Here is a 144,179-nt window from a genome sequence, read left to right on the forward strand (position 1 = left end):
AAAAGAAGTGCAGATAAGATCAATGGTCACATAAAATTAGTCGCTGATCAGAAATGAGGTGATTAGGACTATGGGCTTTGGAATCAAACCAAACTAGGTTACAGGCCTAGCTCCACCACTTCCTACCTGTATGACTTGGGCAGTATATTTCTCTCCGAGGCTCAGTCTGATTATCTTTTAAATGGAATGGAAATGCCCATGCCATAAAGTGAGATAATTTTTGTAAAGCACATCAAGTGTTCAACATAGTGTGAAGCCACAGTGCATGGCATATAGGTGCTCAGTAAATGCTAGCTCTCATTATTATTTAAATATTTAGGTGTTAAAAATGCCTTTCTTGGAAAAGTTATGCCTTTAAAATGCTTGAAAGCATGCCTTAGATGTTCAGCTGAGGCACTAGCCAAAATTCCACTTTAGGAGATTAATTTGAACTGTCCAACACCTGAATCCTTGCTCCTGAACCCCATTTAACACATCTCAATCCAACCTGTTCCTGCAGCCTTTGCCTGCATCTAGTGTTTGATGTCTGGCACCTCTTGCCTCTGCCATGGCAGCCAAAGTCTGGCCTCTCCCCATGGTTCTCTATTACCAGGAGGTCAGGCTTTTTTCCTAACTGAATACACACACACACACACACACACACACACACACACACACACACACACATTTTAAATTTATTTTTCTCTTTATTGTTGAAAGTATTACAGATGTCCCTCTTTTTTCCCCCCATTGACATCCTCCTCCCCGCTTCCTGCCCCACCCCATTTTTACTGCACTGTTGTTTGTGTCCATTGGTTATGTATACATGCATGCATATAAGCTCTTTGGTTTACCTCTTCCTGCCCCCTCACCCCCCACCCCCACTTTCCTCTGAGGGTTGTCAGTCTGTTCCCTACTTCCATGTCTTTGAAGCTTATTTTGTTCATTATAGTCCACAAAAAGTGAGATCATATGATACTTGTCTTTCTCTGACTGGCTTATTTCACTTATCATAAGACTCTTTTAGTCCCTCCATGTCGTATCAAAGGGTAAGAGATCTTTTGTTCTTACAGCTGCATAGTACTCCATTGTGTATATGTACCACAGCTTTTTTATCCATTCATCTACTGATGGACTTGGGCTATTTCCAGATCTTAGCGATTGTAAATAGTGCTGCTACAAACATGGGGGTACATATATTCTTTCTGATTGGTGTTTCAGGCTTCTTAGGCTATATTCCTAGAAGTAGGATCACTAGGTCAAATGGAAGTTCAATTTTTAATTTTTTGAGGTAACACCATATTGTTTTCCATAGTGGCTGCACCAGTCTGCATTCCCACCAGCAGTGTACTAGAGTCCCCTTTTCTCCACACCCTTGTCAACACTTCTTTGATGATTTGTTGATGGCAGCCATTCTGACAGGTGTGAGGTGATACCTCATTGTTGTTTTAATTTGCATCTCTCTGATGATTAGTGATGTTGAGCATTTCTTCATATGTCTCTTGGTCATTTGTATGTCCTGTTTGGAGAGGTGTCTATTTAGTTCCTCTGCCCATTTTTTAATTGGGTTCTTTGTCTTCCTTTTGTTGAGTTGTATGAGTACTCTATATATTTTGGAAATTAACCCCTTATCTGATGTATCATTGGCAATGATGCTCTCCCATGCAGTGGGTTGCCTTTCCATTTTGATGGTTGTTTCATTTGCTGTGCTGAAGCTTTTTTTTCTTTTTCTTTTTTTTTTTTGTGGTACATGCCCCTATCAGGAACTGAACCCAGGACTCTCTGTTCATTTTTTCCTTTGTTTCTGTTGCCTTAGGTAATGTATCAGTGAAAATTCTGCTGCGTGTGATGTCCAAAATTTTGATGCCTACGTTTTCTTCTAGGATTTTTATGGATTCACAGGTCACATTTAAGTCTTTTATTCATTTTGAGTTTATTCTTGTGTATGGCGTAAGTTGATGGTCTAGTTTCATTTTTTGGATGTAACTGTCTAATTTTCCCAACACCATTTAATAAAGAAGCTGTCTTTACTCCATTGTACGCTCTTAGTTCTGCCTTTGTTGCTGGCGCCCTACCCCACGCAGGTGAGAATAAGAAAAAAAAAAGTGCAATGAAAAGAAAGAAAGAAAAAAGAAGGAAAAAGAAAGGAAGGAAGGAAGGAAGGAAGGAAGGAAGGAAGGAAGGAAGGAAAATAAAGAAAGAAATGCTCTGCTTGGTTCTTTACTCTTTCAGTAAGGATAGTTTGTGCTGGGTGGGGCTACTGCCTAGGCTCCCACCTGGCCAGATGTTCAAATCTCCAATGTGTTAGTCCCTGCTGTTGGGGTGCAGAGTTCCTTTCCTATGCTTTACACTGTCCACTATTTGTTATTCTGCAGGGTGGGGTTTCTACCCAGGCTCCCTCCAAGCTAGAGGTCTGACTCCCCAGCTTCAGACACTGCCAGTGGGGTGCAGATGTCCTGCCCTATGCTGTTCACTGTTTCACTGGGCAGGGGTTTCCTCCCAGTCAGATTTCTAATTCCGCAGTGTGTCAGGCTCTGTTGTGGGGTTTTGATCTGATCTTCAGCTCAGAGCTGTTACCCAGGTGTGGGAGGTACGTCTCCTCTTAGCTGGAGGTAAGGAGGAAAGGGGCTCTTAGCCCAGGCACCATGTGTGCACCCCTTCCCTTCTCCGCTGCTCTCCTTTGGGATCTCTGTGTGGTGCTGAGTTCCCCTTTTCCCAGGGGGCTGCAGCTGTGCCACTGCACCTTTCCTGAGTCTTCCAAGCTGCACCAGGCAGCTGCACAAGTTATTCATTTACCTACTTCGCCATCTCCTCCTCTCTCCTCTCCACAGTCTCTTTGTTCACAGTATTTCCAGTCAGCTATTTTTAGGTGGTTTTTCAAGTTAAATTTTCTACAGTTTAGCCTCAGGTCTGGTCCCAAGTTAAGCCAATGCAGTGTGGAGCTGGCAGAGCTCAATGGGCCTCTTGCTGGATCCTACCACCAGGTCTGGGTCTGCAGGGTGGTTCTGGGTGAGCTTCTTTGGAATCCTGTTCGACTATGCCAAGTGATGTCAATGTAAGAAACAGTCAAACCTGTGAAGAATTTTGTGAGTTTATTTGAGCCAAACTGTCGACCTTCGATGTGTTCTTTATTTCTATGTCATTCTTGATTTCTAATTGGTCATTTTTCATTGTTTCTAAATCTTTTCTCATGCTGTTAAGCATCCTGACAATTGTTACTTTGAACTCCATATCTGATAGCTTGCTTATCTCCATATAATTTAGTCCTTCTTCCAGAAAATTCTCTTGTTCTTTCAATTGGGGCTTGTTTCTTGGTTTCACCATTTTGGCTGCCTGTTTGGGTCTGTTTCTATATATTAGGTAGATCTCCTATGACTCCCAGTCTGGGTAGGGTGATCTTATATAGTAGGTGATCTGTGGGACCCAGTGGCACAGTCTCCCTGATTAACACACCTGGATGCTCTAATAATGTCCCTTGCATGCTTTGTGTGGGTCCTCCTGTTGTGATGGAGTCTTGATTGCTATTGACCCATTCATGCATGGGCTGAACTCTCTGGCTGGCCGACACTCAGCCCCCAACACTGTGAGCAGCTTCTTATCACATGAAGCACAATTCACCTCATCAGGCTTTGGAGCCTGCCAAAATCTCCCTGTGGATATCAACGATCTGCAGTTTGTGGCTCCCTCTGCTGAGGCTGGATGCGTATGGACCAGACCAAGCTGAACACAAAGGTTTGGTTTTACTCTCCTGGGGCAGAGTCCAGTTGTAGGCCAGGCAAAGATTCAAAGAACCCAGAGATCAGTCTCTGCCTGCAGGCTGGCTGTTAATCTCAAGGCACTAAATGCACCTCAGGTTGTTGTTCTCCCCTAGATGTAAACTTCACCCAGTGGGTGGGGTGAGAAAAATTTTAATGGGTGGGTCAGTTGCTTTCCTCCCAGGCTAAAGCTACTTTGATTGGAACACTCTGCTAGGGAATGATGGCTTCAGCAATTGGGGGAATGACTCAGCACAGGGCTCCTGGTGTCTGCCTTCCTAGCTCGCTCCCCAGAGCCCCAAATCCCAGACTCTCCTCACACAGCTCTAGTCCATTCAGTTCTTCCTCTGTTGGAGCCCAAGGTGAGTGGCTATAGTGCACTGGCCCTTCAAGAGGGTGTCTGTGTTTCTAGCCATGTCTTTTTGTCGGACAGAACCTCTGGTGCTTTTCACAGCCAGGTGTTATGTGGTCACCTTTCCCGGTTATGCCACTCTGGGTTGGGACACCCAGCTTGGAGTTTAGACTCCAGATTTCTTGGGGGAAACCCCCTGAAGCTCAGATATCCCTTGGGAATTTCAGCTGCTGCCTGTGGGAACCCAGCCAGCCTTATCGTGCCTTGGCAATTCCTACCAGACTTGATGTGGGCTCCTCTTTACATCCTTAATTATGAGAGTTCTTTCCAGCTGGTCTTTAGTTGGTTATTCTGGCTGATTTTTACATATTTTAGTTGTAATTCCAGTTTGGTCCTGGGAGAAGGTCAGTATATAGCTTCCATTCAATCTGCTGCCACTTTTCAGAGGTTTGGCTTTGTTATGCCATCTCATCTACCCAGGTTGACCCGCTGGACCCAGTTCTGTGTTTTATCTTTGCCCTACCAGGTAAGCAATGATGGATCCATCCCCGTGGGCTGCATATAGGACACCAAGATGTTAAAGTCCTTAGTTAATGGGACATGAATGCTGTATCAAGACACTATTGAACAAACATTCACATGGAAGATTCTGGTGACTCACTCCAAGATTTTGGACTGAGCCTCCAATTTTAGTTTAATGCCCATTTTGCTTAGGAAGCTTTAATATGGCCTGGCTATGACTGCCTATTATATTTCCAAGTCTCCTATGGATTCCTTGAGTTTGCTTTGAATTTTTTATTTTATTTTTATTTATTTTATTTTATTTTTTTATTTTTTAATTTATTTTTTATTGATTAATTTTTGTTACAGATGATTCTCCTTTTTTCCCCCACTGATTCCCCCCTCCCCATCCCCTCCCTGCCCCTTCGCCAGATTGTTGTCCAAGTCCACTGTTCATGCATACATGCGTATAAGTTCTGTGGTTCATCCCTCCCCCACCTTCCCACTCCTTAGGGGATTGTCAGTCTGTACCCTGCTTCCGCGTCTCTGGGACTACCCCATTCCTCAAACTGTTATGTTCATTATATTCCACAAATCAGTGAGATCATATACATTTGTCTTTCTCTGTTTGGCTTGTTTCACTTAGGATGATACTTTCCAGGTCCCTCCATGTCGTCTCAAAGGATAAGAGATCTTTCTTTCTTACCGCTGCATAGTACTCCATTGTGTATATGTACCACAGCTTTTTGATCCATTCGTCTACTGATGGACACTTGGGCTGTTTCCAGATCTTAGCGATTGTAAATAGTGCTGCTACAAAGATGGGGGTACATATATTCTTTCTTATTGGTGTTTTATGCTTCTTAGGGTATCTTTTAATCTTATCCCAGAAATAACTACAGTTAACATTTGGAGTACTTTTTTTTTGTTTCTGTGAATATACTTATGCAATTAAGATAGCGCCTCCTGCATTTTCTGCTTAATACTAGCATAAACAGTTTATATTCCATAAAAATTCTCTTTATAAACATTTTAATCACTGCACAATATTCTAATATATAAATATATCATAGCTAAATTATTGTACATTTAAATGATTTTTAATTGTTTGGTTATTAGAAATAACACTAAAGTAATCATAGTTGTACATAAACAAACCTGGCTCTAATACTCCTTTTATTTGGGGTAAAATAATAGTTTTATTGGTGTTGTTGTTGTTTTTCCTTTCTGCCATCCTTGGACAATGAGTAAACAACTAGGCTGAGATCATTGTAGACACTTAAGTATCTACTGAATGAATAAATATTTAATTTTTTTTTTGTATCCTCATCTGAGGACATTTTTTTGCATTTATCTTCAGATAGAACAGGAGGGAGAAAGGGAGGAAGAGAGAGAGAAACATCGATGTGAGAGAGACACATCAAGTGGCTACCACCCACACAATCCCAACCAGGGCTGGGGACAAAGTGTAACCGAGGTACGTGCCCTTAGCAGGAACCGAACCTGGGACTATCTAGTCCATTGGCCGATGCTCTAACTGCTGCGCCACACCAGCCAGGGCATAAATAAGTATTTAAAAAATGATGTACCCTCATTAAAAGTGAATACATGGAAGTGTGAAACTAAGTAAGGATTCTTCTTACCCTTGAATATAAGAAGTACATTAAAGAGAAGGGATATAGAGAAAAATAAGTGAAACAAAATAAATCTAGGAACTAGAAAACTGTTCTGCTACAGTAGAATACTTCCATTCCCAGAAGAGAGAATATACTCATTTTCTAGCTTCTCCAGAGACAGAGACTGCTGACTGGTAACCAAACCTGTTTGCTCTTCTTCCTGGACACACAGCTAGACTCTGTTTCTGAACCTTCCTCACAAATATGGCCAAAGGAAGACAAACAGAGCGATGTAAGTCACTCCAGGCCTGTCCCATAAAAAGTTCTCACATTACATCTGCTGTTGATCCACCTCTTGATGTAGATGAGCACAGTGACCTTGGAAGCCATCCATTGAAGTTGGTAGAGACCCTAAATGTCAGAAGCTTGGATTCCTGAATCTGTGCTTAGAAACAGTTGCCTGCCTATCAGGTTATGAGAGACAGAAACCTAGGGTCACTTCTGACATGTCCTTTTCCCTCACTCTCTACATCCAATCCATCCTTAAGTCCTTTGTTTTATCTTCCCTATATATTGAATCTGTTCCCTTCTCTTCATGCTCTCTACCAACACTTTTGTCCAAGTTAACACATTATCTTTCCCTGGGCTGCTAGCATAGCCTTGGCATATACATTCATTCTGTACCCTTCTCCCACCCCTGCCTTTCTAGTCTATAAAACTTAGGTTTCCTCTACTATCTACTCTGGTGCTCGATGCTGTAGGACATATTATACTGTGATAGGACTCCTGGCCTTGAAACTTTGTGTATGCTGTCAGGTCAGGTCAACACTAAGGGTGGTAGGAATATTTGTAGAAGCTATTTCTATACTAGACGGAACTAAATTTAACCATACATAGAAGTGACTGTGAATCACATAGTTATACCCTACTAAACCCAAACAAAATGTACCTCCTTAACTTCCCCATGTTGGATTTCTGAAAGTACTGTGACCACTCCAGTGCCACCAGCATGAGAAGTGTGATGTGACAGGGGGAGGGGCAAAGGGGGACCTAAAAGGAAAGAGTGATTCTAACCAATTCAACTAAAATTTATTACTTTTGCAAATTTAGAAAAATAATATGATCATGTGACATATTGCTAAGGTCCCTTCAGGGCCTTGGAAGCAACTGGTTCAAGGGAAGGGCCTTGAAGCTTGCTTGATTAGCTTCTCTGAAGATTTACCTTTGAAGGGCAACACATTTTATATTTATTTTTGAATTTATTTTTTATCCTCATCTGAGGATATTTTTCCAGAAACATCGATGTGAGAGAGACACATCGACTGGTTGCCTCCTGTACAACCCCAACCAGGGCTGGAGATGAACTGCAACTGAGGTATGTGCCCTTGGCTGAAATCAAACCCATGACTTTTGGTCCACGGGCTGATACTCTAACCACTGAGCAAAACTGGCCAGGGCAAAGGACAACATATTTTATACAATACTCTGCAGTTGGACTTGTGATGTGTTCTGGAATGATAGGCTCATGGTATTAACTATGAGATGCCACTTTAAATGATATCTAATGTGTCTTTGCATCTAGTTCAGATGTCTTTAACATAGTTGGAACCTGATTTGCTATATGGGTAATACTCAGAGGAAAAAGTAGACTAGAAGAAGGGAAAGACAGAGGAAGAGAGAAGTAAGATGGAGACCAGTAGGAAAAAGGTCAAGGAAAAGGTTCATGTGATGTGAAGCTATCAGGCCAGTTACTTCTGCTTCAGGTGTCAGGCTCATCAAACAGTTCACTGACCTCAGTCAGCAGATGTTGATGCCCTCAGCCACTTGAGTTTATTGGAAGCTGCAGTAGAAATTTCCAACTCACTGACAGCATCCTACATCAAGCCTCTTTCTCTCTTGCATTCTGCCAAAGGGCTTTCTTCACTGCCACAGAGCTTGCCCCCTGCAGGCAGATATGGGGGGGAGGTGTAGTGTTAGTGCCCCTGGGGTAACCATCACCACAAGAATGGAAATTGGTAGATAAATGGACCAACTGAGGCAGCTTCTGCTGTGATGATTTTGAGGTAAGTTCTACACAATTACCCAGAGGATTCCCAGAGAAACTGAGTGCCGGTTGCCCATAGAAGTGATCAGTTTATTATGTCACTTGTTTACTGGCATCTCTCCCTTTCCTGACTCATTTTCCCCACTTCTTTTCCTGTCCTTCCTGAATTAACCTCTCAGACTACCCACACTCAATTCTTTTTCAGGGTCTGCTTTTGGGGCAACACAAACCAAGACATCTGGTTTAAGTAAGTTATTCGTCATTTAAAGGAACATAATCTAAATATCAAAATACAACATGGAATACAGTTTTTAAAGAAAATAAATAATTTGGAAATACATCAAAAACTCAGCAAAATATTTGTTTGTGTTATATGCATCTGTTTAAAAATAATGCTGAGATTCTGAAAAAAAAAAAAAGGAATTTAGTTTCTATGGGAAGATTAAAAAAAAAAAGAATCAAACTGTTGCATTCAGGTCTTTAAAATTCTCTTGCATTTATATTCCAACTCTGCCTTATTAAAGGGCTCTGTGCTCCATTAACATATACATGTGCTTACAATATAAACAGCTTAACTAGACATCTGTGTTGACTGCATATAAGAGGCAGTTAACTTTTTGCCTTGTTTCTGTTCAATGATCCTGATATTTTAGCCTGCTGGCCAGATGAAACAAGATTGGTTTTTTGGTACCAGATGTGTCACAGTTTGGGTTTGTATTTTGCAGGTGCTCCCCCCAGCTGGGAAGATGGAAACTTGCCACCTTTTTGAGATGATGATTCAGGATAGAAATATAAGTGTGTTAAAAAGTAATTCAACATATTAATGAAGGGCTTTGTCCCTTGTGGGCTTCTTATGCATAACATATGAGCAGACTAGCAGCTGTTCTATATTTTAAAAGAGGACTTAGAAAGTTAGAAGCTTTCATGGCTATTCAAAACTGCTTGGAGTCATGGAAACAAGATTCAACAATAAACTTGTATTTGTGAAGCTTCCCCCCAAATAATAATCCCACTGGGCTATGTTCAGGTGGTCTTAAGGTACTGAACAATCTTTCTATTTCCATCATTTGGATTCACTAAAACATCTTTTTGTAGAAGCAGAGTAGTAGAGATGACTACATTTATTAGATACAGGGATTGGTTTCTAACTGGTTTCTACCTTCTGATATTTGTATTTTTAACTTACATTAAAAAAATCAAATTCCTACTTATTTTTGCTTAAACATATTATGAAAGAAGGCCCATTGAGAACTGAGGTGTTAATAAAATGTATCATATCTTATTCAAGGCCTCTAAAGCAAGAATCTTTTAGGTGATGATGTTCATTGTTTGCCCCTTCAAAAATCACCTGATGTATATTAACCAATGTCAAGGAATGTCAGTCATCCTTACATCAACCCCTTATCTTACACTAATCCTATGGAAGGAAGCACTCCATAAGCCCTTAGGTCCAGCTTCTGAACCAAGAGAGTATTAGCCCCACTCCATCTTCACCACTGTGACTATCTCATTTCCCCCATGCTACCAGCTCCATTTGGATCTTTAGTGATAGGCTTTTTACTCTTAGAAATTGCTGTCCTCTTGAATATAGTAAGGTCTACATGATTGGTTCTTGAGTTTTAGTTTCTAGACTTCAGGAGTATTTTGTGTAACACAATTACTTCTGCATTGTGGAGTTTTTAATGAGGACAAATCAGCTAAAGTTTAAGAGAGTAAATCAGAATCAGATTGGTATCTGTGTTATTTCAACCTTGCTACATTGTACGTAATAGCAGTGGTGACAACTGGTCATGGAAACCAGCAAGGCTAGTCCATGATTTGGGGTGGACACTGTGCAGGAAGAAGCTTAGAAGGAATGGCTTGCTGGTGGTGAAATTTGGAGTAGGGACAATGAAGAGCCCTAATCTGAGTAATAAGACTTGCATTGTGGGCACAGTGTTCTTGCTCAACAAACGGTACCCTTGAGCAAATATTAACAATAAGATGGCTTGATGAGGTAGCATTTAAGTTTAGTATTCTAATTATTATAAAAAAGAAGTGTATCTAATAAGAGATTTTATGTTTGGAGGGGATAGAGGTTGCAAGTGGTCAAATACACTAGTTAAGAGGGAAATTTGGCAAGGCAAAGGAGGTTATTCTCCTTTTGAGAAGCCTTGACAACCAAGAGGGCTTTCCTAACCATTGTCAGAAAATAATTCTGTGCAGTCAGGGAGCACAAAAGACTTATAGCCCTGGTACGGCATTACAATGGAGAAGTGATGGAAATGATTAGTTCAGTTCTTATTACTGAGTAAGAATATATGTATTTCCCCAGAAACATGTTTAAAGTGTGAGAACCCATGGCTGGACTTTTTTCACTGGTGAAACAGGGTACAATGACTTTCAGTTTAACACAAGTAATCATATTTCAGTTAGTATCAGTAGAAAGGAGCAAAAACCTGTATAATTTAACACAGTGAATACTAAAAATTTTACATTTTAATATAAAAATTTTATAGTTAAATTGGGTTATTTCTCATGTCCTTGGCCCCAGTAATGAAATCATGTTGTGAAGAGCTGTTTTGGGAAGGGAGCTATTAAGTTTCTTTTCCATCAATGTCCAATGCTTTCCAATAGCCTCTGCATGCAGAGAATACTCAGATGCTCAGAAAAAAATTGGTAAATAGAGCCATCTTTCCCCTGAATGCAGCACTGAGATGGGGATTAGTTATACTTTATAAAGCTGGAAAAAAACACCTTGTTTAATAGCCCAGTTTTAGGGGTAAAGAAACCAAGACCACAAAGCTAATTCTCACAAGTGATGATAAGATTAGAACCTTGGTTCTCCTATACTACATCATCCTGTTAGATGTTGGAAGAAATTACCATAGAAGTTGCTTAATAAATGTTTGCTGCTGAATAATAATGACTCTGATGATGAATTATTCTCATAATTCCCATTTCTGGGAGCTGATTTAAATCAGTGATTCTCATGGAAGAAGTGAAGAGGGAGTCATGTGCATTTTGAAAACAAAGCAAGACTTTGTCTTACTGTTTTGGTTTGATTTTAGTAATGATATTTACTATATTTTGAATTTCAAATTACATTAAAAGAAAGCATGAGAGCCCGGCTGGTGTGGCTCAGTGGTTGACTAAGAGGTCACCAGTTCAATTTCCGGTCAGGGACATGCCCAGGTTGTGGGCCGGATCCCCAGTGAGGGGCATGCAGGAGGTGGCCAATCGATGTTTTCTCTCATCAGTGTTTCTCTCTCTCTCTCTCACCCTTCCTCTCTCTAAAATCAATAAAGAAAAAAAAAGCATGAAATTGTGTTTACTGAGAATGGTTGTACATGTATGGGAACTCATGTGTTAGCTTTTCAACGTTTTTTTTTTTTTTTCCAGGATTTTGCTTCTATGAGTGAAAAAAAAAACAAAGCTTGCTATTTTTTTTAAAACTCTGTAACTTTTTTTTATTGATTTGAGAGAGGGAGGGAGAGAGAAACATTGATGTGAGACAAAAACTTTGATTGGTTGCCTCTACACATGCCCCAACTGGGGATGGAACCTGCATCCTGGGTATGTGCCATAACTGGGAATCAAACACACCACCTCTTGGTGTATCAGATGATGCTCCAACTAATTGAGCCACACTGGCCAGGACTAAACTTGCTTTTCTTTTTTCAGTCGAAAATGAAACTAAAAATGGGTGATTTAGGTTGTGAAATTTGTCTAGGAACCAGTTTCTTTTTGACAGTCAAGATAAAAAGGATTTGCAGGTAGAAATAACCAATCAACTGAGGATAAACAAATGTAGTATATCTACACAATGGAATGTTATTCAGTCATAAAAAGGAATGAAGTAGTAATGCATGCTGTAACATGAATGAATCTTGAAAACATTATGGTAAGTGAAAGAAGCCACCTGTTGCATGATTCTATTTATATAAAATGTCCAGAATAGGCAAACTCATAGAGATAGAAAGATTAGTAGTAAAGCCTCCCAGGACTTGTGGAAGAGAATGGGAGTGATTGCTAATGCGTATGGGGTTTAAGTGATGAAAATGTTAGGGAACAAGATAGTGGTGATATTTATACAACACTGGAGTGTACTAAATGCCACTGAGCTGTACATTTTAAAATGAACTTTATAAGGATTTTACAATAAGAAAAGGAAATGCATCAGTGACACTTCAGTACATCAACCCTTTCTGTGTGTCTATGATTTGTGAATAGGACTAGGCCTTGGAATTAAGGGGCACTGCAGTTAATAGCTTCTGTAGATCCAGAATACACACACACACACACACACACACACACACACACACACACACACACAGAGCAGTCAGGGCTTATGTATAGTAATTTCAGAGAGATTCCTATTTCTTCTACAATCCTCTGTGGAGTTATAGATAAGATCCTGCCTTCTTGTTTAAGAGTGAGAACCTTAAGAAGGTCTTAGGCTTAAAAAAAAAAAAAGCTTTTACCATTTCTAACTCTGATTTGAGAACTGTGTCTATATGTAGAAAAAGCACTATATTGATTAAAAATGGAAGTGTTTAGATTAAGCCTTAATTTATCTGAACTGTAAGTAATCATGTGAACAGGGTGACAGGAACACCCTCAATAGTCCTGTTGTGTTGCAGCTGGTTGTTGACTCTGCTTCCTTGTCTGGGCCTTGTTTAGACCTGTTCTCATCATCGTTTCTATGCCCTTTCAACCTTTAAAAGCCCATCCCCAGCTCTACTCATGCAAGAAGTTTGTGTTTTGTTCTTTGGGCTCTTGGTAAACTTTCTTTTCGACAATTACTGCACATTTAGTCAACTCTTGAGGAATGTTTGTACCAATGTCCAGGTTACCTGGTGTCAGAGTTTATTCATACGTATTTTGAAACTGGATGTAAGAGAAAATTGGCTGCACACCTTATTGTGGCATGATTTTAATAGTCTTTTTTGTTTTCTCATCTCTTACATTATTAATTTAAAAAATCAAATGGTTGTTTTTTGCTCTGGCAGCTATAACTAATTTTTTCTCAGATATAAAAATTATATTGGATATTATTGGTTACTTAACAAAAAAACCTCCAAAGATTGGGTGATCCTTTAAAAGAATATTTGTTTTTATTTCAAACTATGATACATCAAAGTGAAACAGTTACATTTTAAACAAACAAGACATAAAACGTTTTCACAGAATTGGGAGGAAGGGTAATTTGCTTTAGTTTACTGTCATTCTGGATGCCAAGAATAAAAACCATCACCATTTTCTTCCTCTGTAGGCATCAAAGATAAAGATGAAAAATTTTAGTTGTGAGTTAGTAAAGTTTTAGGGTTTTAATTTTATTCAGAAATTAAAACTTCTTGGGTAAATACCTTTTCTTCATTTTATTCCATATCTTGCAGAACTCCTGAATTCAGGAATGTTGTTATATTTACTAGATGTCATGGAATGAATGTTCATGTCCTCTGAAAATTCATATGTTGAAATCCTAACTACCAATGTGATGGTATTAGGAGGTGGGGTGTTTGGGAGGTTATTAGGCCATGAAGGTAAAAGCCTCATTAATGGGATTAGCCTTCTTGTTAAACGAACCCAGAGAGTTCTCCCTTTCTTTCTACCATGATAAGCTATGAGTCTGCAATCAAGAAGAGGGATTCCACAAGAACCTAACCATGCTGCACCCTGATCTTGAATTGCCAGCCTCCAAACTGTGAGAAATAAATTTCTGTTGTTTATAAGCCACCCAGTCTATAATTTGTTTTAGCAGCTCAAACTAAGATACTGTGTTTGCTTCTTCATGTCACCTTTAATGTGGTTTAGAAAGAATTTGTTTTCTTATCTCCTCCTTGTAAAATTCTCAAGATGATAATTTCCTAGAGGACACCTTATTTATTTTGGAAATTTTTCTTACTATTTTTTTACATTCATAATCAAAAGTATCTGACAAAATTTAAATATCCTACAATAATGATTTGTTACTATGTAATAAACAACCACGTTAAGACTGGTCATGAAAATAAACACAAATGTAGTAGATCCTCATTTTCTAAAGAAATATATCTTTATTGACTTTTTCCATGTTCTTACAAAGCAGTTTAAAAAACTCATTCTTGAACTTGCTATTCAGTGTTACGATGGCTGCCTCCTTATGAGACTGTCAGTGGAGCTATAGTAAGTTTCCCTAAGCACCACAGAAGATAATCATTGCTTGGTTCCACTTTTATAGAAAAGAATCCAAGTTTTACCAGATAGAGTATGCTTAGCTCTCTTGCAGAAGACCAGTTTAGTGGATTAATGTCTAATTTACATACAGTAATAAAGACAAACTGAATCTTTACAAATTAAATGCCCATTTTATATCATGGTGTAATTGTTTGACTTATTGGTGAGTGTACAGCATATAGATGTAGATGTACTAGATATGTCTATAAATAAAATAGTGCTTTAAAGTAACAATATTCTTTGGCTGATTTAAATGCCTCTAGTGGACTCTTTTAAAAGACTAAAATGAAAATGGCCCCACTATTATTGTCAACCTTAACACTGAGCTTGTGCGGAAGGTTCCTATACTGTTGACTGTCACCATCTCCAGGTCCACGATATATTCTCTTGGTCCTGATAGCGACTTCACCAGCACAAGCATTGCACTTACAGGACTTGTTTGCTAAAATAAAAGAAAAAAGAGGAAGGGAGAAAATAATTTTCCTTGGATTGAAGTTTCTGGTTTGTGTATGTGTGTGTGTGTGTGTGTGTGTGTGTGTGTGTGTACCTCCTAAAAAATTTAGGGGAAGAATTTTGAGGGTGGGATAAAAGTCATTCCATAGTCTCTTTTTGGTTCTAACCCTTCTTGGGCCTTATTCTTTGTCCACACATAGTAAGTAGTTCCGAGTTACAGGAGCCTGCTTTTTTCTGTTTTCTATTTTTCTCTCTCTGTTAATGTTTTCTTCACATTTATTGAGTATTTCCAGCCTTTATAGAGAATAGAGTTCAGGTGAGAATCTGATAATTTTAAACTGGTGAATAAAGTTGTCATCTTTGATTTCTCCAAATTTACATGCCAGTAGATGAAGAGATATGTAAATAGTTAATTTCAATAGAATGTGGAAAATGCCAATTTATATGGGGAAATGCAAGGTATATCTGAAGATACATAAAAGGGTATATACACAGGAAAAGGAAGAGGGACCTGTAAGAGCTGAGGGAAGGCTTTTGAATGAATGAGGAAAGTCACCCAGGATAAATGGAAATTTTGTAAAGAAGTATGTTCAGAAGAACTGGATGCAATTTCATTTTGATTAAGAATGTAATGGGTACTAAAGAGTGGAGAAAAATTAGGTTGGAGGGGTAGGTGAATAGATCTGTGAATCTGAACACCAAGAGGAGAGCAGGGATAGAGACAGTGGATTAAGATTTAGCAGTCACTTCAGTGGGTGCATTAAACCAAGGGAGAGAATATATATGGGATAAGACTGGGTCTGACAGAGGCCAACACTTAAGTACTAGGCAGCGGAGAAGCACTGAAGGAAGCTGTGAAGAAACAGATGATTAAATGGAAAACAAATTAGTGGCCGGCAGTGTCTAATGCAGCAGGATAGGCTGAGGGTGACAGGAACTGAAAAAATGCCCCACTGGAGTTAGCAGTATGGATGTTGGTGTTGGCTCTTTTCCAGAGCAATTTTAGTAGGGTAGGGGGAACAGACTTTGGAGATGTGAGGATAAGAAGTAATAAAGCAGAGATTGTGATTACTGACTGTGCTTTAAGAATCTTGGCCAGGAAGGAAAAAGAGAGAGGGGCAACATCTAGAGGAGGAAACAAGTTAAATATGTAGGGAGTTTGACAGGACAAGGTTTTAAAGGAGATGGAAAGAAGAATACAGGTGGTAGGTTGTTCTTGATTGACAGAAGTGAAACTCTGTCCATGGAAAACTTGAGGGATATGTAGGAAGGGGGACACATGGACTTAAATTTGCAAGGAATGGGATGCAAAGTTCAGGTAATTCATGTTTGTTGGCCTCAGTGGTCTCAGAAGATTAGGAGGTGAGGTCACTTACTGAAAGTGATGAGTGTAAGGATTTAAAGAGCATGGGGCCATTTGAAATCAGGAGCTGAAGAGAAGAAATAAAAGAAAGTAATAGGATGGTAGAACATACCGAGACCCATCTGAAGTTGAAGACTTATCGTATTACCAATCTGTGCTGACAAGTTGGGTATGAAAATAGATATGGATTATGGGATTGATACAGGTTGCTGGTCAGGGAGTTGAGATGTTGGTGACAGAGTAGTTCAAGGGTCCATCAAACAGTTGATAGATTGGAAGAAAGTGGAAGATGCGGGGTCAGGGGACTAGCATCACTTTGAGTGTGAAGAGAAGATAGAGTGGGAGTGAGGACATGAAAGAGAAGAATCAGTCATTGAGTATGTCACTGGAGACTAAGACTCTGATTTGAAACTGTTCTAAATGATAACAAAGTCCGGGGTGTGGCCATGGGGTTTGTGGCAGAGTGGCATGAAGCTGAATATCATGAGGGATGAGATGGCCAAGATACTGGATGATTATGATAGTGCCCAAATCAGGCTCTAGAAAGGAAACTCTTCATAATCTAGCCTCTCTTAATCCCAGGTCCTCTTCTCTTCTGAGTGATCTCACCCACTCCCTACACATTCTCCATGAGTTATTATATCCATAGCCATGGCTTCAATTTTCATGGATTTGTCAGTGACTTGTAAATCTGTGCTTTGAATTTTAAGCCCACATTTCCAACACTCTACTCATCTTTACTTGGGGACCATGATTCAATATGATTCCTCACCTTCCTCTCTACACTGGCTCCTTCTTCCCTATCTTAGTAAATGGCCTCACCATTTAGTATTGCTCATGACAGAAACTTGGAGGTCACCCTTTTTTTTTTTATCCTCACCCGAGGACATTTTTTGATATTTTGTTCAGATAGAGTGGGAGGGAGAGAGAGAGAGAGAAACATCAACGTGAAAGGGACACATTGAGTGGTTGCCACCCGCACGACCCAACCAGGGCCGGGGACAATCTGCAACTGAGGTACGTGCCCTTAGTGGGAACCGAACCCGGGTCTCTCTGGACCGCAGGCCAACGCTCTAATTGCTGAGCCAAACTGGCCAGGGCAGAGGTCACCCTTTTTGCTTCCTTCTCCTCCAGTTCTTCCTACATCTTCATAAGTCTGTTCACTTCTTTTGAACTCACTGCTACAAATCTAGTCTCCCATCTCTTGAACTACTTTCTGGTTTCTCATTTCCACTCTTGCTCCACTCCAATCCAAGTTCTACAGTGAAGCCACACAACTTTTTAACATGAAAATCTGTATAGTAAAGTCTGTACTTGAAATCCTTAACAAGGTCTGTAAGGCCTATGATCTAGGCCTTGTTCATCTCTCCAGGCTCCTCTCAAGCCACTTTACCTATAATACCAACTGGTTTTCTTTTTATTCCTTTCATTTTGCTGACCTCTAATTTCTAGTCTTCAGCTTAAATCAGCTTCTTCTAAGAGACTCACAGATCACTCCTATTGACTTGTTATGCACTCATGAACATCTTGCAATGCTCAGTTGTAACATTCAGCAAACTTGTGATCACTTGTTCGATGTCTTGACTGTAAGCTCCACTAGGGCAGTTTTATTTACTGTTGTGTCTCCAGGACCTAACATGGTGCTTGCTCCTTGTAGGTCAGTATCTTGAAAGTATTGATTGAATTAAATGTATTTAAACATATTTTTTGAGCACCTGCATTGTACCAGTTACCATTCTATGTGTTGTGCTTAGAAGAGCGAACAGACAGCTAAAGTCTCTGCTCTTGTTACACTCACACTCTAGTGGGTGACACAGATACATGAATACTACGCAAGTGTTGATAAGGGCTATGAAGAAAAATAAGGCTCAGTAAAGGAGAATAGAGATTGGGTAAGATGGGGAGGAGGATGGTATTCTACCTTCAATTTCATACAGTATTTCTTTATAATATGTCCCCTTTTCTAGGGAAGAAGGTCTTCTCAGTATTTTCCCTAAAGGAGTATAAATAAACTCCTGTATACCACAGATCCTTTCAAGGTTCAGGTACAGTCTCATGACCATCAAGAAACATTCCAGCCCATATTAAATCTTTGATATCTTAGACCATGGATTTAATAAACTCAAACTTTTCCCCTTCTTTTTTTCGCAGATGTTAACTTTTACCACATAGTAATGTATAAAGCTCTTTTAAAGAAGGAACTATGTATTACATGCATCTAGCACTGAGCGGAGCACACAATAGATGCTTAATTAAGGTCTGCTAATTGATTCTTATGCATTAAATGCACTCTTCACAAATGGAATTTCAGTGGAGAAATTTTGTAGGATTTGATCCAGCTACTTTTTGAATTATGTGATAAGAAACAGTCTTGAAATATATTTTTATTTTTAGTAGTTGTTTTTGTTTGTTTTAAATAATTTAATATCATTGCCCTGGCCAGTTTGGCTCAGCGGTTGGAGCATCGGCCTGCGGACCAGAGAGTCCTGGGTTTGGTTCCCGCTAGGGGCACGTACCAAAATAAATAAATAAATAAAAAATAAAGGAATAAATAATTTAATATTATTTAACTCTAGGATTATAAAAATTGGCAATGTTTTAGATCATTCATGAGAAGAAAGGATTTTAGTTGAGAAAAACACTAAGTATATTTGAAAACATCAAGTCGATAAATGCACTGATATGAATCATAAAACTTTTAAAGTGCCATGTTTATTGCAAGGGAAACAATGCTGGAACTTTACTTCACTGTTTTTTGATTCTGCTATGAAATTTTATTTTCTTAAATTATAGCTAAGAGTTCAAAATGGAAAATTATTTTTAAAGAAGATATTTAGATGAACCTATTTTATTGCCATGGGTTACAAACAAAGTTATTTGTTTGGGCTAGAATTATTAAATTGGTATTATCTAAACTATGTGAAATTCATTTAGAGTAAACTTACATTATCTACTCTATATCAAATTTGAAGTATCAAATGTTACAGAAGTTTATTCTCAGCTATTAGAAAAAGAATAGTAATAGATTGTATTTTGGGTTTGTTTTTTCTCTTCAGAAGTTAGTCATGAGAAATTAATCATTTCTAATTTACTGGCAAAGAAACAGAATCACATAATTCTGGAACTGGAAGGAAACTTAATATAGCAAAGAACAGCATAAACGTGTAAACATTAAAAATCTATAAACTTTACCACAAGGATGAATTTCCCAATTTACTTTTCATATTCTCAAACTGAAATATTGACTTTAAAATATGATTAAAAGTGAAGAGTGCCCAGAGGAGTTGTGAGAAAATTGTAACTGGATGAATAACATCCTTAGTATGAAACAGTTACCGTAACCCTGTAAACTGCTTGGCGGGGTGCCATCATTTTCACATGAAATGGTGAGCCGTATTTAAAATATGTCAGAATTTTAACCTAACATGAACTTGCTGAGATTTTTGCAGGGGGTGGGACTGGAAGGCTGAGGCACTGGAGTCAGGGAGATCTACTTAGAATCTGTTGGAGGGATTGGGGAGGTGCTGAGAGCAAGTTTAAAGGAAGAGAGGCAGGGGCATAGGGAAGCAAAACTAATACAGGAGACACCGTGAAGAAAGAGTGGCAGAACTCAGAAAGATTTCATATAGGAATGACAGAAAGGGAAAACACAATGGTGACCTCAAATTGTCGGCTTGGAGGTTTGCAAGAGTGGTACACATATGTTGCAGGGGTTAGGGTCACTTCTTAGAGACTTTCAGGTTTCAGTTTTGTAAAAATTTAAATAATCCTGTGAATGTAACAGTAAGGAATTCATTGCTTTTGAAAAGTTCTCCAGGAATTTTTTTTTCTAGGTACAATTAAATAACTGTCACTAATCTGTGGTATCTATTTTGTGTGGTGTGCGTGCGTGCCTGTGTGTATGTAGGCTTGTGTTTTGGTGATCACACACAACTCCATTAGAGTCCACAACTTGTTATCTGAATGACTTTAGAGAAGTTACTTAATCTCTTTGAATCTTACTTTTCTCTTCTGTAAAATATGGAGATATATATTTAACATCTATCTTACAGTGCTATTAAGAGGATTGAATGAGACAATGCATACAGAAAAGCCTTCACAATGCCTGCACATAAAAACTCATTAAATGTTAGCTTTCCTCCTATGTGAATACTACCAAACAACAACAACACAACAATCCTGAATCTTTCTTAATAGCTAAGGCTACCCTCAGGATACTTACTCTTAGGTAGAACTCTCCATTTTCATTTCCAGATTTAATCTGAAAAGTATTGATAGTGTTGGTATAAATAGTTGTGGCCTGTATCTGGAAGATGTCTGATGGCACAGACCTATCAGATCGGATGCTCATATATTTGTAGACTATGGACTGGGGAAGTTCTCGGCATACTGCATTTGAGACTGGGCAAACACATCGGCTGCAAAGGCAAACAAAAATATTCAACAGTTTGACTTGGTAAGACCAGATAATTCTCACTTTCAAAAGTTTTAATTTTTCTTACTTCTCTGGTGTTAGAATGTAGGGATCTTGACAAGGATTTCGTGGGTAACAACGGAAGCCGCCATGATAATTCCAACACATTTCGTCTTCCCGACATTCATTTGTGGTCTCACACTCATTTATATCTGTAGAGACATAGGGTCAAAGCTGATCTAAGTAAATTGTATAAGTGGCAGATTCAGGTTTGCAAGGAAAGAGGTGTCTGGGAATCTGGACTCTGTTTAATTTTTTAGACACAAGACTGGATGGGACCTGAGTTCATTGCATTTAATTCAGAATAGATGCAGCTGAGCCACTGCAGACAAATTGATATGTATCATTTCATGATATTTTATCAAGCACCTATTTATTGTTCATATGTTGAATTCAAAGCCATGTAAAAGTCAAAGAGATCACTTCTTTCCCTCAGGGAGGTTATAATTTAGTTAGGAATATAGATATGGCAAAAGTTAATTATAAAATAAAATAGAATTAAATAAGAGATTGATAAGTGCACTGGGAAATTAGAAGCAGAATTGGTTAATTCTGCCTAGAGAAATAGGGAAAGCTGAAAGAAGGAGGAGGCATCTCAGCTTGGCCTTGAAGGGTGGTGGTTGGATGGGATTTTCATGGTTGGGGTGGGGAGGGCCTTCCAGGCTGAGAAAGCAGCAAGCAAAAACTGTGGAGAGGGCAGTTTACAGTCTCAGAAGCTTTGCAGAAAGGTAGAGGCTAGAGATGTGGTTTCAGTAAGCAATAGCATGTTGGTGGATAGTTGATGCTCTGGGATGGATTATACTCTCCATATAAAGCAAAACACAAGAATGGAGTTGTGAAGTGTTCCACCTTATAGAGCATAGCTATTTAAAGACAGTGTGGAAAAAGAACTAAGGAAGGGGCTGTCTGTAGTGAGAGACAACCCTGGAAAAGGCATTACAGAGAATCAGAGAGGGCTAGGGTCCTGGGAAGGAGAGTTAGGTAAAGGCCAGGCTGCACAAAGACTGATTTTAGATTTAGAAATTAGGGGCTCCCAGATAACATCTGAGAGAACAGTTTCACTAGAGAGCCATTATATTAATGACAACAACAACAATTATATTAATAGCCCCATTTCTAGTTCCCTTTGCATTTGAATAGTGATTTAGATTTTAATCCCATATAAGCCTTTTCTGAATCATTTTTCCTCACAATTGGATATTTTAATTTGTTAATTTACTCATTGCACAAGTAATTTACTGAATCCTTGCTGCAAGCCAGACATGGGCTAATTGCTGAGATATGATCTCTTTCTCCGCTCTGAATTCTCATACCTTGTATTCTTCTTTTTGGACCTTTATTGCTTTCTGCTTTGCATTATCGAAATCTGCATGTTTGTCTTCACCCTTCTATTAGCTTGTAAACCCCCTGAGGGCAAGGGCTATTAAACCACTTTTATGTTTCTTTAACACCTAGAATTAATGCATGGGGGGAGGGGCACCTGAATTTTAAAGAAAATTTAAAATTTTAGACATCTTAAATTGAACTAAATTGCTCCTCACACAAATCACATTGAGATAGGTGAGAAAGATATTATCTCTATGTGATATGGAGGAAGAACAAATAAGAGTTAAGTAGCTGTCTTTTGGAGAGAGAGAGAAAAAACATACACAACGACAACTTTCTTTTAGTTTCCAAACTGGCTAAAGCTATCTAGAACCCATTAGAAGACTGAAAAGTTTTTTTGCTTTTTTTCTTTGTAGAGAAATATAGGTTTTTTATTTTCTTTTTTTAAAATTTAATTAATTAATTTATTTTTGTTACAGATGTTTCTCCTTTCTCCCCCACTGATCCCCCTGCCCCCCCATCCTCTCCCCAGCTTTGTTGTCCATGTCCATTGTTCATGCATACATGCATATAAGTTCTGTGGTTTATTTCTCCCCCACACCCCCTCTGCTGGAGATAGTCAGTCTGTACCCTACTTCCACCTCTCTGGGACTACCCCATTCCTCAGACTGTTATGTTCATTATATTCCACAAATAAGTGATATCATATGATACTTGTCTTTCTCTGTTTGGCTTGTTTCACTTAGGATGACACTTTCTAGGTCCCTCTATGTTGTTTCAAAGTATTAGAGGTCTTTCTTTCTTACAGCTGCAGAGTACTCCATTGTGTATATGTACCACAGCTTTTTAATCCATTTGTCTACTGATGGACATTTGGGCTGTTTCCAGATCTTAGCTATTGTAAATAGTGCTGCTACGAACATGGGGGTACATATATTCTTTCTGATTGATGTTTCTGGCTTCTTAGGGTGTATTCCTAGAAGTGGGATCACTGGGTCAAATTGGCAGTTCAATTTTTAATTTTTTGAGGTAACACCATATTGTTTTCCATAGTGGCTGCACCAGTCTGCAAAAGTTTTAAGGTTTCCAAGAGTCAGTTACAAGGAGTGTCTTCTTTTGGACTGGCTGTGGCCAAAGAAAGAACTTAAGTTTTTTATAAGAAATCACAATTGAGCTGTCTTTTCAATATTTTTCACTTTTATTGAAAAATAAAGATGCTGTTTAGGTACAGGGAAAACTAAGTCTGGTTTGTTATATGGAGTCCAACAGCAGCAAAAAGAAATTTTATGTAATACTTTCATGTATTTTAATTCATGTAATTTAATTTAGAGCCTAGCATAATTGACACCTTAATCATTCTGGAAAGTTTTCCAGAAATTATTAATAGTATTAAAATATTTGATGAGTATGTTTATGTGTATTATCTCTGTTTCTATTTTTCTGTGTTCCTCTTTCTCTCTCACGCTGCCACTCCCCACCCCCGCCTTTAATTTTGCAAGACCATGGGAATGAAAAAAGTTATTTTACTTTCAAAATAAGTCTTTTGGAGGAATGTAAGAATTTAAACTCTTTCACTTTTACCTTAGTCTGTGGACGAGATTGGACAGGCATTCTTTCAGTGGGGAAAACCAATTGTTTTGTACTTTAAAAGAATGTCTCTTAGACACACACACACACACACAGTATTTTGGCTTAACTAAGTGTTCGGAAGATGTATATCTTCAAGATAAAACCTGCATGTAGCCCTGGCTGGGTAGCTCAATGGGTGAGAGCGTCGTCCTGATACACCAAGGTTGCAGATTTGATCCCTGGTGAGGGCACATATAAATAAGAAGCAACCAATGAATGCATAAATAAGTGGAACAACACATTGATGTTTCTCTTTCTCTCCTTTTCCCCCCTCTCTCAAATCAATTAATAAAAAAAATTTTTTTGGAAGATATAACATTCATGAATCCACTATTTGAAAATTCAGTGCATTTTCACCTTTAATTTTAACAGATATTAATGTTTCCAGATATACAGACTAGGCAGATAAGGTTCATTATATTAATTTGCTTTTGTCTTTTGCTGAGTATCAAATCCATTTATGATGAGAAACACATACACATTTGTTTGAAGGACTCCAGGGAAGTTGGTTAAAATGTCCCACTAGGACTTCCAGTCAAGATGGCGGTAGGTAAACATGGTATCACGTACTCCCACAACCACATCAAAGTTACAACTAAACTACAGAACAACCATCATTCAAAACGGCCTGAAATCAAGCTGAATGGAAGTCCTACAACTACGGAATTAAAGCAGCAGCCACATCCAGACTGGTAGGAGGGGCGGAGGGGAGGAGGGGCGGAGGCCTGTGGCAAGACGGGCTGGTCCCACACCCACGTGTGGCGGATAAAAATCAGGAGGATACCTCGGCTTGGAAGGTCCTTCCTGAGGACTGAGGGATCCCTGTCCCACACCAGGTGCCCCGCTCAGGGTTCCAGTGCCAGGAAGAGAAGTCCCCAAAACTTCTGGCTGGAAAAACCAGCAGGAACTGAGGCTCAGTGGGAAGTTTGGCCCGCGCACGAACTTATCGGACTCTCTCCCTCTAAGCTTGGAGGGGAGGCAGCTCGCGGGGCACCAGAGACATACATGGAAGAACTGAGCTGTTTGGCACTGGAGCGAGGGCTGGACAGGGGGCTTTCTCCGGGTCAGACGTGCAGTCAGAGGCCTTTGTTCCTTTGGTGAGCCCTTCCCTGGGGTGGCAGATAGCCACCATATCTGGAACTCCAGCAACCTAGTTCACACTGGTAGCCCTGCCCTGGTGACTCCCTGAGGCCCCACCTTGCCCCACCCAACTTTCAGGCCCACCCAAGCTGTTGCCACTTGCTTAACCATAGGATTGGCCTGTCTTGGATCCTGCTTCAGGTTTTCCTAAATTCTTTCAAACAAGCAGCATCTGGTCTCAGATAGCCCCATACCACTCGTGAAGTAATACACAGAAAAAAACACAGGGAGGCAGCCAAAATGAGGAGACAAAGAAACAGGTCCCAAATGAAAGAACAGAACAAAACCCCAAGAAAAGACCTAAGCGAAATGGAGATAAGCAACCTAACAGATGCTGAGTTCAAAATACTGCTTATAAGGATGCTCAATGAACTTAGTGAGGGCCTCAAGAGCATAAAAAAGGACCAGTCAGAAATGATGGATGCACAGTCAGAACTGAAGGAGGCATTAACTGAAATAAAGAATAATTTACACAGCTTCAATAGTAGAGTACGTAAATCCAAGAAGCAAACCACCAATTTGGAATATAAGGAAGCAAAAAACGCCCCAATCAGAACAGCAAAAAGAAAAAAGAATAAAAAAAAAAAAATGAGGATAGTGTAAGGAGCCTCTGGGACAACTTCAAGCGTGCCAACATTCACATCTTGGGGGTGACAGGAGAAGAGCGAGAACAAGAAATCGAAAACCTGTTTGAAACAATAATGGCAGAAAATTTTCCTAACTTGGTGAAGAAAAGAGACATATAAGTCCAGGAAGCACAGAGAGTCCCAAAGAAGATGAACCCCAAGAGGCCCATCATTATCAAAATGCAAAAGGTTCAAGTCAAAGAGAGAATCTTAAAAGCAGCAAGAGAAAAGCAGCTAGTTACCTACAAGGGAGTTCCCATAAGGCTGTCAGCTGATTTCTCAAAAGAAACTTTGCAGGCCAGAAAGGAGTGGCAAGAAATATTCAGAGTGATGAAAAGCAAGAACCTACAACCAAGATTACTCTATCCTGCAAAGCTGTCATTTAGAATCGATGGCCATATAAAGACTTTTCCATTCAAGAAAAAGTTAAAGGAGTTCATCACCACCAAACCATTATTATATGAAACGATGAAGGGTGTTTTTGAAGAAAAAGATAAAATATATGAACAAACAAAATGGCAATGAATACATATCTATCAACAATGGAATCTACAAACAAAATGAACAGGTAGAACAGAAACATTCTCATAGATACAGAGAACGTTTTGTTGGTTGCCAGATGGGAGGAGGGTTGGGGGAATGGGTAAAAAGGTGAAGAGATTAAGAAGTAGAAATTCATTGCTAGACTGACAAACCTCAAAGGGAAAGGGGTTGGGGGTGTGGGAAGAAATAAACCAAAGAACTTATATGCATAACCAATGGACACAGACAATAGTGTAGGAAAAGGCGGGAGGGGGGCGGGAGTGGGCAGGAGGGGGTCAATGGAGGAAAAATGTGGAACATCTGTTATACATTTTACATTCAACAATAAAGATTAAAAAAAAAAGATGTCCCACTAGTTAACATTTTCCAGCATATAATATTCATGTTAAAAGTCTCAATTAGGGTTCAGAAAGTAAAACCATTGAAGTGCAATATTTTTCCACAATTAACATTACAGAATCTTTAGTAACCTGGAGAGGGGTACAAAGATATTGTTCATTGTGCAGTGAATGACATTCTAATTGTGCTCATATTTGGTGGTTGGAATCTAGTTGAATAATCATATGCATACTAATACATTTTATATCAATGGATGCTCCTCTGAGTTAATGTTTTTCTGTAAAATCATGTTATAGACAGAGAATCCCCAATGTCTCCTTTCCTTAATCTTTTCCTTTCTTAACAAGATTTTACTGCCCCATGTGACCTCTCTCAATTCTGATTAAAAAGGACTCTCTAGAGGAGATTTTCTACTTGTCATTTACATTGCTAGGTAAATTTCATAAAAACATCTTGAATTATATAGGATATATATTTTACAAACAGTTTTTATGTTTATTATTCCATTTTCCTCCGTCGACTCTCTTTCCAAATGAGAAAGCTGATACTCAGAGAAGTTTGATAATTTGTTCAAGATTGTACCAGAAGAATATAGTACAGTTAGGACTTAAACAGATTTTCTGTTTTCAAGTTCAGTCATTTTTTTTCATTCTCTCATTGCTTTATATAAATGTACTTGTTCTAGCTTTTCCACGATTATCTACATTTTTTGTTTTATCTGAGCAGACTTTCCACTGTTAAAGAAATTTCAAGTTACATGTAGCATTGATGGTAGGGATTAGAAGGTGTATATTTTCAGATCTTCTGGAGAGACTGACTGAAATTATAACATGTGGAGAGCTGCTTCTTCCAACTGTGTGTATGTGTGAAGATTGCCTAAATGTTTATTTTATTTTATTTTTATAAAGGACATTCCTCCATTTTTGTTCAGATAGAGAGGGAGGGAGAGAGAGAGAAACATCGACGTGAAAGGGACACATTGAGTGGCTGCCACCTGCACGACCAACCAGGGCCGGGGACAAACTGCAAGTGAGGTACGTACCCTTAGCGGGAACCAAACCCGGGTTTCTCTGGACCATGGGCTGATGCTCCAACCACTTAGCCAAACCGGCCAGGGCTAAATGTTTATTTTAAAACTGGGCCCAAGGACATTAGCTTTTTTTGAATCAATAGTTTTTTGCCAAAGAATCAAGCACATTTTAATGTATACATGAGGCTGATTTTCTCAGCAATTAAACTACTACCCAATTTATAATCTTGGCATTTTAGAGAATCAAGGCTGGTTTAAGGTATTCCTAATCCACATACTTAGTTTATGCTCTGACTCAAACACATGATGAAATAGTTTAGTAATTTAATCTTTTCTAGTAGATGCTTAGAAGATGTATATCACAAAGATTATGTAGGCTATCTAAAAGGGATATCAATATTTTATTTAAATTATTTATATTAAAAAATTACTTTAGCCCTGGCTGGTTTGGCTCAGCAGTTAGAGCATCAAAGAGTCACAGGTCTGATTCTGGTCAAGGGCATGTACCTTGGTTGTGGTTTGTCCCCGGCCCTGGCTGGGGTCGTGTGGGAGGCAATCAATGTGTCTCTCTCATGTCAGTGTTTCTCTCTCCCTCTTTCTCTTACTCCCCCTCCCACTCTATCTGAGAATAGAAGGAAAAATATCTTCAGATGAGGATTAAAAAATTTTTCAAGGAAAGTAGGTATTAACAGTAAATACCCTCATTTTTTTTTTTTTTTAGTGAATACTCTCTTTATGAGATGTACATATCTTATAATGAACAGGAGGAAAAAGAGCTCAAATTGTATATTCAGGGTGGAAAAAATGAAAAGTATATGGTAGAGAATCCCATAATTCCTCCCTGCTCTTCCTGGTTAAACTGAACATAATAGAAAAGAAACAGTAAACTTACCCTGACATGTTCTACTTCTCACCACTTGGTATCCCTGGGGGCACATACAGGAGAATTTCCCGGGTTCATTGACACATTGATATTGACACAGGTAGCTTGAGGTTCTGCATTCATCAATATCTGTTGAATCAGAATAGAGCAAGGACACAGAATTGAAAAACTACTTTGGTAATATTTTATTTAGATGAGGTAAGAGAGTAAAAACACTGCAAACTCCGAAACACAAATACAATACTTTGTAAGAAGCTCAAGGGCAAATTCTAACAGTATCAGTTAATTTCCTCTAGAACAGAGATTGTCAACTTTTTTCATCTCATGGCACACAAAAACTAATCACTAAAATTCTGCAGCACACCAAAACATATATTTTTTGCCCATGTGACAAAAAAATAGGTATAGGTTTGATTCATTCACACTGGACAGCTATTGTTGTGTTGGCTTTCATCTTTCTTTTCTTTTCTTTTTTTTTAAATTTGATAATCTAAGGGAAAAGAGGTCAGTGCCCCTGACTAAATAGGCAAGTATTGTATGTTTAAAAATTTTTTGTGGCACACTGGTCGAAAATCGCTGCTCTAGAACTTCACAGCATGGAGTTTATCTTACCAGCAGTTTTACTCGATCATTGCTGACAGTTTGTCAAATCCTGGACCTAACCATATGAACTGAGCAGAATGAATGAACTGACTTATGGTTGATGCTTTTCACTTTGGACTCTGCAGACGGACCCAATGATACAGATTCATTTTTGCTTTATCAGAATGTGTGTGGCTTTGCTGTCAAGTTCATCTGAGCTTTGAACTTCAAGTCCCATCACTGTGCTAGTTTCTGGGAAAGAATGCTTTGCATTTCTCAATGGTGATGACCTTATAATTTGCTTAGAAGGGTAGAGGTAGGTGTCCAAATTCAACCCATTTTGGTTTTGAGCATAGTAGCATAATGTGAGGTTTCTCCAGGTGAGATATGACCTTTGTGTCCTCAAGTAGAGCAGTAAGGGTCCACAAAGAAGTCAGGGACATCAAGTGTCGATGGCACTCTCTCAGGATGTCTTATGCCTTTTAAGTTACACGGTGGAACATGCACATGCAATGGACTCTGAAGGTCATTTTTTCAGTTAAATGGTCCTCTTTACTAGTGGAAAGTGAAACCCAGGCAATTTAAGATATGTGCCCAAGTTTCACACTGGCAGGAATAAGACTAGGGGCCAGGTCTTGGTTTCTATTCTAATGCTTCTGACATGCAATTAGCATTTTTCAAACTTAAATGTGCACACCAGTCACCCAGAGTTAGATGCAGAATCTGACTCACTAGGTCTGAGTTGGGGCCTGAGATTCTGCATTTCTTTTCTTTTTTTTTTTATCCTCACCCGAGGACATTTTTCCATTCTTTGTTCAGGTAGAGTGGGAGGGAGAGAGAGGAACAGAGAGAGAGAGAGAGAAACATTGATGTGAAAGGGACACATCGAGTGGCTGCCACCCGCACAACCGACCAGGGCTGGGGACAAACTGCAACCGAGGTACGTGCCCTTAGCGGGAACCGAACCCGGGTCACTCAGGACCGCAGGCCGACGCTCTAACCGCTGAGCCAAACCAGCCAGGGCTGATTCTGCATTTCTTACAAGCTCCCAGGATGCTGCAGGGCATTGGATCACACTTTGAGAAGGAAGATACGAGCACATTCTTCTAATTATTAGACCCACCTTACATTTAATATTTCATTCATATTTTCCTTCTTTTTAAAAATAACATAGTAAAAAGTCACTGTTGTAATTGAATTAACCAAATTTTAGAATAGAATTTTCATAGATAAACATTTGTTTTCATAAACGAGTACATAATCAAATAAAAAGAACAACAATCAAGAGTCTTACTAAAATTTATTTGGAAAATATTTTACCTTCACAGTTGAGCCTGTCACTACTTAGCTCATATCCTTGATTACACTGACAGATGAATGAACCAAGAATGTTGTAGCATTGCTGAGCACATTGATTGCTGGCATCACATTCATTTATGTCTGAAAGGAAAAGTTATATACAGTTATATATCTATGTCTTTAAACATATCCTTGTTCATTTGTACCTATGTCATTTGATGATAAGTGAGTAATTCCTTAGCTGGATTCTTTGCCCTGCAGAAGCTCATTGGAGAACATTCATTCAGGTTTTATGTTTGTTGGAACAACCTCAAACATCTGTTGTATACTTCTTTTAGAAATACCAGAAAAAAAATTTTGGGGGGGGATGAATCTTTTCAAAAGAATTTAATAATTCTAATAAATATACATTCCAGTATCTATTTTCTTTTACTGTTGTTCAGATGCAAAATGCCAAGTCTATAAATAATTGATATAAGACACTCATACTGATATGGTCTCTCAGCATGCTGTAGTGAAGATTTATCTGTGCTATTTATTACTTTTTAAATGGGTTCTGTTAAATTCCATTACAATTAAAACATAAGCCTTTGAGACCCATACAGAGTTTTGCAATGCTCTAAGGCACTAAAAATATTGTGAAAGGGCATTTTTTCCTGTACTAGATTCTTTCCATGTCATGCCAATCTTAAAATTGTGTGCTGTGACATTGCATTCTGAAAAAGGAGAAGCATGTAAACATCAGATGCTCTTTCAGTGGAAAGTTTATGTATTTGAACTTGCAGTAACCCCTTTGACACCTTCAGTTTTTATATCACACACTGTTGACTAATTGGTGTGTGTATATCATTGGATCTATCTATCTATCTATATATTTTGATACACCCACAGAAGAGAACTAAAACCAAGGTTAAAAAAATTTTCCATTCACATGTTGATGTACTTTAAGAAACAGTGTTGTTACTGTCTTTTTAGCTTTATTTGGGGAAGTCGATGGAAATCAGTTCACTCAAGAACATAGAAAACTAGAAATACTGCAATGTGGCATGGGGTTTGCCTTTTTTTGAAGACAGAAATCTTGGTTGTTGGTTCCCAAAAGGCTTACCTACGCAGGTATAGTTGTTGGCTGCCAGCTGAAACCCAGGATTGCACTGGCAATAAAATGATCCTGGTGTGTTCACGCATCTTTGGTGGCAATATGGAGGAATGGCGCATTCATCTATATCTAGGTTACCAGGCATACACACACAAAGAGAACTACATTATTGATTATCCACACCCGTTTGCTCTCAAGTTCTCAGAACATTATCTAGGGAAGACTTCATTTAAAAATTAGTTATTATTTTTTTCAAACTAGGGTATATGTGTTTTAAATATACCTTGGTCTGCATTCTACAGTTAAGTGAGATGTTAAGAAAAAGGCTTCTGCCCTGGCCGGTTTGGCTCAGCGGTTGGAGCGTTGGCCTACGGACCAGAGAGTCACTGGTTCGGTTCCCGCTAGGGGCACGTACCAAATAAAAAAAAAAAAAAAAAGAAAAGAAAAAGGCTTCATAAATCTGGCTGGGTGGGTTGAAATTTGAAAGAGAGAAAAGTAATTAAGACTATTTCACATATATATGAGAATGTCAGTTTGAGGATTTAAAAGCTTATTTATAATGATAGAAGTTAAAAAAAACTATCAAAGAATTGAGTTATGTGCATAAAACTAATAGAAAGAAGGGGGAGGCTGCTGTTTAGTTGGTGACTTTGGCCACGTCATTGAAACGTTCATTATCTTGTTGTTGTTTTTTTTCTTTTGTAAAATGTGGATAGTAATGCTTGCTATGTGTATCTAATGATGTTTCTGTGAGAATCAAATGAAAGAACACTGTGGAAGAAATAAGATGCTAAACAAAAGTGCCCTTCTGACATAGTGATGTGTTCCAGGCTGTGTCCCTCTCAAATAAATTTTTCCAACTATAAAGTGCTCAATTGTGAACTTGCAGAGTAGAATTAACATCTTAGAAGCATAATAAAATTTCATTGAGTCATGACTAAATACTTTGTGACAACTCCAACATGGCATGCGTAATTTAAAATAACAAGTATGCATGTACAATGTAAGACTATGTAGTGACACTACCTTATAGTTAAAAAAAAAGCAAAAGCAAAAATTTATGCTGAGCTCTCTGGTCCTTTAATAACTAAAAGTATGGGAAGCATTGTGCTGGAGTGGCCTCAGTGCAATCTGAGTTTGAATTTTCTGGCAATTACTAGCTTGGCGTTAACCTCTTAGAGCTTCCATTTACTCCTCTGTAAGTAACAGTATGACAGTGTGGTAGAACTGTTGGAAGGATTACAGGACATAATGTAGGCAAACTTCCTTACATAAAACAGGTAAAAACAAATGGGAGCTCTTATCAATAAATTGCAAAATTTATTTAATTTAGCTTAAATATTGAATCAAATGATAATGATACGCACATAGTTTACCCCCTCATTTATTTAGATGTCTGCTCAAATGTCACCTCAGGAAGACCATTTTTGACCATTCATATAAAATAACTTCCTCTGCATTATCTATTGCCTTATCCTGCTTTGTTTTCCTTTGTAGCCACTGACACTCCTTGACACTGTGTTATGTGCTTATTTGCTTCTCGTCTGTCTCCCTCAATGCATGGCAGATAAGACCTGTCTCTACCTCGTGAGGTGGAGGTAGAGTATTTTTTTTGTCTGTTTACTTCTGTATGCTTAATACCTGGAACAGGGCCTGGCATAGTAGGTACTCAATAAACATTAGTTGAATAAATGGAAACATCATACCAACTAAGAGCAATTTTAGCACAGTTCTTCCTAGTACCCAGTATTACACCCAGGTGCCAATCTTGATAGCTAATTTGTGTAAATGGTACTTTCTAATAGCTCCACAAGGAATGTTTGTTCACCATGATGTTCCAGCACCTCAGACAGTGCCTGGCACACAGTCAGCCCTCAATAAATATTTGCTGAATAAATGATATGTGTCTTTACAGCCAGTAAACGTTCATCGAACCATTGTTATTTGCTGCATTGTGTTTAGCACTACAGATTTATAATGATAATAAATATACATACATCCTATGCCTGTCTAGTATGGAAGATGTGCATGAAAACAGATGACTGCCATGAATGATAAGATCAACGATAGAAAAGTGTATAAGGGATAGAAGGAGCACTAAAGTGTGGCCTGCTGACTGTTGCTGTTCCATGGACTTTATGGACCAGTCTGCAACAAATAAGTACAGAAATTGAGAGTAGTTATTTAGAAATAGCAATTTGCTGTTAACATTTTTATTGTAGTTTAGAGAATTAATCTGCAACAGATAGGAAATTTACAAAAAGGATCCATCAGAATTTGAGAAGTACTGGCATAGAGGAGGGAGTGACTAATTATATTGGGGTCATGGACAACTTCTCAGAGGAAATGACTCTGAGCCTGGATTTGAGAGTTAAATAGGAATTTGCCAGGATTCCATGTTTCTGGTGCTGAAAGATCTTATGTAGAAGCACTAAAGTGTGACACTATGTGATGTATTATATGTGGGGAATTATAAGTAGTGGGATAAAGCTGCTGGAGTGTTTTTTGTTTTGGTGGGAAAGGGTTGTTCAGGGCTGGACAAGGATCTGATTAAGGAAGACCTTATATGCTCTGTTGACGAATGTAGAATTGGTTATATGGGTGAAAGAAATACCACATGGTTAGACTGAATTTAAGAATGTCTCCTCCTATGGATATAAAGAGCTACAACTATATGTTCCATTCTCTTTGGTTTTTCCCACAGTAGTTTGAGTTAGTTCTTTTTCTGTGCGTTATATACTCTCAATTGTTTATTTTCCTGATTAATACAGTGGACAAAACTTTGGTGGTAGAGTTTTCCACACATTCTTCTCCTAAATCACAGCTTCAGTCATTGCAAACCCTGGGCCTTCCTCAGGGGCTGGGCAGTAACCCCAATCCTCTAGGAACAGCCCATGGCAAGCAGAACTCCACTGGGGCCCATGAGGAGCTCAGTGTTGACATCCTGACATCAACAGCTCACATTCTCAGGCGAAAATGAATGCTGGTTGCCTGTCCCCACATCCTGATCCTCTGTTTCTAAGAGAAAATAAAAACTCTTCTCTTCTATGGTGAGAGGTGGTATGTAAATCATTGGACAGAGGGAGTCAATTAAAGACTTTTATGCATAATGGTAAGCCTCACAAATGAGCCCAGAACACTTTAGTTTACCTCTTATTTGGCAGTTGGCCTCCCCATACCATGTTCTTCCTCTCATTCAAAAAAGATGCCTAGAGCATCTACTTGGTGGGCACTCTTCAGGGACTAAAGAGACAGCAGTGACACATGCCAGACCCGGCCCCTGCCTTGAGGGAGCTCAAGTAGAACTCTCAAATAGAGGCACATGTTGCATTTGGCTTTGCATTCCTAGCACTGCACCTGCTTGCAGCATAAAGAATGTTTAGTATGTTAACTCTTTATATACCGATAGCACACAGCTATTCAGCCCAGGACCAGGCACCGTTCTAAGCATTCCCACACACGAGCTTCTGAAGAAGAGTCTAGTATTATATCCATAGAACATAGGGAAAAAGTAGGTTGAGAATTTCAGTAACTCACCTAAGGGCTCAATGTGAGTGTAGGGTGGTAATGGGATTTGAACCTCACCATTGGCCTTATAAACTATGAACTATGCTTTTAGGTCTCATTCATACTACATATTACTTCTTTTGCTTAGTCTAACATGTAATCAACACTTTGATTTCCAGAATATGCTGAAGCTTTAAGGCTTGTTCTTTTTCGTGAATGTGGAAAATGGATTGGCATTCAATGAAAGAATAAGCAGTAGTTGGCTATCATTCTCCAAATAAATATGAGTGCTTTGTTTTGAATGCCTGAGGTTTAACAATTAAGATGCTCAAGAGAGGACTTTGCTTACTGCACTGCTGTACTTACCCACACACTGCTCTCCTCGCTTCTGATACCCTGGAGGGCACTGACAGGCAAAGGAGCCACGTAAATTGATGCACACTTGGTCGCCTCTACAGTTGTGCGTCCCTGCAGCGCACTCATCTATGTCTGTTAAAGACACACAACATAGAAAGGTTTTGAGTTGGTTGAGAAGACGTTGATATTTCCTCCATATTGTCATAATAGTTTTCCTAAAGAAATTGAGTTCTTAAAACGTATACTTTGTTTTTAAAACACTATTCTGCAATATTGTTATATTGGAAAAGTTTAAAATGATAAATTATTATATTTTTATTATTTTTTTATCCTCACCTGAGGACATTTTTGAGGTCATTTTTGCATTTATCTTCAGATAGAGCAGGAGGGAGGAGGGGTGAAGGAAAGAGAGAGAAACATTGATGTGAGAGAGACACATTGACTGGCTGCCACCCACACGACCCCAACTGGGTCTGGACACAAGCTGCAACTGTGGTACATGCCACTAGTGGTAACTGAACCCGGGACTCTCTGGTCCACGGGCTGACACTCTAACCGTTGAGCCAAACTGACCGGGGCTAAAATGATAAATTATTTTTAGTGTATAGAAAATAATTTCACAGATGCCAGTGTGTACCACTCAGATTTAACAAATGATAACATTTTGCTCTGCTTGCCTCAGCTCACTTTATTTTGTTAAGAAATGAAACATATCAGATATAGCTAAAGCCTTACTCCATCCTCATCCCTTTATCCACCCACCCACCACTGTCCTGGTAGGCACGAATACTTCCCTGAGGTGTTTTTATACTTTTAGTATACAGAGATATACTCATTAGAATATATAGTATTGTTTTGTGTGCTTTAAAATGTAAATAAATTGTATGATACTGTTTTTTTCACCCAACATATTATATTTGAAATAATTTCTATTGATGAATCTCTAAAAAAACTGCCAAATAACAGGATATAAATCAAACTTTAATATTATGCATTCCCTGTTGCTTGTTTGTCTTCAAACTTTAGAAAGTATTTAATTTGGTTATTTCTCTAAGAAAGATAGGCTGATGTAGTGTAAAATACATATTTTCCCAAAGTATTTCAATTTTGGGAACAATATAGTAAAGGTGACTTAAGGAATAGGTAGGTATAGTTTTAGAAAAGTAAAAAATGCTCAGTCATAATATAATGAACTTGTTACAATAAATTTCTTTGGGATCAAAATGAGATATGAATCTGTGTGTACATTTATAATAATGTATAAGTAATATTTAATTTAGCCTTATCCACCTTACCTTTGCATTAATTCAGATGTTTCTCTCTCACAATATGAAGTAAAATAACACAAATGAAGGGATTATGTGATTTTGGACTTCTTCAACAACTTAAGACTCTAAGTATCATAAAAATATAGCCTTATAATTCCTTGATGATGAATTTAGCATAAAAACTGCAACAAGCTTAGGGTGTCTAAGAACATCACTGCGGTAGACCCAGCGTGGTGCTTTGGGTCAAGAATCAATAATAAAAATAAAATGAGCCATCAGTTAGAATTTATTCTTCAATTCCTGCCCTTCCCTTTAAGAAGCTCAGAATGTTGCCATTCATCTAATGTTTCCAAAGATAATAACTGCACTTACAGTACCCAGTGTAATAATGTTGGAAGTTCTGATTATAAGAGGGTTGTCCTCAGGACTTCAATTAGCTGAGTGTGGAATTGATATGAGAGATTCCAAAAGAATAAGGGAGGGGAGATGAAAAATCCTCCAGGAATATCTGGCTGTTATTGGATAATAACCTATTAAAGCATCTACTTACATAATTCTTTGAACCTGATTTTGAAGTGTTGGTGAATTTATTTTTGTTATTATTTTTTATCTATCTATTTATTTATTTTTAAATAAATAGAAGGGAGAGGGAGAGAGAGAGAGAAACATTGATGAGAGAGAACACTGATTGGCTGTCTCCTGCATGCCCCCCACTGGGGATTTGGCCCACAACCTGACCAGGAATCGAACTGGTAACCTCTTGGTGCATGGGTCGACACTCAACTACTGAGCCACAATGGCTGGGCTGTTTTTTATTTTCATTTTGAAATTTATTATTATTTTTAAATCACTGATCACAACTCTATCTTTTTTGGGTACTATGCAAAGGTGAAGCAATCTTGCTTTGAAATTATCTGGGTTTTTTGTGTGTCTTTTATTATTTTCTCATATGCATGTGATGAAAACATTTCTACTGAGGTTTCTTCAGAGCTTTATGACTTGCTAATGCAAAAATGACAACAGAATTCCTATTGTTTTATGTCAAGAACATTTGCCAGCATTTGCAGTGATAACAACCCTGAGAGATACTGCAATGTGAGATTCAGATGTGGCAAGTTTCCTCAGTACATGCTGGCAGAAGATCAAGGACTGGCTGGCTGCTGCATTTTCTAAAGGAGGCCTCACCAGTGACTTGAGGCTGCTTTCTGAGACTTGTCTCTGCAAACTGCCTCCACCCCATTGATTTCCTGATGTCGTACAATTTCCTTTCTACTTCTTGTCATTCAATTCTAAGTCTCTTTGATAAATAGGGTAACATTTTTTGTGGAATTTATATATCATTAAATAGATTTTATACATAAAAACCATACTCCCTGGACTTACTCCTCCTTAAGAACAGGTCCATTTACCTTGTGAGAAGGATTATTTAATAAAAATATTGGGTGAGTTAAAGTAATTTAATTAAAAAAAACAAAAAACAAGTAAAATACCAACTGCCTCCATTACCACTACACTCTTTTCCTTTCTCTATCAAAAAACACAAACAAAACTACAATAGGACCAACCTCACCTAGGATTGACAGCTAATATTTTTAATGCATATTTACATGGATTTACTTTTATTTTTAATTCTTCTGGAGGGGGAACCCTCCTGCAATTCAATAAAGTATAGTTGTGTGAAATCCCCTTTGAGAAATTATTCCAAAGGTGCTGAGTGCACACTTCATCATGCACCTTGAGCTGCATCTGCCAGTACATGGACTGACTACATGTTCATTTATGACTTCTACTTGAGTTTAGAATTTATCCTCCCCTTTGCTCTTAGCAGATTATCTAATGCTGAAGTGTAATATACAGATTGGAGTTCTTTGAACTATCTTCAATTGCACTGTCAGTTTACTAGTTTATTTAAACAAAACAATTTTATTATTTTGAAATTTGTACTTTGAGATCCTGTTATGGTATTCACAAACATATGTCATATTAGAAAATTATATAAGATATACAAAGTCATATAAGAATTGTTATACATTGTTAAACTCTTTTATGCTTCCCTTTTCTACTTGTATGCATTGCTATTTGTTTTAAATGTCAGAGAGCTCAATGTGATAAGAAAGCCACTGAAATATACATTTATGTCAGAAACTCAAAGCAGAACATCCATCCTTGTGCAGATGAAGCAGAAGATCTGGCTATCCCAGATGTGATTATAAAAGCCTCTGTGGTGAGAACATCTGTACTGGCAAATGCAATATTTTATTTATAAGGGAAAGTATTCAGGTAAGCCATGATTTCTTGATAATCTAAGAAAAAGTACTCTGGGGAGAGATGTCTTTGCTGTTTTTGAACTATCTATAATTTATCCTTGACAGTCAAGCTCACTAAGTTCTTAGGCCATCTGTTAACACATTCCCTGGACTCTGGACCTTCGCTCTTTGAGGATGGGGGTCAATGTGTTTCCTTTTCTTTGTATTCCTAGTACCTAGCAGAATGCATGAACCATGGTGGATTTTCAAAAAAAATATCTGTTAATAAGTGGATGCATGAATCATGATTGCTGAAACCTGAGGTCTAGAGTTTAAGAAAAGTAGAACCAGTGTTTTATCTCATGGAAGTAAATATTTGCAAGATAGGTTAATAGGCAAGATGTGGGAAAAACGGCAAAATCAGCAAGATGTCAGCAAATGGAAAAGGATGTAAAGCAAGAGCACTGAGAAGCTCAGAAGCTATGAGGAATAAGGCAGCATCGGAGGAGGGTGGCTATAGAAGGTTTGCTGCAAGAGATGAGTTTTAAGCGGCATTTTGAAGAAGGTGAGGTATGTGAATTGACAGAAACAGGAGGCTACTCCTAGGCAGAAGGCAGAGTGCGTTAAAAAACACTGACAAGACAAAAGTGGTTTGTATGAGAATGGCTGAGAGTGTTGGAGTCAGCATTGCTGGAGGGGCTGCCTGTGAGGAGTCTGGTTTAGTGCCTGGTTGAAGGTGCTCATAAAATGGTAGTTTAAGTCATGAGCAAAATTTAGTGCCTTAAAGGTGAGATTAGAGTTTAGACTGAACACCACAGGGAACAGCTCTGAACCATGTAGACACAGCCTAATGTAAACACTATCAAAGAATAAAATAATAGAGTGTGCTTCCTAAAATATCACAACACGTAAATCAACTCATATTTCATCATTCTAATGCATTGAGAATAGCTAATGGCAATATTTGGTAATTCCCTCATTTTTCAAAAATGTGCCCATGTTCTCCCTCCTAGTGATTTATACTATTACAGGTCCCTCTCTTGCTGACTTTGGCACCATTATTGCTTTAAATAATACAGTCTGATCTTTGCTCAGCTCACACTCCTAGCCTCTTTACCATACTGACTCCCAGTCTATGTAACTGCATATTTAATTTTCTCTCAAAGTTAATGGAGGTAACTATGTCCATGTCTTTGTGGTGTCCATTAAGTCCCTGCTTAGGCCCTCATTCTCTATGTTTTTGGCTCCTTCCCTTTAGTCTGACTCATATTTCCCAAACCCCTGACTCATGCTGCTTTCTCTCTCTTATGCAACATTTTAATCTTTGCAATGTTCTTTCCACAATTTGATAATTTACCACGACATGAAGTCACTTAGTGTGTTTCATGGACAAAAATTTTCTGTATATTAAATGCTGCAGATTACCAATTAGACTTTTCTAAACTGTGCTGCTTTAGGTTTAAGGAATAATTCAGAATTACATTGGAATAAGCTACCATTGCCAAGTGATGAGAATATACTGAAACAGGAAGAAGGGGATTGAAATTATTTTGGTTCTGTCACTGCCTATGTGATCCAGGGTCATGGTATCAATTCTTTTTCTCTCTGCTTCTCCATCTGTAAAAGAGACTGTCTATCCCTAATAACAGTACACATGTTTTTTTTTTAAAGTTCAGAATATTATCTCTATCTCTATCTCTATCTCTATCTCTATCTCTATCTCTATCTCTATCTCTATCTCTATCTCTATCTCTATCTCTATCTCTATCTCATCTATATCTATATCTATATCTATCCAGATTGTAAACCTTAGAGTAAAATAACTATATCTTTGTTAGTTCTGTGTGGGGCACTGTGCATGCTTTGGAAATATTTGATGGTGCTATGCCTTGTACTCCTATGATTAAAGAAAAAGTAGTAGTTTAAGTTGCTGCTAATTCTTGATCTGTGTTGCTTTAAAACTTTGTTATATTTTCCCCAATCATGTAGATCTAATCTCATTAAGGAGTAAAGTAGCAGGGAAAAGAGGTCAAGCATTCATGTTTGCTGTAAGGAGGAGTTAGTTTACTCCTGGCCTCTTTCTTTTTTTAAAAAATTAATTAATTTATTTTTGTTACAGATGTTTCTCCTCCCCCCCCACTGATTCCTCCTTCCCCCTTCCTCCCCACCCTGTCCCCACCTTTGTTGTCCATGTCCATTGTTCATACATACATGCATATAAGTTCTGTGGTTTATCTCCCCCCTACACCCCCCCCTGCTGGGGATTGTCGGTCTGTACCCCACTTCCACGTCTCTGGGACTACCCTGTTCCTAAGACTGTTATGTTCATTATATTCCACAAATAAGTGAGATCATGTGATATTTGTCTTTCTCTGCTTGGCTTACTCCTGGCCTCTTTCTTTCCTTTTCTTTCTATATTCTTCTTTTTATCTTCACATTTTTAATGATTTAGATAGATACCTATCTGCTCAGAGTGATTGGTCCCAATCCTTTCTAGTGACAAAACAGTAACTTAGTTCCTAGGAAAGACTCTTTCTACTTATTCAATAAAACTTTTAAAATAAAAGGGACTCATTGGGTGAAGATCTTATAGTTATTTGGAGTATTCATCCTATTTTTCAGTATCATCCTGGAAGGTAGGAACTATGTCAACAAGAGTTGAAGGCATTGCTGTTTGACTGCTGCCTCATGCATTAATGGCTAATGATAACAAAAACCTGAATATATTATGTTGATTGAAATCTGATCAAAAAGGTGTGTAATATTTTATATAACTTCCTATACAGATTTGTTAAAATTCTAAAATTAAATGATATAAAAATAGATAAATGCTTAGCAATATCTAAACACCTATTATTTGATTAGGAAATCAGATCTACAGACCTCTGACTTAATCCTAATAAGAGCCCTGTGGAATAAGTGGTTACATCATCCACAATTTATGGGTGAGGCAGGAGGATGTCACTGAAATGCAGATTGGTGAGATAACCTGCCCAAGGTCACACAGAGCAGAAATTCAAACCCAAAATATCTATTTAGCCTCTGCTTTTTAGGTCTCCAGAAAGACTTATTTCCTAAGAGTTCTGGAGAGTAGAAGTTTTATTGTAGTTATATATATTTAATTTTTCTTAGAATTAAAGAGAGGGTTGTTAATCTGTAGTGCCTTGATTCCTCCCTTGCATTTTTTTTTCTTGTTAGAATAACATTCATAGCTCTCCAAGTCTTCTGTTTTCTTCCCCACTCTTTAGCCAATTATCAACAATTTTTGTCAAAGACTTTCTATTTCCCTTGCTGCTTCTTTCATAGTACTGGAATCAGATTTATCTGGGCCAAATGCCCAGTTCTAGTTAGCTTTTCACCCTTCTGAAATTATCAACCAGAATTCACCCAAGCTAAGCAGTTCTAGTGGAGAAAATAAATACTGATATTAAGTAACAAAAGAAGACTGTCTTCATCCATGGCCAGCAGTAGATTTATAGTTCTAGATTCTTATCTGTTCTGGCAAAAAAGATTGTTAATAATTTGGTGTGCTTTAAATGATAAACAAAAATATCACCAAAGTCAACAAATATCAGCCTCCCTGATAGTTCAAGTTTTTGTTTTAGAAAGTGAAGTTGGCAAGTCAGGGGTCCTGAAGTCCTCGGCACTGCACTGTGTTCTATCAGAAACTTAAAATACAATGCTGTTCCCATATGGAAATGGGAAATGCTACATGTACTTGGAGTTGCTTTTTCCAGCAATGATCTTGGATTTGCACTGCAAATTGACTCTCTCCTACCTAGTCTCCTCTGTAGCTAGTGGTGTTCATTTGCAAGATGATTGGATGTGGTTAGACATAGGATTCATGAATGTGGGGGAGAACACCAACTGATGCACATGAGTATTCAACTCGTGATTTATCTGTATTATGCACAAACCAAATGAACCAAACAGTCATAGGCTAAAATGGAAGAATGAGCAAGGAAACAAACTTAATTTGCATTCTGTGGGCTTTCTGCACACTAACAAAGTGAATAAAGCTCATTGCTTTCAGAATCTTAAAGAAAAAACATTTTCTATGAATAAATAATTGTTAATTGTCAGGGATGTTCTCTGGCATCTCTGTGAATGTCATTCCCAGCTAACCACCCTTTTTATTCTTAAAGTTAATTATCCACTAAGCAAATGTCTGAGAAAAGATGGTCTTAGTATTTGGAGGTAAAACTCTTTTGAAACAAGCAGCACCATCAGTCTTTGTTCCAGGGTGGTTCAGTACTGGGAATTAAAAACCCTCTGTGTGAAAGTTCAAGCCCATTTCATACAAGCTGTGGACCTGGCCTTTGGAGGAATTAGGATCCCACCTTATTATGGGATGCCTGTGTACTGACATTTCAGTTGTGTTACCCTCATACTCCACCATTTCACCACTTGACCCTCCCATCCCCAGCTCCAGATCAAATCCCTGAAAAGTGATGAGCTGAATGGAGACTGACTATATTCAGCTAAATCCACCATGCCCTGCCTGAATGCTGTGATTTGATTCCTGGCCCCTTTTCCTGAGCCCTTACAGCCAGATTAGTTAATCTCTCTAGCCCAAAGTACACACATTCCTGGCTTACTCCTTCAGGCAAATCATCACTTGAGGTCACATAAGCCCCTGGCTATGGCAATGCCAATTACAACAAGCATGGCTTGGTGACCTCCTAATTGTATGAGACCAATTACATTATACTTGTTGTTTGTTCAACAATAAACAGCTTTTGTGCTCACTAAATTGAGGCATACCATTAAATTTGTTGAGTGTAACTTGGCAATACTTCTCTAAATCATTAACTGCCTAAGCCTTTGAAATAAAGTATATCTTTGTGCCTCTTGCCCCTAGAGCACATTACCTTCTTGTGTGTATTTTCCTACCCTTTTCATTACATCTTACCTATAATGTTTCTGTACAATGTTTCCTCATACACCTCAGAACTCTTATGTTTTTCTGAATTCTAAATGGAGCAGAGAGGTAGAATGAAAGGGGAGGGGAGGTGACTCACCAAATTTGCACTTAAATACCTTTTTATGTTCTCTCTCTCTTTTTTTGGTTAATCTTCACACAAGGATATTTTTCCATTGATTTTTTAAAGAGAGAGGTGGAAGGGAGGGAAGGAGAGAGAGGGAGAGAGAAACATTGATGTGAGAGAGACACATTGATTAATTGCCTCCCATATGACCCTGACTGGGGTTGGGGATTGAACCTGCAGCCCAGGTATATGCCCTTGAACAGGAATTGAACCCGTGACTCTTTGGTCTGTGGGCCGATGCTGTAACTGCTCAGCAAAACTGGCCAGGGCTATTTTCTCTTTTTGATTTAAAATTTCAGTGCAGTGGAAAGCAATGAGAGCATAAATATTTAGGTAAAACTAAATGAATACTGAATACATAAAACAACAATAGTAAAGTCTCTGGGGACTTATAAAAATCTAACAGCGGTTCTCAACCTGTGGGTCACGACCCCTTTGGGGGATCGTACGACCCTTTCACAGGGTTCGCCTAAGACATAACAGTAGCAAAATTAGTTATGAAGTAGCAACAAAAATAATTTTATGGTTGGGGGTCACCACAATATGAGGAACTATATTAAAGGGTCGTGGCATTAGGATGGTTGAGAACCACTGCTATAGAATGAAAATACATGAGAATAATAGCATATAGATTGGCAGAAGGGTAAATGGGGTTTAAGTAGCTTAAAATCTGTGCATGTCTGGGAAGAGGTAAAACTACTAATTTATTTCCTATTTTGATAAGTCAAGGATGCATGTTAATGTAATCCCCAGGGAAAACACTAAAGATATAGTTAAATGTATGAAACTACAAAGCTAATACAAGGGAAAATAGAATAAAACAAAATATTCCATCATTTCAGAGAGAAGGCAAGAAAGAAATAAAAATAAATTAAAATGTGCTGAACTCATAGAAGGCAAATACTAAAATGGTAGTTTAGACCTAAACATATCAATAGTTACATTATATGTAAATGGATTAAATGCTCTTATTAAAAATCCCAAAATTCTCAGGTTGATTAAAAACACAGAATGTACATAAGCTGTTTCAAAAGACACAATTTAAATATAATAACATACATAGATTTAAAAAGATAAAAAATATACCATACAAACACTAACAAAAAGAAAGTTGACTTTGCAATATTAACATAAGACAAAGTTGACTTTAAGGGAAAAAAGATTAGTAGAGAATAAAAATGTAATGATAAAAGTTTTATATTCACCAGGAAAATATAGAAATTATAAATTTAACTATAATTAATCACCTGGCTTCAATATAGATAAAGCAAAAGTATATAAAACTAAAGGGAATAATGGATACACACAATTGCAGTAAGAGATGTAACATACTTCTCTCAGTAATTAAAAAAAAATAAGCATACATTTTCAGAAATGAATAGAAAATATAAATAACATGATTTAAACATTTTAAATAATTGACACATATAGAACACTATACAGCATACATAACCTTTTCAAGTATTGAGAAAACATAAAAAGAAAATGACTGTATGTAAGCCTTAAGGCAAGTTTAAATAAATTTCAGAAATTGCAACTACAGTTTTTATTCTCTAACTACAATGTAAATAAGATAGAAACAACAACACGGAGGGCTGGTGCACCCAGAGAGGTCATGAAAATTCTGTACCCCTGCCCATATACCTTGCCCTATGCAGCCCTTCTAGCTGGATGTTCATTTGTATCCTTTATCATGTTATTTTATGATAAACTGGTAAATGCTAAGTTAAAAAAAAGATAGAAACAGCAACAATAAAATTAGAAAAATCTTCTTATTTTAGTAAAGAAGACATATCTTCAAAACAATTTATGACTTAAAAAAGATATCAAAATATAAATCTGAGACTTCTTAGACATGTGGTGCATATACATATATCGTCGTATAGTTGTAGAGATTACTTTTGTAGTTTATCCTCTAACATTTGAAAAATTTACTTGATAAAGTGTAGCAAGGAAAGATCTCATTGTAAGTGGTTTTCTGTTGTTGTTAATCCTCATCTGAGGATACTTTTCTATTGATTTTTAGATATAGTGGAGGGAGGGAGGGAGAGAGAGAGAGAAACATCACTGTGAGAGAGACACATCGACTGGTTACCTCCTGCATGACCCTGACGGGCCAGGGATCAAACCTGCAACCCAGGTATGTGCCCTTAACTGGATATTGAACCTGTAATCCTTTGGTTCACTGGCCGATGCTCTAACTATTGAGCAAAACCACTCAGGGCTCATCATAAGTGATTTTTTATTCCTGCCCTCTTCCTTGAACAAAGAAGCAATTAATAAAGACTAGCCTGGCTGGGTGGCTCAGTTGGTTGGAGCTACGTCCCATACACCAAAAGATTGAGGGTTCAATTCCTGATGAGGGCACATACCTAGGCTGTGCAATACATCCCCAGTCAGGGTGCATATGGGAGGTAACTGGTTGATGTTTCTCTCTCACATGTGTGTTTCTCTCTCTATTTCTCTCCTTTTCCCTCTCTCTCTCTCTCAAAAAAGAAAAATTAATAAAACATAATCTCAGGTGAAGATTAAAAAGAAAAAAGAGCCCTGGCCGGTTTGGCTCAGTGGTTAGAAGGTCGGCCCATAGACCAAGGACTCGCAGGTTTGATTTCAGTCAAGGGCATGTACCTCAGTTGTGATTTGGTCCTCGGCCATGGTTGGGGTCATGTGGGAGGCAACCAATCGATGTGTCTCTCTCGCATCAATGTCTCTCTCTCTCTCTCTCTCTCTCTCTCTCTCTCAACTCTGTCTGAAATGGATGGAAAAATATCCTTGGGTGAGAATTAAAAAAAGAGAAATTCTAGACTTGGTGGATCCAAGATGGTGGCAGAGTAGGTGGATGTTATACTCACGTCCTCCCAGGACCAAACAGGAATTACAATTACAATATAGAACAATCACCTGAATAACCAATTAAAGATTAGCTGAAGAAAAGTCTTATAATCAAGGATTAAGAAGAAGCCACACTGAGACTGGCAGGAAGGTTAGAAATGTGAAAAGGGCTGGCCCCACTCCCAAGGGTGGTGGCTGAGGTTCTAGAGGGATATCTCAGCTGCAAAGGTTTCCCTTTAGAAGTGTGGGGTTTCAACCCCAAACCAGGCTCCTCAACCAGGGCACCAGAGTTGGGGAGTGGAACTCACATAGTATCTAGCTGTGAAAATCAGTGGGGATTCTGTCCTCCAGGGAGAAAAGGGTCTGCTAGAGACATAGGTGCTGTCTTAAAGGGCCATTACACAAAATTTTGTTCACAGTCACTCACCCTGGGCTCCAGTGGAGGGAGGGTAGAGCAGACTAGAGACATGTGAGGAGAGACTGGGGTTTGTGGCTCTGGGAAGAGAACTGAAGGGACAGTGCCAGGATTTCTGTGCTGAGTCATTCTCTTGTGCCACAGATACCACCTTTCTTGAGTGGAACACTTTCCTCCATAAGGCTTTGCTTGGGGAGTGCAATAGCCCTACACTCTGGACTCCCTGTTGTCCACCCTGTGGAGCTTGAGCCCTGCTGAGGAGTCAGCTGCCTAGGCCAGGGTATAGAGGTCTGGGTAGACTCAGAGGGTGTCCATGATTGAGTTGTGTGGCTCTAGAGTGGGGGCCACTTCCCATCTTCTCCCAAGCCTGACCAGCACCTCCCTTCAAGAGAGACCCACTAGCCCCACCATCCTGACTCATGATGGCCTTGCCCTGTTGAGATCAGTCTATGGGCGGAATCTGGGACCAACTGAGTTGTGTGGCTCTACAATGGGGGATATTTTTCCCCTTACATGCCTGCCTTGTGCAGAGCTGTCCATTTACACAGCCAAATCCAGGTCTGTTTGGGCCTCACCCTGACAACTCCCTGAGACCCACCCCACCAAAAAAGTGTGCTAGCACCCAGCAGGTGGCAGCTAGACTTGGTATACTCTGGGACATTTGCTGAGTAGCCTCAGACCCAGCACGGCACTGAGTTGAAACCTGTATTGGTCTAGTGAACATCACTCACCCCTATCTAGTACTCACTGAGAACCTACCTCATGCAACTTGAGTACCACCAGAGGCTTTTTCAGTAGCTGAGTCTACCAGGCAGTTGGCAGGCAGTGATCAATCTCAGGGTGCCTTCAGACTTTTGCTAACCTGCCCCTGGGCCCAATGCTGGTAATAAATACGTACCTATCAATAATCTCTTTAAATGTAAATAGCTTAAATGCTCCAATCAAAAGACATAGGGTTTCTGAATGGATAAGAAAGCAAGAGATATATATATATATATATATATATATATATATATATATATAGTCTACCAGAGACCCACCTAAGAAGGAAAGACACACACACTCTAAAAGTAAAAGGATGGGGGGGGGGTGCCAATGGGGTAAAAAGGTAAAATATCTGTAACAAAAAAAATAAATAAAAATTCATATAAAAAAAAAAATAAAAGTAAAAGGATGGACAAAAATATTTTATACGAATGGAAAAGAAAAGAAAAGCTGGTATAGCAATACTTATATCTGCCAAAACAGACTTTATTTTTTTTTATCCACACCAGAGGACACTTTTCCATTTTTTGTTCAGGTAGAGCAGGAGGGAGAGAAAGGAAGAGAGAGAGAGAGAAACATCGAAGTGAAAGGGACACATTGAGTGGCTGCCACCCGCACGACCAACCAGGGCTGGGGACAAACTGCAACCGAGATACATGCCCTTAGTGAGAACCGAACCCAGGTATCTCTGGACCACAGGCCGATGCTCTAACTGCTGAGCCAAACTGGCCAGGGCAAGACTTTAAAACAAAGCTATAGTAAGAGACAAAGAAGGACACCCCACAATTATAAAAGGAGCAATCCAGCAAGAAGATATAACCCTTGTAAACATTTATGCACCCAACATAGGAGCACCTAAATGTGTAAAGCAAATCTTGATGGGCAAAAAGGGAGAGATCAACAGTAATACAGTCATAGTAGAGGATTTTAATACCCCATTGATATCAATGGGTAGATAGAAAATCAACAAGAAATAGTGGTCTTAAATGACACACTAAATCAGGTGAATTTACTTGATATTTTCAGAGCAATTCATCCCAAAGCAGCAGAATATACATTCTTTTCAAATACACATGGAACATTTTCTAGGATAGACTATATTAGGACATAAAACAAGTCTCAATAAATTTAAGAAGATTAAAATCATATCAAGCATCTTTTCTGACCACAATGATATAAAACTAGAAACCAATTACAAACTCTGAAAAATACTTAAAGACATGGAAACTAAATAACGTTACTAAATAATGAATGAGTTAAGAAAGAAATCAAAAGATACCTTTAAAAAAATGAAAATGAGAACACAACCACCTCAAGTCTATGGGATACAGCGAATGCAGTCCTAAGAGGTAAGTTTATAGCATTACAGGCCTATCTCAAGAAACAAGAAAAATCTCAAATAAACAATAACTTTACACCTAAAGGAACTTGAAAAACAATAACAATAAATAAAGTCCAAAGTGAGTAAAAAGAAGGAAATGAATAAAGATCAGAGCAGAAATAAATGAAATAGAGTCTAGAAAACCCCACAAAACCATCAATGAAACCAAGAGCTGGTTCTTTGAAAAGATCAACAAGATTATCAAACTTTAACTAGACGCATCAAGGAAAAAGAGTATGCTCTCAGACATGCATCCTAAACTCTATAGTTCTCATGAGACTTGCAACCAGGAGAGCAATGGACAGCAGCAGCTTGTCCTGGGATAACCTCTGAACCTGTCTCCAAGGCCCCCTTTTATCTGACTTTCCAGTAAGTCAAAGCAGCCATACCCAGGCTCTTTCCTGTTGCTTCTTCTATCCTAAGCTCTTCCTTGTTTAACTGTCTGCAGCATCAATAAGTGTACTCTCGAAACAAAACAAACAGAAAGAAAGCACCCAAATAAATAAAATCAGAAATGAAAGAGGAGATGTAACCACTGACACCAAAGAAACACAAAGGATTGTAAGAAAATATTATGAACAACAATATGCCAACAAATTTGACAATCTAGATGAAATGGGTAAATTCCTAGAAACACACAATCTTCCAAAATTGAATCAGGAAGAATCAGAGTATCTGAATAGACAGATTGCAACCAGTGCAATTGAAGCAGTAATAAACAAAACAAAACAAAACAAAACAAAACAAAACAAAACAAAACAAAACACCTCCTAACAAACAAAAGTCCTGGACCATATGGCTTCACAGGTGAATTTACCAAACGTTCAGAGAATAATTAACACCTCTCCTTCTCAAACTGTTGCAAAAAATTCAAGAGAAGCAAAAACTCTCAAGCTCATTTTATGAGGCCAGCATTATTTTAATTCCAAAACCAGATAAAGCCAATACATAGAAAGAAAGTTACAGGCCAATATCCCTGATGAACATAAATGCTAAAATCCTCAACAAAATATTAGCAAACAAGATCCAGCAATACATTAAAAGGGTCATATACCATGATCAAGTGGGATTTTTTTCCAGGGATCAAGGTTGATAAAATATTCTCAAATCAATACATGTGATACACCACATAAACAAAATGGATAAAAACCACATGATCATATCAATAGATGCAGAAAAAGCATTTGATAAAATCCACCACCCAGTTATGATAAAAACTCTCAGCAAAGTGGGAATGGAGGGAACATATCTCAATGTAATAAAGGCTACAGATGACAAATTCACAGCCAACATCATACTCATTGGGCAAAAAATACAAGTGTTTCCCTTAAGATCAGGAACAAGACAGGGATGTCCTTCCTATCGCTCTTATTCAACATAGTACTGGAAGTCCTGGCCACAGCAATCAGACAAGAAAAAGAAATAAAAGGCATCCAAATTGGAAAGGAGGACGTAAAAGTGTCATTATTTGCAGATGATGTGATACTTTATTTAGAGAACCCTAATAATTCTACCCAAAACTACTAGAACTCAGCAAAGTAGCAGAATACAAAATAGATATCCATAAATCAATTGCATTTCTATACATCAGTAATGAACTATCTAAAGGGAAACTACGAAAACAATCCCATCTACAATTACATAAAAAATAATAAAATACCTAGGAAAAATTTAACCAAGGAGGTAAAAGACCTGTATTCAGAAAACTAGAAGACAATGAAGAAAGAAATTGAAGATAAAAATAAGTGGAAGCGTGTACTGTGTTCATGAATAGGAATAATTAACATAATTAAAATGTCCATATTACCCAAAGCAATCTATAGATTCAACACAATTCCTATCAAAATACCAATGGTGTATTTCACAGAACTAGAAGAAATATTTCAAAATTTTATATGGAACCACAAAGACCCCAAATAGCCACAGCAACCTTGAGAAAGAAGAACAAAGTCAGAGAAATCACATTATCTGATATCAAACTATACTACAAAGGCATAGTAATCAAAACAGCATGGTACTTGCATAAAAACAGAGATATAGATCAATGGAACAGAATAGAGAGCCCAGAAATAAATTCATGCCATTATGTTCAATTAATATTTGACAAGTAGGCAAGAGCATACAATTGGGCAAAGATAGTCTATTTGATAAATGGTGTTGAGAAAATTGAACAGATGTGAAAAATAATGACACCAGGCCACCTTTTTACACTATATACAAGAATAAACTCAAAATGGATTAAAGACATTTGAATGTTAGACTCAAAACCTAAAAATTCTAGAAGAAAACATAAGCAGTAAAATCTTGGGTATTTCTCATAACAATATTTTTCTGATATATCTCCTCATGCAAGGGAAACAAAAGAAAAAAAATAAACAAATGGGACTACATCAAACGTTTTTGCACAGCAAAGGAAACCATCAACAAAATGAAAAGACCAACCTACTGAATGGGAGAACGTATTCACCAATAATACATCTGATATGGGTTAATATCCAAAATTTATAAAGACCTTGTAAAACTCACCACCAAAATAATCCAATTGAAAAAATGGTCAAAGGACTTGATTAGACACTTCTCCACAGAGAACATATAGATAGCCAATCGATGTATGAAGAAATGCTCATTGTCACTAGTCATCAGAGAAATGCAAATTAAAACCACAATGAGCTATCACCTCACACCTGTCAATGGCTACCATCAATAAATCAACAAACAAGTACTGGTGAGGATACAGAGAAAAGGGAACACTTGTGCACTGTTGGTGGGAATGCAGATTGGTGTAGCCAATGTGGAAAACAGTATGCAGTTGCCTCATAAAAATAAAAATAGAATCGCCTTATGACCCAGTGATTCCACTTCTGGGAATATATCCAAAGAAAATAAAAATACTAATTCAAAAGAATATATGGACCCCTATGTTCACTGCAGTGTTATTCACAATAGCCAAGATCTGAAAGCATCCCAGGTGCCCATCAGTAGATGAGAGGATTGAAAAAGCTGTGGTACATTTATGCAATGGAGTACTACTCAACTGTAAAAAAGAAGGAAATCTTACCCTTTGCAACAGCATGGGTGGACCTGGACAGTATTATGCTAAGTAAAATAAGTCAGTCAGAGGAAGACAAATATGATAAGATTTCACTTATATGTAGAATCTAATGAACTAAATTAACGAACAAAATAGAAACAGACTTACAGAGACAGAGAACAGACTGATAGCTGTCAGAGGGAAGGAGGGTTGGGCTGGATGAAAAAGGTGAAAGGATTAAGCAAAAACAAAACAAAACAAAACAAAAACTCATAGACACTTGCCCTGGCTGGCATGGTTCAGTTGGTTGGGCATCATCCCATGCACCAAAAGGTTGCTGGTTTGATTCCTGGTCAGGGCACATGCCTGAGTTGCTAGCTTAATCTCCAGTAGGGAGCATGCAGGAGGCAACTGATTGATGTTTTGCTCTCACATGGATGTTTCTCTCTCTCTCTCTCTCTCTCTCTCTCTCTCTCCCGCTCCCTTCCTTTATCTCTAAAAATAAAAATTCTAAAAAAAAAACAAAACCCAACTCACAGACACAGAAAACACTATTGTGATTACCTGAGGGAAAGAGGGCTAGGGGTAGGTAGAAGAGGGTAAGGGGGGCATAAATGGAAATGGAAGGAGACTTGACTTGGGGTGGTAAACACACAACACAATATACAGATGATGGATTATAGAATTGTACACTTGAAACCTCTATAATTTTATTAACTAATGGTCACCCCAATAAATTCAACTTAAAAAATAGAGTCAATTGATTATCAACTTTAAAAAGAAAAAAGAAAAAAAAATCTAGACTTATTATTCCTTGCCCTGTTTTAAGAATTTTTTCAGGAAGAAAGACTCTGCAGTCTTCATCATATTAAGGCATAAGATTATTCAGTGATCAAAATGTTAAATGATCTTGTGCCCAACTCTTTAATATACCACTAAACCAAATAAGGTTTTTGACTTTTTGGTTTTTTTCCAAATTGATACTATAGTTACCATTTTCCCTAAGTTATTCATGAATTTCATGCATACTTGGATTTCATTTGCTGATAAATTGTGTTTGACACACATAAGCTGTGGGATTCCCCCTTTTTCTGTGTTAAACCACTTTGTGTTGTAAAGCCAGAGCATTCAAATAACACTTGAGTATTAGTTCAAGAAGTACCTAAAGGCAACAGGGGACAAAAGAAAATACTGTTTAGTAAAACTATGGGCCCTTTGAGGGTTCAATTCTAAAGATTTCTCAAGCTAGATATGAAATTGTCTTCAGACTTTTAAACGAGTTTGTGGGCATTTTACCTTACATTTTCACTGGGGGGAAAACAAATTTGAACTATATATAATCCAAAGCTTTCTTTTAGCTTTAAGAATCTGAATTAAAACTTACTCTGCTAAATTCCTGATTGCTGTTGTACAAAATATTCATTCTTCAGTTCTTCTCTCTTCTGCCCTCTCTATCTTAAAATATTGAATCCTGAGAAATCTGAATAAGATGCTTTTGCTTTTGGGGGGGGGGATCATGATCATAAGTCTCTATCTCTTTTTCTTTTCCATTGTTCGGCAGTGACTTGTCACTCCTTCTAATCTGTAGAATCAAAGGGGGATCTAAAATGGATTCATCTTTCTAGACAGGATTAAATGGCTCTGTTAGTAGAGTGAGATGAACAGAAAGTTGTCCTCAATGTTTAAATGCACTACCGTGTACCTATAACATTTGCACACTTGTCAGGAATTTAGAGTAGCTTAATGCCTGTTTGGCAGCGCAAACTCTGAAAAAAAGTCCCACGGGGAAACATGTCCTGTACACAGTTTCTATGTCTGTAGACTACAAAGGGAGATGGACCCACCAGTTATGCAGCTGATGTACTAAAGGTAGAGGCCAAACTATAGCAGTCTTTCAGAGAATTTCTTGGCATGAATAAACACAGATAAAAAAGTATGTTTTTAGATCTGTTTCATATACTTAAACTGGTTACTACATGAAGCACATCCGAGGGATCTATCATATTCCAAGTTTTCATTTTAGAAGAAAATGGAAAAATTGAGCAATTCATATTTTTAATTTTAAAATTAGCCTAGAATTACTTTTCGTTAGAAATGCAGTAATTTTTTTGTGAAAAAAAATTGGCTTTAGGCACGTATGTGGTTGGTGTGGATGACTGTGAGGCTTCCAGATAGGTGTAAGAAGGTCCTCTGTCAGTGACTTTCAACTATGGATCTCTTTCTACGACATTCAGAATTAGAGTACTCATTCTATTTTATCACTATATAGTCCTTTGAAGGTCTAAATTATTTTATTTGAGATTGTATCTTTCTTTAGTTTCTTATGCTAGGTTTTTTTTCTAGCCTTATTATACCAAGAATTTATCATGCAAGGAATTAGAGTTTATGGGAGGGAGGACTTGTTGATTTTTTGAGAAAGTCTGAGAACCACAGAATGTAATTTTTTCTTATGCAACTCACTAACAGGACAATATAAAGTATGACTGAGACAGAAGAGTGGATATGATCATAGGTTTTAGAGTAAAATAGTTCTCAGTTCAAATCCAAGCAATACCACATTTTAATTATGTGTCCGGAAAGGTTAATTATTTGACCTTTCCAAGTCTCACCACCACATATATCAAGTAGGGATAATACCCATCTCATAATGTTATCATGAGCACTACCTGAAATAATACTCCAAATGGTACCTAGTTGATAAGTACTCAATAAATTGTATTTAATATTGTGAAATGACTATAAGTTGGTGTATGTCTGGTTGGTACTTCTGTTGTATACAGATGGAAAAAAGCAAGAAAACTGTAGAAAGGCAGGGCTTTCAATGTAATTTTCTATTTACTTGAATATGATAACACATCCTATCTCCATTTCCTTGCTCAGTGTCAGATTTTGAATGTGGTCCATCATGACTGAAATTCGATCAGGAGGAACAGCATGGCAATGAATAATCTCCCTTGCTTTGGCATATTTCAGATGAACGAATTCAAGAACAGCTAATCAGCCTTTCTTTGAAAAAGTTATTTATCATTAAAGAAACTGTAAATATTCAAATAACAGGGATCTGGCAAAATAAAAGAAAATCTGACATCTTTTGCTTCTCATAATATGTTATGATATGAAAGGAAAGTTAATGGCTATATCACCCCTTCATGACAGTGGGGTGTTAATGTTTATAAAGACTAGTAGCAAACATAGCTTTAACTGGAGCTCTAATTAGAACCTATATGTAACTCTGAGATAGAACTTTTGTGTGAACAAATTCTAGCTATGAAAAAACTATGAAAATGTAAATTTCAGCAAGATCTTTTATTATATTGACTCTGTCAAAGATAGTATGGCCATTATCTTTCAAGCAGTGATGAAATTATAAATCAGAACTAGGGGGGATATTTTCTAATGTAGTGGAGATGTAACTGCATGTAAAGTCAGGACAAATATTTCTGGTTGTTTGTTGATTAGCGCAAGGCTTCAAGTTAGACTCTAAGATGAAAAGACTGGATGCCTGACTTCTCAAATAACCAAGTCTAAGGAGTTTCCACAGAATGTAATGGTAATCTACATCATTTGTAGTTAATGTCACACTTATTCAATGTTACCACACAGGAGCGTTTGATTTGGAGTCAATTTTTGTTTTTTGTTTTTTTAAATGCTATGCTAGTAGTAGACTAAAACCATGGCATATTAGGGAAATGTTTTTTTTTGTTGTTTTTTTTTATCCTCACCCGAGGACATTTTTTCATTTTTTGTTCAGGTAGAGTGGGAGGGAGAGAGAGGAACAGAGAGAGAGAAAAACATCGATGTGAAAGGAACACATCGAGTGGCTGCCACCCACACAACCGACCAGGGCCGGGGACAAAGTGCAACTGAGGTACGTGCCCTTAGCGGGAACCGAACCCGAGTCTCTCAGGACCGCAGGCCGACGCTCTAACCGCTGAGCCAAACCATCCAGGGCTAGGGAAATATTTTTTGGAAAATTAATCTTGGTTTCTTTGAACACTAAATGACTTCCTCCAAATGCTTTCCTTATACCCATAGGTAAATTACATATGTGTATATGATAGTCTTTTGTTCCTATATTAAGAGAATAACAGAGAGAATTAACAAGAAAATGAAACAATTTAGAGGAGAAACACTGTGTTTATGGTGACAGTATGACAAATCAGCAGGTAAGGTTAATGACATTACCAGTCTTACCTGTCTCCATCCTGCATTTCTGACTTTTTCCTATTTAAATATTTGATTTTGCATTTGACCTTTCTCAATTTCACCCTAATAGAACAGATGAATCGTTTTTGTGTGTGTGGTATGTGCCCCTAGTGGGAACAGATGATTCTTTTGTGTGTGTGTGTGTGTGTGTGTGTGGTATGTGCCCCTAGTGGGAACCGAACCTGGGACTCTCTGGTCCTCAGGCCGATGCCCAACCACTGAGCCAAACTGGCTAGGGCCAGATGATTCTTTTTAACTTGAGAGCTCTGCTCTGGCTGCTGTCACATTCAAGGTAGTGTGAGAACCATCTCCTACTGGTCTGTAGGCCTTGAGCACTTCAGCCATGGTGAGCACTGTTTCTCTGGCTCAGCACTGTGGTCCTTCAGTGCACCCCTCACCAGTGGGAGCTCAGCAAGGCTGCCCCTGACATCTTCATCTCCTCAGTGAGGCTAGGCTGATGTCCAGGCCCTCAGGACTCCAACAGTTGCCAGCTAATCTCGTGACTATGCTTATATCTATCAATAAAATGCGGGAAGTCCTGTGTGATTGGTTTGATCCTCATTGCAACATAAGAAATAGTTTCATGCAAAATCTAGTCTCTTCCTTAGAGCCCAATTTATCAGTGTCATATAATATGATCCCACACACGAGCCAGGCTACATACTGATTTATGCAACATACATGTTGCCACTAACCTAACTTTGCCTGTGAGCTTCTCTCTAATCTACCTTAACAGAATAGATTCCCCTTTAAGGTCCAGCCCATGCCTACCTTCTTTATGATTCTTTTTTCAGGTTCCTTTGGCCAGTGTAAGATCATTACAGAAAATAGCTTGCCTAGTTGATCTTTGGGACAGCTGTAGCCACAAATTATCTTTGTTAAGAAAGAGATGTAGCAGCAACTTGCTGGCTCTGGAAAGTCAACTAACTGCCTTGGAGAGGTCTTGGATGGCTGGTGCCCACCTCACCTTAACTAGAGCCACCTTAAAGATGGAGGGGTGCTCCTGTCACTTTATCTGGCTCAAGGTCCTAAACAAGTTTTGCCTTGATTACCAAATTCTGGCTTTCTCCATTAGGAAACTAGCAGCTGGATAACCCTAGGCACACATCAGTGGCCTACATACTTTTATAGCCTCAGGCTATAAAATTGAGCACTCTATTAGGTTTGATGTATAAATTCTATCCCTGTTGTAAAGTGGCAAAAGACTTAAGATAAATAACACTCAATGCTTCCATAGTATTTATACAATTATATTGTCACTACAAGTTTTTTATATGAGTATGGGATGCTGTGCCAAACAAAGTGAATATGTACAACCTCTTGCAGCTTTTGCAAAGGCTGAGTTATAATTTTACTTTCACACTAGTCTCCCAGTAAGTTTTAGTACAAACTTTAAGGTGGTACAAACTCCAAGCAGCAAAAATAGAACAAGTTTAAGAGTTACAGTTATATACTGTATGGGTAAAATCACAATGGTCTGGAACGATGCACTAAATGCTGAGTAGATTTTTAAGGCTGGATTTGACTCTTTTTAAAAACCTTTTCCTAAGCTAAGATTTTTTCTCCATGACATTGTGTTTGATAAAAACTTAAGGTTACAAAGAGAGCTGTACTCTTTGTAGAATAAAATCCATACTGGTGCCTTTGAAGCACTGTTATAAGTGAAGAATAAAATCAGTCTTAATTACAATAAAATTACCTAACTGGGTTAACAAATTTTAAATTCAGAAATAAGTTTTTAAAGCAAATGATGTGTTTACTTCTTTTGTGAATAAAGAGAATGGACTTCATTTGCATTTGCATAAAGTATAGGGCATCTTTCATTCGGTTGCAGAGGAAATCTGATTATGTCACTTTCCAGTATCTTCAAGATGAAATCCAAACTTTTTAACATGACTTGCAGGGGCCCTTCACAATTTGAGTCTTGCCTACTCTCATGTACTGCACACTGAATCATATAGAACACATGTTCCCTTCTTCTCTGTCTTCTACTTACAACCTTAGCAAATGTTGTTCCCTCTATGTGGAACAAGTCGTCCCCCCCCCCCTTCCCTTCCACCAGTTTGTTAAAGGTTAATTCTCACAACTTCCTAAGACTGAAGCCTGGTGTTCACTTCCTCTGGGAAGTCTCTAAAATGGAATCCAAAATGCCACATTGTAATTACTGTCCATGTCCTCTTAAACTATGAGCTCTCTGAGGGCAGGCACTATATACTTTTATTTTGTATTCTCAGCATCTGCTGTGCTTAGTGCATAGTAGTTACTCAAGTCAGGTTTGTTAAATAATCTTACACTTTGAAATTATGTTTAGGGATCCAGCTCTAGCATATCTAGTCTATGGTATCTCCCAAACTGTAAATAACAAAGCAAATGTTGAAATTTTCTTCCCATATCTCATTATTTCCAAACCCAATATAAAATAAGAAAGTAAATCCATCCCTGGTCAGTTTGGCTCAGCGGTTGGAGCGTCAGCCTGCGGACCAGAGAGTCTCGGGTTTTGTTCCCACTAGGGGCACGTACCAAAAAAAAAGAAAAGAAAAAGAAAAAAAATCCAGACAACTGACACGTCATCTCTTCAGACTCCACTCTTGAGAAAGAAAAGTACAGGCATGGTTTGTTTATAAAGTGTTCCAGAATGGAAACTTAAATAGATAAATAAATAGACAAACCAGGTGTTTTAGCTTTGCAAAATTCTGCTGTGGGTAGGTCTTCAAAAACAAACAAACAAACAAACAAATAAATAAACAACAAAACAAAAACTAATATCATAATTTAGTGAGTTGAGATATAAATCCAGTTAAAATTCCTTTGGATTATTCTATAAGCTAAAATATATTCTTATGTTCTTAAATTCTTGCTGTATTAGCTTAGCTGTCCAACCTCTCCCCCTACTCCCAAACTGCTGTTCCTCTTTTTGTACTCCATTTAAATTTTTATTGTTAAACAAAGATAATTTTTAACTGAAAAATTAATTTCCCCTAAACAGATAAGGAGCGCCTGTTGCTTTCCTTTACTTATAACCAGATTATTACTTCGTTCACACTTATATGCAAATTAGATGGTAGGGAACACATAGGGGAGAATGGGCCTGTGGATAATTGCCTCTTATTATTGTTTCCTATAATTGCAAAAACCGTGTTATAATCAGGGCATGACTCGTCTTAGGTTGTGTTGATTATATTTTGCATTGTCAGAGCCTTAAGCATATTAAAATAAGAATAACTGCTATTAAAGGTCTATGTTTATGGTTAGAGACTTGCTCTATATTCCTTCAGTCAGATATTATGCCTAATGAACATTCTAAAGTTTAATGGATATGGGTGCAAGTCAGAAAGTTTGATTGTTCAGAAGATCATTTAAGTACTAATTTTACTCCTAATTGGTTATTTCATGGGCGCAGGACCTGAAATTACACAAAAATCTTATTAATTTAGAATTTGATGTTTACCTTTGTAATACTAATAAATAAATATATTGCTAAACAATATTACAAACATTTTACCCTCCTTGGAGTGGTGGCACTTGTATGGAATCATCATGTGACTCAGGAGAAGCACTTGCATGCAAAAATAGTAATTGTGTGTTAGCAGTAGTTTTAAACAAATTATTATAATCCTGAACATAGTCCTTATGGATCAAACTCAATTTTTTATGCCTGTTATTAGCAATGTTACTATATGTACAGTACTTGAAAGTTAATGCAATTCTTTCTCGAGAAACTCAGTCACCTTTCAATAAATCAGACTAACATATGCTCTATCCATCCCTGTTCCACACTCCAATCTGTTAGGATGATTTAACATATTTAACTATATGTGCATACTTATTTTTCTTATCTAGAAGTAGCATTTTCATTATGCCACTTCTTGCTCAAAATCTTTCACTAGTTATGATAGTACTAAATCTAAATGACTTAACCAAGAATTCAGGGTTTTATATAACTGTCCTCCAATATCTTTTCCTATCTTGTTTCCTGCTGCCCACAGTAGTCTCCCTTTCTCCTCCCTCAAACAAGGACACAATACTCTCATCATTATTTGTATATAGGGTGTCTGCCCAGCAAAGCCTTCCTCTTCTCAGGATTATCCACAACCAATTCATCCTTCATGACCCAGGGGATCACTTCCACTCTCTCCACTAAGTCCTAACTGGCCCCTGTTGCAGCAACCAATCCCTCCTCTGGACTCCTCCAGTGCTTTTTGGTAATCACCATTTACCATCGGTTACACAGGACTGAGGCTCTCCACTAGGGTTTTGTTGACTTGAACTGTTGAGCTGAATTATTTGTATCATTTAATTTTTAAAAATTTGACTTTAACCTACCTCTTCAGATAGACTGAAAAGTCCTCGCAAGACAGGTGGCGTGTAGGCATCTAGTACAATTTGAATACATATTAACTGGAAGCATTAATGCATGAATTGATGAATAAGTGACTAAAAATTAAACAAATGAATGCATGAATGGTGCAGATTTCAAAGTACACATGGAAAAATATATCCTAAATTTACACTAACAATTTGGGGTCTAGCAAGGGAAAGAAAGGCAAAATTCTTCAAATCCAGGGTTCTTGATATTTAAATTATCCTTTAATACCTACAGGGCAAAAAGTAGTGGGTTCAGCCAGAATGGTTGGGAACAGGCTCTTTTGGTTCCATAATCCCTCTGTTGAGCAATGTGTGTTTGGGAATTTAAGATTAGCACAAAGTTATGGTGAGAACCTGGCCACACAATGTCTCCCTGTCATTCCATCCAAGGACGGTTGTGACCTCATTCTTTGGGACTATCCTCCAAAGCAAATGCAAAATGGGGGCAAGACAGACCCAGCCTTACTCAGTGAGCATGCACCAGTTCTGGGGGAAAAGTCCCTTCTGAGATGTGTGTGTGTGTGTGTACACTTTTTTCTTCTGAACCTTTTAAAAGATCAACTCTGGTTTCAGTTTAAAAAATTTTCCCCCCAAATAAACCTACATGGCCACTTGTTCAAATTTGTTCCAGATGGATTTAGTCATAGAATGATTGATTATCCACTCAGTTGTGAACTATGTGGTTAAGCTCAGAAACCTACAACAAACTGGTTTGGAGCGGTGTTTCATGGTAAGTGGCAGAAAGGATAATCCTTAAACTGTCATTTTAGAGTTAGTGATGAGGAAAGAGGAATTTAGTGGGGCTACTTATGTCAAGAGAATGTATTAGTAAATGGATGGCTGGATATAAGGAAATCTTATGAGCATAATGCTTTTATTCCCTTCTGGACTTCCCAGTAAAGGGAACCATACATGACTGGGAGCTTCCCTGAGGGCTGCCCAGCTCTTACCTCCAAAGCAAATGGACTGCTTCCCAGGATGCCTAGGCCAGAGGCCAGAGGCTGGCTTCTACCTGGATGCCGAGGCACCCATTTATCCTACTACCCACTCAACAGGCCTACAGAGGATTTTATTATTGGCATCAGAGACACCTGTGCAAATCTGGGAACTAATTCCTGGGGAGTGTGAACCAAGGAGAAAATGTACTGCACTCCATATAGAGCTGCATTATGTACTTTAAAAAGAAATGTAAGAACATTTGGTCCATTTCCATGTTCTTTAAGGAAAAAAAAACCTTCCTTTGGGTTTTACTTACTCTTTTTAATAGCTACACCAGCTTTTATTCTTTCCTCTGGTTAATTCACAATCTGACTTTTAGAATATTATTCTAGGGAAAATTGGATGTGGTGGGTGGCCTTCCTTACATGCCACCACTCTATAGGTCCCGCAATACATGATTCACTTTCGTGGTTTTCACCTTCACTGATTTGCCTGTTTTTGCTAATTTATCTTTTCCTTTCCCTTAGAGTGCTATTCTACCTCTGTATTGCCTTCTTGTTGAAAAAACAAGCCACTGTTCTGCCTTCTATCAAGATACCTACTCCTCAGAGTCCCAAGAAAGTTCATGTTGGATTTTAAGGCTTCTGAATGTTTAACTATTACACAACCTGTTTATTATAAACTAGGTTATGTTCAGCACATGTCTCCTAGTAGATTTCTAAGGCAAAAGAAAAGAGGTCAACATAGTTAAACATAAAAATGATGATTCTAGGAGCAGGCTTTTGAATAGGCTGTAGGAGGGAAAATGTGACCAAAACAGAACAAAGATTTCTATGGGAGAGATGGAGAATATTTTCCATGATTTCCTAACAAACAAAAGTATCACAGATGTCTAGGACAAAAGTTAACATGAAGCAAGAACAGTTTAAATTTCTTTTATGTGACAGGGTGGGTACATGCTAATCTGCAAAATGAAGGGAGTTTTGTGTTTGCTCATAAAGTTTTTGTTTCATGGATATTGCTTATTTGTAGAGTGGAATAAAGGAGGATTTTAATAAGTAGAAATTTTAAAATCAAAGGATATAGTTATAATTATTTAGGAGTGGTTTTGGAAAGGATTGATAGCATTTTAGAAATCCCAAGTCCATGAAGAAGACAAGGATACATTCATACAAAAGAAGTTGTTAGAAGCAGCGAGGTTCTTCTTTTGGACAGTACTTTTTCTGTTTCAACCACACCCATCAGGCTGCATATCTGAATGAGTCATCTAGTCTCCTGAACTCCTGGGGAGGTTAGTGAATTTTGCTTTTTAAGTCAAATCTTGCCTTTTTGAAACTATTTAAAATCCTAGTTTAACTCAAAAGATTTGGTTGGAATCAATTCAGGGGAATTTTAATTACAGATTGTGGTAGGCAGCTTCTGACATGGATTCCAATGATCCCATTCTCCTGGCATTCATTCCCTTGAATGTGGGCTGGCTCTTGTGACTGGTTTCTAATGAACAGAATATGGCAAGAGTGATGAGTTGTCACTTTAGTGATTAAATTACAAAAGCCCGTGACTTCAGTCTTAGTACTTTCTCTCTTGCTGATATCTTCTTTTGCCCTTCACTTGCTTCCTCTAATGATGAAGGCTGCCATGTTGTAAGATGCTCTTTGGAAAGGTGTATGTAGCAAGGTACTGAAGGAAGAAGAACTCATGGGGAAAGGAGGCAGGAAGTGAATCCTGCCAACAACCATTAGTGAGAGCTCGGAAGTGGATCCTTCACGGTCAAGCCTGGAGACAACTGCAGCCTTGAGAAAGACCCAAAGTCTGAGGACCCAGCTCAGCCACACCTTGATTCTTGACTAGAGGAACTTTGAAGTAATAAGTGTTTATTGTTTTAAGCCCCTAAATTTTAGGGTAATTTGTTAGACGGCAACAGATAACTGGCTCATAGACCTCCTTATGTGATGGATAATAATGCATAAACTCAGAAAAGACTGATTGCTTTGGCTGTAAGCATGGTTTAAGTCTGAGGCTGAAAAAAAAACAACAACCCAAAATGTGAAATGAATAAATTTGTAGACTTCAAACAGATTGTTCTCTGCTGAAAGGTACTCATGTTCCCCAATGAAGGTAGGAAATCCATTCAAAATCAAGGAAATAATAAAGAGCCTATAACATTTAGAGCATATAACCTTTACATTTTAAAGGGGATTATAGTAATACATGCAAAAAGTATATTTACACACCAAAATAAAAATAACTCTTTTCTAAACTAGGATTGAAGTGGAGTTCAGGGCTGTGGCATGAAACATAATAATTACTCATGTCACTGCCTGGGGAAAAGACTCCAGTGACTGAGCTTTTAAAGCTTCTATGATTTGGGCCCTGGCCAGTTTGGCTCAGCGATTAGAGCGTCGGCCTGCGGGCCGGAGAGACCTGGGTTTGGTTCCCGCTAAGGGCACGTACCTTGGTTGCAGTTTGTCCCCGGCCCTGGTTGGTCGTGCGGGTGGCAGCCACTCAATGTGTCCCCTTCACGATGTTTCTCTCTCTCTTTCTCTCTCCCTCTCACTCTATCTGAACAAAAACAAAAAAAAAAAAAAAGGAAAAATGTCCTCAGGTGAGGATTAAAAAAAAAAGCTTCTATGATTTGGTCCAGACTTTTAGCAAACAACCAACACACGGTGTGAACTGTTTTGTCAATAAAGGTTCAAGTCATTAGAACTGTCTGCTTTTTGTTTCTGAGTCATTAATGCTATTATAATCAGAGAATGCACCTACATTCTTCCCAGGGCAGATTTTAACTTGCTCTGGTATGCTTTCCTGATAAAAATGCATTTGAAAGGCAAAGAACTCCTATCAATAGAAACAGTTTAAATTCCAGGCAGGTATCAATCAAGAACCATATAGTTACCACACTTGCAAGGCTTGTAACCTAGACAGTGTTCTCTCTCTCTCCCTCTCTCTCTCTCTCTCAAAATCATGTTGAATTAAAGCTGGAAAGGACAACTCTTATTTTGAACAGCTGAGAAAACGGAGGCCCAGAGAGGTTACCTAGTTTAATATAGTCAGAATCACTTAGGGGATGACTCAGATGGGAACCTTTGTCTTGCTGAGTTTCATGGGGTTTCTGCCCCTCTTTGCTGCCAAAGACTACTTTCTGGAATCCTATTGAGCACTCAAGCATTAAAAATACTTCACAACATTAGAAAATTATATTAATTAAGAAGGAAGGGAAATATCTATGTTTTATAGCTGTAGGTGGTACAATGGAATTAGAGAAACTGAATATGTAACCAGAGGAGAAAAATATATTTTGGGGAAAAAAACACTACATGCAAATCAGATTCTATCCAAATTATACTACATTTTGCTAACTGCAGAAAATAGAGAATGAAGAATCACTAGACCTGTCAACTTCTTGGTGAGGAAAACAAACTGTCAGCTACTGGAAGGTAGGCTATGTATATATCAACAAAATCTGGGAGATTTTTAGAAATGTGAAATCTTGGGCTTCATGCCAGACCTACTGATTCAGAATTTTCATTTTAATGGAATCTCCAGATAACCTGTATGTTCATTAAAGTTTGAGAAGCACTGTTCTATCACACATAGTATATAGGAGATTCCCCCAAACATATTAGACAATTGAATCCCAATCTAAAGATTCCCACAGCCAATTTTATAAAAATAGCAAAACTGATTTATTTAGGTATCACCTTTTCCTTGATTAGTGCATTTATGCACATATACATAGGTGGAACGTTGGTACTTATAATACTGTTTTATGAGATACTACAGTAGAACCTATTTTTGATTAGTACAGTCTTATGCTTGCTCAATGTCCCCCACTCTCCTATCTTGCTCTCTTTTTATCTCTCATCCAGTTTCATTCTACATCTTTTTTTTCCCTCCTTTCTTTCTTCTGCCTCTCATTCCTCTCATAGCTAGCTGCTCCTATCTCTCAGGGTAAGAGTTAATTCCTAGAAGAAAAAGATATGGCTCAGCTGTTTGCTCTACTTTGCTCTTTTCTCCACAAATGCGTGACTATAGTCTTGGCCTCTACCTTAACAGGCGTTGAATGCATTTTTGGTTTTTCCTTAGATGACTGATTTTCATACTGAGTGGTGTGTGGTGATGGTAGGTGGTATGGGGAGTGTGTCCCTATTACTTGAGTCACTCAGCAGAGGAGCTAGGGAAGTCTCATGTGGTATATATATTTAAAGTCAATCAATGGGGAAGCAACATTTAAATAATGAATTTTTAGTGTCTGCAGTGACCCAGTTGCGATCTTTGTGCTTAAAAGGTTCACCTAACTGTAACAGAGAAGAGGGAAAGTGGTATTGTCTTTCTGCTGAGTTAGTTGACATAATAGTGATGTGTCATCTAGTAGAATGATTTTTAAATTCAGTTCTCCAAATCAACTGCAAAGGCTTGGTCTGAGTCTATACTGATTCTTCTTTTTCTAATTTGCAGACCTGTTGCTTGCAGTTAGTTTTGTCCACTTCTCAGGACCTTTTTGATTTTTTTTTAAGCTCTTGAGAAAATTCAAAACACCATTCATATTTAATCAAATAATTCATGTAATCTTCCTTATTGAGGTCGTCCTCATTTTCTCATCACTATAAACTGTTTCCTTAAGATGAGACCAGGGAACTGTGTATTTTACCAAGAAAAATATAGTTAAAGTCACTTTGTAATAGATTCATAATACTTTTGGTAATGTGTAATTTTTGCCTACTCCTGACTTTGATATTATAGTCATATTTTCCAATAATTCTTTAAGACTATCAGAACCTTAATACTGCTTGTGGCCAGGTTTTTAGAATGACAACTAAATAGTCCAAGATCTTTTTCTAATAAAATGATATTCTGGTAGTCTATTTGGGGTATTAACCACCTGTGATAGCTTGTTTTATTGGAAACGATTGTTCCGGCATGTTTACACAATCCATTTTTCTGCTCAAAATTGAAAAATCAATGAGAAGATTGTTTTAATTTACTTAGAGTTCAACTCTAATTTACAATGGTTTTGTATTTAACTTTTTTTTTTTAATGAGCTATCTCACCAAATAATCTTTTCTGGTTTTTCAGAACAATCATTACCTACTTAAATTGTATTACAATTAAATTTCCTTCTTTCACTTAGCTTCTTTTTATCATTAGCTTATTTATTTATTTATTTTTCATTCACTAAAGAAGGGAGGTCATGCAATTGAAGTTCAGAACAAAGCCCTGAATCTCTGCCAGATTGTGTGGGAAGACTTTTTTCTCTGGCTACCTCTCTGGATTAGGGTTCTTCTGATATGTCAGACCATGAACTCTTTTTACAAAAAGTGCCCACAACTCTTACTGGGAAAGTTTAATCATGAATGACTGGAATTTTCTGCTTTGCTTTTTCAGTGGTGTTTTATTCTGAACTATCTCCTGACTATATAATTTACTGAAGTCTGAAGAATGAAAGAGCTTGGAGATTCAATACCAGTCCTAGTAGGTTATTTTCTAATGCAATCTGTAATGGTCTCTCTAAAAAGTTTTGTTAAAAATTCAGTTGCTCGTTATAGATTACAACGGTGGGTCAGGTTGGAATCCAGGTAAATCTCTGAGAAAGATTAGTAAAGAAATGTCCAGGAGCTGCAGAAGTATAAGAAAGATAGTCTTAGAGGTTATATCTTAAAACTTTTACTTGTACTATGTTGACCCTTTTTATATTCCATCTAACAAAAATTTTTTATTAATTTATTTTTGTTACAGATGTTTCTCCATTTTTCCCCCACTGACACCCTTCTCCCCATACCCCCCATCCTGTACCTGACTTTGTTGTCCATGTCCATTGGTTATGCGTACATGCATATAAGTTCGGTGGTTTATCTCTTCCATCTAACAAATTTCTTTCTTGATTTCATTGTATAGTAGCTGTCCAAGGTGCCCTATTCTCTTGTGATAGGTAGAATTTAGAAAGCCGGTTCTAGTGTGGATTTTATGAGAATAATGAGAGGGCAACTGTGTTTGGAATCATTTTAGAAGCATTATCTGCTTTGATCAATTTAATTTTGGTACATGTTACTTTCCTACCAAAAATAATGGTGCATTGTATGATTGTGCACCTGTGTGTATATGGGCATGAACTTGAGTGGGTATATGTATGCATACACATGTATGAGTGTAAATAGCTGGAATAAACTAAATCTAGGCAAGAATGTTACCTTGCATGGACAGGTTTCTAAGGTGTCTTTTAACACCTTCTTTTGGAATGTCCTATCTATTTTAGATGTGGTATATTTGATATCACAAACTACTCAGGTAGGAATATGGATAAGGAGAGAAAAAACCATCTTACACAACAGTGTCTCTCTAGGCCTTACAGAATATTGTGATTAGAAAAAAATTCACTGTTGGGTTTTGCAAAATTGAATGATGCTGGGTATCTAATTTGCTCACATATTTTAGAAAAATGAATAAAGTTGATATAATTCTCTAAGAAGCCTCTGGAAATCCACAACAATTTGAAAGATTCTAAAAAACAGAGATATACTGCTCTTTGTAATTTTGCTGTATTAAAAGATATTGAGATATTTGCCCTGGCCGGTTTGGCTCAGCGGTTAGAGCGTCGGCCTGCGGTCCTGAGAGACCCGGGTTCGGTTCCCGCTGAGGGCGCGTACCTCGGTTGCAGTTTGTCCCCGGCCCTGGTCGGTTGTGCGGGTGGCAGCCACTCGATGTGTTCCTTTCACATCGATGTTTCTCTCTCTCTCTCTCTCTTCCTCTCTCTCCCTCCCACTCTACCTGAACAAAAAATGAAAAAATGTCCTCGGTGAGGATTAAAAAAAAAAAAAAAAAAGAAAAAAAGATATTGAGATATTTAAGTTTTTCGGTGAATAGTAAAAACGTCAACAACAATTTAATGGCATGCTTATTTTGTGAATGTATGTATGAGAAGAGGGCTTGGCTGCAAAATATTTCACAAGTGAAATCTAACTAATCACCATTGAACAAAAATTCTTCTCTAATCCAGATCATGATAGACCTGGTCTCCAGGGTGGACACTGAAGAGGACCCCTTGAGTTGTTTCCCATTTTGGATTGTGTTCTACACCTGCATCCAAGAAGGTAGGATTAGATTCTTTGCAGCACATACAGATGTTTAGAGGGCCAAACTTATTTCACTCCAGTCCTGGGAGCTTTTTGAGATTTAGCTATGTGCACAAGGTAGTACCAATTCCTGTCACGATTCTCACTTTAGCTGGGCACACATAAAGCTATACACATAGCTCTTAGTGGTTGTCTCTAGTTCCATTCCCTACTTCACACTCTTATTTCACCTACAGTTCAAGTGTGAGCTAGTTATCAGCTCTCAAGAGGGATCCAGGGATTTCATTCTCACTTCTCTAGCAATTCAGCTATTCCTACTTTGGGACAGATCAGAACTGAGCTTCTTTAAGTCACCTACACCCAACTAAGTGACTCTCTTGGATTCTAACCTTTAGCAATTTGAACAAAGTAGGTTTTAGAAGGATAATTTCTGGCCTGCAGTTGAGGGAAATGACCAAGATAGATTGTTTTGATCCCTTCCTCCTTTCTTATTCTTACTGTATAGAGCATCAAAAGTCTTGAGTTTCTTCACAATATCAGACAGTTCACATAAATATTTACCAGCATTATGATTTTTCACTTCAAATAAATTTCTTCAAATCAACTGTTATCATCATTATTCACCATTAGATTTCTAGTAAGGATATGTTTGACACAGAGCTGAATTAATTGGTTAAATGGCTTGCCAGAAAGTATTTCCAATGACTAGTCTTGCTCTAGGAGTAACAGCAACCTGTTTATTCACCAATGTTTATTAAAAACCTAACAATCTAAAATGTAAAGAATAGACTTTATAGCTTCTTCTTTCAGCTCTAAATGGGAACAAAATATCTAAGCCCTCCAAAATTAATGAGAAATTTGATAACATGTACCTTATATCCATATGGTACTCAATAGCTGATTTTCAAGTATAGTTTTAGAATTCAGAGTAAACTTTAAGCCTAAGTTCTCTGATGATTAAAAACCATTCACTTATTCATACCCTGCCTGGGTGGCTCAGTTGGTTGGAGCATCATCCTATACACCAAAAGATTGCAGGTTTGATTCCCCGTCAGGGCACACACCCAGGCTTCTGGGTTCTGTCCCTGGTCAGGGTGTGTATAGGAGGTAACCAATCAATGTTTCTCTCTCACATTGATGTTTCTTTTTCTCTCTCTTTCTCTGTCTAAAATCAATAAACATATCCTCAGCTGAGGACGGAAATATAAAATAAATAAAAACCATTCATTTATTCAAACACACACACACACACACACACACACACACACACACCAAAGATTTGCTTAGTGCCTATTCATTAATAAGTAAAATGGGACACAGTTAGAGAAGATATTTAGACAGAGCTGATGGAACACATTAGTATTTTGTTGGGGAGAGCTATTGAAGATGGACCTGGTAATAAATGTTTGCTGTGGCTCCACATCATATGTACTTTCCGATTCAGACTCCCTCCACCTACCCCATCCTTGCTTTGTTAGCATTCCTATCCGCAGCACACTGCTTCTGAGAGACTTTCCTGGGAAACCACTGTAAGATATAAGGAACTTGGATACAGTGCTACTTTGTGCTGTTCTGCTTGGCTACAGGATGATTACTTCCTCTGTTGTTTGGACCTCAATTTCCTCATCAGACCGCCCAATTTCTCCTTATCATTCTCTCCTAAATGGGCCATTCCAGGGAGGAACCAGACTTTTGCTCTTGACCACATTTCTGGAGATATGTTTTTGTTTTTGTTTGTCCAAATAGGATTTTAGTAAATTGTAAAGCTACCTGTGTCACACACTACTTTTACTTCTATTTTTTGGCAATTCGTTGTGTATTGCTTGTGATGTACCATGTGTTCACTTTATTGAACTGTTTATTTCTCTTATTGTTATTTGATAATTCACTGGTCAATGACACAAAGTTCCCTAAAGATTATGACTACTCCTTCTTTCTACATTGATTCAATCCAAGTGCCTTAAAACAGAAAGTGGTTCTCAAACTTGATTGAATTTATCAAACACTAACCCAATGGTTTTGTGTTCTATTTGATAAACTTCACTTGCAATATTGCCTGGTTATCATTGACTACTTTACCCTTGACTAGTATAGATGTACAATTATTTGAAAGGTAGTTCAAGTTTTAGAATTTGAGTTAGCCCAAATCTCAAAGTTTTAGTCTATTTAGTATACGTTTACATAACACTGATTCACTGTCTCCCTCCTTTTAATCGTGGGCATATGAAATTGATGACAATAAGCTGTCCTTGCTGCTGCCAATATCCTAGTACTCAGCCTTCCTTTCATGCAATTTCTTTACTTCTTTGTTAAATGTTTACAAATCATTTAGGTTCAAGTTACAAGCCTACAACTGGGGCTAAATTCTTGCAATGATAGCTGTTTTCTTCTGCTAGTATTTGAATGCCATTTTCTTGATCAGTTTTATTTTGGAGCGTGCAATTTGCAGTTACCTCCTGGAAAATGCATCAGGCTAATGAATTTCAGATGTGGCATGAATTACTTATTTGTACATTCATGCAAAATCAAACACATTTGGGGCAAATTTTGTTTGCTCTGGTTTCAAAGAATAAAATTGTGCCAGTAATTCAACAAGTGCAATCCTTACAAATGGGGCAACTTGATGATTTTAGAGAACAGAGTTTGAAACTTTCTGCTGGAGAAAAAAGAATGAGCCAGTACCAGTGCACATTCTTGAAGTTACCCAGGCTTGCAATTCTACTCTAATCTGCTTCTTGTTATTTCTATGAGGAGAAGAAACTCATTTCACAGATTGTGTTAACTAGTTTTAACAAGAATCTTCTAGTCTTTGGTGGGAAGTAAATCTTTGATCAAGTTTGAATGGAAAAGAAGATACTTATGTGACAATTCTTCTAATATCTGATGATATTCATGGAGTTTAAATAGAATGAAATGTCAGCTGTGCATCTGGTATTTTGATAACCAAAAGATTCTTTAAGGCCAAAGTCAGAGTCAACCTCCTCTTTTGTGACTCATGAACTGAACCTCCAAACAACATTGCCTCATCTCACAAGTTTATGCCATGCATATAAAGGGCTGCCTATGGAACATATGGTATCTCTTAGCATCAATCATATCACCATACCCATAGCATAACTTAGAGTTTCACCTACTGACAATTTAAGAGCAGTTATAGTATTGCACAACTGCAGGTTTTATAGAGAGGTGTAAGATCTCGTTTTCATTCTTTTCCTTTTCCTCTAGATTGCACATATCATGTCCTTGGTTCATGGATATAGATCTTACTAGGACTCATGACCAATCATGATAGGGATAAGAGTACTGGTGATGACAATAAAAAAGGTAAGAAAAGTAAACTAGAAATGTTATTCTATCCTAGAAGCAGAATGTGTATATACATTAAAAATTAGGCTGAGTTAGTGAACATAACACCTGTTTTCCCAGGTTCAGATTTGAAAAATAAATGTTTTTATTGATTTTAAAGAGAGAGAGGATAAGGAAGGGAGAGGGAGACAGAGATAAACGTAGATGAGAGAGTACCATCTATTGGCTGCCTCCTGCATGCCCCCTACTAGGAGTCAAGTCTGAAACACTGGGCATATGCCCTGATCAGGAATTGAACCAGTGATCTCTTGGTGCATGGGACGACACCCAATCAACTGAGCTACACTGGCCAGGGCCAGAATATATATTTTTGATGTTTTCTCTTCATTACTTCCCATATTCCATGTAAATTATTCTGACCCCACCCTCCAATTTTTGTAGCTAAATGCAGCTTCCTGAAATTCAGATTAAGTTAGAATATTGCTCCTCAAACTTGAGTAGGGATCCAAATCATGAGGTTGTTAAAACACAGATAACTGAGCTCCATCCCCAGAGTTTCTGATTCAGTAGGTCTGATGGGGCCCAGGATTTTGCATTTATGTTACTGGATGATGCTAATGCTTCTAGTCTGGGACCACACTTTGGGAATTATTGAATTAGGCAGTTACATAGCATAGTCTTTTATGTAAGAGTGATCATACTGGTCTCTTCCATCCTTCCATCTCAAATAGCTGTCATTCAATTTTTATGAAGGAATTTTAAGGACACTTCCTGACTATGTGTGAATCAGATACCTTTATACACTATTTACAAATGTATATTAAAAGTGAGTCTTAAAATAACTAGAAATCCAATGACTACAGTATTTGGAAAAGTAAATTATGAAACACTGCTAGATTTTTCAGGAGGAGATCAATTAATTCTATTATACTATATCAGCTTATTTAAAAAGTAATTAAGCTTTCCCTATAAACTTAACTCCTTGTCTATTGATGTGGCTTTAGAGAATCTTCAGATACTCAAAGGCAATTAACAACTAAAAATAACAAGGAACTGTAAGCAGGCTAAATACCCATTTTACTTTCTGATTGAAGTATTTCTTTTCTGTTAATGTCATAATTGACTTGATTACAGTCTTTCTTTTGCAAAATATTTTCTGAGATCAAAGCTCTTTGGGGGGGGGTGCTATATAATTATATGTAATAAAAATTAAGCATTTCCTCACAAATTAACAAAAGCAACCAGAAACCCTAAAGACATTAGTGAGGATCAACAAAAGGACAGTGTTTGGAAGTTGTTTTATAATGATAATGCCAGGAATGCTAAGCCACTTGATTGCACTATAATTTATAAATCCTCTTCTGGATATGAGATCCTTTAAGTTTTAAATGAAAGAAGTCAAAGAGAGATGTTTCTAGCATCAGAGAATCTGTACATGTTAGTTCAACTTTATCTTTTTTAAAGTAGATGTATAGATATTAACCCTTTTTTAAAATAGTTATCCTTGTGTTTATAAAGCAATGTGTGGAAGACAATAGATGGTCCTCAAGAGTGTAGTTGAAAAAAATGTTTTCATTCATTTTTTTTTAGAGAGAGAGGAAGGGAGAGAGATAGAAAGATCGATGTGAGAAACATTGATCGGCTGCCTCCTGCATATCCTCCACTGGGGATAGAGCCCACAGCCCAGGCATGTGCCCTGACTGGGAATTGAACCAGAACCTTCATTCATGGGACAAAGTTCAATCCACTGAGCCACACCAGCTAGGCAAGAGTGTAATTTTCTAACCCTGAGTATAATTTTTTGTTCTTTTAGGCATTATAAAAGGCATTTTTTTTTTCTTTTTAGCTTTTTAGTTGCTTCTGTGTTGTAGGTAATAAAGATAAAAATTAAATAAAATCATTGAAAATATAGCTAAAAAAAATTGTGGCAAACAAAACTTTATAGTTGAAGCATGACATTTACTTTGGCTGAGTGGTAAAATCTTTTCCCACAGTAATGTGGTAAGATGAGCTCACTGCTGTGTATCTAAGTGTGCAGGTGCTGATGTCTAGGTGTCCTGCACATGCACTCTAGAATAAAGTGGAAACCAGCTCATTGAGAGACTGGCAAGTGGAATTCTGACAACTGAAAAGAAAGGCTCTGTCCAGGGACATACACATCAATGAAGTTTAGTTTTTGAAAGTTTAAAACAAACTTGAAAACACAGTCCTATTGGACAAACAATGCCTTAACCTGAAAAAGAAATGGCTGTAATATTGGGACTGTCTCAATCTTGGCTGTGAGGTACAGGAAATTTGGTTATTGGGGGTGTGCTGGAGTGGTCAACCATTCCATTTGCCCAGGACTGAGGCATTTCCAGGGTTTGGGGGCTTTCAGTTTTCAAACCAGAACACTCTTGGGTACACAGGGGCAGTTGGAAACTCTAGGGTATGTTTTCACATTTCTCACCTTATATAATACAAACCAGGTACTCCATTCTGAATTTGGCTCCATAATGAGCTTCATTAAGTTTTGTATTGAGTTCTTTTTTTTTTTATCCTCACCCAAGGACATTTTTTCCATTTTTTGTTCAGATAGAGTGGGAGGGAGAAAGAGAGAGAGAGAGACATCGATGTGAAAGGGACACATCAAGTGGTTGCCACCCACAGGACCCAACTAGGGCCAGGGACAAACTGCAACCAAGGTATGTGCCCTTAGAGGGAACTGAACCGGGTGTCTCAGGACCACAGGCCGACACTCTAACCACTGAGCCAAACCAGCCAGTGTGAGTTTTTTTTTTTTTTTTATGGCACAGTTTCTTTAGCAAGTTATTAATGATACTTATAAATCCTGAATGAGTTTAGTAATGGCTTAATTACTAGTTGTACAAAATACCCGATGTTTAATTTTTCAAAAGTTCAATTACATAAACAAATTACTTCAAACTGGGCAATTGATGCTTTCTCTTGTCAGTTCCCAAATATTTTATATTTTCCTACAAAAATGGGCTCTTAGAAAGTTATATATGCTCTTAAAAAAGCCTTTCTCATCTTGAACTAGTGATTTTAACTCCATCCCTTTTGATGAAGATTACATAGAGACTATGCACTAAAGATGTAGAGAAATAAAGTGAGTCATCAATGGGTTCCTGTATATTCCCCATTCATCCAACTTTCTTTTGGAGAAGATGAATATCTGTTGTCTTTGAGGCAGGTGATAGCTCATGGAGAAACCATTAATTTATAAAACTTTATTTATACATCACTCCAGGTATGTGACACTGAAATGATTTTCATGTAATTTTATAGCTGCCACCTGTCATTTGAAATTCTCAGTGAGAGTGGCTCCCCCAGCATTACCCTCAGTTGACAAAAATTACCTGAAAAGAAACCTATTCACTATGAATTGATATTTGGGTGTTATGTTGCATTTTAAACCCCTTGTTTTTGCATAAAATTGAAAAACTCTGGAAAAATTTAAGAAAAGGAATAAAAGGATCATGTTTTTATTAAATGTTAAAATGCAGACAGGTGGTTAAATATATATATTTATGAAATAGAATATATTTAAAATATTTACTGGTATTTAAATTATTAGGTACCATCTATGATTGGTAATAGTGCATTCAAAGGCACAATTGACTGTAACACTGAAACACAGTACAGATTTCATCCATTACATAAAGATGTCCTCAGCTTTAGGTTATGTAATGATAAACTGTACCTGTTGAAAAATATATATGGAAAAAAGAAATAATTTTTATACAAATTATGACTCATCTGCAAGGCATTCATTTATTCCAATCCAGCAACCATGGTATATGTGTTTGGATTACTAGGCATAAGTATGCAATATTTAAAAGGGAGTGGAGATCTTTATTAAAACAGAAGGCTCCTCAAACTTCACAATGATGTCAGTAATAGAGGTCCTTAGAGCACATTATTGTTTTAAGCAGAGGTCCCCACTATTTCACATTGGTTATAAAACATTATTTTGTGCTGCTGGCCTGGAATGAGAATGTCCTACATCTGTAGGCAATTAGAAGAAGCTGGACTGCATCTTTGATTAGCTCAATAATAAATGAGCATAAGTGTGACTTGACTTGTTAGTCAGATTCCCTAGACAGATTATCCTGCTGTTATCATATGAAATAAGCCCCTTTTATCAACAATTAAGTAAATCCACATTTGTGGGCACTTTGTAAAATTTGTGAGGTGGGAAGAAATCCAATTTAAGTCATAAGTCATCCAAAAAACTTTTAACCCTGCTTCAAATGATACAGACCTCCCCCTCCCAAGTTTTAGAAATTGGTTGAATTATGCAGAATAGTTTGGGTTGGAAACACCCTATGTGCAATCAATAAGTATGTATTTAGCATCTACCATAAGCAAGACATGTAATAGTTTTAGCTTATAACTATACAAATTTTCCAAGCAAGTAAGAAGTATAAATGTTTTAATATGTGAAAAGTAACTTACTTTGTAAGATAGTCCAAATCAGTTTAAGAAAAATTAAATAGGATTTAATTTATTATATAGTTTCTACTGTAACCAATGTGAATATTGTAAATTCTGAATATATTTTATTCTAGAACTTAATCATTTGGTTATAGGCATCATTCTTAAATTCAACCACAGTTGTCAATGATGGACTATAAACTACTTTGGGATGTAACTTATTCATTTATTTGTGTGTGTGTTTTTCTCCTAAATACCAGTGAAATATACATCTGAAGTATAAAAAAACAATTCAGCACATAAAAGTCATACTTAAAAAATTTCAGCAAAAACATTTCAGGGAAAAATACCACCAAACCTTCCAATATAATTATATATTTCAAAAACAATTAAAAGTTGGTGTCTTAAATAAACTTGGGTATTTTTAATCAATATTTACTCAAATGCATACATATAAAATAATCTCATGAGGTTATCTCCTTGACATAATCCTTAAATTAAATATCAGATGTTGAGGCATTCATCATCAATACTGGAATTCTGACTCATGACAGTAACACAAAACAGATGCTAATGTGCTGGGCTCTGTGAAAAGTGACACCATCACAGCATGGGTTAGCTCTTGTTGTGGGGTACTTAAAATTTGAACACAAGATATAAAATAATAAAAGTCAGAGTATGATAAGTTTCCTTACTTTATTTATAAGCCATTTAAAATCTACTCTCTCTTAGACAGAAGATAAATCTCAACATTGGTGAATAAGGGGCAGCGTCCCAGGGGACCAGGAGATGCTTTTCTCACTTAATGCATCAGCTCGGCGATCCCAATTGAACCCCTTGGTGTCGAGGGGGCAAGGTGCTTTCTTCTTCACTCATGAGCAGGTAGAAGGTAAGAACTCCTGGGCTCTTTCCATTGACCAATGTGTTCCAGGGCATTTATGGTATTAATACGGGGTCTACTCAGTCAGCCCTGCAGTGAAAAAGGAGTCTGGGACTCCTGTGACCTAGCTCAGTAACACAATTTCTACATCAAGCAGATCTGAAAGGGTTTGTTAACTAGGAAGAGGGAAACAGAATCCCTTAGCATAGTCTAGTTATCTAATATCCTACGTGTCTTCAAAGCCCAAGATTCTTATTGCTTTGCAAGCATGAGTCTGCAGCTGTTTCTAGAATACAGTGACAATAAACAGAAAAACCCAGGCAGATGGTGCCATAGTGCAAATGATATAAGTGAAATGTGTTCAAATGAGAACTTTAAAAGGCATATGAATATGAATGGGAGAGACTCCCTTTCCTCAGTGGTACTGAGAAGCAGGAGTCCCATTTCTTTATTCCACAATAAGGGGAAAAATGTCAGTGGGAAGTTCAATGAAAAGAAAGCTTAAGAACCCAAAGGGGGATATTTATGTAGTAACTTGACAGAACAATTTCAAATTTCCACAAATAACCTGATTGCTCCTTCTGACAGCTGTGACTCTAGCCCTGCCTGCCTGGGTTTGAAGGCCAGCTCTGCACTCACCACCTGTGTCACCCCAGGTTCTCAAACTTGGCTGCACACTGGAACCACGTGGGGCACTTTAAAAAATACTGAAGCCTGGAACCCACCCCTGAGATTGTTATTTCATTGAGCCAGGGTGTGGCTTGGACATAGAGGAGTAGTTTTTTTTTCTTGGTTAATCCTCACCCGAGGATACTTCTCCATTCATTTTTTTTTTTTTTTTAAGATAGAGTGGAAGGGGAGGGTGGGAGAGAGAGAGAAAAACATCGATGTGAGAGAGACACATCGATTGGTTGCCTCCCTCACAACTCTTACTGGGAATCAAAGCCACAACCCTATGGTCCATGGGCAACACTCTAAACACTGGGCCAAACTGGCCTGGGCTATAGAGGAGTTTTAAAGGCTCCCAAGTGACCCTAAATATATGCAGCTAAGGTTGAGAACCACTGATGACCTTTCTGAGCTACTGTTTCCTCATTTGTAAAATAATGACTATATGGGCAGCAACTATCTTTTAGGATAATTGTGATGATAAAATACAATAATGCAGGCAAAGCATTTAGCACAATGTCTGGCACATGTGGGAAAATGTCAAAAATTTATGAGTTGTTATTTTCATCATGAGGTGCACTTGGGCAAGAACCTTCTGGTTAGTATAAGAAGTCATGCTTACCTTGGCAGATGTTATGCTCACTCTGCTCATAGCCTGTTGCACATTGGATCCGGTGAGAAGGGTTGGAGGGAATACGTTGAGGGTCAGCTGGGTTCCTCCGGATGACAAAGGTGTTTCGGCCAGTCTGCACTTCTGGGCCTGCAACTGCAGCTGCACTGGCAACATAACCATTCCCAGGCATCACTGCACTGGCTGCCATACCACTGGCTGCTACACCCCCAGCTGTACCTGAAGTTGCGGCTGCATTTGCGGCTGCACCCACAGTTTCAGCTGCTGGTGTTTCTAGCTGAGGTTGTTCATTATTATTGACAATAATCTGGGCTGATTTAGGAAGGCAGAGGTATCCTCCATAGTGGTTGACGCATTTCATTCCACCTTTGCAGGCATCTGGGACAATGTCACATTCATCAATATCTGTGGTGAATAATAAAATAAGTCAGGAATCTTCTTATGGGAAAAATCGGACATGTACATATATGCTCATGCCCTTTCTGTATACTAACAGGACAGGAAGAGTGACACAGACAGCTATGTTCACATGGGAAGTCTTTGAAGTTGGCTCACCTTTACACTGCTGTCTTACAGGATCCCACTCATATCCATCTGTGCATTGCTGTGAAGAAAACATCAAGATGGGGCCAGGAGACAGTTAGTTGGTGTATCCAGTCCCTAGGAAGTCACTCTCAAAGCTTCATTCTTAAGGCAACAATCTTTGCACTAGAAATCTAGATAGATGATGAGATGGGTGGTTTGACATTCTCTAGTTTTTCTTTTTAAAAAAAAGACGAATCTGTGCTTCAGGTGTCCCTTCTCAATCACCAGCTACCTCTACTCTACTGTTGCATTTTGTATAGTTACCCATGTCCATCTTGGAATTCCTCCCTGTTTTTATACTGATTTCCAATCTCTCTGACTGTTCTGCTCTTTTATGCAATATTTGCTTCTTCTTCCACAATTGTAAATTTTACCAATATATATATTTCATCCGAGTTCTTTTTTTCAGCCTTTGACTCTTCTTCTTTCTCTAAATCCTCTTGGAGCATTCCAGCACCTGGCTTTTCTTATCATTCCTGTTTAGGTGAGTCCAGAGCCTCCTCTCACACCCTGGCCTACCTCCTTGTTTCAGTTCCTACAGGTCCTCTTGTTATCACTGAACCATTTGTCAAGTACCTTCTCACACAAGGCACCATCCTAGTCCCTGGGAATGCAAAGATCACGAAGACCTTATCCCTGTCTTCAAGCAGCTCATAGGCCAGAAGAAGAGATAGACAGGTAGACAAGTTGGAGCAAGATATAAGGTGCCATGACACAAGTATGCATGTAGGAGTGGTAGGCTCTGCCTGGGGATGTGGGTGGGCATAGCAGGGTGGAAGGAAAGGCTCTATGGAAGAGGCTACAAGTGAGTGGGGACTTACAGGAGTAAAATCGTTACAGAGGGGAGGAGCTGCAAGTAGTTCTGGGTGGGTGGTTGGAGAGAGAGGCAGGGCCAAATCTGAGAAGCCTTTCTTTTGAAACTGAATTCTTACTGCAGGTCAGTGAATCTCAAACTGTATTATGGTTAAGAATCACCTAGGATGCTTATTAAAATTCAGGTTCCTGATTCTACCCAAAAGATTGAATTCTGGGCAGGAGACCTGGAATATGAATGCCTAACAAGCAATCCAGGTGATTCTGATACAGGTCATCCATGTGCTACTCCTTTTTTATTTAATTTAACTTTTTATTGAATTTATTGGGGTGACATTGTTAAACAATTATGCAGGTTTCATGTGTGCAATTCAATAATACATCATCTGTATATTGCATTGTGTGCTTACTACCCCAAGTCAAGTCTCTTTTTATCACCATTTATCTCCCCTTTACCCTCTCTGCCTGCCCCCAACCCCTTTCCCTCTGTTCATCACCATACTGTTGTTTTAGGGTTGTTGTTTTTTTTCTGAATCCCTTCATCTTTTTCACCTTGCCCTCAGCTCTCTCCCCTCTGACACCTATCATTCTGTTCTCTGTATCTATGAGTCTGTTTCTATTTTGTTAGTTTATTTTGTTCATTAGATCCCACATATAAGTGAAATAATATGGTACTTGTCTTTCTCTGACTGGCTTATTTCACTTAGTAGAGGCTACTTCTTGAGAAAAGAAGAAAGATGCTTCAGGAAGTATTGAGCAAAAGTAGAGTAAATAACAAATAAACAAATTCTTTTAATAGAGCTGAGAGTTGCTTATGCACACAACAGATGCTTGGCAAGTAAATAGCTGAATGGAGGCAGAGAGGTCAGTGTAGATATTTTACTGATATCTGAAACTTAGGGTAAACACCAAACTTACTTTATCTCCCAAACTCATTCTTCTTAGTTTCCCCAACACTGTTCAAGCAAGGTACTACCACCATCCTCAGAACGCAGGATTACAATTTTGACATCAGCATTGACTTTTCCAATTATTTTCCTTCAAGTTCTGCTGACTTTGTGTCCATTTCCTATATCTACCAATTAGTATAAGCCTTCCTGACCTCATGAGTAGGCAAGGCCCTTAGCTGGTCTCCATATCTCCATATGGTACACACAGTCTCTATGGCAATCTTTCTTACTCTCTTGATTATGTTGTTCCCCTATCTAAGAGATAACAGTGGCCAGCAGACCTCACCTCTCCCATTATTATTATCTCCAGGTTCTCCCTACTACTCAGCTCCAGCCCATCTGATCTTGTCACCTCTTGGACTTGTCTTGTTGTTTTCACTTTTAGACTTTGATTATGCCACTTTTTTCCCCTCTGATTCAGGTGCCTATTCACCCTTTCTAGATTAGTCTGAAGTCATTACTTCCTTCAAGAACCAGCTCAGAGTTCTATCTCCCCCAATATGCCAGCACTGCCATTAATTACCCCCTTGCTTTTCTATTGCTTTAGCAATTTATAGAATCTAATTTGCATAATAATATTATTTGTACTTGTTTCGGAACTTTGTGATTTTTTTTAATAGTATCTTCCCAGGGTAAATTCCCTGATGTTAAAGTCTGAATTTTCTTAGTAAACAAATAAACTTAATTCTTTTGATAGTAATGAAAACTGTTTATACACATAGCAGATACTTAGCAAGTAAATAACTGAATGGACCCTATCTTTAATATGGAAGGGGAATGCTGTCTTGTGGCTATGAACCAATCTTTCCGAAAAGTACCTCTTTCAAGCTAGGCAAAATGACAGTTCACTTGAATAACCTGTATGCTAATAGAAAAGACTTGCAGTTTGTTTTAGGCATTTAGTTCCAGTACCTTTAATATGGGTCTACTATTATACAAGCCTAGAGTGAATTTAGCTAACCACTTGCTGGCTGTGTAGCCTGAAGCAAATAAGATACTCTCCCAGATCTTCAGTTCTTCTATTAGCCACTTACCTTATACTTTGCGGTGAGGATGAAAGGAGATAATGTCTCCACAGTGGAGTACTTAAAAAAGAGTTACATCTTGTCCTTTAACCACGAGTTATTAGGCATACACAATTTGAAAGAGAATAGACCTAATCTTAGCACTAAAATCATGTCATATCTGGAAAATCTGTTCTCATAACAGTGAACCTAGTTAGTAGTCTTAAAACAATAGTGTGTAATCCATAGGGAACTTTCTCTGCTAAAGATGAATAAGATTTAGATGATTAACAAAGGGAAGGATGTTTAAGATAAGCAATTACAAAAGCAATAAAATCTTTGATTAGATGAATATAAAAGTGGGTAGCTAATTTAATTTTAGCTTCCTAAGAAGGTAGTAAGTTTAGCTTGAATAACAAAACATTTTCAGTTGAAGATAAACAACACATGTATTCATTTCTCTTGCTTTATTTATCTTCAGCAGAGGAAGCAATTATGTTTACTATTAAGTTAACAAAATATTTATATTAAACCTTATTTGATTTATAGTTGATCTGAACAGCAACAAGGAACATTTGCCAGATGATTACTATCATTCTAGGGATAATATAGTACTAAAAAAAAAAAAGAAGAAAAAAGAAATAATGCTCACTTTAAAGCGTTTTCTTAAGGTTTTTTTTTTTTTTTCTCTTCACATTCTTCTAAGTAGGATTACTTAATTTTAAATTGGGAACAAGTAAAAAAATATGTTTTTCACATTCTGATCCAGAACAAATGTCATTTGCCTTACAACACTGATTAAAGAGTAGGCAACACAAAACAGAGGTGCAAACTCACCAGAAGTGAGGTAAGTACTGCCCTCTATTTTCACCACATCCCTGCCTGGCAGTGGGAGAGGTCAGATACTATTTTCAATTTTTTAATAAACAGTGGTTATACCCATGCAATTCACTAATCAAGTGTTATTTGGAAATATCAGATATGCTAAATAGAAAATGCAGAATCAAATTTCACACAATGCACTTAGAAACCACATCTTGGTAATACATAAAGTCTATGTCAAGGGTATTTATTTGAGATATCAATTATACTATAAATGAATATTAGCCTTTATAAAATCAATAAAGGCCACTTACCTGAGAACATAAGTTCCATGTACAAATGAGGCAAAGTGCTTTTGTGATGTTTAACTTTCTTTTTTGATTCCAGTATTTCTCTGCAAGTTTTGGTTTCATCTGCATGTATGTAGGAATCCAGGGTTTCCGATTCCTTACACCCATTAATTTATTGAATGTGTTGGAGACATGTAACTTACTTTGGTTTTTGTTTCAAAAGGGTTCTCTCTTTTTGGCCTTACACAAATCTTTACATTTTGGTCCCTATCTCAATTGGTGATTAAATGAACTTTTGAAAGGACCACCAGCAGTTTACAAGGAATCAAACGTGAACCCTGCTAACGCGTCATTTATTACCCTCTACACTACAGAGTGCAGCCCACATACACCGGTAGAAGTGGATAAAGTCTCTCTTGTGTCACAGAATCTTGCTGAACAGCACTCATCTCAAATCCCGTCACCCCTTACCGTGTATGTGATTGTTTCCTCTGTGTCCTGTGACTTGACCAGCGCCAGAGTCAGCATACTTAGGAAAAGGGCTTTCAACATCGTGAATCTCAAAGAAAACACAGGACAAATGGATGCTTAGTATCAGCTGCGGGGTAAATAACAAAACTTTAGCTGTGAAGTAACAAGGGAGGGAGGAAGGGAGGGCGGGGGAAGCTGAGGCTCCACCAAAGGCAACTTCAAATCTGGTTTCTCCTCCCCTCCTCTCCTTCCTCAAACCTTCCCGTGGCCAAACGAGGCACCAAAGTCTGTAACAGGGCTGCAGAATTACATTTCACTTCACGCCACCCGGCTGCGCTCAATATATACAAAGGACACACAGCGTACCTTTTATACTGCACCTACACAACAGGCCCCAGAACGGAGGCGAAGGAAAAGAATAGAGGGTAATTAATTTCAAAAGAGAGAGTGCATATGTATTTATTTAATGTATTTATTTAGTTTGCGAGAGTGGAGGTGGGGCAGCAAATCTCCTACGCTCTTTAACGTTAAGAGTTTTCCCTATGAGCTCACCTCCAGCTAGTTAAGTTCTTTGCACAGCTCTGTAGAAATACCTGCGAACCAATATGAATACATTGGCGTCAAACTTAAAAAACAAAACAAAACACCACAACAGAACTCAAGGGGCAATCTCCTCCCAGTTCTGGTAGAATACCTGCCTCTCAGAGTTCCTTCTCACATTTCCCAGCACAAACTCTCAAAGTGGTGTTTCCACGCTGCTCTCTGCGCGCAGCTTTGTTTAAAAGCGCCAGCCAGGTTGTATGGAGGTGCGTCTGCTTTCCTTGTGCCTTATTAGTCCCTCGGTCCCCGACATGACATGCTACCTTCAGGAATGGGGCTGCCTAGGGCCGGAACTGGGGGAACACACCGAAGCCCAAGGTACCAGTTTTGGGGTGGCGGGCCTGGCTCCCCCAGTGAAATGAGGTCCCTTTTCTTAATAGTAGGCTAACAGGAGGCATACCCCGGAGCTGCTATGGAATCTAACCAGCTCCTATGGAATCCAGGTGCGTCTTAAATCTCGCACATTAGCCCCTGAAAATTTCAAAAACCTCATTTATGGGCGAAGCCCTGTCTGATGATTGTTGGCGCGCACACACATGCCCATACAAACAGATGTCACCCTAGTACTCGCACATGCTGACAGATCGCATTCAGAGTCCAAACACCTCCACCTCCCTCTCTGCCTGAGAGATCCTGCAAAATCTGGGTCAGTTCTCTGGTACACTGCACCCCTCAGATTACCCCACTTACTCGCCAGCGCGCAGCCCTGCGGGCACTGGGCGCAAAGGTGTGACCCCCGAGTCGAGGGCTCCTACCTGCGCGGCAGCGCTGCGCTCCAGGCCCGGGAAGCGAGGGGAGAGTGCAGGGGAGGGCAGCCCCGTGGGTCTGAACTGGCGAGGTCTGGCAGCGGCCTTGGCTACAGGAGGAGGAGGAGGAGAAAGGGAGGGAAATGGAGAGGGCGAAGGGGGGCGGAGGAGAGAGCTGAGGGAGGCGCGTGGGCTGAGCCAAACCCTGCAAGCCGGGAGGAAGAGCGCGCTGAGCCGCTGGGTCCGCGCCCCCTCCACTAGGGCTCTCTCAGCCACCCCACCTATCCTTCTTTGCCAGCCTCTTTTCCCCAGTTCCCACACACGCCTGAAACCCAGGCCGAAGATGGCATGTTTGGCAAATGATGTCTGAAGTTTGAATCAGGCTTGATGATGCTCCAGCCTGCAGGGCAATTTCTGACGCCTGTGGGGGGACGTCTCTGGGGGTGTTCTTCTGAGGGTCCTGGGAAATTGCTTATTTTCCTCCCAATTAGTGAATTCTAGGAGAGTAAATTAATCCCATTCATAGAACTGAAACTTTTTTTTTTTTTTCATTTAGATGCTTTTTGTTGTTTGGAGTGGGGGAGGGTCTGCTTCTTCAAATGTAGAAAAAAAGTAATCTATTCATTCATCAAATACTTATGGTCTACTATGTTTCAGATGTTGGGAATGGGCTAAGTAGACCTCACAGTAACAAAAATGTGAAGTGGTGTTTGTTTTTATTTTCTCAAACCTCCCTTTTTTATGGGCCCCTGTTCTCACCTACTGCCTTTTTTTCTTCACTGGTTCATTTTTGGAGTTCCCAATACCAGTCATTCAAAGTTGGGCATTTCACTCTCACCTTTCATACTACCAGAGGAATTTCAGGAATCTGAAGGGGAAGATTTTTTTCCTGGCTTCTTCAAATCATACTACATAGATTGTGTTTATCTCTAAAGCCTCCATCTCTAAAATCAGATTAGTAGTTTGCTTCCAAGGCAGTTATGTCTTCTAAGAAGTAAACAGCCAAATACAATTTCATGAATGAGACAATGTGCAAACTAAAGGTGTTAAGGACTTTGACCCAGAGCCTGGGGAAGAGGGTGGGTGGGAGGGAGAGTAACAGCTCCTTTTCTTTCTCTGCTGTAGGGAAGGTGGTAGATAGTACAAGAGACAGGCTGTCTCCCTATGTTTGGGGTATGCAGTGGGTTGCAGAGATATTGCCAGTTTGGTTGCAAGCCACACAATATTGGGTAAGATCAGAGAACTTCAAGATCCTAAACCTTACTTCAGTGCTAACAGTACTGAAGATTTTTACTAACAAAATTCAAATAAGTATGTTTTTCTAGTCATTAATGACCTCCAAGCTAAAAAAAAAAAGTGGATCTTTAAATTTTTACAGTAAAACGATGTGTACACACATTTTCTTTGGAAAATTTTCTACCTCTCCTCAACCCTTTCTTCAGAAATAGTGGGTTAGAACTCCCAAATTTCTATCTCCAGCCTGGAGCTCTTCCTGTATATCCAACTGCTGACTTGTTATCTTCATCTGTACACCTACTGGACATATCAAATTGTACAGGTCTGCTGATTCTCACTCTCTCCCAACCTACTCTACTCACCTGCTTCACCATCTTAATTAAAAGCAATTTCATCTTTCCATTTGCTCAGTTCTTACATCCTGGATTCAATTCTTCAGAAAACTCCTTTGGCTTCATCTTCAAAATATATCCAGAATCGGACCACTTCTTATCAATTCTTTTGTGAGCACCATGGTCTAAGCCACCACCATCTTCCACTTAGATTATTACAACAGCCTCCTAATATGTCTCCCTGCTATATACTTGCTTCTCTGCAATCTTTTCTCAGCATAAGTTATATAAATGGAATCCTAGAGTATGCATTCTTCTGTTGGCTTCCTTTACTTAGCATGTTTTTTTTTTTATCCTCACCTGATGACTTTTTTTTTTTTTTTTTGGCATTTATCTTCAGATAGAGCAGGAAGGAGAGAGAGAAACATCGATGTGAGAGAGGCACATAGACTGGCTGCCACCCACTCAACCCCTGGGCTGGGGGACAAACCCCTACTGAGGTACATGCCCTTAGCAGGAACAGAACTGATGGGAAGATTTCTTTTCCATAGTTAGAGGAAAGATTTCCCAAGCTCACAGTGAAGGGGAACAATGGAGCCCTTTGCTTCCATTGTTACTGGCAGCCATGTTGCAACCCAGAGGTAAGGCAGCCTGGGCAGGAGAGGGATGCATGCTGTGTGTGGCCAACACATGAAGAAAAAATGGATCCATGATGGATTGTTTATAGGCCCAACTGACCCTAAAACCCATACTTTTAGGAGTTCTCCACAATGTTTTAATTGCTTTTAAAGTCAGAAGGAAAAAGGAGATATCATCAAGTTTGGATTATATTTGTCTTTATACCATTATAGTTGGAAAATATACATTTTTTTTTTTTTTTTTTTTTATAGTGGAAGGAGCCAGTGAAGGCAAAAATGCCTAGGGACCATGCAAGTCATAATGTGGCCCTGAGTTTTGAGGATGTTTCCAGTTTTTGCAGTGAAAGTTCTGTGTCTTGGAAAACCCCTAGGCAAATAGGGCAGGTAACCAGGAGTTCTTGCCTGGACTTCTGGACTTTGCCATGCTCTAGCTGGGTAACTATGCAGTCACTAAACTATTTTGAATCAGTTCTGCATAAATGTTGACTAGGGTAACAGCATTTAGCTATAGTTATTATATTGTACTTATCTGTTGTTGTCACATTGTAACTTACCTGTAACTTACCCTTAATTTATCACATCAATTTTGCCTGTTCCTCATTTATTCTCTCTTCTACTAATAAATATTCTGGTTTGCCTTTGTAAATCAACCCTTATAGTGGTAGGCCATAGAATGCATCTAAGTTTCCCAAAGGGAAAAATCCTAAGTCCTAAAAATAAGTGGAAATGGCCTAGTGCCAGTACAACTAGAATGTCAAGGCCCAGAACCCGGCAGTTAGACCTGGTGATGTGGCAGAATTTTTGTCTTCTGTAGTGGTTTAAGTTGTTTCTGTGTGCTGATGAGACTGGGCATATAAAGAATACTGGGTCCACAATTCCAGGCTCCCCTGACTAGAAGACAGCCTGTTCTACATGAGCTGTTAAGACTTCTAGGACTTAGTCCTGCCTCTGTGAACTCAAGGTAGGCCAGGAGCTAGGGCATGCAGTCTGAGCCTTCATTTCATGTTTATCCTTTGCTCCCTGATTCTTACTATCCTTGAATCCAGACACCACAGTTTGGCTTAGAGCATATCAGTCCATATGATTTGTATGGAGCTTAGTTTTCCTCTGACTTTTTTTGGGTGAGCATGTAGCCCAGGCTTTGCCAATAATATCGAATCTCCTATAGCCACAGTGTTTAGTTCAGAAGTGATACCTATACCCTAAGAAAACCCCCAGTGAGAGGCAGTGTAGTATAGGGCTTGGATCCAGAGAGCCTGAGTTCAAGTTTTGACTGTACCACTCACTGGCTGTGTAAACTTGGGAAAGTTACTTAACCTCTTTGGGCCTCAGTTTCCTTATGTGTCAAATTGGGATAATAATAATTCTTGTCTTGTAGAGGTTTTATGAGTATTAAATAGGAGAATGCTCATAAAGCCCTTAGTACAGTTCCTTGCGCATAGCTATTGCTGCTGCTGTTGTTATTAATCACAGTGGCCTATCACTCAGTTTATACTGTGAACTTAGTAAATCAGATTCATTGTATGATAGAAAAGAAGTTATTAAGGTTGAAAATCTTCATATTTTGTTTGCAAATATCACTAGTTAATGGGATATTTAAAAGAATCAGGGTCTAGACATTTAATTTGCTGTAATTTGATGACTGTGGCATAGAAACGTGTGGTACCATACTGAACAACATCCTGAGATGATAGTACTTTGGAATAAATGGCTCTGAGATACTAAGTTTTTGAATTTCAAGTGGCTTATAAAAATTATACTTCCTTACTGATAACAAATAGTAACAACTAACACTTATGTGGTGTTTACACTACACATGTGTGACAATTCACCAGTATTGTTACTCATGCCTATTTTACTAAAAAAGAAGTTGAGGCATAGAGCAGTTTAGTAACTTTCCCTGGTCACATAGCTCATGAGCAGCAGACTGGGGTTCAATAGCAGGCTGTCTGATGCCAGAACCACTGCTCTGAATTCTTTGCTCTGTTACTCTCTCCCACCACCAGCTGAATTTAGGATTGCAGGAACAGAAAAGAGGCATGGGCGATTTCTTCAATGGAGTACAACAACAGAGATACAAATGGGGTACATAGTTAGTTGAGCAGGCTGCAATTAGAGATTGCAATTAATTCACCTTGCTAAATTACTGTGAGCTCAGGGGAAACTGAGATTTGAAGTTCTGTTTGGTGGGGGGGGAAAAATCACAATTTCAGAAGATATTCAGGGATGTTGATGACCATTTATTGTGCTGTAAGTCTCCGTATGCTTTGAAGTGTGTATCTGAATCAAAGATAACCTATCAGTGTGTCTGCATTCTAAGAGTGGCTGATTCAGGTGCAGGCTAACTGAGCCCAGTGGTTATACCTGGTATTATAGAGACCAAGACATGGATCATAGAATTAGCCTATAATTTTGGCCATGTAGTCAACTAGGCAATATTTAGATCCAGTTGGTTTGTAAAAGTATATTCCCTTATGAAGCAGTTGAAGGAAAAGCCAGCACTGGAGCCAGAATTGGCTGTATAAGCCTTTGCCTTTCATAGGAGTGCATTTGTTAAATACTAGCATTCTTAGTAACACGATAAAAAATGACCACCGACTATTGTAGCTTTGTAACAAACTCTTGCAAGAATAATGTTGATTAAATTATTTTCTTAGGCTGCTTTTATATTAATGCTTAAATATTTAAGACTTTTGAAAAGCTAAGTTAACTATTATTATCCATGAAAATACTCTTCTGGTGAATCTACATATTTCTGTTTTACTTGCCATTATTGAAACAAGTCCGTGGAAGAAATAACTTCTAATATTCTTTTTAGTGTTAAAATTCTTTAATTCTATCTTGTCTTTGTCACTGAATTGGAGTCAGCATAAAGCTAAGAGAAAAGATAAATTTAAGTGGGTTTCAGCTAAATCTTTTCTAACACACACACACACACACACACACACACACACACACACACCCCATTACAAACCTGTACACAGAAGATAATGTGTATTATCAAAATTAATATCTAAAATACCCCAAACGTTAATCCATGTAATTTGTGGCATGTGCCTTATAAGAGGACTCACTGAAATACATGGAGGTTGGATTGCAGCTCTGGCCTCAAAGAATATTGGCAAATTTGCATTTATGTGACATTAATTTGCCTCAAGTATGTCATTGGTGAGTTCTTTGTTTTAGTGAGTGCCAGATGTATTCTTCTTCTGAATATATTTGGTGAAGCTCTATTCCTGAATGCCAAATGGACATGAGAAAACTTTCAGTCATCTGGAGCTTGTAAATTGTTTTGAAATTTTTGGAATTTTATTGAAGGCTTGATTTCATCATAGAGCAGAGAATACCTTGGATGAATAAAAAGCAAATCAATCAGAAATGTTTGGAACCAGTAATTAGAATTTCCTTGGAGAGATAAAATGTATGATGTAAATCCATTGCCTTGCAAAAAAGATTGCTTTCTAATAAGTTATCAGATCTTACAGGGCAACTTTAGATGGGGACACAGATGTGAAGCTTTATTTTGTTTTTGGCTACAAGTTCCTCCCTCTCTCCTTTCAAGCTTAGCTTTTCCGGAAACTCTATTTTGCTAATCAAGGCTGATGGGGTTTCAAGATGATCGTCTTATAGACCATAAAATTAGAAATAATACCCCCTGAATATTAGTAATTTTATTTCAATATGTAATGTAAAGAAACAGATTATCACTCTCCTACTTTTGCCAGTTTGGAATCTTTTCATATTTTGCTGACTTTTAGAATTTTCAGTGTTCTACTTTCCAACTTTATTTTACCTTACTTGAATTATTTTTTCCTTCACTTTGTGGATTATTATTAAAATAAAAAATCTTCCTCATCTGTCTTTTTGTGAATACTTAATCTTGTAGCTTGATTCTGATTACAGATACTGAAATTAGTATTTAATTTCTTCAAAAATATTTAAATTAATTTTTTAAGGAACAGTGATTCAAGTAAAATCAAAGACATTGTGTATGTTGAAATCTAGAATTTTAAAAAGTGTGTAATAGCACTGGTAATACTGATTTATAATTTTTTTCTTAGTATGTCATATCCTACAGCATTGGAGCTGCTTAGACCAAAGCCTAAAATGGAATAGAGGCTATTTTTTCTCTGCTTTTAGAGGAATTTTAAGGCATAAATTATTTTGATAAACTAGCATTAACTTTTTTTCCTCACTGTAGAATGTAAAAAGGAAAAAAAAAACCAAAAAACAAAACCCCACCCAAAACCCTTTCTATTTGGAGTTTCAGTATGCTGCTAACAGAAAAATATAAGAAATGACATATCTGACTTTTATTGTTGATTGAATAGGATAAATGTGGAAAATCTATTCAAGGTAAGAGGTTAAAAGTTTACATATCCACAAGGGAGATATTGCAAGGATATTGCTTAGATTTAAGTGTTTTGTTTTTTTTAAATAACTCTGTTCAAGCAGATGCTTCAATTGTAGTTAGTTTTTAAAAGGGCCAAGAGTTATAAAACACTTGAATTTGTTCAATTTAGTTGGAAGAATGGCAGGATCAGAAAGGACTTTCCAACCTCATTTAATATAAATGAATTTATTTTATGGTGAAAAGGAAAAATAAGAAAAAGAGAATATTAGCACCCATCTACTCCAACTCTATCATGAAACTTGGAGCTTAGATAACTTTTCCCAGTTAACCCTAGTTTAGTGACAGAGCCAAGGACTAGAACCAGGTGTTTGACTCCTCATCTGCAGCATTCCACTTCTCTGCCCTATCTCTTTATCTACAGCCTCCTTTGTGTATTTGACATAATCTTCATTGTCATCATCCATCCATACATATAACACAAATTGAGCATTAGACTTAGGCCTAGGGAGCTGTTGGGTGGAGTTGGCATGTACATGTGCAGAATTAAATAGGTGTTACCTCTCTCTTCTGCTAAGCTATGATCTTCTTGAAGGCAGGGACTGTGTTTGTCCACCTCCCTTTCAGCCCACATTGCAGAATATGCTCTCTGAAGCTTTATGTAGAATGCAATCTGCTTCAGAAAATTTCTCCACCTGCCTTTCCTATGACTCCTCTTGTCTGTTTTAATTTCTGTCCCATTGCCTCCTCCTAGGAGTTCTCCTCTTGGTCTATACCTCCTTTGGACTGGCAATTCACCTGGTCAGCCTGACTTTGATTTTGGTATTTTTCCTAGAAATTACCTTTTATATTATTTCTGCTTACCACTATCCTCTGCAGACCTTGGGTAAGTGACCCCCATATCTGCTTGTGCTTTAAGCTTCCAGATCACCACCTTTAGACCATACTAATGCCTAGGTCCCACCTGTCTTGGAACTGAAAATGATAGTTGTTTTTTTTTCCTCACCCGAGGACATTTTTCCATTTTTTATTCAGATGGGGGGGGGGGATATTGACGTGAAAGGGACACATCGAGTGGTTGCCACCCGCACGACCCAACCAGAGTCAGGGACAAACTGCACCTGAGGTACGTGCCCTTAGCGAGAACCAAACCCGGATCTCTCTGGACCACAGGCCAACGCTCTAACCTCTGAGCCAAACTGGCCAGGGCGGAAAATGATAGTTTTATCTTTGTATTGCTGAGGAAACGAGGATAGCCTGGTACTTGTTAAATACTCAACAGATGTTTGTGGAATGAACATCAAAAACACTTCATTGTGTCATCTTTGTCCTCATCTTTTTCATTTTTTTATTGGCTATTTAGCTTGGAGAGATGATGTGAAATACCATATGTGATGTAAAATGACTCATGGTTCATTTGATCACACTTAGATACATAAATAAAATTTACTCCTAGTCTTAGACCTCCTGATAGCAGCTTTAAATACCTGGCTAATTCTGTGAATAGCTGGTGAAATTTCTCCTCTGTGTGAAGATTTACTTTGGATATAAGTTTTTACTCTATTAATAAGTCATTTTCTCTTCTAAGGAATTATCTAGTCAATGAAGAAAAGGGGTTATGCTATATACACATGCTAAATTTCTATCACGTAGTCTTCTTTCAAACACTCAGAAAGTTTGGGCTGAAGCTAACTAATAAATAACAATTTAAAAATAATGTGTGAGTCAGCTATATTAAAGGAGTATAACAATAGGTCTTAGAGTGACAGTCTTGATTAGCAGCTATTTTTTCCAGCGACTTACTAACATTTACAAATAAATTTATCATTTTTCTAAACATTCTGTAGTTTCCTTCTTCCTAATGACTCTTTTAAACAGTAGTATTTGTTTTTTCTTATTAAAAATAACATATGCACCCTGGCTGATTTTGCTCAGCAGTTAGAGCGTTGGCCTGTGGACCAATGAGACCCGGATTTGATTCCTGCCAAAAGCACATACCTCAGTTGCGGTTCGTCCCCGGTCCTGGTTGGGGTTGTGCGGGAGGCAACCAGTCAATGTATCTCTCTCACAACCATGTTTTTCTCTCTCCCTCTCTCCCTCCCTCCTACTCTATCTAAAAGGTAAATTGAGTGAAGATTAAAAAACAAACAAACAAACAAACAAAACATATGCTCAATGTAGATACTTAATAAAATATAGGGAAAAGTAAAGATGTAAATAAAAATTATCCATAATGAAAATGACTTAAATATTATCATTTTAAGAGATAACCACTGTTAACATTTGGTTATATTTCTTTTTAGATTTGTCTATATGTTCATTTACCTCTCTTGATTTTTCTCTCTCCCTCTTGATTTTTCTCTCTCCCCCCCTAATTATTCTAAGTGTATATGCAAATATCAGCAATATTATTTTGGAGCATATACATTATAAATATGTACAAGATTTTACACATAGTTTTTTGTTTCTCAACATTATAATTTGAACATTTCCTCATATTGCATAATGTTTTGTAAAGCTTATCTTTGGTTTTCTTTACAAGGAATCTTTAGTCTTAGCTTCTGGTCATTACTGAATTGGATGGACAATCATAATTTCCTGTATAATAATTATGCTCCGCTTCAGTTGATTGAAAAAACAGGAAAATTATCCCTTCTATTTTATGAAACTTACAGATTGAGTTAAATACTTGTCTACACTATGACAGCACCACGTGTATTTCTGTTTTCATTACATTGACTTACAGCCTATGATTCTCGCGTGTATGTGCGTCTCTATATCTGTCTTCCCTACAGGACCCAAAGCTCCTGAGGTGTCAGGTCATATTAATCTTGATATGCTCAGCTCTCAGCAGAGTGGCTGTAGTTTGTGTTTCATATTTGTTTATCATAGAAAAATGAAGAAATGGAGGCGCAGCAACAGTAAGCTGTCCCAGACAGTAGGATTTATCTAGGATTCTTTGCTGGAGGCCAGGGCTGGTCTCCTTAGTTTCTGTGTTACTGAAGTTACTCCAGGCCACAGCACCCCTGCATTGATAATAAGCTGTTTTCCTGGTCTTTGTGTCCTTTTTTTTACTGAAGGACCTTCTGTCCCAAATTTTCTCCTTCTGGGCAGAGTAGCCTGGGGCATGGATGTGGGGATGTTACATGTAACACAAATGCCTCCTTCTTACTTCTGCTGAGAGCTGAGAGCTACTGAGCCTGAAAAATGGCATAACTCTTGGGGATAAAGTCCAAGGTATTCCTTTGGGTGCTACAGCTCCCACAGTTGGGTTTGGGCCCTTGAGATTCCAAAATGAACTGTTTTCTGTAGCCTCCAATGCTCTGAAACTGCCCTGGACCCATGCAGAAGTAAGGGAAATGTCTCTTACTCCCTCTTGTGCTACATTTTGCCTCATCAGCACAAAAGTGCCTTTGCACTGAACATCAATACTCACACAGTCTATAGTGTAAACAGTTTCTCTCATCAGCACCTTTCCTTAGGAATCAATGTGTGAGGCTTTGGCAAAGGGGACAAATCTGAGTGGTCATACTACCTCAGGACATGCTGCTACCCTCCTCCCTTCCTCCCTGACCACTGTGTCTTTGTTATTGAATTAAGCTTGGATTCTCCCTATGAGACTTCTCAGTTTCCCAATGCAAATAATTTTCCACCACCCTCCCTGTTTACCAGACAAACTCGATGTCTGAATTTCAATGGAAAACATGGCATATGTATCTTTATGTCAAATTATACATTAGTCTGCAAGGATGATCTGCTGGTTGGTAATGATGATAGAAAAGATTTTGAACTTTCACCGCAGAGTCAAGAATCTTTGAACAATTGCTATCTAAAAAAAATCCTCACCCAAGGATATTTTTCCATTGATTTTTATATAGAGTGGAAGGGAGGGAGAGGGAGATATGCCTACTCACTATCACTTTTCTTCTCTTCCCCATAGCATCTACTGTTCGTCTTTCCTCCCTACCATCTTTGAGTTCCTCATTTATTTTTCTACTAGCTGCTAAGAAAAGCCACATTTCTTAAACCAACATCATTGCATTTACACAAGAAAGGTAACAACAGAGTCACAGAAAATAAGGTTACTCTTGTCCCTTTCATTCTTACTCATTTTTCTATAAAGAACTTTGAAACTTGAGTTGAACAAGTAAATAGTTTAAATAAAATAAAATATTTTGGAGTCATATAAAAGGAACTGGATTCCTGTCTTCTATATTTTAGCCTGAGAATAATTTTTCAGACCCATCTTATTCCTACATTCTTATATTTATCAAAGATCTCGCACATTAAACAGGCCCTAGATTTTTAATTCTTTGACCTTCTGTGCCATTCACACTCTTTTTATGATCACACTTTAGAGCTGGAGGTTTAATCCCACTCCTCTATTATACAGGTGAAGAAATTTACTTGAAAACACACACACACACACACACACACACACACACACACACAATAGCAGAGCTCAGTCTGTAATCCATTTTCCTGATAATACAAAATATTCATCCCTATATAATATTATATAATATTTATCCCTTCGTTCTTTTTTGAGTGTCTGCTATGTTCCAGGCCCTGGGCTAGTTCTCAGGGGATACAAAGAAGAAAGCCTAGTCTCTCGCCTACCCTAATTTTGAAGGGGAGACAGATAATGCTTACACCTTGCTAAAGGAATCAAAAGTATTTTTTTTTGACACACATGCTACACACATTTGTAAGATATTCAGGTCTTGGAAACAGTTTATAAGAACAGAATAAAATTATAAAGGCATATTATTAGGGTAAGAGTTTAGAGATGCAGATTTCTTTTTTCCCCAGTAATAAGCTGCTGTCAAACATTCATTACATCTGCATCAAGCTCCACCGGGGCAGGAGCTTTTCTCTGCCTTTCCACTTTTATGACAATGCTTGACGTGGAATAGGGTCTCAACGCAAATGTGTTGGATGAATTATTGAATACATGGTGTTTTCTTGGAAGCTGTGGTTGAACTAAAGAATCTCACAGAACACCCTGAGAATATTATGAAGACTATCTTTCTCTTCCTCCTACCCTCTGGTCAAGAGTGATTGTCTTCAACAATGCTTATTAGTTACCTTTTGTGATTCTGTTTTGCCACTATTTTCTTTAGAAGATTGAAAAACCTGAGGATACTGCTTGCTTAATGGACACTGGAAATACAGTAGAGTTAATTTGTGTATATTTTCATCTTTCCAACTAGATTCCCTAAAGTGCAAATTTATGAAAACAAGGTTTATGTTTTATTCTTTTTATTTATTATTTCATTTGGACAACAGTGAGATGTTTAAAACACAGAATGTTTAAGATACAAACAAATCCAAAAGTCCTTTGCAAATGAAAGTGAATATGTATTATAAATGGTCATACATTAAGTCTGATTAGCTTCCAAATAGTGGAAATAATGTTTATATGAGGAAGCTCTTGGTCATATATTTGAAACTGATTGATAAAGTGTTCCTAAAATTATAAAGTCACTGTAAAGCCAGTGACTGTATGCTCTTCAAGTAGCCTGCTAAGTCAGTAAATTCTATGAAAAATAAACCTAATAGCCAAACCATTTATGGGTAGTAATGTAGACTAAATTATTAGTTTTATTGCCATACAGAGATACAAGTATTTAATTTGGTGATTAGTATTAATTAGGTGAGTATGGCATTTTATTTGAAATTATTAAATGTTGGTTGCTATAATTGAATTTTATAAATAGAAAGTAAAACTTAGCCAAGTGTCTATGTAAAATCATCTGGTAAGTTTGTATGTATGGGTGTGTGTTATTTATGTTTTTAAATAGTTTGTTTTGAAATTTTTTATTAGTCCCTCAGTTTTTCTACAAATATTTGTAGAACACATGCTATGTACTAAGCATCGCCCCTAAGGATATTGCAGTCTGGAGGGGTGTCAAACATGTAAGAAGGAAATTATAACACCCGGATGGAGCAGCACAGAGAACACAAGGAAGTGACAATAAACACCACCTTGGGAGATCAAGGAAGGTTTGCTTTCTGAAAAGAAGGGCATTGCCCCTTGGCTAGGGCAAGGGGGGATTTGACCTTTCATAAAAAGCTCAGAGAGCTTCCAGGAGAGCTGCAAGCAGTTCAGTGGAATAGAGAGGGCAAGGATGGTGGGAAAATGGAAGTTGAGACTGAAGGGTAAACTGGGTTGAGGTTTTTCTTTGCCATGCTAGGTGATCTGGGCTGCATGGTGCTATATAAGTGGGTTTCAAGTGTATGTGTCTCAAACTGAAACGTGTTGACTGAACTTGGAAACAGAGGTCATATTTGACCTTCAAAGAGCAGTTTAATGGGAGGAGTGAGAGGGGATTCCCGGCTGTACCAGGTTGAAGAGTGAATGAAAAATGTTAAGAGTAGGGACAGTGGTTGCTGTCAAGTCAAGATGTTGATTCGATTTATGAAACATTTAAAGTCTATATGTCATTAAACATATAGGATAAGTTTAGAATTACAGGTTGGCTACAATAACAGATGATAGGTTTACCATCATATACCTCTCTTGATGTATGCTAACTTTATTTTCCAAGAGTATTGTGAAGAAAATAATGTTAGGTGATAAAAATGTTTCCTTCTAAAAGAAGTGTCTTTTTATGATTAAGGCTAAGTTAAGAATTATGGTGTATCTGACTTAGATCTGATAAGTTCCTAGAGAGTTCTGTCTCACAGTGACTAATTCAAGAGAACTTAAAAATAGTTATAGTCACAGCTATAAAGAAAGCAGGCTGCAATCCCCAGAAGAGGGGGTGGTAGGGGAGAGATAAACCACAGAACTTATATGCATGTGTGCATGAACAATGGACATGGACAACAAAGTTGGGGACAGGGTGGGGAGGGAGGGGGAGAGAGGGGGAGGGGGGAATCAGTGGGGGAAAAAGGAGAAACATCTGTAACAAAAATAAACAAATTAATTAAATAAAAACAACTTTATTAACATTAAAAATATATAAATAAAATACTTCTTCATAAATTAAAAAAAAAAGAAAGCAGGTTGCAAGAATCTAATTTTTGAAAATTGCTTGTTCATTTTATACAAGAATTTAAGACATAATAAAAGAACTTCTTCGGTTCTTTTATACATGTTGAATTATTTGATTAACAAAAATTCTGTTTTCATAATATTATGCAAAGCGCCCCACTTGTACTGTAACTACCATGTTGCCTACTTTTCAGCACAAATTGGTTTTTTTTTTTAGGCTATAAGCATAAAAAATGAAAATGATAGCTGATGCTTCTGATGTGGATTTACCATCAGTTTAATGATTCTTCAGAGTTCCCTCACTTGCATAGCATTTTACCTAATTATATATTTCTAAGGTCTTGTACCTAATTTTGTATTAATTTCATATTCTTTTTCTTAAAGAGGGCCCCCAAATTGTATAACTTTAAAATCAACAAAAATCTGGGTCTGCTCTGATTTCTCTGTAATAGATAATCCCTAGATAAGGAAGTTCATGGTGCCCGGCCAGTGTGGCTCAGTTGGTTAAGCATCATCCCATGCACCAGCCAGTCACCGGTTCCATTCCTGGTCAGGGCACATGCCCAGGTTGCATGCTTGATCCCCAGTAGGGGTTGTGCCGGAGGCAGCCAATTGATATTTCTCTCTCATCAATGTTTCTCTCTCTCTCTCTCTCTCCCTTTCCCTTCTTCTCTCTCTATAATCCATAAAAACATATTTAAAAAAAAAAAGAATTTTATGGTAAGGATTTGAAGCTTCTACTTGGAACTTTATCAAGAACATTGGAGAAGTCAGCTACTGGAGGGAGAAGCATGCACACTTAAATTGTTGTGTTTTTTTTTTTTCCCATGTTTGATCTATTTTATTTTTTTTAATTTTGTTTTTATTTTTAATTTTATTTTTGTTACAGATGTTTCTCCTATTTTACCCCATTGACACCCTCCTCCCCATCCCCCCTACCCCGTGCCTTGCTTTGTTGTCCTTGTCCATTGGTCATGCGTACATGCACACAAGTTCTGTGGTTTATCTCCTCCCTCCCCCCACCACCCCCTCTTCTGAGGGTTGTCAGTCTACAACCTACCTCCATGTCTCCGGGTCTACTATATTCCTCAGACTGTTATGTTCATTATATTCTACAAATAAGTGAGATCATGTGGTATTTGTCTTTTTCTGCTTGGCTTGTTTCACTTAGGATAATACTTTCCAGGTCCTTCCATGTCATCTCAAAGGATAAGAGATCTTTCTTTCTTACAGCTGCATAGTACTCCATTGTGTATATGTACCACAGCTCATAGCAACACTATTTATAATAGCTAAGATCTGGAAACAGCCCAAGTGTCCATCAGTAGACAAATGGATAAAAAAGCTGTGGTACATACTTAAATTGTAAACAGGTAATAATGAGAATAGTCTTGAAAATCAACAAAGCAAAAAATTCCTACATCTAGGTAATTTTATTTTATCTGTGTGTGGCTTTGTGATCTAGTAAGAGGCCACAATTTTTGAGACTTACTGTGAGCTACACTTAAATTAATCCTCACAACATGCTTTGGGGTTATTCCTGTCTGCACAGTACAAATTTGGAAGCTGAGGCCTGGAATGCTGAGACTGATCTGGGCCTGCCTATAAGGATACATTTAACTTTGTCATGTATTGTTCCAATGGTCAATACACACTGTTTAAGTGGTCAGGTTTGATACCTGAACAAAATGAACTATTCATAGAGAAATATATCTAAAGACAAATGCCTTTGGTCATAAGGGGACTATTAGGGACCATGGCTGGTCTTTGTTGTTTCCCAAGACCACACAAGAAAAGGGACCCCTGAGGACTTTAAATGTAAGTCTGTTTGGTATCATTAGCATATTATATGAATGATGGTTTATTTTAGCATAGTTTAGATAGCTGTCTAGCTAAGGTATTCTATTGATTTTCTACCTTAGGAAAGCATTAAATCACTAAAAAATCCACTGGTTGTCTATAATCAGTATCTTGTTTGAACATTTAAGTAGCTATCAGGAAATTGAATTTTTAATAAAAGAGAGGTAAAGCTATATAGTCATCTGACAAAATAAAATGAAAGATATGGGATTAAATGAACTATGGCCATGGGGGGAAAAACATTCAATAAAAATCTCATTGAATAGTTTCTTATATGACCCAGATACCTGTTGTTATACAAACAGACTAAGATTTATTTTGTCACTAAAATACGCAGTGTGTGTGAGGCTTGTGGTAGATATAACCAGAGTCAGGACTCTCATCTAGGCTAAAGCCATCCTTGAGTAGCTAAAGAACAGATCAACCCATTTTTTTTTACCCAGCTGTCAAAGCATTTATGTTACTCAAATGAAGTCATGTTATTCCATAGAAACTGAGTATGTTTAATTGAATCCTCCTGTGGTAATTGTGTTTTCAGACTGGCCTCTAATCTTATGAATTATGAATCTAGAAACCTGGAAAGGGTTTGGTTGTTTATTTCAGGCTTTTTCCAGACTATTAAGGCCTCCCCTCTTTTCTCTCCACTCCAGAGGGGGGGTAAAAAAAAAAAAAAAAAAAATATATATATATATATATATATATATATAGAGAGAGAGAGAGAGAGAGAGAGAGAGAGAGAGAAAGAGAAGAGAACCTGGTATGCAAAGCATAGTTTATTTTCATGTTTCAAACCTGAAATCTGATTATTAGGGAAAAAAAAAAAAAGCCAACATCTTGGATCAGGCAGAATCTACTTAGTATTAGTAAAATTTTCTTTTAAGTGGCTTCAGTTGATTTGTCTTTTTTTCTTATTCTTTTCTGATTACAAAATTTTCTTCAGAAATGTAGTAGGGAAGGAGGTTGAAACAAGTAAACTTTTGAGGCTTTTATTACTCTATAATGTTACTATATAATGCTGTTTAAGATCTCTGCATTGGTAAATTAACACACAAAAAAATCTGCTGTTAGAAATTTACCAAGTCATTTTATAGCTGAACGAGCTGCTTCTGAATGTTATGTTTAACCTAATAGCTGACAGATTTATTCTTCATATAACCTCCCACCTCTGCCCCTCTAACCCCCTACCTACTAATTTTGTCTTATTTAGTCATGAATAAATAACATTTATGATTACAGTTTGTGATGGCCCTTGGGAACTGTGAGATGCTCTCAACTGGAATTTAAATTTCTACAAGCAGTAATCCAATCTGTCAGATTTTGGGATCTTAGCCATGTATACTTAGCATTTATTCAATCACCAGAGTCATATCTCTTGGAAAGAACAGGTCTCGCCACATAAATTCAGTGTCTGAATGAAAGCCAGCATGCGTCAAAGAGACACAACTAATTGGGTCTTCACTGTAAAGAACATTTGTTAGCAAGTTGTGGCATAATTGTTCATTATCTGATAGAAAACTCTTAACTCTATTGGGAAAATGTTTTATTATGAAAATATAAAATACATGAGTTGGGGGTACTTATTGGGAGGTGTAAATCATGCTTTAAACGCAACAGAAATCTTGGACTTTTGATACTAGGACATCAAGTTTAAAATGAAATTTAAAATATTTTGGACTGATCAAGTTTGTCTTCTAATCACAGCATGGTTTAATTAATGTGTTTAAGGGAAATGTTCTAGCACTTGTGTGAAAGTCAGAGCTGGATGATTTTACTTGGAATTTAAGCCACCTGTATGCTTGAATTTTTCACTCTCTTATTTCCTCTTTTTATACATGCATAGTTATTTAGAGAAAGGGTAAAAATCAGGATTAATCTTTAATTTCTACAGCATTTGCAGGGTCCTAGTAGAAGTGCCACCTTGGTAGGTTGCTCTTTGGATTGAATACTTTTTCTCCAGGCAAGGGGGGCCATGTAACCACTGGGAATGAAGTGCAGGCTATAATTCTTAGTCATTTGTTGATATAGGCTAAGTTCCAAACAATGAACTAGAGGTGAAAGTCCCTACGTCCTATTACTAATCTCCATGGTCTCTTAGGTTCCTTTTGTTTTTCTTCTCATTACATTATTAACTGTATAATGTCAGGGGATATATCAAACTCCCATAATGGAAGCACAATGTATAAACAATTTATAACTTAAAAATTCCTCATCCTATATGTAGGGTTCTCAAATTTAATTTATACCATCATTGAACTCTAAATAACTTTTTACAAATATGTTAAATTTCTGCAGGTTTTCTAATTTGTTCCTTGATATTGGATTTTAATTTTTATGACTTCCTTACTCTGTTGTATTAAATTGTGACTACAATAGGGTATTTAAAAATCATTTTACTAGTGACTTCCATTGTGTTCTGTTGTTGGATAGCCTTATGTTGGATTCCACAGGACTACTTCTTGAGACTCAGCATCTTCCCTTTGAAAAGTGCCAGATTCACTATAAAGAGAAATGTGAAGTTTAAAAAACTCATAATGGTGTTATCTCTGGTGCTGTTTACACACAATATTATTATTCTAAGTATATATTTAAAATGTTTTTCTTTTAAAATGATTCATTATATATGATTATTGTAGAAAATAAGAAAATAATGACAAGCAAAAAGACAAATTCAAATCACCTCAAATCCTACTATCCAGAAGTAACAAGTGTTAACATTTTTATTTTAATGTCTGTCACTTAATATCTCTGTTTATAAACATTCATATTAATATGTGTGTGTGTGTGTGTGTATATATAATGATGTTATACTATGTCCACTTATAGTACAACTGTTTTTCTCCATTTAATGTTATTATCAACACATTTTCCTGTTCACAATTAGATATTTAGGCTATCATCTAATGGTTGCTAATGTGATTTTGTACAGATTGCTATAATTAGTCAATCCTTAATTATTGCATATTCAAATTGTTTCCAAGTTTATATTGTTATAAAAATTTTTCTAATCAGTGTCTTTATAAATAAATATTGTGCATTTAACTGTTTATTTCCTTAGGAGGAATTTCTAGAAGCATAATTCCTAGGGGAAACAGTAAGCACACCTTAAGTCTTGTGTATCTTTTACCAAGTTGTTCACTAGAAATAATACATCAATATATAGTCCCTTCTATTGAATGAGTAATTTTAAAAAATCCTATACTATCCTTTTCTTTTCATCTTTGACATTCTCACAGTTTAAATGGCATCACATGAGTCCTTTAATTTCTATTTCATTAATTACTAGTAATGTTTAATGCCATTTTATGTATTTACTTGCACATCTATACTTTTTAAATGGATTATCTATTTTAGTGTTTAGCTGATCTTTGGTTAGATATATTTGTAGGATTTAAAAAGTGTAATAATTCTTTTTTTAAAATTGTGTCCAACCACTTGGTAATTAGCAAAATATATGTGTGTGTGTGTGTGTGTGTGTGTGTGTGTATACACACACACATATATATTGCAATTTTTATTAATTTATTTTTGTTACAGATGTTTCTCCTTTTCCCCCCTAGACACCCGCCTCCTGATCCCACCGCCCCTAAAATGTAATAATTCTTTATCTCTTAGATTTGATAAAATATTTTTTACTTTGTCACTTGCCTTTTAATGTTTGAAATTTTTGATATATAGTTTAAATCTTTAACCTTTATTTTAAAAATTAAATATATTTTTTGTACAAATGAACATGTAAGTGCCATATACATACTGTTTGAATAATAATAATCATTAAGCAAGTAACCCTGTGTTCACATCCCAGTTGAAGAATGGTACATTTCCAAAACTTACGGGACTTGTATGAGTTCCTATCATATCATATTTTCTCTTTTCTCCAAAGGTGACCAATTTCCTTAATTTTATTTTCTTTATAGTGTTATCACATATAGACATTTCTTAAACAGTGTATTATTTAATCTTGTATATTTTTAACTATATAACTAGAATTATTCTTTATTAATTCTTTTGTGATTTCTTTTTATTTCTTTTTAATTAAATATTAAGAATCATGAATGGTAACACATCGTTTTTATTTTTTATTTTTTTTATCTTCACCCGAGGACATTTTTCCATTTTTTGTACAGATAGAATGGGAGGGAGAGAGAGGAAGAGAGAGAGAGAGAGAAACATCGATGTGAAAGGGACACATCGAGTGGCTGACACCCGCATGACCAACCAGGGCCGGGGACAAACTGCAACCGAGGTACATGCCCTTAGCGGGAACCGAACCCGGGTCTCTCCGGACCGCAGGCCAACGCTCTAACCGCTGAGCCAAACTGGCCAGGGCTAACACATCGTTTTTAATGCATGTATGGTATTCTACTACATGGCCGTATCACAATTTATTTATTCATTCCTTGGTTGTTTCTAGTTTTTTGCTATTACATGCAAAAAATGCTACCTTAAGCCTTCTTGTACATATCTCCTGGTGCTTATGTATAAAAAGTGTATTCTTAGTATTGGAATTGCTGGATCATAAGGTAGACATACTTTCTGCTGGAAAAAAAAAGCCAAATTGTTGTATAAGTGCTTGTGTTATTTTATATCCCACCATCAGTGTAAGAACTTCTATTGTTCCACATTATTGTTGTAATGTTGTGACATTCTATATTACCGACTTTAAAATCACTCGTGGTTGTAAAATAGTATCTCCATGTGGCTTTATTTTGCATTTTCCTGGTTGCTGATGAGCTGAGCACTTTTTCCATAAATTTATTGGTCATTTGTAGATGCTTCTCTGAGGAATGCTTTTTTCATGTCTTTTGACCATTTTTCTATTGGGCTGTCTTTCTTTCCTTCTTTTGTTCTTTCTGTACTTTCTTTCTACCTCATTGAAATGTACAAACTGCTAGAAATCAGAAAATATTAGCAAATGCTCCCCAGGAAGCTATGCATTTTAGTGCTTGATTACCATTCTGAATTCCATCTTTTAAGTCATTTTTGCTTCTAAAGAATTCCTTTATTTTCTTGCCATCTAAACTATTTTTCTAAAGTGTTTTCTAAAAATGTTTTATTCAGAATTTTTTGGTATGCTGTACAAAAACATTATTCAGTGTAGCACATTTATGGAATTATAAATCTAGAAATTTAAAATTTTGATGTAGTCAAATCTATTAATATTCCCTTGAATGGGTTTTGTTTTTGGTGTTAAATTTAGGAAGTCCTGCTTCGCTTCAAGAATATTCAAATATTCTAATATATTTTCATTTTATAATATTTAAATATATAATTTATTTAGAATTTATCTTGAAACATGAGTAGAAATCTAATTTTATTTTTTCTAAGGTAACTGTCCCAACATCTAAGTAAAGATGTTGTTGTCCCAACATCTAAGTAAATTGTCAAAAAATAAAAAATATGAACAATAAAAGCTGAAGTTAATATCACCAATAAAAATGATTGTGCTTAATAGAAGTTATAATCATACTTATTATATTCATAATATAGAAAAACCAATTCTGAAAATAAATGGTTTTGTGTTTTTAAAAGCATCTTAATTGTCTTTGTACTCTTGGAAAGAGGAAGGTCTTTTAATTCCTTGGTTTTATTTGCCAGTGCCTACTTTGGAAAATATATTTTTTTCTTAAAAATTCTCAGGATACTCTAAAAGAGGGAAATAAAACAGGAAACCCTGGAGAGATTAAAAAATTTGCTGACTCTATGTATATATTCTTTCTGGCTTTCTGTAATCAGAATCTTGCATATACTGAATTCCCCATTGTGACACAATTATTGGTGGTTCAGTAGAGAATTAGAAACAGACACACATTAATTTGGAAGGGAAAAATGAACCTTTATTTCCTCAGGGATGTGGACTATGAGGGTAGAGAGAGGGGTGCATGTATAATCTCTAAGGAAGAGTATTAAGATATTCTTTATAGATTAAGTTGTGGTTTCTAGTCAAGCTTCCCTGTATCTGTAGAATCATTTCCATACAAACTAGAAATTCACTGTCTGAGAAATAAAATTAAACTTCCAATTGCAACTCATAGCTCACATGTCCACAGACCTGTGTGGGAATGAACAACAGGCAGTTTGCATAATCTCATTGATTCAGCAATTATTTGTTGACCCTTCAAAATCCATGCTGGGTCTTGCATAGGATAAGAAGAGATTTCAATTCTTATTTATTTGTAATGTGGAATAATAGGTTATTTTTATTAATAGGACATATAATTATTAGTAACATTTTAAAAAGTCAAATAATATAACACATTCGAAACCAAAAGTATATGGAAGAGATTTAACTCTCTTTGGAGCTTCCAGCTTTTATAGTGCATTTTCCTTTTACCATCAGAGTATTAATTGTGGTTATAGATGAACAAGGCAGTTATAGATTGAATCAGAATTGTCCTTTTGGTGTGTTGGAAGTTGCTTTATAGACTAAATGTCTGAAAGGTTGGCACTTGCTATATTTTCTTCATAAATAAGAAGTTACACAATTCTAATCAAAATTTGTAACATATTTCATATGCCTATGGGAAATGAGACAGTATGAGGATGGTAGTAGGCATTCAATATATACCTGTAAATTAACTGAAAAGGGAACATAGGAAAACATCATCCTGTTTATTTTAAATTTCTGGTTAGTTGCATTCTAGATAAATGACATAGAGAAAAACAGAACCTGATGGAATCTAGGGAAGACCTGGAAAGGAAAGGTTGTCTAGCAGGTCAGGAAATTTGAACCTGTTGTCGAGTTCTGAATGTTTTTCCTGTTCAGCATTATGAGGTGCTTACCCATCATTAATTTTAGTTTGTTTTTATGTGAGCTTAAACTTTGGGTGATTTCTTAACTAGAACTTTTTAAATTTAACATCAGTTTTTTAAAACAAATAATTTGCATTTTGTTTCACAACAGTTGCCCAAAATATCCTTGAAAAAGGAGGGCTGTGTTAACCTTTAATACTTAAAAATCACTTGGAGCAAGTTCAGTTGAACATGAGTATGTGTTTGCAAGAAAATAAAACATAACCAGAATGAGTAACCTCTGTTTTCTGAGGCTTATTAAGCATATCATTTATGCTTGAAAAAACAAAGTGAATTTATTTGTTTTAATGTCCAAAAACTTTGACCCAAGAGTTGAAAAGAGCCAGCTGACCAATACAGTAAAAATAGCAAGAAACTTACTTTTTCACTGGGATGATATTTAACCTTCCATCTCTTCATCACTGAATATGTTGAAAACAGTTTGAAATAATTTTCTAGTGTTAGAAGTACATTTAAAATGTCTACTCTGATAATATGGGTTGTAGGCCTGCCAAATTACCAATAACCAGGTCCCCAAATCCTCTCTGGAGACAAAGGAGAGTTATTTTTTAATTTAAATTATCCAAATAGCTTATCTTTATAATCCCATGACAACTCAGTAATTGCTCAACCTTCATTGGATTCCTGCTGCCTTGTGGGTAGAGTTATATTCATAAAACGAAAGGATTTAAGGAAATAGCAGGAACCAGCAGGGAAAGGTTCATTTTACTTTAAAAATGTTTTTAAATGAGAGATGATACATGATGATTTAGTTAAACCTGAATAAGTCCTACTTAATCTCTTCATATGTCTATATTCTGTTGATAAATCCTGGGAGCTTTTGCTCTGTTGTTTTCTATTTTCTCTAATGGAGTAGTTGGGTCTTAGCTTAATTTGATGTTCCCTCCCAGGCCACTAAAAAAAGGCAGGCCTCTTTCCCAAATGACTTTTTATTTTTATTATCTCTCTAGAAAAATGCTGATAACAATATCTTTTTTTCATTTTTATTACACCTCTCCATGCCTTCTCAGTGGAATATGGTAACAGTCAATTATTTAACATTTAATGAATAATTTTGGGTAAAACAAAGGCTTTTCCCCTCCTGCCAGTCATTTTGAAGCTATAAGTGTACCCTAAAAAGTACAATAAAGAATATGAAACTCACACATTTAGTTATTTTTTTAGACTGAGTTTGATTATAGAGAAAGTGACATTGATAAAATGGCCTTTCAATAATTAAATGCTTTTACATTGTCCTTGGTACTGTGCCATATACATTGTGGAGTATAAAAGCTTAAGATGTGATGACTGTTACCAACTTTCTTACAGTCTGGATAAGGTGATCATACTTATATCTGAACATTCAGCAATTAAATAGCAATGAAAAAGATAGCATATGACTAAATGTCAAAATAAGCAGTACAGCCCTGGCCGGTTTGGCTCAGCGGTTAGAGCGTCCGCCTGCGATCCAGAGAGACCCGGGTTCGGTTCCCGCTAAGGGCATGTACCTTGGTTGCAGTGTGTCCCCGGCCCTAGTTGGTCGTGCGGGTGGCAGCCACTCGATGTGTCCCTTTCACATCGATGTTTCCCTCTCTCTCTCTCTTCCTATCTCTCCCTCTCACTCTATCTGTACAAAAAAAAATGGAAAAAAAATGTCCTCTGGTGAGGATAAAAAAAAAAAAAAAAAAAAAAAGAAAAATAAGCAGTACAAACAGCAAGTAGTATAAGAGCTCCTAATAGGGGTTAAGTATCAGTAGAGGACATTTGATTTAACCAGTGGAGTCACCTCTACTTGGGGGTTAGGTGCTAAAGTTAATCAATACACAATATAGAAACTATTGTAGTCCATATCCTTGAAAGTCTCTTATATCACCCATAAACTTCAGTACTTGTAGTAAAAAATATGTGCTACATTTGATACTGACACACATACTCTTTCTCTTACCAACTTCTATACAAGTAGTGTTTCCTTTGTACAAATGAATCACTGAAGAAACTGGCTTGAGTTTATCTTCATACCTGACTATCAGCCTCAGCATCATGAGTTGCTTATACTATGTTTGAGAGGTGCACAGGAAATGGGCCAGACTGAGCATCTTTTGCTCCTGTTATGGAATAGGAGGCATAATTGTCTACACTGCACAGTTCCTTTTCTCTCACTCTCTCCTTTCTAGTAAACATGTAGAGGTGACTTTATACAAGTTGAATGTATATATGATGTATTCCACTGTACATAATTTACACAATTCTTGCCATCTCTTTATTTACTCATAGATAGTAAAATCTGATTTGTTTTATTTGGCTGCATTTAACATTTGTGTGGCATGCATAACTTAGTATATTATTTTTTTTATGATTATTTTTGTAAGACTGAGGCTTTTTTATTTGGAAATTTTGTATTCTCCTCTGTAATTTTTCTATATCTTTCTTCTTACCCTTTTAGCTTCATGGAAGGGAATATACCCTCTTTCTATAAACTAAAAGCACCACCTGTCCTGGGTTCCATTGTTTCTCATTTTCTCTAAAATCTCATCCTCTAAAAGACTTACTAATCAGCAAATATTAAGGGACACCTACCATAATGCAAAGTAATTGGATTAAGCTTTGGAAAAGAAGCTTTTAAGTGCATCAGAAAGGAAAACAGAGACATCTAATAGTTCAAAGCACCATGTTGTAAATGCTAAGCTGGTGATACAGAATATAAGTGGTGTGGCCATTCAGAGGAGGAAGACACTCATAGCCTGTAGTAAGTGGCCTGAAAACCTCTGGGAAGGGGCTGGGACTGAGTCATCCTGGGACCTTGGGTAGGATTCAGATAAGCAGAGGGCAGGGTGGGTGGGTGCATTTATAATCCTATTCATTCAGACTGAGATAAATGAGTTCTATCTGGCCCCGGTCCTCTGTGAGCTCATGCTCTAGTAATAGACATAGACGGGTAAAAAGATGAATTTCAACATAATGAAGTAACAGTGGTTATATAGGGATTAGACAAAATCCTTTGGGGGCACAAAGATTGTTGAATCCCATGTGAGGTAGGAAAAGGCGGCCATTTGAATTTCACTTAAAAAAAAAAAAAACTCTTTAAAAAATATTTATTTTTTTTGCCTGGCTGGTGTGGCTCAGTGGTTGAACAGTTGACCCATGCATCGAGAGGTTGCTAGTTCAATTCCTGGTCAGGGCACATGCCCAGATTGTGGGCCAATTTGGGACATGCAGGAGGCGGCCAATTGATGTTCTCTCTCATCAGTGTTTTTATGTCTCCCTCTCCCTTTCTCTCTCTTTAAAGTCAATAAACAAAAATTATTTAAAAAAATTTATTTTTTGTTATCTTATAAATGTCTTTGAGGCACTACAATATCCATTTTATTTACATAGTATAAAAACATATAAAGCAAAAGCACATTCAGTAATAAAATATTTATTTATTTATTTGCTTTTTTAAATTATTTTTTCAATTACAGTTTACATTTAATATTATTTTGTATTAATGTCAGGTGTACAACATAGTGGTTAGACAATCACATATTTTACAAAGTTTTCCCCTGACATTTCCAGTACCCACCTGGCATCATATATAGTTATTACAATGTTATTGACATATTTCCTATGCTGTACTTTATGTACGACTGAAGAAAGAAATTGAAGAAGATACAAATAAGTGGAAGCATATACCCATGTTCATAAATATGAAGAATTAACATTGTTAAAATGCCCATACTATCCAAAACAATCTATAGATTCAACACAAATCCTATCAAAATACCAATAAAGTATTTCACAGAACTAGAACAAATAATTCAAATATTTATATGGAACCACAAAGGCCTTGAATAGCCACAGCTGGAGGAATCATGCAACCTAATGTCAAACTATATTATAATGTCATAGTAATTAAAACAACTTGGTGCTGGCATAAAAACAGACATATTGATCAATGGAACAGAATAGAGAGCCCAGAAATAAACCCATGCCTGTATGATCAATTAATATTTGGCAAAGGAGGCAAAAACATACAATGGGGTAAAGACATTCTATAAATGGCATTGGGAAAATTAGACAGTTACATGCAAAATAAGAAACTAGACCACCTTACATAATTTGAACTTAACTTAAAAGGTAAGTAGGGACTTGCCAGGGCATAGAAGGGAGAAATGCACAATAGATCAAAGAAAGCACTCCCTCTAGCCATGGATCTGCAAAGAGCAAGAAGCTCATGTCAGTGACGGACAACTGGGGCCAAGTGGGTGGCTCATGGGGAGGCAGATTATGAAATCTCTCTCTTTTCTTTTAATTTATTTTTTATTTTTATTTATTTATTTTTTAGGATATTTCTCTATTTTTATTTTATTTATTTATTTATCTTTGTTACAGTATGACTAGGAAAAAAGGAGTCAAAAGAGAGTTGTAAGCCACAGTATAACATTATCAGATTTGGTTTCTAATAAGAAAATTCATTAATCCTGGTGGCAGAGAGACCAGCTGAAACTGAAAACTACTTAAGGGCAAGGTTATGTTTAATCTTTCTTGGTATGCCCAGCCCCATCACATGGTAGATGCTCTATAATATTTTACTGAATTGAACCTTTGTATTGCCTGAATAGTCTAAGAAAAGGTTGAGAACCTTGACTAAGGCCTTAGCAGTAGAGGTGGAAAGAAGAGGTCAAATTTGAGTGAGGTTTGTGAAATGAAATCCATAAATCTATTGTCTGATCAAACGTGATGGAAGATGATTAGGAAGAAAAGAAAGTTGAAGATAATGCCAAGGTATTTCACTTGGGAGACAAGATGGATTTATCATAAATTAGAACAGAAATCACAGGAAGCACCACGAGTTCTCTTTTTGAAGTGGACATGTTTTGTTTAAAGGGCCTATGGATTTCTCTCTTAACTATGTCTAGTGGGCAACAGGAAATATGGGTTTGGAGAATGGAGTTAAGATTGAGGCTGGGGATATAGATTTCAGAGTCATGAGCAGAGAGTAGATGGACAGAGGGGTAGATGACACCATTCTGGAATGGCTACTCTCTGAGGAAAGGATGAGAATTGTACTGGGTTGAATATTGTCCTCCCAAATTCATGTCAACCTGGAACCTCAGAATGTAACCTTATTTGTAAATAGAGTCTTTGCAGATATTATTAGTTAAGAGTAAGTAATATTGGATTAGGGTGGGCTCAGGTGTCCTTGTAAGAAGAGGATACGGAAACACAGACAGTGGAGAGGGCCATGTGAAGAGAGAGGCAGAGAGTGGAATGCCAAGGAGTGCCAGGAACTGTCAGAAGCTAAAATGAGGTAAAGACAGACCTCCTCTAGAGCCTTCACAGTGAGCATGACTCTGACAACTTGATTTCAGACTTCTAGTCTCCAGAATTGTAAAAGTATATATATGTTAGCCAATTTGTGTCATGTTGTTATTGCAATCCTAGGAGACTAATTCAAGGACTATGGATGGACCCTGGCTTAAGGGTAGCAGAGGAGAACCCACAAAAGAGGCAGAGAAGAACAGCCCCAGAGGGAGGGAAGAGCCATATGAGCACATGTGGGGAGCAGTGCAAGCATGGTTTGATTAGAAGAGACAATTTGTGTCAAGGGATGGTTTAGAGATAGGGGCCCAAAGGTACTTAAAAACAGTTTGAAGACTTCCAGTCAAGATGGCGGCGTAGGTAAACGCAGTATCGCGTCCTCCCACAACCACATCAAAGTTACAACTAAACTACAGAACAATCATCATTCAAAACCTCCTGAAATCAAGCTGAATGGAAGTCCTACAACTACGGAATTAAAGCAGCAGCCACATCCAGACTGGTAGGAGGGGCAGAGGCAAGACGAGCTGGTCCCACACCCACGTGTGGTGGATACAAATCAGGAGGACACCTTGGCTGGGAAGGTCCTTCCTGAGGACTGAGGGGTCTCTGTCCCACACCAGGTGCCCTGCTCAGGGTTCCAGTGCCAGGAAGAGAATCCCCAAAACTTCTGGCTGGAAAAACCAACAGGAACTGAGGCTCAGGGAAGCTGATGCGGCTGGAGCCCCAGGCAGCTCCTTAAGGGCCCGCACACAGACTTATCGGACTCTCTCCCTCTGAGCTTGGAGGGGAGGCAGCTCGAGGGGCACCAGAGACATACAGGGAAGAACTGAGCTCTTTGCACTGGAGCGAGGGCTGGAGAGGGGGCATTCTCCAGGACAAATGTGCTGTCAGAGGCCTTTGTTCCTTTGGTGAGCCCTTCCCTGGGGCGGCAGACAGCCACCATATCTGGGACTCCAGCAACCTGGCTCACACTGGTTGCCCAGCCCTGGTGATTCCCTGAGGCCCCGCCCCACCCAACTTTCAGGCCCACTCAAGCTGTTGCTAGTTGCTTAACCATAGGATTGGCCTGTCTTGGATCCTGCTTCAGGTGTTCCTAAATTCTTTCAAACAAGCAGCATCTGGTCTCAGATAGCCCCATACCACTCGTGAAGTAATACACTGAAACAAACACAGGGAGGCAGCCAAAATGAGGAGACAAAGAAACAGGTCCCAAATGAAAGAACAGAACAAAACCCCAAGAAAAGAACTAAGCAAAATAGAGATAAGCAACCTAACAGATGCTGAGTTCAAAATACTGCTTATAAGGATGCTCAATGAACTTAGTGAGAACCTCAGTGAACTTAGTGAGGGCCTCAAGAGCATAAAAAAGGACCAGTCATAAATGAATGAGGCATTAACTAAAATAAAGAATAATTTACACAGATTCAATAGTAGAGTACATAAATCCAAGATGCAAACCATCAATTTGGAATATAAGGAAGCAAAAAACACCCAATCAGAACAGCAAAAAGAATAAAGAATCCAAAAAAAATGAGGATAGTGTAAGGAGCCTCTGGAACAACCTCAAGCATGCCAACATTTGCATCTTGGGGGTGCCAGAAGGAGAAGAGAGAGAACAAGAAATGGAAAACCTGTTTGAAACAATAATGGCAGAAAACTTCCCTAACTTGGCGAAGGAAACAGACATACAAGTCCAGGAAGCACAGAGAGTCCCAAATAAGATGAACCCCAAGAGGCCCACACAAAGACACATCATCATCAAAATGCAAAAGGTTCAAGACAAAGAGAGAATCTTAAAAGCAGCAAGAGAAAAGCAGCTAGTTACCTACAAGGGAGTTCCCATAAGGCTGTCAGCTGATTTCTCAAAAGAAACTTTGCAGGTCAGAAGGGAGTAGCAAGAAATATTCAGAGTGATGAAAAGCAAGAACCTACAACCAAGATTACTCTATCCTGCAAAGCTGTCATTTAGAATCGATGGCCATATAAAGAGTTTCCCAGACAAGGAAAAGCTAAAGGAGTTCATCACCACCAAACCATTATTATATGAAACGATGAAGTGTCTTTTTGAAGAAAAAGATAAAATATATGAACAAACAAAATGGCAATGAATACATATCTATTGACAATGGAATCTACAAACAAAATGAACAGGCAGAACAGAAATGTTCTCATAGATACAGAGAACATTTTGTTGGTTGCCAGATGGGAGGGGGTTTGGGGGAATGGGTGAAAAAGGTGAAGGGATTAAGACATATAAATTCATCGCTAGACTGACAAACCTCAAAGGGAAAGGGGTTGGGGCTTGGGAAGAAATAAACCAAGGAATTTATATGCATAACCAATGGACAGAAACAGTAGTGTGGGAAAAGGTGGGAGGGTGGTGGGAGTGGGGAAGAGGGGATCAATGGGGGAAAAATGAGGAACATCTGTAATACATTCAACAATAAAGATTAAAAAAAGAACAATTTGAGGTGCAGGCATGTGGTTAGCTTCTGACTGTTGGGAGCAGGCAGGGGCAGGATGGTTCTGGGCTATTTCTACGTCTTGAATCTTCTATCTGTCAAGGTTGGCCTTTTTTCCTCTTGCCTCCAAACTCACACTGGTCTTCCCTATTTTGTAAAGGACAAGACAAGTGACCCTAGTCCTGGCCGGTGTGGCTCAGGTGGTTAAGTATCACCCTGTGCACTGAAAGGTTGCCCATTTTATTCCTGGCCAGGGCACATACCCAGGTTGCAGGTTTGATCCCTGGCTGGGGTACATTTGGGAGGCAACTGATCGATGTTTCTTTCTCCCTCTCCCTTCCTCTCTTTTTAAAATCAATAAAAACATATTAAAGAAAAAAAAAAGGACAAGTGATGCTAGGTCTAACCTGCTGTCCCTTCTCATCTTTCTTTGCACCCATGGCCTCCATTTTCTCACCACTCACCCTCTGGGATTTGATTTCTTCCCTTAGTTTCCCAATTAGCCTTTAACTTGTTCAATCCAGTACCTTTTCGCTCTCCTTATTTGACTTGACCTCACTGCATCTCTGCCGCATTAACATTTCTGGTCTTCTCTCCCTTGGAAGTTTCTTTTCTTATGAATTCTCTGCTGCTATATTATTCCAGTTCTTAAATTACATCTCGGCCTCCCCAGGGCTCATTCTCCCTGCTGCTGCATAATGTGGACTAGATGATTCTCTTTGTTTGACTATGATTCCCTTTTTCCCTCCCACAGTCAATTTTTATAATTATTCACTGAAGAAATGAATTATGAATTAATGAAGTACTTATTAATGACATTAAAATCTCTTCCTCACATCTGACCTCCCTCAGGCCTCAACTAATTTTGGTCAGAAATATTGAGCACCGATTCTAATCTGTCATCTTAGAATTTCCTCTTGTTTTATTTAAAATGTTTCCTTAAGAAGTTCTTTGGAGTATATTTGGAAAATATAGAAATTGTGGGGGGAAAAAAAGAATTACCTAATATTTCCTTTTTTTTTTTTTTACATGTAGAAATTTATTGTTTATTTTTATAAGCATAGCTAAAAGCAAATGTTATGTGTGTGTATCTATATTTGTCTTCTGTTTTTTAATATTATATAAGCATTTTCATGTTATTAACAAAGTTCATAAATATTTCTCATACCTGCATAGCATTCTGTTGAGAGGTTATATTAATTTTTTAACCATTTTCCTATGTTCAATATGTCCTATGTTGTTCTATTATAAATAATGCTGCAATAAATATCTTTGTGTACAAAGTTTTATGTTAGTCTAAATTTTTAAAAAAACAACTTTCCTATGGAATTTTTGGGTCCAGGGTTTAAACATTTAAAACTTTAATATATATATTGTCAAATTGCTTGTAACAGAATTTTATCAACTTGCATATCAGCAATCTATAAGAGTACCTATTTACCATAGCCCTGCTAAAAATGTTTACTTAAATTATCCACTCTTTAAATACTTGACTTTTTCCTCCAAAAACACTGATGGTGTGTCTCAGTGAATAGACCTACAATTCAGATATTTTTGTGATACATGCATTAAAGAGCTGGTAGTAGAAACTAAGTTGATGACAAGGGTTTGCCTTTCACTAACAAAAAGCATGTTTACTTGGAAAGCAGAATCTCAGAAAAGGAAAGTTCTGAAAAGAAAATTTGATATGGTTTTAAAGGCAGTTTCTGTGAATCTGTGGGATAGTCTTTTGACTTGAATTTCTCTGTAATTCCTCTCCAGAAAGGAAAATATTCTTAATTTCTTAATTTTAATCAGAAAAATAATTCTAAAACAGTGGGAATAACATCTTCTCTGCCTATAAGTCACATATTTGTACAGATAAACAGATGAACATATGTACAGATGGGCATATTCTGATGTGCTTGTTTTCTGCTCGCCGAATGAAGTGATTGTTTAGCAAAACTTATTATGAAAGGAGCGTGCTTTACCCTAATGTAGGTATGTGCAGCTTGCGGTGTGGGGGGCCTGCTTAAAACATTAATTAAATTCTTCCTGCTAGTTTGTACAATTGCTAGTGTTGTCAATTTATAGAAGAGATATTTTTATGTTTGTAAAGTTCTTTCAAAGTGTCCGAGATCTGACATTTTACAGAAAGCAGTTAATGTCTTACAAGTTTGATTTCTGGAATAACTTTCATATAGCTTCCTGGGTTTCCAGTTAGTGATACTTGAATAAAAGTCAGAGAAGATATAGGTGCTTGATAACATGTAACTGGTATGCTCTGTATTCCCAGCTTTTGGAAAAATCAGACCACTATTAATATGCTGAAAGCTAAATTTTGTAGGATGTTAAACACTCATGAAAGGAACGATGAAAGAAAGGGCAGCTTCCTGCCAGCATTGCGGTCAGCAGCAGTACTCTGGCCTGATTACTTAAGCCCATGTTTTCCCTAACTCAGTCATGAATCAGTAATTATCAAGTTTTGCAATACTAGGCAATTATCTTGAGACTAGCAAATGATTTGTAATGTTAAGTTGATAGCTTAAAAAAAAAAAAGAAATAATTTGGCTTCCCTTGATGGGTTTCCCTGGGCACTGGGCAGAACCCCTATTGATATAATGGGACTTTGTCTATGGAAGCTTTGTAGATTGAGCTTTCCTATATGATCAAATAACACATATTTGCTTTCTTTTCCCACAAAACTAAGAATGCTGCTGGTGTGTGGAATATTGGTTTTACTTTCATTCATTTGGCTTAACTATTTAAATCACAATTTAGTACAAAAAGGATTAATAAAAAAGAGAAGTCACAGATGAACATTCAAGAATCGAATCAAGGCTTTTGCTTCATTTACTTTCTTCCAGCATGTTTTGATAACTGTTTGGTAACATGTATGATAACTGTTTTCTTCTACTTGAAGATATTCTCCTTTTTGTATTGGAATTATGGATATTAAAGTTGGAAGGGACTTGATTAAAATTTTCTAATTCAGTCTCCTACTTTCTGAAGCTCATAGGAGTAAACTATTTCAGGTACAGAGCCCAGAATTGGTTAGAGATCCAAATGTGGGCTTTCTCTTACTTGACAAGATGTTAACCAGCATGTCTGCATCAACACAGCAACCTTGTTTCTAAGACAGGAAACCTGGAGCCAGTGAGTCCCATCCTTTGCAAGCTGTTCTGATACACCGCATGAGGCCAGGATTCTAAACAGCTTGTTCCTGGTTGTTCCTCTCTTTTAGTCACCATCCTGCGACTACATATTTTACTTAGCATTCCTGTATCTCTGCTTTGTCTACCCTTTGCTTGTTGCACTTTGGAGATGCTGTCTTCTTGAGTACATTTTTGACAACACCTTTGGTTGGCAGTTCCCAAGAATTTCAATGTTTTAGTGTACATGAGGGTTCCTCAGATTGGGGACGAGGAGAGTCAGTATCAGATGGGCCTTTCAAAAAACTCTAGAATCCTAACATCTCTTCTTCAAGAGGCTACATGTTTAGTTCTTTAGTTAGTCCTTTGTCTTGGGGAGCCTTGTCTAATAGCCTCTTTGAGTACTAATGAATTTTAGCATTATGGGGATCTCCCAGACACTCTGACACCAGGAGGTGGGTCAGGCTCTTGGTGCAAGTTATATATTCTCCTCCTCTCTGTTTGCTCACCACCAGAGTGGGCTCTGGTACCCTAAATAAGCCTGACTCATGGCTAATCTTCAACATGTGACAGCGCTGCAGTGTGGATTTCCAGATTCGCCTATTGTGCTATCAAGGGGGAGCTGTAGAAGTTCACACAATCACAGCTTGGAAGGGAGCCTACCGGTCATTGAATGCTTGAGTCACCCCTACAAAATCACTGCCAAATAATTATCTAGCCTGACGGGAAACTTATTACCTCCCAAGGCGGTTCTTTCTAATTTGGACAGCTCCAACTGGTGGGAAATTCTTTCTCATACCTATTCAGTGTTGATGTGTTTCCCGTATTGAGTAAAACAAAATTCCTATTAATTAGGCTCCCCAGAGTCTTTCCAGAGTTGACTTAACCTAATACCTTTGAAAGAAAAATTTATTTGCATTATAGAACTTGGTGGATGTTGCCCTGTGAAATTCAGAATACAGCCTTATATCATCAGCAGACCTGTAGTGGGCATTTCATATAAAGCACTTCTTGAACTAAACTGAATTATTCTCTGAAGAAAGCAGAGATGGCTAGTAGTATAGTGCTTTCAGCATGTGTCGTTCTTTCGGAAGCTACTGCCTTGGGCTGTTAGTTTCTTTATATGCATGAGTCTTGTCTATACATCTAGTTATTAAGCTCCTTGGGTGTGGACCTATCTAGTGTGTGCAGTCCCTAACAAGCCTTACTCATGACCTTGCATTCACAGGATCAGCTAGTGTTTTGCAAGAAAGCAAAAGTGTGAAAATTGCTCCTTCTGTCACTGAGTTGCTTTTCTTCTTTGTCCCAAATGACAAGTGGTGGTAGCGGTGGTGCATGAATGCTGGCATGAGCTCAGGGCCAATTCTGTTTTATTGAAGGTTTTAAAACTAATCTTCTAACAGAAACAAGTCTTCCCAGAACAGCCAACGAACACCTACCCCCTTTCTGTCTCTGACAGTACTGCAGCATGGCAGAGCTACCTCAGGGGTTAAATTGATACTTGGGTGTTGGTTTGGCAGCCTGACAATCACATACCAGGAACACCCTTCTCCATGCATCTGCCTGGTGTACACTTCCTCATTCTTCAGGCCTCAGCAGGAATGTCTCTTTGTGGAACTTTCCTGATCCTCCCAGGCAGAGGGGTCACCTCTTCTTTCTTGTCCTTGCTGTACTGTGGACAGTCCTCTGTTTTCATACCTGCTGCATTACATATATGTTATTTGCTTCTACCACTGTCTCCTTTGTTATTCTGTGAACTTCTGGAGGAGAGAGAGACTGAGTCTCACTTCTCTTTGTTTCCCCTGTGCCAAGATCAGTGACTAGTACAAAGTAGGGAGATAACTCGATAAATATTTTTGAAGGAATGACTATTAAAACAGATTAGTTGTTTGTGATGGCTTGGGAAATGCATTCCCAAGTGCTAGAGAACCTATTTACAAACTTGTGGAATGTAACAGTTTTTGAAGTTAGGGATTGCCGACACTGTTTTGTATGCTCTCAGAGCTCTGCCCGTGACATGAATGACTAAACAGCATCCTTTCAATGAATTACAGTTAGGGTCGTGTGGTCTGGGCTAAGCCATGAGCTGGAGTAGGAGCAAAGTGAGGCAGGCCCCGAGGATACAGACCTGCTCTAGATATTCTAGGGGAGTACAGAGTAGCAAGTAGGACATGGTAACCACTGGACATGGCAACCAAGAACAGATCAGGCAAGGAGTGGCTTTACAGAGTCTAATGGGCTAAATGAAAAGTCCTAAAGGTGGCTGACTATAGTGGTGGGAATTGAGGAAGAGGTGATCCTCATAAGTGTTGACTGCTAATTGGTCAGCCTGCATCAGGGAATCTATCAGCAGGTGAGAGGTTTTATGTGCAGGGAGTACTGGCAAGGGCCTGGCAGAGTTCCAAACCTAGAAGGACACTGGCACAAAGCCTGTTATCATTCATTGAGGACACAGAGAAAAAGACAGCCATCTATGAAGCCAGAATTGGGCTCTTACTGGATACTAAATCTTCCAGCACTTTTACTGTGGACTTCTCAGCCTCTAGAACTATGAAAATTAAACTTCTCTTGTTTCCAAGCCACCCAGTCTGAAGTATTTTGTTATAGCAGCCTGAATAGACTAAATCAAATATCTATTGTGAAAATGCTTCTGAGAGGAGATAAATTCTTGATCTGATTGTTAGTAGGAAAAGAAGGAACATGCCTAGTTAACAGCGCTGGTGCACATGATCAGGGCTGGCCTCACTACTGTGACATGGCATGAATTCCTTGTTGTGGGGCTAGAGTGCCCATAAATGCCTTCTGTTTCCAATCAGGGTTTATTCTGGAGACAGGATGGGGCAGAGTTTCCAGCTGTGATGAGAAGAAGATCTGGAGGCCAGGCTCTAAGAGGGGCCTGACAAACACCTTTTGACTGATATAACTGCATCCAGCCTGTGGCTGTTCATTAAGCCATTAAACATAGCTGACTGGCCATACTGAATGGTGGCACCACATAGCAGAGGACAAGAAATACTGATTTCAGTAACATCTTGCACTTGAAAAATACTCCATACTTACCAAAATGCTTTCGCATTTTACTATTTCATGTGACTTCAAAATTCTTTGATATAGGCAGGGGTGGTGTTATACCCATTTTTTTGATGAGTATATTAGGCATTAAAATTTAAGTGGATTGTCTAACTCCTGGTTAACTAGTGGCAAAAGCAGAACCAGAACTTTGAACTCCTTATTGCTCAGTCACTCCTCTTTTACTCGTGCCATTGCTTTGCTCATGTGATGCTGTGACAACTTTTTGAGGACTATGTTCACTGAGAATTTAGTTCAGGTTGGATTGAATTCTGAGAAACAGAACCTAGCTGACTCTGAACATCCAAGAAGATACTCTCAGCAACAATCATGAACCCAATTACTGTTTGTGACACTTGCTTTAAGAAATATGCTTCCATTCTGATTGAGTGGGTTATTATCTATTTAATGGAGGTTTCCTTAAATATACTAAAGTATATTAGCAATACTACAGATTTTAAAATATTAGTTTCTAGTAAAAATGATCCATTTTTTTGTGATTTCGCCATGTCAAATTTGTCTCCTATGATGTATTAAGTACTATCTTAAGCTCTGAGAACATGGCAATAAACAAAATAGATAAAATTCTCTTTGTTATTGAGCTTTTGTTCTGGTTGGGGAAGGGGTATGTGTGGAAGACACTAACAGAAACCAAGAAAAATATAAAGTATGTCAGAAGTTGATAAATGCTATGGAGAAAAATGCAACAGTGGGTGGGGACAAGAAGGGTAGCAATTTTAAATAGAATGTTTAGGAGAAGGCCCATGAAAAACTTGAAGAAAATAGGTAAATCTTTAAAAACTACAACCCTCCCCCCAAAAAACATTCAAACTAGCTATCAATTATTGGTGAGAACACACACACACACATACAACTAGCATTTACTTTTAAAATCAACTCCCAACTCTATCTAAAAAATAAAATAAATTTGATCTTGTGTTTTTATAGAACTGTAAGGATATGGAATTTAGTTATCACTAATCTCTGCTTTTTTTGTTTGTTTGTTTGCAGACCTCTCATTGTTCATCTCAGTGATAAAATGCTACAATAAATTTTGACTTGAAAAATTTCAGGATATCACGAAAATGGGAGAGACAAATGAAGGCTATGAGATGAGGCAAATATTTGGCAAATCCCGTAAAGCACTTTGAGCCAGCTATATTAAGTGTGGCAGAATCAAATGATCATTACTGTATTTATTTTTATCTGGGGTCAAACATAATTAAAATAAAACATTTTCTGTGGGTTTCCAAATTAACCTAACGATTTATTGGTCTTCAAAGACCTTTGTAGATGGTAATCTTGGCTAGAGTTCTAAAAGAGGGCTCTCTAGATTAGGAAAGAAGTTGGAAAATAATTTGTTTAAAAAATAAACAAATAAAAGTCCCACGAAACACCATGAGAAAATGTTTGGTGACATATTGAGGATTCAGTTGAAAGGTGCTATCAATGATTTTTATGGCAAGCTGAGTCTAAACTGCCCAATTTGTTATGGTTTAGAACTGCAAATATCAAGGAGGAAATGTAGCTGCCCTCTTGTGGCCAAATTAGGGTGTTTTTTTTCCTCTCTGTTTCAGAGGTTGCAGGAAAAATGTTATTTTTCTCCACCTGGAGCTATTAATGCAATAGTGTAAGAGTAATAAAACATTTCAGGTTTTCAATGGGCTAAAAGACCTTTCCCCAAAGCAAAGACCTTGTAGGTTAGTCAATACATACTTTTCAGTTGAGCAAAACCCCTCCCTGGCTATTGGATTATATTAAAATTGTGGCCCCATTCACTGTATCCCAAAAGAAGTCACGGGAGATTTCTGGGAAGATTTAAAAAATAAAATCCTTAAATTCACAAATACTTTTGGGGGGATGCAGTGGGAATTCACTGCAGGGACAGATATAGAAAATAACAGTAGAAGGGCCTTGGCAAATCTCAGCTGGATAATCAAAGCTAAGTTACCTAACCTGCGAGTTTAGACTTCATTTTTCCTTACGTGTAAGATGAGAGAGTTCAAAGGTAACTTCCAGGATCACTTTTAGCTTCGAAACTATAACTATGTGAGTTGATGGACAGGGCAAACTGCTTCCCTGTCTCTGGGATTTCTTTCCTTTCTGGTTATGTAGCTTTATGACTAGTGAACTGAAAGAGACAGTAGAGAAACTGTGTGATGAAACCTTTGAAAACTGCAGGGCCATGGAAGAGTTGTAGGATTGCCCCATTGGTTATGTGAGATTTTTTTCAGTTTATTCATACAAGTACTGAATTTCTTAAGTATCAGCTATGTGCTATGCATTATTCGAGGTACAAGTAATACAATAGTGACGGGGGAAAGAATCTTTGTCTTTAAGATATTATCATTAAAAAAAAAATTAAATCCAATCATTTTTATGTGGCTTTACACAGTTTGCTTTTACATTCATATGATTCTGAAAATATTAAGAGGAGCTTACCTTAAACTTTAAGTGTCTCTGAAGATCGTCCAGATGAGATTGGCTTGAAGCTTAGCAAAACTCTCAGTAAACTTGGGCAAGAACTGGGTCTAGAATCAAAACTTTGAGGTCAGGGTAAGTGTGTCCTTTGGTGAAGCTTCTAGTAGAAGAGGTGCCTGGCTGTTTCTGTTATTTAAAAACTGTTCTTTCATGGACTATTTTATTTCATTTTGCATAAAAGGAAATTCTAGTAGGTTCCATATCCTTTTGGAAAATGCCTTTTCTGTGTTCTGTTTTCACATTCATACCATGATGTTTCGGAATGGTTAATTCAAAAAGCAAAATTTCATTTTAAATGACTTGGGCTTTATTTTATCATGCTAAGATCATGTTTCTTGTTTTTGTTTTTTTTTCTTCTCAAGTCCTTGTACATACTCCAATGTGTAAAATGGAGAAATAATAATAATGTTTGCAACATTAATTATTTTGGATGTGAGAAATCTTAAGCTACACACTTTTAAAATGAAGGTTGACTTATGTTATTACTTATATGACTATACACATGTGCTATAATCAGGTTACAGAATCTTGATAAAAATAATTACTCCAGATTACAAGAAATTCTGCGAGGACCTCTTGATGACAGATTTTTTTCCTGTTGCCTTGGTATTTTCGGACTATCTTATACATCATCTACTATATGTGTCTTTGTTATAAGTTAGAGTTTGGTTAGATAGAACATTTGAACTCTGTTCAACTTGGCAGTGTAAAGAGCCTGGAGTCCAATGATTTGTCTTTAGGGCGGTGTTTGGGGAATAACAAAATATTTCAGAATCATTTAGGGTATTACAAGAGGGAATTTGGGAGTGGTTGAAATGTGTTGTGTACTTCTAAGAAGGAAGGATGGGAGAGATTAGAGGAGGAAAATGGTTTTAAAAAGTTAACTTAGAGATTTGTAAATATAATAAACATTACTGCAGGTTCATAATAAAATTATCATAAACTGGTAAAAAGTGAAGCTTTTTCTAATCTCATTGTGATAAAACTGAGAAGGTAAAACAAAAAAACAATTCACATGGACAAAGGTAGGGTATTGCTGAGTAATGTTAGAGCTCCCTCTTCACCAAAAATATATCTGTTAGGAAGACTTTTAAATGCTGGGTGTGTGATATCATTTTGGTACAAATGGTGATACCACAGATTACTTCTTTAAATATGATTATCAGGCAGATAGGCTCTGAGAAAAGTAGTCTGAAGTGTAGAAAGAATGCGCTAGGTTCCAAATATGCTGGGTCAGCTGACTGTGTGGTTTTGGATAATTTTTTAGCTCATTTCTTTACTTGTGTATCTAGATAACTCCTTTTCTCTTATAGGCTTGCCCAGAGAAGACTCTATGCCTTCCCCTTCCCACATTTTCTAGGTTTCTAGGATAGTCTTGCTATACAAATGCTACTCAACGTACAATGAGGTTATTTCCTGACAAACCCATCATTAAGTTGAAGATATCATAAGTTAAAAATGCATTTAATACACCTAAACTACCAAACATCATATCTTAGCCTCGCCTACCTTACATGTGCTCAGAACACAATATTTATAAAATGTTGGCAATACAGTACACTGTAGAGCAGTGATTTTTCAACACTTTTCTTCTCATGGCACACATAAACTAATTACTGAAGTTTTGCAGCACACCAAAAATATATTTTTTTCTGATCTGACAAAAATATAGGTATAAATTTGATTGATTTACCAAAAAAAAAAAAAGTAATTATATACCCTTTTTGCTCCAAAGTGACTTTTTAAAAAATCAGATACTTATGGATTTCTGGTACCAAGAATTAACCAGTCAGATGCAACCCTATTATATGACATGACCAGTAAGATGCAACTGTATTATATGACCTCTATATTTATGGTTCAAGACAGGGCATTCACATTGGATGGCTATTAGCTATTGCTAATGTTGGCTGTTGTTATTATTATTTTTATTTGACACTCTAAGGAAAAAGAGTTCAGAGCCCCTGGCTAAATAGGTATTGCATGTTTCAAAAATTATTGCAGCACACTGGTTGAAAGTCGCTGCTGTAGAGTATTGGTTGTTTACTGTTATGAGCCCATGGCTGACTGGGAGCTGCAGGTCACTGCCACTGCCAAGCACTGTGAGAAAGTATCATACTGCACATCATATTGCTAGCCTGGGAAAGATCAAAATTCAAAACTTAAAATATGGTTTTTACTGAATGCACACTGCTTTTGCACCATCACCAAGTTAAAAAAAAAGTAAATTAAATCATAATAAGTTAGGGACCGTCTATATATCTGTCTGCTTTCCAAATTCATGCCAATCAGAGAGTCCAAAAGAGCCAAAAGAAGAAAAAAGATGGTTTAGATGTTGTTGTATGGACTAAGCAGTACATGAACATTTAAACTAGCTATACCAAACAAGGAAAGATTTATTAATATTGAAGGCAAATGGGCCTTAGCCCGATGACCTATAAGGAAACCTGTACTTTGGACTTTTTGTTTAGGTGTGAGGATGTGGAGAGCAGGGCTTTACAAATTCCTACAGATTTAGCTCAAAGGCGTATTGAAACATAAATAAGTGGTTGGAATTTGAATCTGGTTGTCGATTGCTTTTTACTTAGACCTTTTTCCTCCATTCATTTGTTCTTTCATTTCATTCAAACGTTTCAACTATTGGGTATACGTTATTGAACACCGTTCTTGTTTCTTTATGGACAAGACTACATTTAGAGTATTGCCTACTTTTGGATCACAGACTCAAATGTGTTTGCAGCTCGGAAGTGAAGCACACCCTATCAGTGGCAACTGTAGTGAGTTAGAGAGAGTTTGCTCAGTCCAGGGAAGAGTTACCGCTCAGCAGCTTGTTAGCCATGCCAGGGTTTCCCTACTTTTTTTGAAAGAAGTCAGAAATATAGGCTTCAATGTGAACTTTCTTGGTTTTTAAAACATCAAAAATGAAACAACCCTCATTATCTGAGGACTGCCAGTTTGTATCCTTTGATTCTGCTGTGCTAGCTGCCCTCTCTTTCTCCTAATAGCATGATGGCTAAGATCTACACAACTTAGGTACAAATCGCAGCCCACCACACACTAACTGTGTGACCCTGGCAAGTTACTTGGCATCTCTGTGCCTTAATTTTTTCATCTGTGAAATGGAGATGATAATAGTACTTATTTCATAATGTTTTTAGGAAGAATCAAATGAGTTAAATATATGCTTAGAATAGTGCCTGGAATATAGTGGGTGAAATTGAAGTGTTTAATATTATTAGAGTCTCTCTGTGTCTTCTCACCAAGAAACCTGTAAGGCCTGGGAAGGGGGGGTGGGGGTGGGGGAATACAAACCTTTGTTGAACCTCCTATGTACCAGGAACTATGTCAGGTACTTTGTATGACATTTTCTCACTTAATTCTCATGCAGGCTCTTGGGGTGGGTGTCATTTCTATTTTACAATAGAGAGAGCAGAGGCTTTATGATATTTAGTAACTTGCTCAAGGAAGAGTTGGGATTTGGACTTAAGTGGATCTGATTCCAAAGCCCACCATTTTATCAGAAATCCTACCATCCTCAACCCAGGGAGATTTATTGTGAATTTGATTTAAGGAAAATTGCCTTAAGTGTGCCAGTTTGGGTCCAGATTAATTCAGAAGACCTTTGTTACCCGTAAATCTACTGTACCCTACCAAGAAAGTGTGAGCTCCTTGAGGGCAGGGACTGAGTCCTTGCTCTACTTGAAGATCCCAGCATATTCAATGAGCTCAAATTCTTACAAAGGGATGAAAGAGGAACTCAAAACCAGAGTCTTGATCTACACCGTTTTTAAGATGGTGAGTCTAGCCAGGCCAGGTGTGTAGGTCCTTAATTACTGCACTAAAAGCCCCCTAAATATTATAAAATACATTTTTCTCCTTCCCTAATAGTGTTCCTCATGGTATCAGAGAATAAAAATCAGAGGGGACGGGAGGAGTGCAGGCGTGTGTGAAGGGAAGGAAGGGGAAGGGGAAAAGAACGAAGCGGGAAATCTGCCTGTAGCGATGAAGAGAGCCGGTTTGAGAAAGGCAAAAGCCATCTAGCAAACTTCCTGTCTGCTGCACAAAATGATCTTAGACTCAGATGGATTTTCCAAATCAGGACAGAATAAAAAAATCACACACAACAGTTTCTTTGGAAAACGCCCTTTTCACCTCAACATGTTCTCCTTTCAGGTTTGTTTTCAACAGCTTTTGTTTTTGGTAGATCTAACAAACGAGTATAAGAAGTTTATTTAAAAGAGTCAGCTTATAAATGACATAAAATCTTTCCCAGTTAGGACTTAAGTCACATCCATCTACAACTCTGAGGCAAAAACACACTAAAATCTTTCTGCTGGTTTGTGATGTTTCCAAAGGATTTTAAATTCCTCTTCCATATGAGAAATTTGAATATCCAGAGGTCTTGCTAATCCTTGACTCATTGACTTAAATGTGTTAGGAGTCAGTGGAATTAACAAAACCACAAAATAAATGGTTAAAAGATCTGTTTTCAAGAATCAAGTTAAAAACAAGTGAATAAAACTCCAGTTCCCACTCTGTCCCTTTGTTACTTTGATCTGTGTCTCCCACTAGATCGAGGGTTTCACCAGGTCTGCTGTGTCATCATCACTTTGCTGCTCTACGACATTCTATCCGGATGGAGTGCCAAGGCTGTGTGAGGGCTGCACTGTCCCACCCGAGGGTCAGGCAGGCTCACAGATGGACCTTTGGAACTAATCCAGATACAGAGCAATACTGAGCCCATCTATTCAGAGCCAAATGTCTGTGTCTGAATGAAAGGTTAGCTAGTGCTCTTTAATAGACTTAATCCCAGAGTCCTATACTTACTTCCTGGTTGAGGAGCTGTGGCAGGTTTCTCAACCTGAGTCTCAATTTTTTCATCTGTGAAATAGAAATAATCATAGAATCTACCTCACATATTTGTGATGATTAAAAGAGTTTTTCCCCATGTAAAAGGCTTAGTGCAGTGACTAACATGTTCATAATAGTTAATATCAATAAAATGTTATAGAGGTGAAATTTTCACAAGGGCAGATGATCATATTTGCATTGGAAATAACCACTTTTAAAGTGCTTTGACTTTGTAAATTATTTTTAAATGTTCTTTGTGTGAGATCAAGAACTTCATTCACCACCTTCTAGAAATTAGATATTTCTATTATAGGAAGATTTCTGTCCCTTTCTATAAATTATCCAGACTTTCAAAATGTTATGTATTATTGTCTTTTTCCTTTATGGAGAAAAATGGTATAACTATATAGCAATTATATGTAGATAAAGCAGTGGTTGACTAGATTTGCTGTTTTAAAGAAGTAATTGTTCCATACTTTCTGGTTCCATATTCTAGGTTATTTCTTAATTCCGCTAAATAAGATACGTAATTATCAGGCCCAAATAAAAATTTCACAAAGCTTGGTTTTCTAGTTCATATCACAAGATATGTTTTGTTCAGTGGAAAGCATCATTGTCAATTCTCAGGGACTGTCCTTCAGAAATTTCCCTGTATCACATTATTGTAGGTAGGAGAATTGATAAGCATTATAGTGGCAAAGCAGAATTCAGAATTGTGCTCTACAAACACACTTCATTTAAAATATGTTCCATCCCCAAGATCTTCCCTTGGTAAAGTTGGGATAGGTCAGTATAGTATAGCAAAAGGCTACAGGCTTTGGTACCAAATAGATCTGTATTTGATTTTTGGGTATACCACTTATTATTGAGTTTTGAGTATTAATTATTTCAATAAATTTATGACACAAATGGTTCTCAAACACTAGCATTGAGCAGGATCACTATAAGACATGTTTAAACACAGACTGTGGACACCACCACCAGAGTTTCAGATTTAGTAGGTCTGCTATTTGGCCCAAGAATTTGCATTCCTAGCAAGTTTCCAAGTAATGATGGTGATGATGCTGGTCTGAGAACCATACTTTTAGAAACACTAGGATATACTATGTGCAATAAATTAGGTTCAAATGGTTCCAAAGTTGGGCCAGAGTTTCCAAAAAGAATACTGACTTGTAAGGTTTTCTGTGAAGATTAGTAATATTGCATAGATGTACCCGGACCTTAGTGGGTGGTCAGTACATAGTAAATAGTATTCTCTAGAGTCAGATAGCCCTGGATTCAAGTTCAAGTTCAAGTTCTGCTGATTGCTGATTAAATGATCCATTGTAAATTCTGTAACATCTCAGAATATTTATTTGTAAAGTGGATGCTATGGTCTGAATTGTGTTTCTCCCAAATACATATTTTGAAACCTCTAGTGTGATAGTATTTGGAGATGAGCTATAAGGCCTTTGGAAACTAATTAGGTTTGAGGAGATCATGAGGTTGATGCTCATGATGAGACTGGTCTTAAAAGAGACCAGAGAGCTTTCTCTCCTCTCTCCCTCTCTCCCCACCGTGTGACACAGCAAGGTGGCCAGGAAGAGAACTCGCACAAAGAATATAATTACCTGGTACTTTGATCTTGTTCTTCTGCAGAACTGTGAGAAATAAATCTCTTTTGTTTAAGTCACCAGTATATGTATTTTTTATGGCAGCCTAAGATAATACAGTGAAGATAATCTCTACCCTGTAAATTAGGGATATAATGAGATCCTGTGTGTATAGCTCTTGGATCAGTGCTGGCTACCTCTGGTGGGAGGCAGCTAATGAGTATTAGCATCATTATTTAATAACTGCATGCATCACTATGCCCTATCTTCCAATTCTTCTGCATGATTTTTACTCATGTTAACTTTTTTAAGAACTCCCCAAATCTGATGGTAAACTGATTGTAGGGCACGTGGCTGAGATGATAAGTAGTGAAGGCTAATTCACATCACTGCCTTTCCACTTTGTTGCTACAGGTTAATTTCTGTCCAAGCATCTCATCTTTGGACCAGCACATATTCGCACAAGAACAAAAATTCTATCAATCTTCTTCCTGGGTTCAGCCTGTCCGATAAAGTAAGCCATCTCGTGTGGCTTGTTTTCTGGTGACGTTCCTGTTTGCAGAACACACTGGTCAGTTGTCTCCTGGGTGGTATCTTGCACATATGTTTCCCATTAAAGTAGCAACTGAAGAGTGGCAACTGTGAATCTTTTTTTGGCTGGTGCTCATGTTCTGATTTTTTTCTTCTGTAGTTAGCCTGGGGTGAAAGTTTTTGGAGGAAGGGAAGGGAAGGCTTATTTATGAATTGAAAACTGGACTTGATGCATATTACACTGGGTTAAATTGCTCAAACTTAGTTGTGATGAAAACCTTCCCCTGGTTCTCCCCCCATCACTAAAATTTCCTCATAAGGAGATTCATCAGGCTTTACATTTCTGTAATTGTCAAATATATAATTTTGTTTTAAAATTATGTTAAAATACTAAATACTTGATTGAAGCTTTAAAGGTGAAAAGAAAAAAAAAAGGAAGTCAAATGTTTCTGATTATGTTAGGGACAATGTTTCATCATGGTGAATAACATTTTGGAATCACCTAAACACTGATGAACAAGCTATTGGGGGTCACTGTTAGTGTTTATTATTTTACTTATGTAAAAGATATTATACACAGTCACTTAGGAAAAAGTTAAACATACATTTACCATGTGACCCAGTAATCCCACTCCTAGAGAAATGAAAACTTATGATCACAACAAACGTGTAGTGGTTCTCAACCTTCCTAATGCCGGGACCCTTTAATACAGTTCCTCATGTTGTGGTGACCCCAACCATAAAATTATTTTTGTTGCTACTTCATAACTAATTTTGCTACTGTTATGTCTTAGGCAACCCCTGTGAAAGGGTCGTTTGATCCCCCAAAGGGGCACTATACACGAATGTTTAGAGCAGCTCTATTTATAATTGCCTCAAACTAGAAATATCTCACGTATCCTTCAGTGGGTAAATGGATAAACAAACTGTGATACGCTCATACAATGAATTACTACTCGGCAGTGAAAAGGAACAAACTATTAAAACAAGCAATAATTTGAGTGAATCTGAAAGGCATTTGACTGAGTGAAAAGTTATATGCTAAGTGTTATATAACATTCTTGGAAAGATTGAATCATAGTGACAGAGATAGACCAGTGGCTTGAGAGTGGAGAAAGTGATAGCACCAGAGTATTTTTGAGATGACAGAATTGTTCTGTACCCTGATTGCAATGGTGGTTCCATGACTCTATACGTGTAGTCAACTTCATAAAACTATATACCAAAACAAGTCACTTCTACTGCATTAATTAAAAATAAAAGATTGGTTAGGTGAAATAAGACATTATGTCTCTTTCAGGAACCTAAATGATTGTCCCAGAGTGGTGTGCCATGACGTTTTAAAATGTGTATTGCTTTGAATCTACTACGAAATTTCTATACAGGTAGGAAGAGATTTATTTTTGATTGTTCAAAATGAAGGAAGAAGGATGAGTTCAATTTTACCCATGATTTCACACACAACCAAAAATCATAGGACAATGTAATCAGTTAACAATAATCATAAATTGCTTTTTGAAATCTCTAATCCTCACCACTTATTAACTTTCTGATCTTCTTTGCATTTTCAAAAATGAATTGCATCTGGATTCTGAGTCTGAGATGCTTGAGATGGGAAGTAGTTAGGTCAAAAGTGGGAGTAGATTTTCCTTTATACTGCACATCAGCTATTCATATCCTACCATCTGAAACTAATTTGTTGTGTGTAATTTCTTCCATAAAGTCGCTGGAATAAACAATGCATGCACAGCTCCTTAGATGTGTGTTCATCAGGGACTTACTTGCCTGTGTGTGATTTTCAGCTCTCTCAGAGCTTTCAGAAGTACCATCCAGCACTGGGGATGTCATGTGGGTTCTCGGAGGGCCTATTATTTATAAACTAGGGTATTTGTGTGTGTGTGTGTGTGTGTGTGTGTGTGTGTGCATGTGTGTGTCTGTGACCAATGTGATATGGGCCACATTCCCCATTCCCAAACTGTTTCTAAGTACAGTGATGTGAATTAGTAATGGGAACAAACAAGCCCACTCTGTGCCTCTGGTCCAAATAAACACAAGATTGGGATTGTTTAGTCAAATGGGTGAGAAGTCACAGCATTGTGGTTTGTCACTTGCCTTCTGAAAAGTCACCTCAGATGGTGGCACTTAGTTTCTGGGTGTGGCCTGACTTCACTTTTGTGAGGTGGATACTAAGCATTTTGCAAAGTTCCTCAAACAATTCTACCTCCCATTCTTACTGCCAGGAGCTTTGCTGGGTGATGCATGATATAGAACAGTGGTTCTCAACTTCCCTAATGCCGTAACCCTTTAATACAGTTTCTCATGTTGTATGTGGGCGTATCTGCATGTGGGCGGACCCACCTGGAGACGGTTAGAGGAGCGGTGTCTCGGTTTCTAAGACCATCGGAAATATGTGTTTTCTGATGGTCTTAGGCAACCCCTGTGAAAAGGTCGTTTGACCCCCAAAGGGGTTCACGACCCACAGGTGGAGAACCGCTGATACAGAGGAATAAGTCCTTTCCACAGACCTTGTAAATTTCTTCACAATGTTTACAATGCAAGTAAGTCCTTTTGAAATTACACATTTCAAACTGCCTTTTGCCTCCTTTAAAGAGGGACGAAACTAGGGCCAATATGGGTCACATTTGGTGCTCTTTCTCTCAAAAATCCATATTTTCATTTTGTCCCCATAATTAAATCAAAATGCTAGGCTTAAAGATTTCCTTTCTGAATTTGTACACTATCATTATTACTTTAAGATAGAAAGTACACACAGAAAGATAAACTAAAAAAAAAAAATCCCATTTACCATCACGGCAAAAAAATTAAGATACATAGGAATAAATTTAACCAAAGAAATAAAGGACCTATTTGCAGAAAACTACAGGTCATTGAAAAAAGAAACAGAGGAAGATATAAAAAAGTGGAAGCACATACCTTGTTCATGGGTTGGAAGAATTAACATCATTAAAATGTCCATACTACCCAAAGCAATCTATAGATTCGATGCAATCCCCATCAAAATACCAATGACATACTTCACAGAACTAGAACAAATACTTCAAAAGTCATATGAAACAAAGAACGACCTCGAATAGCCACAGCAATCTTGAAAAAGAAGAACAAAGTAGGAGGGATCACATTACCAGAGTTCAGGTTATACTACAAAGCCATTGTAATCAAAACAGCCTGGTACTGGCACAAGAACAGGCATATAGACCAGTGGAACAGAACAGAGAACCCAGAAATGGATCCAAGGCAGTATGCTCAATTAATATTTGACAAAGATGGCAAGAGCATACAGTGGAGTAAAAACAGCCTCTTTAATAAATGGCGTTGGGAAAATTGGACAGCTACACACACAAAAATAAAACTAGACCATCAACTTACACCCTACACAAAAATAAACTCAAAATGGATAAAAGACTTAAATGTGACTCATGAATCCATAAAAATCCTAGAAGAAAATGTAGGCAACAAACTTTCAGACATCATACGCAGCAGAATTTTCACTGATACATCACCTAAGGCAATAGAAACAAAGGAGAAAATGAACACATGGGACTACATCAAACTCAAAAGCTTTGCACAGTGAAAGATATAATCATCAAAATGGAAAGGCTACCCACTGTATGGGAGAGCATAATTGCCAATGATATATCAGATAAGGGGTTAATTTCCAATATATATAGAGTGCTCATACAACTCCACAAAAGAAAGACAAAGAACCCAATTACAAAATGGGCAGAGGAACTAAATAGAAACCTCTCCAAACAGGACATACAAATGGCTAAGAGACATATGAAGAAATGCTCATCATCACTAATCATCAGAGAGATGCAAATTAAAACAACAATGAGGTATCACCTCACACCTGTCAGAATGGCCGCCATCAACAAATCATCAAACAACAAGTGCTGGCGAGGGTGTGGAGAAAAGGGGACTCTAGTGCACTGCTGGTGGGAATTCAGACTGGTGCAGCCACTATGGAAAACAATATGGTGTTACCTCAAAAAATTAAAAATTGAACTTCCATTTGACCCAGTGATCCCACTTCTAGGAATGTACCCTAAGAAGCCTGAAACACCAGTGAGAAAGAATATATGTACCCCTATGTTCATAGCAGCACTATTTACAATAGCTAGGATCTGGAAACAGCCCAAGTGTCCATCAGTAGACGAATGGATAAAAAAGCAGTGGTACATATACACAATGGAGTACTACGCAGCTGTAAGAAAGAAAGATCTCTTATCCTTCAAGACTACATGGAGGGACCTGGAAAGTATTATCCTAAATGAAACAAGCCAACAGAGAAAGACAAGTATTATATGATCTCACTTATTTGTGGAATATAATGAACATAACAGTCTGAGGAATGGGGTAGTTCCAGAGACGTGGAAGTGGGGTCCAGACTGACAATCCCCAGAAGAAGGGGTGATGGGGGAGGGATAAACCACAGGACTTATATGCATGTGTGCATGAACAGTGGACATGGACAACAAAGCTGGGGACAGGGCAGGGAGGGCGGGGAGGGGTAATCAGTGTGGGAAAAAGGAGAAACATCTGTAACAAAAATAAATAAGTTAATTAAGTTAAAAAAAAGAGAGAGTACAGCCATTACAGAATATATTTTAAATTTTAAGTCATTTTTTATTTTTCAATTACAGTTGACAAAAAATAAAAAATAAATAAAAATAAAAAAATTACAGTTTACATACATTATTATATTAATTTCAGGTGTACACTTGTGATTAGAGAGTACATAATTTACTAAGCGATCATCCCAATAAAACTCAAACCCATCTGACACCATGCATACTTATTAGAATATTACTAATTATGTTCCCATATCTGTTGTGTAACAACCAATTTGTGCTTCTTAATCCCTTCATCATTTTTACCCAGTTCCCTAACTCCCCTCCCTTTTGGAAACTGTCAAAATGTTTTCTGTATCTATAAGTCTGTTTGTTCTGCTTGTTCATTTATTTTGTTTTTTAGATTTAACTGTTGATATATATGTATTTTTTTTTTGCCATTTTATTGTTGATATGTTTGATCTTCTTTTCCCTTCTTTTTTCTTAAAAAAGACCCTTTAAAAAATTTTTTTTTGTTGAGAGTATTACAGATGTTCCCCCCTTTTTCCCCCACTGATATCCTCCATCCTATTCCCACCCCACTCCTGCCTTCCCCATATTATTATCTGTGTCCATTGGTTATGCATACATGCTGATAAGTTCTTTTGTTTATCTACCCCTCATCCTCCTTCCCTCTAAAGTTTGTCAGTCTGTTGCCTACTTCCATGTCTCTGGATTTATTTCGATCCTCAGCTTATTGTGTTCATTATATTCCATAAATAAATGAGATCATTGGTACTTGTCTATTTCTGAGTGGCTGATTTCATTCAGCATACTGCTCTCCAGATCCCTCCATGTGGTCTCAAAGGGTACGAGATCTTTTTTTCTTACAGCTGCATAGTATTCCATTGTGTAAATGTACCACAGCTCCCCCGCCCCCCCCATCTACTGATGGGCACTTAGGTTGTTTCCAGATCTTAGCTATTGTAAGTAGTCTTATGAGCATAGGGTTGCATATATTCTTCCTGATTGGTGGTTCAGGCTTCTTAGGATATATTGCAAGAAGTGGGATCACTGGGTCAAATGGCAGTTCCATTTTCAATTTTTTGAGGAAACACCATGTTGTTTTCCATAGTGGCTGCACCAGTCTGCATTCCCACCAGCAGTGTACTAGAGTCCCCTCTTCTCCACACCCTCGCCAGCACTTGTTGTTTGATGATTTGTTGATGGCAGCCACTCTGGCAAGTGTGAGGTGATACCTCATAGTTTTAATTTGCATCTCTCTGATGGTTAGTGACATTGAGCACTTTTTCATATGTTGTTGAGCCATATGTATGTCCTGTCTGGAGAAGTGTCTACTCATGTCCTCTGCGTATTTTTTTTTTTAATCTTCACCCGTGGACATTTTTTCGTTTGTGTGTGTGTGTGTGCGCGTGTGTGCATGTGTTGTTGTTCAGAAAGAGTGGGAGGGAGAGAGAGGAAGAGAGAGAGAGAAAAACATCGATGTGAAAGGGACACATCCAGTGGTTGCCACCCGCACGACCCAACCAGGGTTGGGCCGAGGACAAACTGCAACCGAGGTATGTGCCCACAGCGGGAACCGAACCCTGGTCTCTCTGGACCGCAGGCTGACGCTCTAACCGCTGAGCCAAATGGGCCAGGGCCCTCTGCCTATTTTTTTAATTGGATTGTCTTCATTTTGTTGAGCTGTATGAATATTTGGTATATTTTGGATATTAACCCCTTATCCAATGTATCTTTGGCAAATATGTTCTCCCAAAGAGCGCTCCCTTTTCATTTTGATGCTGGGTTTTTTGTTTTGTTTTGTTTTGTTTTTACCATGTAGAAGCTTTTTAGTTTGGTATAGTCCCATTTAAAATTTTTTACTTTGGTTCTCTTGCCCTAGGTGATGTATCAGTGAAAATTCTACTATGCGCGATGCCTGAGATTTTGCAGACTACCTTTTCTTCTAGGATTTTTATGGTTTCATGACTTACATATAAGTCTTTTATTCATTTTGAGTTTAATTTTGTGTATGGTGTAACTTGGCAGTCTAATTTCTTTCTTTTTTTTTTTTTTTTTTTTGCATGTTTCTGTCTAATTCTCCCAACAACATTTATTGAAGAGACTGTCTTCTCCATTGTATGCTCTTGCTTCCTTTGTCAAATATTAATTGCACATGTCTTGCGTCAATTTCTGGGTTCTCTGTTCTGTTCCATTGATTTATATGCCTGTTCTTGTGCCAGTACCAGGCTCTTTTGCTTACAATGGCTTTGCAGTATAGCTTGATATCTGGTATTGTGATCCTTCCAACTTTGCTCTTCTTTTTCAAGATTGCTGTGGCTCTTGGGGGTCTTTTTTGGGATCATACAAAGTTTTGAATTGTTTGTTCTACATCTATGAAATATGCTATTGGTACTTTAACAGGGATTGCATTGAATCTATAGATTGCTTTGGGCAGTATGGACATTTTAATGATGTTGGTTATTCCAATTCATGAACATGGTTATGCTTCCATTTCTAATTTTCCTTTTAGTTTTTATCTTCTTGTCTGATAGTTGTGGCCAAGACTTCTAGTACAATGTTGAATAAGAGTTGTGAAAGTAGGCATCCCTGTCTTGTTCCTGTTCTTAATGGAAATACTTTTAATTTTTGCCCATTAAGTATGATGTTGGCTGTTTTTCATATGTGGCCTTTATTTATTTTTTATTTTTTCTTTATTGATTTTAGAGAGAGGAAGGGAGAGGGAGAGAGAGAAAGAAACATCGATGAGAGAAAACATTGATTGGCTGCCTACTGCATGCCCCATCCTGGGGATTTGGCCCACAACCTGGGCTTGTGCTCTGACCAGGAATCGAACCAGCAGCTTCATGGTGCATTGGTCAGTGCTCAACCACTGAGCCGCACTGGCTGGGCTCTATAGCCTTTATTATGTTGAGATATGATCCCTCAACATAATTTTTTGCTGATAGTTTTTATTAGAAATGGGTACTGGATTTTGTCAAATGCTTTTCCAGCATCTATTGATATGATCATATGATTTTATCAATACTCTTTAACATTTTATATAATACTGGTTTTTGTTTTTAAAAAATATTTTTTTATTGATTATTTATTTATTTATTTATTAAGTTAAATCCTCACCCGAGGATATTTTCCCATTAATTATTAGAGTGGAAGGGTGGGAGGACACGAGAGAGAGAGAGTGAGAGAGAGACATCGATTGGATGCCTTCTGCATGAACCCCGGGTTGGGGATCAAACCTGTAATCCAGGTATGTGCCCTTAACCAGGAATGGAATCTGTGGCCCTTCAGTCCACGGGCTGTGGACCGACGCTCTAATCACTGAGCCAAACCAGCCAGGACTATTTTTTGTTTTGGAGAAAGAGGAGAGGAGAGGCAGAGAGAGAGAGAGAGAAATACTAATCGGTTGCTTCCCATGAGCACCCTTACTGGGGATTGAACCTGAAACTCGGGTATGTGTCCTGACCAGGAATCAAACCCCGTGTACACTTGAAGTTATCCTAGAGGCTCCTTATCTTTATTTTTTTGGGTTCTGTTCTCTTTTTGCTGTTTCGAGTGGGTATTTTTTGCTTTCTTATATTCCAAAGCTGATTTGATTCTTCAGCTTCATTTACTCTACTGTTGATTCCCAGTAAATTATTCTTCATTTCTGTTAGTGTATCCTTAATTTCTGACTGATCCATTTTTATGCTGTTAGGGTTCTCACTAAGTTCATTGAGTATCCTTATAATCAGTGTTTTGAACTCTGCATCTAGTAAATTACTTGTTTTCATTTTGTTTAGTTCTTTTTCTGGAATTTTGTTTAGTTCTTTTTCTGGAATTTTGTTCCATTCTTCCATTTGGGATATATTTCTTTGTCTCCTCACTTTGGCAGCCTCCCTATGTTTGTTTCTATGTATTAGGTAGAACTGCTACATCTCCTAGGCCTAATGTAGTAGGTGTTCTGTAGGGTCCAGTAGCACAGCCTCCTTAATCACTCAAGCTGGGCACTCAAGGTGTGCCCCCTGTGTGGACTGTGCACATCCTTCTCTTGTAGTTGATCCTTGATTTCTTTTGGCATGTCAATAAGAGGGATTTTCTCCCAGGCCGATCAGCTACAAGAACTGGCTGTGACCACTAACCACTGACCTCTGACCACTGTGGAGGATCAGCTGTGCAGAGGTCCACCACACAGAGCAGGATTTACTTCATCAGGGCTCTGGTGCTTGCTGAGTTCACCCCTTGAGTGTATCTCTGGTGGGGATGGTTGGGTGGTGGTGCTTTGATGTGGTCTGGGGCCTCTGGCAAGACACGGGCCAAGGTCAGCTACTACCTATGTTCTGCCAGGGGCCACCAAGCATGAGCTACAAAGTGATCTGTAAATGGCTGCTACTTTTGCTGGGCTTGGAGGTGCCCAGGCAAAGTCAAGCTGTGAATCAAGGCCAGCTGCTTCTAGTGCCAAGCTTGGGGCCACTTAGTGAGAGGTACAAGGCTTGCTGAAGTCAGATGATTCTTGAGAGAATTTAGGAAATTTTGAAGCATGAGCCAAGATAAGTGATTTGTATGAAAAAGCTACTGGAAACAGCTTGGGTGGGCCTGAAAGTTGGGTTGGCCTGAAAGTCGGGTGGGGCAAACTGTGTAAGTGAGGTTGATGGAGCCTCTTATATGGCGCCACCTGCTGGCTCTGTGGGTGTGGGGGAGAGCTCAGCAAAAGAACATTGGCCTCTGCCAGCACTTCTGTTTGGGAGAAAGCTGACCTCCAGCTCTAAACCTGATGCGGGACAATTCAGTTCTTCCCTGTACGTCTCTGGTGACTTTCAAGCTACTGCCCTAGTGCTGGAGCTCAGAGGAAGTGGGTCCGAGAAGTCTGTGCCCAGGCCCTTTAAGAGGAACACTTGGGACTCCAGTTATCCTCCAACTCCCTCAGCCTCAATCCTTGCTGGTTTTTACTGCTAGAAGTTATGGGGGGCCTGGTGTGGGACTGGGACCCCTTGTTACTGAGGGGGGACCTCCAAAGCTGAGATATCCTTCTTGCTTTTTATCTGCCACACTTGGGTGTCAGGCCAGCCAGTTTCATGTCTCTACCCTTCCTACAAGTCTCAATGTAGCTTATTCTTTAATTCTGTAGTTGTAGGACTTTCATTAGCTAGATTTCAGGTGATTTGAATAATGGTTGTTTTGTAGTTTAGGTGTAAGTTTGATGTGGTTGTGGGAGGAGGCAAGTAGCTCATTTACCTATGCAACCATCTTGACTGGAAGTCTCATTACAGAATATTTTAGAATGATTTTGTCAGCTCTAGAAATACACTTTTGAGTTCTTTCTTGTAGCAAAAAGAATCCTTCTCCAGGAATCTTCTGGCTCACACTTGAACTTTGGCAAATGGTTCCCTGTTGCCTAATTTTCTTGGATGCCGTCAGTTCTTACATTGTTCAAAAGTATTTTGGAGCATCTATATACCATGCACTGTTCTCGGTACTGAAGAAATGAGACTAAGTCACGGGCTTCATGGTGTGGGTGAAGAAATAGAATAAACAAGGAAATAAAAATAATTTTAGAGCATGCAAAGTTCTAGGAAGGAATAGAACATGAATAAAAAAGAGAGAGTAATTGCAGTTGTGGAAATAATGCATTACTTTATGCAGGTGGTCATGGAAGACCTCCTAAAGAAGTCACATTTGAGCTGAGTCCATCAATAAGAAATCAGCCATGAAAAGATTAAAGAAAGAACATTCTAGAACAGGTTGTTTATCCATTAGGCACTAAACTCTTCATGTTTAAGGGGCTTGACTTTCCCTTCACAGTCAGGATCAGTCACCCCAGCCAGCCCTGTAAATCTCTTCTTTGCCTGTTGATTTAGAGGCATGAGGAGTGCAAAGTGGCTGGGCAACAGTTTTCACTTCCAGCTCAATGGAATCACTGTTGTATCTCTTGGAGGCAGCATCCCTCCCTTTGGAACTAATATTTCTAGGCCAGAAGAGCAGACGTTACGGGGACAGGGAGCAGACGTTTTGCTAGTGGGTTACTAAGGGTAATAGTGAGTGGTGCTACTCTCATTTCCACTCTTGATTCCTAGACTCATGAATACTAGCTATTGGAGAAATAGCACCATATATTAGATGCTGATTCAGAGCACACACAGTCTTCTCGATAACCTTGCCCCAGCCCTACAAGGTACTTCAGTCTAGCTGGTGCTATACTTGTCTTCAAAATGTCATTTCAACATTCTGTCAGGCCAGCTGTGTTAGGACAGTGGGGAGCATGGTAAGAATTCTATAAGCATGGGCTCATTGCTGCACCTCTATTGCTGTGAGACAAGTTTCTTGGCCAGAAGAAATGCTGTGTGAATACCATGACGGTGGATAAGGCATTCTATAAGTCCACAGATGGTAGTTTTGGCAGAAGCGCTGCACACAGGAAAGACAAATCTATATCCAGAATGTCTTTTCCAGAAAGAACAAAACACTTCCCCTTCCATTATGAAAGCAGTCAATGGAATCAACCTTTCACCCTAGGGAATGGTGATCATATTAGGGACTCAGAGTTTGTCTCCACTGCTGGTAGATTGGGCACTCAGCAGTGACTGTAGCCAGGTCAGCCTTGGTGAGTGGAATTCATATCACTGAGCCCATGTACATCCTTCATCCTTGCCACCATGGCTACTTTGTTTATGAGCCCACTGGGCACTAATAAGAGTGGCTGGGAAAAGAAGCTGACTGGTACCCGCAGAACAAATCATCGTATTCACTTGATTATTAAAATCCTCTCCTGGTAAGATCACCTTTTGGTGAACATTCACAAGGGGCACAGATTTCTTTATGGTGGGTTTTTTTGTTTTTTGTTTTTGTCCATTTAGAGAGGTTAATTCACATACTTCTTCCCAACATTTCCTTGTCACTCATTTTCTAATCATGTTCCTTCCAAATCCCTGACCATCCAGCCAAATCATTGGCCATAGCCCATGAATCAGGATATAATTTTATTTCTGGTCAGTTCTCTTTTCAACCAAAGTGAACAACCAGAACTGCTTGAAGTTCTGCCTACTGGGAGGATTTCCCTTCACTACTATCCTTCAAAATTTCCCAGAAAGAGGCTGTAGTACTGTATCTACCTACTTTCATGTGGTGCCTGCATATCCTGCAGAACCATCTATAAACCAGGTCTGAGTCTTCTTCTCTACTGTTAACTGATTATAGGGACTATATATATATATATATATACACACTCTCCATTTGATGATAAAGTGCTTCTGTGCATGCCCAACTTTATGGTTTAGTAGATCAGATAACACTCAGTTCTTGATGGGAAGCTTGTGTGAAATGTTAACTTGGTGGCCCGTGGTTAAGCATTAAGGCTCAGTAGCAGGCCAAGAGCTATTTCTCAAGGGAGATTAGTTATTTGTGGAGGATGGTAGGGTTTAGCTCCCAAATCCTAAGGTCCTGCACTGTGTTTTCCTTATAGGTGCCTGCCAAAGGCTCCATGCAGCATCCCTATCTGCCACTGACACTTCAAGCACCATTGGATCTGCTGGATCATGTGACCCAAGTGGCAGAGTAGCTTGCACTGCACCCTAGTCCTGTTGCACAGCTTTCTCTTGTTTTGGTTCCCACTCAAAACTAGCAGTTTAGGTTACTGGGTAAATGGGTTGGGGTAACACACCCAAATGAGGAATAGGTTGCCTCCCAAATCCAAAAAGATCCATAGGTAGTGTGCCTTTTATTGTTATAATAATAATTATTATTATAGGAGGGGCCAGAATAAACAACTTATCTTTTATTTTACAAGAGCTTTCTTGACATGTCTCATACCACGAGGGCCCTGTAGAAATTTCACTGAGGTAGAAGGCCCCTGAATTTTTACCAGTAGAGTAATTACTACTTCTCACTCACTAGTATAATATCATCACTGTAATGGACCAGTGTAATATCTTATGGAAGGGAAAGGTGATCAAGATCTTCAAAACTAGAGAGCCAATGTAGCCCCCAAGTAGGACAGTGAAGGTATATTTACCAGCTGAAAGCAAACTGCTCCTGGTGGTCCTCATTGACAGATATGGGAAAAAAAGCTTTCACCAGATCAGTAGCTGCACACCAGGGGATGTGTTCATTTGGTCAATGAAATCACATCTGATACAGCAGCTGCAACTGGAGTCACTACCTGGTTGAGTTTACGATAATCCATCGTTATTCTTCAAAACCTATTTTTGTTCTGCAGAGGTTAGATAGGTGAGTTGAATGGGGATGTGATGGGAACCACCATTCCTGCTTCTTTCAAGTCTTTCATGAAGGCATTAATCTCTGCCCCTTCAGGTTGCTTTTGATTTACTATTTTTCTAGGTAGAGGCAGTTCTAGTGGCTTACATTTAACCTTTCCCACTATAATACCCAATTATAGTCAGGGAACAAATGTGGGAATTCTGCAATCTGCCAAGTGCATCTATTTCAAATATGCATTCTGAAAATAAAGAAATAACCAAAGGACAGGTCCATGGCCCACCGTAAGACTGACCTGAGCTAAAACTCCATTGATCACTTGACCACCATAAACCCCTACTATGATTGGTGGACCATAGTGACATTTTGGAATCAATGCTAATTCAGAGCCAGTGTCCAGTAGTCCCCAGAAGGTCTGATTATTTCCTTTCTTGAATACACAGTTGCCCTAGTAAAAGGCTAGATAGGTGACTTTGGGAATGGCTGGGAGAAAGATTAATAGTATAGATTTTTGGTGGTGTATTAGGGTCCTTCCTTAAGGGGACCAAAACTACCCCTTTAATTCAAGAGGTTCTGGGTTTATAAACTGGCTTAAGTCTGAGTATTGACTTAATTCAGGGTCATAATTCAGGTTAGATTCAGGTTATATTTATGATTCATTTGACTTAGAACTTTTCTGCTCATACAGATAAGAATTTAGTATGCTTCCGATCTGTTTCACTTCTAGGAGCATCATGATTAACTAGCTAATGTCATAGGTCTGCAGGAGTCAGACTACCTGAATGCCACTTTGACTCTGCTGTCCAAAATAGTAACCACACTCAACTTGCCTTTGGTGGTTGCCACTTGTCCCACCACCTGGGGATCAGAGAACGCCATCACATTTAGGTTTCCTAATTCAG

The 144,179-nt window shown here is 37.9% G+C and overlaps 1 protein-coding gene and 1 long non-coding RNA gene across 6 annotated transcripts; one reads left to right on the forward strand and one right to left on the reverse strand.

The window, feature by feature from the left end:
* Positions 1-13,324: 13,324 nt before the first annotated feature.
* EFEMP1 (EGF containing fibulin extracellular matrix protein 1) lies at positions 13,325-84,987 on the reverse strand. 5 transcript variants are annotated; one of them, XR_004959740.1, is made up of 12 exons: positions 84,875-84,987; positions 83,520-83,607; positions 79,140-79,188; positions 78,576-78,989; positions 35,102-35,224; positions 31,238-31,357; positions 30,154-30,273; positions 28,261-28,380; positions 20,764-20,887; positions 20,484-20,679; positions 13,596-14,887; positions 13,325-13,495 (listed from the first exon to the last, which is right to left on the reverse strand). XR_004959740.1 is itself a non-coding variant. In XM_036263488.1 (12 exons), the coding sequence occupies exons 3-12, from the start codon at positions 83,598-83,600 to the stop codon at positions 14,726-14,728; spliced, it is 1,509 nt and encodes a 502-aa protein (XP_036119381.1). In that variant the 5' UTR covers positions 83,601-83,607; positions 84,072-84,112; positions 84,875-84,987; the 3' UTR covers positions 13,325-14,725. The 5 variants fall into 5 exon arrangements, 4 of the variants coding, with proteins under 4 accessions (XP_036119381.1, XP_036119382.1, XP_036119380.1 ...); XM_036263488.1 differs by adding an exon at positions 84,072-84,112 and having other exon boundaries at positions 13,325-14,887; XM_036263489.1 differs by lacking the exon at positions 84,875-84,987 and adding exons at positions 84,072-84,112; positions 84,810-84,826 and having other exon boundaries at positions 13,325-14,887.
* LOC118631182 lies at positions 66,972-83,556 on the forward strand. Its single transcript, XR_004959741.1, has 5 exons — positions 66,972-67,063; positions 68,586-68,679; positions 71,887-71,985; positions 77,137-77,293; positions 83,423-83,556. It is a non-coding gene; the product is annotated as an uncharacterized LOC118631182 (long non-coding RNA).
* Positions 84,988-144,179: the final 59,192 nt, after the last annotated feature.

The sequence above is a fragment of the Molossus molossus genome, unplaced genomic scaffold (assembly GCF_014108415.1).
Source record: "Molossus molossus isolate mMolMol1 unplaced genomic scaffold, mMolMol1.p scaffold_m16_p_15, whole genome shotgun sequence".
NCBI lineage: Eukaryota > Metazoa > Chordata > Mammalia > Chiroptera > Molossidae > Molossus > Molossus molossus.

Bases quoted from the DNA above. Each gene is read 5' to 3' on its own strand.
- EFEMP1 (XM_036263487.1), bottom strand. From the start codon at position 83,600: ATGTTGAAAGCCCTTTTCCTAAGTATGCTGACTCTGGCGCTGGTCAAG. The intron at 35,225-78,575 runs GTAAGCATGACT...TGTCTTTAACAG, and splicing joins TGAGCATAACATCTGCCAAG to ACATAGATGAGTGCGCTGCA. The intron at 14,888-20,483 runs GTAAGTATCCTG...CTTTTATTTTAG, and splicing joins ATGGAGAGTTCTACCTAAGA to CAAACAAGTCCTGTAAGTGC.